General features: G+C 38.3%; 12 protein-coding genes across 13 annotated transcripts; 8 read left to right on the top strand and 4 right to left on the bottom strand.

Moving 5' to 3' along the window:
• The first annotated feature begins 315 nt into the window (after positions 1-315).
• On the top strand, positions 316-4,903 carry LOC144633860 (dermatopontin-like). Its single transcript, XM_078492758.1, has 6 exons — positions 316-349; positions 425-486; positions 2,441-2,663; positions 3,166-3,348; positions 3,759-3,954; positions 4,586-4,903. The coding sequence occupies exons 3-6, from the start codon at positions 2,459-2,461 to the stop codon at positions 4,620-4,622; spliced, it is 621 nt and encodes a 206-aa protein (XP_078348884.1). The 5' UTR covers positions 316-349; positions 425-486; positions 2,441-2,458; the 3' UTR covers positions 4,623-4,903.
• An 838-nt stretch (positions 4,904-5,741) lies between these two features.
• LOC144633858 (hemagglutinin/amebocyte aggregation factor-like) lies at positions 5,742-11,755 on the top strand. Its single transcript, XM_078492756.1, has 5 exons — positions 5,742-5,869; positions 8,648-8,874; positions 9,262-9,432; positions 10,448-10,646; positions 11,517-11,755. Exons 2-5 carry the CDS (start codon positions 8,658-8,660, stop codon positions 11,569-11,571), a joined length of 642 nt encoding a protein of 213 aa, XP_078348882.1. The 5' UTR covers positions 5,742-5,869; positions 8,648-8,657; the 3' UTR covers positions 11,572-11,755.
• A 1,874-nt stretch (positions 11,756-13,629) lies between these two features.
• LOC144633864 (uncharacterized) lies at positions 13,630-22,065 on the top strand. Its single transcript, XM_078492763.1, has 5 exons — positions 13,630-13,831; positions 17,079-17,137; positions 19,447-19,711; positions 20,573-20,666; positions 21,122-22,065. Exons 3-5 carry the CDS (start codon positions 19,450-19,452, stop codon positions 21,177-21,179), a joined length of 414 nt encoding a protein of 137 aa, XP_078348889.1. The 5' UTR covers positions 13,630-13,831; positions 17,079-17,137; positions 19,447-19,449; the 3' UTR covers positions 21,180-22,065.
• A 4,451-nt stretch (positions 22,066-26,516) lies between these two features.
• LOC144633848 (dermatopontin-like) lies at positions 26,517-34,217 on the top strand. Its single transcript, XM_078492736.1, has 5 exons — positions 26,517-26,668; positions 28,444-28,855; positions 29,606-29,782; positions 32,159-32,351; positions 33,865-34,217. The coding sequence occupies exons 2-5, from the start codon at positions 28,450-28,452 to the stop codon at positions 33,980-33,982; spliced, it is 894 nt and encodes a 297-aa protein (XP_078348862.1). The 5' UTR covers positions 26,517-26,668; positions 28,444-28,449; the 3' UTR covers positions 33,983-34,217.
• On the bottom strand, positions 33,219-45,781 carry LOC144633844 (ketimine reductase mu-crystallin-like). The gene is made up of 8 exons (XM_078492732.1): positions 45,523-45,781; positions 44,684-44,834; positions 43,900-43,962; positions 43,692-43,793; positions 38,603-38,780; positions 37,825-37,946; positions 36,917-37,001; positions 33,219-35,171 (listed from the first exon to the last, which is right to left on the bottom strand). Exons 1-8 carry the CDS (start codon positions 45,696-45,698, stop codon positions 35,089-35,091), a joined length of 960 nt encoding a protein of 319 aa, XP_078348858.1. The 5' UTR covers positions 45,699-45,781; the 3' UTR covers positions 33,219-35,088.
• A 103-nt stretch (positions 45,782-45,884) lies between these two features.
• Positions 45,885-56,306, top strand: LOC144633841 (actin-related protein 2/3 complex subunit 1A-A-like). The gene is made up of 12 exons (XM_078492728.1): positions 45,885-46,081; positions 46,256-46,341; positions 47,389-47,454; positions 49,366-49,471; positions 50,203-50,272; positions 51,363-51,410; positions 51,571-51,630; positions 51,846-51,955; positions 54,035-54,214; positions 54,969-55,173; positions 55,572-55,662; positions 56,123-56,306. Exons 1-12 carry the CDS (start codon positions 46,009-46,011, stop codon positions 56,159-56,161), a joined length of 1,134 nt encoding a protein of 377 aa, XP_078348854.1. The 5' UTR covers positions 45,885-46,008; the 3' UTR covers positions 56,162-56,306.
• Positions 56,307-57,865: 1,559 nt separating this feature from the next.
• LOC144633041 (BTB/POZ domain-containing protein 6-like) lies at positions 57,866-60,209 on the bottom strand. Its single transcript, XM_078491813.1, has one exon. It carries the CDS (start codon positions 60,184-60,186, stop codon positions 58,828-58,830), a length of 1,359 nt encoding a protein of 452 aa, XP_078347939.1. The 5' UTR covers positions 60,187-60,209; the 3' UTR covers positions 57,866-58,827.
• Positions 60,210-65,254: 5,045 nt separating this feature from the next.
• On the bottom strand, positions 65,255-79,033 carry LOC144633822 (intraflagellar transport protein 56-like). 2 transcript variants are annotated; one of them, XM_078492704.1, is made up of 22 exons: positions 78,865-79,032; positions 78,509-78,655; positions 77,896-77,988; positions 77,472-77,586; positions 76,707-76,756; positions 76,244-76,306; positions 75,526-75,608; positions 75,241-75,314; positions 74,606-74,639; positions 74,382-74,445; positions 74,065-74,139; positions 73,601-73,681; positions 71,406-71,427; positions 70,927-70,982; positions 70,722-70,775; positions 70,464-70,527; positions 69,649-69,737; positions 69,178-69,261; positions 68,707-68,776; positions 67,951-68,057; positions 67,117-67,250; positions 65,255-66,517 (listed from the first exon to the last, which is right to left on the bottom strand). In XM_078492704.1, the coding sequence occupies exons 1-22, from the start codon at positions 78,865-78,867 to the stop codon at positions 66,403-66,405; spliced, it is 1,677 nt and encodes a 558-aa protein (XP_078348830.1). In that variant the 5' UTR covers positions 78,868-79,032; the 3' UTR covers positions 65,255-66,402. The 2 variants fall into 2 exon arrangements, with proteins under 2 accessions (XP_078348830.1, XP_078348831.1); XM_078492705.1 differs by lacking the exon at positions 71,406-71,427 and having other exon boundaries at positions 70,927-70,997; positions 73,594-73,681; positions 78,865-79,033.
• A 45-nt stretch (positions 79,034-79,078) lies between these two features.
• LOC144633845 (uncharacterized) lies at positions 79,079-82,753 on the top strand. The gene is made up of 3 exons (XM_078492733.1): positions 79,079-79,525; positions 80,338-80,631; positions 81,916-82,753. Exons 1-3 carry the CDS (start codon positions 79,105-79,107, stop codon positions 82,158-82,160), a joined length of 960 nt encoding a protein of 319 aa, XP_078348859.1. The 5' UTR covers positions 79,079-79,104; the 3' UTR covers positions 82,161-82,753.
• Positions 82,754-83,899: 1,146 nt separating this feature from the next.
• On the top strand, positions 83,900-92,029 carry LOC144631441 (kelch-like protein 2). The gene is made up of 2 exons (XM_078489866.1): positions 83,900-84,485; positions 89,944-92,029. Exons 1-2 carry the CDS (start codon positions 84,007-84,009, stop codon positions 91,169-91,171), a joined length of 1,707 nt encoding a protein of 568 aa, XP_078345992.1. The 5' UTR covers positions 83,900-84,006; the 3' UTR covers positions 91,172-92,029.
• A 7,501-nt stretch (positions 92,030-99,530) lies between these two features.
• On the bottom strand, positions 99,531-108,049 carry LOC144631986 (divergent protein kinase domain 1A-like). The gene is made up of 3 exons (XM_078490574.1): positions 107,963-108,049; positions 101,950-102,094; positions 99,531-101,573 (listed from the first exon to the last, which is right to left on the bottom strand). The coding sequence occupies exons 2-3, from the start codon at positions 102,061-102,063 to the stop codon at positions 100,359-100,361; spliced, it is 1,329 nt and encodes a 442-aa protein (XP_078346700.1). The 5' UTR covers positions 102,064-102,094; positions 107,963-108,049; the 3' UTR covers positions 99,531-100,358.
• Positions 108,050-110,179: 2,130 nt separating this feature from the next.
• Positions 110,180-118,503, top strand: LOC144633867 (uncharacterized). Its single transcript, XM_078492768.1, has 10 exons — positions 110,180-110,431; positions 110,565-110,654; positions 111,094-111,194; positions 111,465-111,554; positions 111,941-112,029; positions 113,233-113,319; positions 113,870-113,902; positions 114,901-114,958; positions 118,220-118,291; positions 118,387-118,503. The coding sequence occupies exons 5-9, from the start codon at positions 111,999-112,001 to the stop codon at positions 118,242-118,244; spliced, it is 234 nt and encodes a 77-aa protein (XP_078348894.1). The 5' UTR covers positions 110,180-110,431; positions 110,565-110,654; positions 111,094-111,194; positions 111,465-111,554; positions 111,941-111,998; the 3' UTR covers positions 118,245-118,291; positions 118,387-118,503.
• The last annotated feature ends 3,393 nt before the right edge of the window (positions 118,504-121,896 follow it).

Below are 121,896 nucleotides of genomic sequence, written 5' to 3'. Positions count from 1 at the left end.
TAAACATGTCTACTGCCAGCTTCTAGAATCAACGGATGAAATCCCATACACAATGACATTATTTACTACCACGTTAGTATGTAAAAAATGGAACAAATTTTATCGAAAGGAACTCCTAACTATAAACATGTCTACTGCCAGCGTCTAGAATCAACGGATGAAATCCCATACACAATGACATTATTTACTACCACGTTAGTAAGTATGTAATGGCGTTCTATTTTGGAATTGTCATGAATGATAAATTATTAATTTTATTATTTCTTTGTTTTCTTTCAATTATGCCGCGTCCCCTACTTAAGAAGCTGGCTCAAAGAACTTGCTTCATTTCGCAGTAAATCTCGGAGAGGTAAGTACATTTTTTGACGCGCCCTACCGTAAGTTTTCGTACATGATTTGAACTCCAATTTTTTTTTCTTTTCAGTAGCCAGTTGACTGTGCTGAGTTTCTAGAGCAGAATCTTAAGCGAAGTACTTTCAAACTTTGGTGAGTTGTACAGTTAAGCTAGCATGATAATCGTGTCTTGAATTCTTTCGCAGACGAAAGGGCAACCGCAAATCTGTTTCTTAAAAGTTAGGATTTTAATACAAAAAAACATCATTTTGCACATCGCCAATGCCTTTTTGGAGCGTCAACAAGAAAAGGAAAAAAATCATCGTTTACTAGTGAAGAAATTGTTCAACATGACACGAGCGAGGGACAAAGAAAAAATCTGAGTCCCCGACGGGAATCGAACCCATAACCTCCCAGATACCGGTTGGGCGCTCTAACCAACTGAGCTACGAGAGACTCGTTGTGAGCTGGGCCATGCCAATTACTAGGTTGTTTGTTTGTTTGATTGATTTTCGATAATTTTGAACTCCCGCTAAGTTAAAATTGATGGAGAGACTTATTAAGGATAATAACATTCTTCTCTTAAATGCAACGTTTGTACTCAGTCATCTTTATTTCTGACCACATCGCCGTTTTTAATAAAGGAAGGATTTTTTTAATTGAAGGTGCGTTCGACTAAACATTGTCTGCAATGTTTTTATTTTCCTAGTGGTTCGTTTTTTAGGCGATGACGTCAGTCAAGCCTTATGCCAGAGGCAGTAAGCGGAATTTGTACCACTTTCTGTTTCGATTCTGTTGCGATCGACCGATCAATTGGACTCAATAGAACCGAATGAGTTAACAAGAAATCGCTGCAAAAAACACGAAGCAAAATACTCCTGGAATGTTAGAAAAGACTGATACAAAGTATAAACGAAAGAGACAAATTATGTATTTGCGTGTTTTATCAAATTCAGTGGACAGACATGATCACGTCTCTAAATTTACTAATACAATGGAAACGCTTGACCTTGCGTGTCGCTCGCGAGAAGTATTGAATATCGTATATCGAATGTCACACTACAAGATAACGCAACTTTTTGTTGAACAATCATTCAACACTGAAGTTGTCAGCTACTTTTATTTAGTATACGTTAATTTTCCTGAAAATAAGTTAAGACCCCCTTGCGAAACGTCATCGCCTCTGCATGCACTGCATGCCGTTTATTCGCTTTTGTTGTGGACACGACAGCTGTGCAAGTTTTTGATATATTATACCATTTCATTCAGTGATCGATATAACAACTTTTTTAAAACGGTAAAGCCGGGATAGATATACACACCATTTGGAACTGCTGGCGTGCGCGCGGTGTGCGTACTAACGCAAATTTTTCTTCCCTGGGTACCCCAGTGATAAAAGCTTCTCAACGCGTAACAATCCGCTCTCCTCCCCCCTAACGTTGCTAATTTGCCACCCCGACAATCTTCCGATTACCCCAAATTTATTGTCGGCACCTCTCGGCTCAACTCTGCCCGCCTGACAGACAACAAAAGGCTTTTGTTTCAAGAGGTGAGGAGGAATTTGAGACCGAACAATAGACCATTCCTTGAACTAAAATTACTAAGATTCCATCACCCCATCTAGACCCTCTAATAATGGTTATTTTGGAATGCTCAGTCTACTTCCGAAAAGAAAAAAAAATATGACTGCGAAAACCGTAACAGAGACCGGAATTCTAAGGTCTAAATGCGTGAAAAATACAACTTTGTAGCTCAGTTACGTTAAAAATTTAAAAAGTCACGAAAAACAATACAACAGAAGCGCTTGTCATATATGAAAAATCGTAATGTTTAGTTGAAACCCCAAATTGTACAGCTCATTCCACTGAAAAGGTTACGAAAAGGATGAAATTTTCAGAGGTATCCTTTTATTTTCATCCCAATCGGAATATCCCTGCACGATTTGTCTACCCATGTGCGCCTCAAGCCTTTTGCAGTATTTTTACAGTGCCACTGGGACCATTCCGATCTGTTCCGATCGGTTCCTTCGTACAAATAGTTAACGCCATTTTTTTGTCTTTCATAGATATAGCTAAGAATCTTCCTGTTCTTTTTCTTGTTGATACAGTTCAGTAACAAAATCGCCATGTCACGTGCTTGGGTATTCCTTTGGATTGCACTCTTTTGCGAGGGGCTGATATCTATCCATGGTACCCAGACCCAAACTGGCAAAAACAAGGGAACGTCGACAGTGTTAAAGAAACGCTTGTGGGGCTGCTCAGGTAGCAAGCCCGATGGGCATGCGTGGAGCAACAACTGGGATGAACGTCTCTTCTTTGAGTGTCCACCAGGTTAGTTCAGTTAAGTCGAACGCTTCTCTAACAAAAAGCGTGTGTGAACATATTGAACAGTTTTTAAAATTCGCTGTAGTTGAGATTCATCAGCCATCTTGTTCTTTTTATTTATTTAAAAAGGCTATGAACTTTATCAAACTAATACATCAAAAAGAAAGAAAGAAATAATTAGGAACCATCAACATGATTTCGACATTGCTGATCCTAGCAGTATGCAGGACGCGTGTCACATATCAACCTAGTAAATGGCCCAGCTCACCACGAGTCTCTCGTAGCTCAGTTGGTAAGGGCGCCCAACCGGTAGCTGGGAGGCCATGGGTTCGATTCCCGTCGGGGACTCAGAATTTTTTTTTGTCCCATGCTCGTGTCATTGTTAAAAAAATTCATCTTCATTATTTTCATTTTTACTAAAAAAAAAGTGTATGTACCATACTTTTTATTGTCGATTCAAAGTTAGTGTAACATGCCAACAAACTCCGTATACGTTGCTCTCTTGCAGACCACTCCATTTCATCGGTCTACAGTATTTTCCGGGCCTGTAAAAAGGATCGCTTGTTTGAGTTTAAGTGCAAGTACACGTTTGCTGGTGGTTACCATGGAAACCACTGTCACTGGAGTGGTTACATCAACAACTTCGATCAGCCAATCAACTTCAGGTGTCCCAATGGGCAATTTTTGGCCGGTATGTAACTTGCCGCTACCGTGCAATGAGTTATTTTGAATTGAATATTTTCTTGATGAGTTATGTGGGTGTGCAAGTGCGCGATTGCTAGAATGTAAGTGCGCTAGCTCGCGATTTGTGCAGGCCTACACAGGACAGGAGAAGCCTTAATCCAGTCACTGAACTCTCTCATCCGCGCCCCCTTTATAGGCGTTGACCCAGGCGGGTTCATCCCCTATGAAGGGCGCACGAAAGTGAGAGTTCAGTGACTGGAATAGAGAAGCCTTCTCCCGTCCTGGTGAAAGAGTGCACGAGTGCGTGATCACGTGCCCGCTTGAGAGCGTGAATTTTGATAAGTGCCGGCGTGAGCGAGGGAGTGCGGGAGTTGTTGTATGTCCCTTGTGCTTAACGTCCTTCACTTATTTAAACAGGTGTCGATTCTTATCATCAAGACCATCAAGAAGATCGCAGGTTCAAATTCAAGTGTTGTGGGCATCCCTCCGGCTATCATGTCAGCTCTTGCCACAAGACCTCCTATGTGAACAACTGGAAAGACACGTTGAACTTCAAGGTTCAAGACTTTCATTATCTTGTTGGGGCTTACAGTGATCACGCGAACAGTCAAGAGTAAGTGGATTGACCTTTTAAGTTTTGTGATCACTTACAAGTTAATCAAATTATTGAGAAAATATATTTAAAAAAGGTAGGAGCTAAGACGAGGTAATTATCTCCCCACCCCCTTCACTTCACCTTCTGTTTCGTCTTCCCCGGTCCCACGTTGACTCTGTTAGTTAGGCCGTTCAGACGAAATGTTTCACTGACTGCTTTATTACTCCCACACTTCCAATGATCGGCCTTAGAGTCTCCCTTTGGATCATGTGTCTTGGAGAATACTAAGAAAAAAAAAACTATATTTTACATCAAGACATTTTGCAGCAATATACGGAGAAACGATAATAAAAACTACACTGAGAGCCAAGCGATGTGTACAGTGTGGGCGTGTGATGGTACGCATCCAAAAGGGTCAGGTGCAATGTAAAGCACGCTTAAGAACTATGTCGTCCCGAAAGCGCTTGATCGTGATTGGTTGAAAACTAAATACGTTCAATATCTCACACGCCTTAGCCTGGGAGCCACTGCTGCCACTGATGCCTTGTCATAAAAACCCATTATGATATTGTCATAATGGTTTCTTTTAAAAACAAATTACAGTATTATGCGGATGCTTTTCTTAACATGTCGCTCTTTTAACTTTCAGGGATCGCCGCTGGAGGTTTGAAGTGTGCAAGATTTGATCCGGATGAATCATAAGATGCATAAGGCTCTCTTTTTCATTAAAATCCTCCATTCAGATATCAGTAGTAACGAATCCTTGCAAAGACTCGTGCATGTTAGCGACTGGAAAGAAAGTTCCTGTAGAAGCATTAAGTAAATAGAGTTCGTTGTCTTCGTTCTGTTTTTCAATCATTTCGTGCATGTATACGAGTGGAGAAAAAGTTCCTGTAGTAGCATTAAGTAAATGAAGTTCGTTCTGTAGTTCAGTTCTAACCAGGAAATAAATGTCTGTTACAACGAGCCTACATGGTTTACCATCCTTGCGCTTATGGTTAACTCCGGTATCTGCAGCATAAAGCGACAAGGAGTATTGTACAGGACCCCAATAAGAGATTTCCAAGTATAACAAGCTCTTTATAGGTTTTTATAAGTCGTGTGCCATATAGGCAAGATGTAAACAATAACTGAATATCAGCAAAGAATCGCTTCTACAGTGTACAATGAGGCTAATAGCCCAGCAACAACCAAGGTCTCAAAGGAGTTTAAGGCTTCAGGGCTCCGGGTTCAATGAAAAAGCAAGGCTTTAAGCTTTGTACCCCCAGAAATTCAGGGCTCCGGCGCTGTGGAAAAAATTCTCGGGGATCCATGCTCTGCAGCAAAGGGCTCCAAACAGCAAAAATAAAATTGGTACCAGGTTCCACGGCGAAAATTTTAGGGCGCCTGGTTACCGGCCACACCCCCTTTGGGACTCTGAACAATTGAACTCTTTTCAGGCTCAACGCCTCAGTACTCTCCTTGCCATGTTTATGCTGATTTTGAGAATTTGGTAGGAGATCCAAATAGTATTCCTTAATTTAAGGTTGGCCTTATTCTCTAAACCTCTTTCTACATGACAATGCATTGTTAAAATTAGACGCCAGACGACGCAAACTTTTAACGCCATTTAAAACCCAGTTAATAATTTTACGGTCAATTAATTAAATATTTTGGCTCCCATTGAGCCTGACGGATTTCTTTTTGGAAAGTAAATGCTCTCTTTTCAACCCGAGGTTTATTTGTCTTTCATTTTAGCCTGTCGGTTTCTACCGGTGAATTAAAGGGACTAACATAAGCAAACAATTGCCAAACCAAGCGCGGAATGTTTATACAAAGAGTATAGCACACTTCAGGCATCTTAGACACCGAGTCACTTCGGCTTTGACGCAGTTATCATCTGGGAAGGGAAAATATCGAACATTTGCCAACTAGTGATTGCACCAATAGCAAGGTACATACCATTCTTTATTACTTGCTCAGGGAAGGCGTTTAGTTTTAAAAGAAAATCACCGCAGCGTTATAAGTTAGAGAGGTTGATTTATCAGTGCCGTAACCAGACAACTGGCATAGTCAAGGCCCGGGGGGGGTACTCCCATAAATTTCGGATAGGGGTGTGCCGCCCAGGTTCTTAAACCCTGACCCTATTTAAGGATAAAGAAAGCGAAAATTGATACCCTTTTTAAGGCCCAAAACTGAAAAATGACACCCTATTTAAGGGAAGAAGAAACGTCCCGTGACGACGCAAATAACGGCTAATCGCGCACAGCAAAACACAAATCTTTATAAAATCAAAATCGCTTTACTAATAAACACTCGAACGGATGCCTTTGAGCTGATAGAATTTAGGTACCCTATCTAAGGATCACACCGGGAACACACTACAAAAGGAGCAAAAAAGATACCCTATTTAAGGACTGAGAACCTCAAAAACCATACCCTATCGGGCGGCACATACCTATATAGCCCATATATGGGAGTACTCCCCCCCCCCCCCCCCCGGGAGTCAAGGCAAGATCTTGCTAGGAGGTTCTGGCGGCATGCCGTCCAGAACATTTGGAAATCTAGAAGATCTAAAACTCTATCTTAAACATCTTTCATATGGTATTTCTCGCAAAACAAAAACTTGTTCATGACAACTAAGGATTATTTTCCCAATTAAACATATATATTTTATTTTGAAGTTTGGGTAAAAATCTTGACGAAGCAAGTGCCTCGTCTTGCCTCTTACTAGTAACAGCCCTGCTTATAAATGGTTGCCTTCATGAGCTTGGCTCCAAAAAGTCAGAAGCCAAAAGTGATATATATCTAAAACAGTGGAAACTTAAAATAAATGGCCCAGTCTTACTATACTAGTGCACTTAAGCGACTATAGGGTGTTACTACAAGTATGTATTCACGAAGGAATGATCTCAAACTGAACAAGGAGTCGGGTAGACTTCACTGGGTTTCGAATTCTGCCACTGAGTCTTAAAAAATTAAACTTCGTATGTAGTTTGTTTCAATTTGTAGTCACAAAATAGGATTGTTTGCTTTTGGTTGTAAAAACGGTGAGATGTAAAGTTTTGGGTAGCCTTTAAAGACGGCGAGATTTCACAGATGAAGTAATTTTGTTTTCAAAAGCTTTCTTTTGGAAGTTCCTGCAATCTTGGAATGTTAAGCACCTAAGTCTGTGTTTGATGAAAGGTCAAATTAACAATCATGGATATACTTTTCTAGCATCGAAGGTCGATAATATTGACTATAAATAAATGCCTCAAGACAATTAATGTCGAATGCATTCAGCCACCTAACAAGGACAACAAATAGTTGGCGCCTGCAGGCCCACGCATTTTTGCATTAAGGGCTGCTTACTTTTAATCCTCAGGCCGGACTAGCCACAGCTTACTGTCAACGAGCTTGATCTCTTTTTTTGTGATTTTAAGTTTTCAAGAAACAAAGGAGGCATGCTTGATTAATTTAAAATACCGAGCAATGGGCACATAATAGATGAAAAAAGTATAAACATTTTTGTCCGGCCTCCAGTTCATCATTGTATAAGTTTGATAAAAAGCCTAAAAAAGTGAGCTAACCTTATTATAGGAGAAAAAAAAAAAAAAAAAAAAAAAAAAAAAAAAAACCCTTCCTCTATATAACGAAGCATTTTAACAACGCGAACAAAATGTACGCGTAATAAAATTAACGCGAATTGTCGAAAATTTATGTTAACATGCATTTAATTAACGCGAATTCCCGTGTAGTGTGTGCTTACATGCAGTTAATTAACGCGAATTTGATGCGTAGTTATTTTTATAGCAACCTGCGCTATTTAAGAGACAAAACAGCAACGTCCAACAACAGAACTTGAGGTTTAATTCTGATAAACCGTACACGACAAAGATACTTAAACAGACCAAATAGTGACTAATATTAAATAAAAGGATCCAGGAATGGAATACATCCCATCCTGGCGCTTTCTACTGCCTCTGTTATTCCTGCAGCTTTGACGGAGAAGTAGATGTCGTTTAAACATAATTTTTATGGAAATAAAGGTGTCTTAAAATAACAATGCTGGAAAAAAGTGTGATTTTAATTAAAAATGACGTAAATTAAGGTACATGAAATTAACGCGAATTTCTGAAATTCGCGTTAATTACATGTATCGTTAATTTCCTATAATAAGGTAAGTCTTCTGCCCAGAGCACTGAGCCGCGATTACGGCCAGTTTTGTCATAACATCAGGGTAGCGATGGAAAGATACGTCCTCGGCCAAACCCTTAACTTCTTCCTCCCACACGGCCTTTGAACAGGTTTGACCAATAAAAGCTGCATGCAATATTGAAAATGTGATATACACCTTATTTCGATGGTTAAACAGGTACTATTTTCGGATGTTTTGCCATTTTCGTGGTATTTTCGAGCCTCGCAAGAGCGAGGAAAAATACAAGTAATTAGTAAATATATGTCCGCGAGTCAATCACTTGTGTTATACCATATCATTGAATAAAGGATTTATTATTTTACTACATTAATTATTCTTGTCATTTTGTTCCAAAACGGAGTGCTACAGTGTAATACGGAATACTACACACAGTAGCTAACAGTGTACCAGCGTGTCATGTTTTACGTGTTTCCCTGACGTTATTATGTATGGTCAAATGTCGTAAGATCTGAATAGCAAAGTTGATAAGTCCTTGTGCATTAACTCATGATAAAATTCCGTTTCTTATTTTTTCTTGTTTTTGTGTTTTAGACCAGGAAGCATGTCTCGAGGTACCCTTTGGTTATTCCTCCTCCTCAGTGGAATAATTTACGTTTCACTTGCCGCCAAGTTGAGCAGGAAATCCTTTATGAAGACAGTAGTCGGAGATAAATCCAAGAGATGCACTTGCAACAACAACAACAACAACAACAACAACAACAACAACGAGCAGTGGATCAACGAAGCAACTGGCCACTTCCTGTATGAGTGTACTGGAAGTAAGTTACATAAGTAGTCCTCCGACGTGATTATTTTACTAACTTTTCATTTTCTTATAAATAATAAAGATGGTAAATTTAAAGCTCGGTGATAAATAATAAAGATAAATTGTTTATTATGACACGAGGGTGGGACAAACATGAGACCTACTTGGTTCATCTGTGACAAGCGTCCTGCATACTGCATTGAACAACAATGACGAAAGCATCAAGTGTGTAATAAATAATGAAGAAGGTAAATTTTAAGCTCGGTGATAAATGATAAAGCTTAATAGGAATTGTTCATTATGTCACAAGCGTGGGACAAAGAAAAAAGGCTGAGTCCCCGACGGCAATCGAACCCATGGCATCTTCCTACCTTTCTTGTTCTCTTTTTATTTTCGCCAGGAAACTCAATTACCGTAATCGCTTCGGAGTATGACCAACAAAACCGTGACAGACGTTATAGAATGAGCTGCGGTTGGAACAAGGCCGTGAAGGACTGTGGGTGGACTGCTTACGTAAACGGATGGGATAAACCGCTAATGTTCGAGTGCCCACATGATGGCTTCATTGCAGGTAAAGTTTTCATACTAGTTTAATTAAGTGGCACTGTTTTTTCACATGACATCACCGATTTATACGGCGAAAGTCTTATCCCCTACCCAAGCCTTAGGTGTTGTTCGCTCGCGTTCATGAGCGGAAGAAAATGTCTAGGAACTAAACTGGCTCATATGGTACATTTACGAAATAGAAAACATGTTCCGTGTTTCTATCGAGTTTTATATTTCACCACTAAATTTTCTCCGATTCTGATTGGTTTAAATTGGTCACGTGACGCGATTGTGTTCGTCCGCAGTGGGCACTATCAGCCCAGAATCCCCGTCCGAGAAAAATGCCCGGGTGGATAGTACTCGTCCGTGAAAATTTTTTGTAAAAAAATCAGGCCAACAGACAGGGAAACCGCACTAAACTCATTGCATTTAGTGGGTTTCTTGTCTGCTTTTGTTTCGTTTGTGATTTCGGCTTTCAATTAGGTCTTCGATTAGGTCATCCTAAAAACTAAAAAAATATTTACGAAGCTCGTTTTTGAATGGCAAACAATAAAAACTATAGTGTTTTTTGTCTTAAAATTATCGGTCTGATAGCTGTCCCTAATAAATTTGATGTTCTTAAAACTAGCATATGAGCCTTCGAAGCTTTGTTTTAAGAACATGAAATTTCCGATAGTTCCTCGACAGAAACACTCTATTGTTTAAATAGTAGTACAGCTTTGAGCGCTCACTTTTTTACAGAGTGTTTTCTAATAAACTTTACTTTAAAGATAAGATGATCTACATGACACGAGCATGGGACAAAGAAAAATTCTGAGTCCCCGACGGGAATCGAACCCATGGCCTCTGAGATACCGGTTGGGCGCTCTAACCAACCGGTATCTGGGAGGCCATGGGTTCGATTCCCGTCGGGGACTCAGGATTTTTCTTTGTCCCATGCTCGTGTCATGTAGATCATCTTATCTTTATTATTTATCACCGAGCTTAAAATTTACCATCTTTATTATTTACTAAACTTTACTTTTGCTTCTTTTTTGAAGGAATCGAAAGCCATTATCGAAAGGCCAACTATGATCGTCAGTTCAGGTTCAAATGTTGCAACGCACATGACTATGACACCCAGAACTGTATTACCAGTGCTTATGTGAACGCTTGGAAGATGCCTTTTGATGAGGAGATTCCACGGGATAAAAAATACTACCTTGTTGGAATGAGCAGCATCCACGAAAACAAGTTCCAGTAAGTTATGCACTGCACCTTTCAAAATTGCAGTTTAATAGTATAACTTTGAATGTTTTGTCAATAGAAAACCAAAATGTGTTGGAATGACCAAATAATGGGTTTCCAATGCAGTTTTTTTTATTAACATTGAACTAACCTGTAGGTTTTCTCAATTCCGGATTTTAACCCTTAATATGCTGAAATTATTCCTAAAAACGCGTTTTTTAACCGTTAATCGATTTTCTTGGCTCTACGGTGCAAAAGATCTCTAAATTCGCTAAAAATGCACTTTCTGACAATACAGGAAGATTTTTTTTTTTGCTGAATCTTTCCGATATTTTTCCTTGCTCCTTTCCTTTTCGTTTTTCTCTGCTTTCTTATTCTCTCTATCTTTTACTCTGTGCACCCGTTCTACTGGCCTGAAAAGTTTTGATCTGAATCAATGGAAAACCCTGGAAAGGAGATCATGATCAAGTACGGGTATTTTGGCCGGTTTTAGCACCAATTTTACACCAAAAACTGATCGCGTTTTTTTCGATTAGCTCTGTCGGAATGCAGTCAATATTAAAGATGAACAGTCCTGTGGGAAGATCTATCCAAGCTCTATAAGATGCAAATCACAAAAATCTGCTGACGTGTAAATTGGTGACGTCATAAGTGGCAGAATGGCCATTCCTCCAAATCCCGGAATAATCCGAGCTTAGCATGTTAAGGGTTAAAACAAAATATCAGCCATAGGTTTAATTAATTAACTAACAAATTAACTAACTGACACTTACTGACTGACTGACTGACTGACTGACTGACTTGTTAATTTATTTATTTATTCATTTAATTTCAACCCCTGTATATTTTCATTATTTCTCATTGAGTTTTTCTATTTTTCAGGGACCGTCGCTGGAAGTTCAAATACTGCAAGTTGTCTTTCAAGCATAAGAAATAAGAAACACTAGAAAGTCGTGCACAAAGCCTAAGTCTTGTTTTTCGTATGTACCCTTGATTTGAGTGCTCGAGGTTTTTTAGGCCTCAATCAACGTCAGATAGCTTGTTTAAAACTACGTACCCAATTTAATTGTGGAGTTACTGTTAGTATCCCTTGAAATAAACTGGTAAAAATTGTTTAAAAACAGTGATTGTGTTGTTTAAATTTCAGGACTGTCTTTTCCCTCCAGTCCCCTCTCGTTCCCTACTCTCCCCTCCCCCACTTGCTTTCACGTTTTTGTAAAAAAAAAAAAAAAAAAAAAAAAAAAAAAAAAAAAACGATTACACTCAAAAGGAGAAGTTCAGAGACTATTGTCTGGTGTCCGAAAAATAAACACATTCGGAATATTCGTATATTTCTTAAAGAAAGTTTACCCGTGCAGTCAAATTCTACATGATGTAAGGAATTGCCAACCTCGTTCCCAGTGGGAATGAAGTTGAGGAATTGCCCTCTCTTTTAGAGTCATGAACGGATTATAATAGGCCATTTCCGAGTTACCCTTTGCCTCTGTTTCAAAACGAGTACAAGTGCGAAACCATACAAATGAAAATGAGTTTGATTTACATGAAAATGGACCTGTAGGTGAAACTCATTTTCATATGAATGGTTTCGCACGTAGACTTGTCATGAAACAGAGGCAAAGGGTAACTCGAAAATGTCCTCTTAGGGTTTCAACGCCCTCAAAGCTTGATGCTTTGCCGTTCATTTCACTATTCCAACAGTAAAAATCAATTTTCATTTGAAATTGCTTGACATTTTAATATCGGCAAGTATAGCTTTGTTTACACCAAAACGTGCAACCAACCTTTCACTCAGTAATGACCTCGCGGAGTTTTGAGGAAAAATTAATTTGAAAACAGATAAACTGAAATATACTTAACAATTATTTCATGGCTTTGCGTTGGATATGGTGTGATAAAATAATCAACGAGCACGTGGCACGAGTAGACTGGTTATAATCATCTCATATCCAACAAGTGCGAATATATGGAATAACTGTTCTGGTAAATTCTCACCTCTGTTATTGTTGAAGGCATTTTTAAGAACACTACGTTACTTCAGAAATTTAATGCTGAAAAAACGATTCGGACATTTCAGTCAAGAACTTTCGTTTTATTGCTTGTTTTTGCGACAATCCCGCCAAAATACCAACGAAGACCGACCAAGAACGTAACTTAGTATCCATTATCAGAGCTTCCTGGCATGAAGAGTACGGAATCCCGGCCAAAAATGTCAGCTTATCTGCGATCCGCTCAATATATCGCAAAAAAAATCCGTAATCCGGGCGCTTTAAAGCCTAACTCTGTCAATCCGCAAACCTGTTCACCCGCCTTCGAAAAGGCGGCTCGTTGTTCACTTGTAAGCTGAATGAAAGACGTAAAGAAAGACTGATATTTCTTCGTAAACATTCCTCGCTCTCCTCTGAGTTTGTATCCATCATTGAAAATAAGAAAGCTAGAAGTATTCTTTTAACTTTTTTCTGAATAACTTTTCGTTAGCAAAATATGGCTTATTGAAACAATTATAAAAAATAGGCCAAGCGATATCAATAGCGTTTCTTATAATACTGATAAAAGTAAAATTTTTCCCAGGCAGTCCACTTCTCCAAGGTGATCTTCATTGGTGTGCTTAGGCAATAATTAAAAAATGTTAATTATCTAAAATACTAAAATTGCAGAGAAAGAGAAAAAAATATTATAAAAACTATATACCTATCAAGTACGAAGGAAACAAAATACGAACAGAATACCATCTTTAGTTCAGTTTTAAACCGACTAGTTAACTCGACACTAATAACAATATTATTTTTCCATGCTTTATATAATTGATGTTTGCCATGTAATAACATTTGATATAATACTGACATATGCAATATTTACCCAGGCAGTCTACATCTTTAAAGTGTTTTCAGTGCTGTGCTTAAGCCGGCAATGATTTAAAAAAAAAACACATAAATAAATAAATATCTCAAACACTAAAATTTACAGAAAAAGAGAAAAATAATATAAAAACTATACACTGGTGTTTCTCTATAAGATATATTCCGCAGGACGCATTCCTTGTAAGCCTGCCTCGTCTCTTAGGAATATGGCTATTATAGCTATTATGAAGCTCACCTGTAATACATTTGATTGACACAATTGGTTCACTTTGAACGAAAACCACACAGCAAAACACTGACGGTTAAACAGTCATTTGAAATCGACGTGTTCTGAGCGAGGTAAGTTAACGTCCAGCTTCCCATAATACTTTCACGATGTAACTCACTTGTGAGGACTACTTGGCCTTTCAATTTGCAATTGATTGTTTTTTGTTCGCATCTTCTAATCCCTGAAGTATAGTCAGTGACTTACAAAATCGATTTGCTAATTTGATCGATTGAAGATCAATTTTTCACAGTAGTGAAGTTAAATGACACTAACTGTTGTTTAACGAACCATGTCATATGATATTAGTACTGAATTAAAGATAAAAGCTTCGTAGGGAAGGGGATAATAGGTTCAAAAATCGACGGATCTGGGGACACGGATTATGGAATTTTGCGATAAATTCAGCGGATTCGCGGATGTCGAAGATACGGCGGATCGTTGATCAGCTGAGAATTTTGACCCGGATTCCGGACTCTGCCCGTCTTGAAGTTCGGATGGTGGATCCTAAACGACGTTCGGAACAAGGAATTTTGGTCGGTAGGTTTTTCGGTGGCGTTTTTTCAATTTTTTTATATCCGAAAAAATATTTATATATATCTATTTCTTTAATTTCTTTTTGCCCGTCATCAATGTTTTATAAACAAGCAATGATAAGAAACGTCTTGACTGAATTGGCATCAGAAAACAAATATCTGGTCCGTTGCAGTGAAATCATACAACAGAAAATTTTGCGCATCCGGATTTGAACGAAAAAAAAAAGGCGGTTCGATGGATTAGGCCAAGAAATAGCACGGATCAGTGGATTTACGTATCCCTATTCAATTTCACCCCCCTAGCGTAGGCTGTGTGGCACTTGCCTGTATAAATAATTTACGAGTTTAATTTCTAATTATATAGCTGTCAGTAAATCCTATATTGTCAGCGCAGGTATTTTTCCTTAATTTCTGAGAACTGTCCAATTTGGGATTAAATTTGGATAGTTTCAATTAGGACTTTCAGGTAAAATGCACAAACTGTCCAATTTAAGAAAAATTGGACAGTTTTGTCTCAGCCAATCAAATCGAAGGAAAATCGACATGTGACGGATATCAGCCAATTAGCATTAAGCGTAGCGTCAGCCCGGGAAACTTGTCGCAGTTTGCTACGTTTTTCCATTCCTTTTGAGCTTTTCAGCAATAGTAACAACAAAGAGAAATTTTCTACGTTGTCAGAAGAGGAGCTAGCTACACTAAGAAGCAAAAACTAAGAGCAAAACGCCTCTAATAGTACAAAACTTGGATGAACGTAAGTGCAGCGAAGCGAAGCAAGAAATCTGTCAGATATTCATCGCCACGAGCTAGATGCAATTCTTTGTCGTTTATGCTGAAATTCGAAAAGAAAAGACGGCCATGAGATATGAACGAAATAGTGGAAAGGAGTATGTCAGATTCAAGAGTTGTAAAGCTCTTCGGACACTTTGTTTACGACTTTCATTGATTGATGCAGTGTTTTCACTCGCTTTGTAGCAAGCTTCGCAAACTCAGGTGAATAAACTGTTGCACTGTTTTGTTTAAGTTTTATTTGTGATACAATGCTTTGAGTGAGTTGCATGTGCTGTGTTATGCCTACTATTGTTGAATGTTTTTCCCGTTCTGGACATATAAAAAGTTTATTGTTTACGCTGGATTGACTGACTACAAGCTATATAATTAATATGTAACCGGACTACATGCTTGTCCAATTAGCCATGTTAAAAACGAGCAGGGGACTGGGTACGAATATTCAATATCGATTGCACTGAAAAACTGGGCCCGTTATCTGAAAGAGCATCCAAAAATTAGTAACTCGACCAAATTTGAGAGTTATTGGTTTAAACGCATAAGTATGGTTCACTTTTAGAAATCGCTAAAATAAGAGAGCTTAGTATGGATTGGAGGGACAGCTGTCCATCCAGCCATACTAAGCTCTCTTATTTTAACGATTTTTAAAAGAGTTCCATGCCTTTGCGTTTAAACCAATAACTCTCAAATTTGGTTGAGTTACTAATTTTTGGATGCTCTTTCAGATGACGGGTCCAGTTTTTCAGTGCAATCGATATTGAATATTCGTACCTAGTCCCCTGCTCGTTTTAAACATGGCTAATTTGGAAATAATTAGATTCAAAAAATTCCTCTGACATCCAAATTGGACTCGGCCTACGGCCTCGTCCAATTTTGGCTGCCCTCGGAATTTTTTTCATCAAATTATTTCCAAATTGGACAGCATGTAGTCCAATTACGTATACAAATAGTAGTGCCAATGCAACATCCCAATAAAAAACCCAAACATTTAGGGCTTGGCCCTTTACATGTCTTGTCCTTCATCACTGGCGAAATGTCTGTTTGAATTTGAAACCCGCCAGCAGTGCGGCCTCAGTTCCTAATAGGCAGGTACAAAAGTCAAACTGGATCATCTCGAAACGGACTGAACTACCGCCATGACTAAATTTATGGAAAATCTACGGGGCTTTTCTCCGCTGGCGTTAAATTTCACGACAAACCATCATGCCACAACGCGCCCACCGCGTCTCTTCTCTCGGTCCAGAGAAAAATTAAAGTTATAAGATTAGCCCTTAACCCTTAATAGCTTGATATTCCTTTGTTTAAATTTTTCCCAGGCACATATTCAAATAAAAAGAATGCTGGTCAAATGAAGTTAGCTTAACAAATTACACCATGACGTCATATATGTTCGCCATGGTCACTCAAAGCTCGTGAGTGATCGCGAATGAGCTGCAATCAATGCTGTTTTAAAACGTTTTACTCAAATACATTGATTGTAGATTAGATCGTTGATATTATTGTCAAAAAACTCTTGGGAATAGATAATTGGGGTTTCAATTAACAGTTTGCTTGTTTGTCTATTACAAGTTAATGTATTTTTAGCCTGAAAACCGACTGGCATCACTGGGTCAATCGGCAGTTTACACTCTAACGCCTCGTTGGCGGACAAGCAAAAGAAGCCAATTAAATCTAGGTCGATTGCATTGTTTGATTGTCATTTCGCACCAAATTAAAGTTTTGTACAATGTTTAGGCTATTTATATACTCAACACGTTAGTTGACGGTTTCTTGAATTTTGGGTATATGCGTTTTCAGAAAATGATTCTGGTGGAAATTGAATATCCAACACTGATCCATTTTGCCTGCCCTCCCGAATTAAAGAGACATCGTAACCTGTAACAAGGCTATTTTGAGAATTCACTGCAATTAAAATTGGTTGTGTACCTTGGAAATTAGTTGTCAAAGCTCTATGCTAATAAAATTAATAAATGAATATTTCTTGACATCACTTCAATAGTTCCGTGGTCAAGTTGACGTTCACTGCAGAGTTGATTCCATTAATTTCTCCTACGAAAGGTAAGTATAGTTTAGTTCAATTTTTTAGTTCATAAAAAAACGAAAGCAACCGGTTTTAATTTATATTCAACCATCTCTAGTCAGGGATGAAGTCTGCAAACAAAAGTATTGCATAGGCCACAAAAGACTTAGTTTAACCCCCTTAAATGCTAGAATGATATCATTGCTTATTCAGTTCTCAGGACTTTTCATACGAGACTAAACAAGCTAAGAGAGTTAACGCGTTCATGCGCCCTCTCCTCCAGTCTCGTGCGTTCTTTTCGTGCGTTCTTTTCGAACTCGTGAATTTTGAAAAGCCGACGCGAGTCCCGATTTGGGGGGGGGGGGGGAGAACTCCCTTAGATATGCGCAGCGCCAAAGGGTAGGTAAGTGAACCGTTTTGGTCTCAAATAGGGCATTGAATTTCCGTTCGCATCTAAAATAGGGCTAGTAAAATCACATATTTGAGTCTGAAGTTGGGTAAGGGTTTCAAGAATCGTGGCAAATACACAGTGTCCCCCCTCCCCCACCGAAATTAATAAGTAATTCCCACCTCCCGCGCCGCGCGTACGCGTCTTGAGATTATTCGGACAGGAAGACAAATTCGTGTGTACCGGTCAACTCGTTTTTACGCGCGTTGATGACAGGAATTGAAGTCAAACTTTCGTCCAACTTTGATCCATCAATTGCCGTCTTGTTCTCGTAATGCAGGACAAACCGATATTAGATTTCTAATCTTAGCAAAAATTCTTGACATTGAAACCCACTTTTGCTCAGAAATGAACAGGAATTAACGGAAATGAACAAAGAATTTTGAAGTTTACTGTGGGAATATAACACTATTTTTGTAGCCAGTGCCTGTATTGATCTTGGAGTTCGTGGAATGCAACACAAGCATTTTAATTTGCCGTATGTCTCTTATACACAAGTGTCATAATAGTTGTTTACTCAATTGATGGAATGAAAACGGCTCGCAATATGTCAATACGTATAAAATATAAATTGTTAAAAAATCTATTACGGTTTGAAAAAAAACCAACATTATGGGGAGTGCTGGGATTTTTGTGCTCCCTTTCTCTTCTCCCAACTCCAGGCTTATAGTTTTCCACAGAAGAATGGCAACGTTGCATTCCTTCTAATTAATCCCTGAAAAACATGAAATCCTATGCAGATTTTGGTATCTTTTTAGTGCTTCGCTTAGAAGATGAAGCATTTTTGAAAACAAAAACGGATATTTTATCGCAATTTTTCAATTTTCAGACGCATCTTGTTTAATTCTATGACCGCCATATTTGTGCCCCAAAGAGGGGCACAAACATGGCGGCTGCATACTGAATACTGCAAGTTTCTCAAAACTATTTTCGTAATGACTCGATCGTTGAAAACGCTGCAGAGCTCTGATTTTGAACATTTATTTCTGCCTTCTCTATAGTCTGATCGTTTTCTAATGTTTTTCATGTAAACAAACAGCTTTTGTAACACTGATAAAAACCACCAATGGTTGAGGTCACACTTAGACTTTTCCTGTGGTTAAGGGCTTTTACTATAGTAAAAAAAAGTAAACAAAAGTTAACTATGGTAAACTGTGCTTGTTGACTTTTACATTTTCCAGATGGCTTCTTGTCCAAATGCTGTCAATCAAACTGCAATTTGATGACTAAAACAAATATGCTCAGACATTCCACTTTCACTCGCTTGTCGCCTGATTCAGAACGCGTGGTCCTTACGATTATTGCTCTTCTTCTATTAATCGCTGCTATCCAGAAAGCTCAGAGATTCAGATTTAGTGTCCTGAACATGTATTTTCTTCTGAGCAGACGACGGCACGACTTACCCACTGCTTACCACTGCTCTCCTCGCAAGGCGAATGCTGCGAAGACAAGCTTCTGCGCGGCGAAGAAGAGCGGGCATTTGTCAGACATATTTTCAGCGAATTTTTTATGACAACTGCCGGTGTAAAAGGTCTAGCGTTGTTTCTGTGTTGATCCGAACACAAGAATAAAGCACGTAAATGAAAATGGCGCTACCATTTCACGGTTCCGGAGCTTTAAGACATTTCATGTCAAAACTTAGACAATCCAGTACTTAAATAAACAAAGTTTAGATAAACGCGCGATAAACCATGCCTTTTCAGGTCGTTTTACTATAGTAAACTTTGCTTTCATCCTGCCGCCGTTGCTATCGCGACAGACTACGATTACATTTACCATAGTAAACTGAAAAAAGCCGGTCACACTACAAATTGGCTTAACTATAGTAAACTTGACTTTACTATAGTAAAAAAAGCACTAGTGTGACCTCAACCAATATATGACTGTTCTCTCTAACAGATCATGACTCGCTGGATTATCTTGGCGCTCCTCTTTGTTGGATTGATGTCAGTAACTCTGGCTTCCGAAGTGACCCAAGACATCATCGACGACGACGAAAACGAAATAAGCAAACGCGGGAACAACAACAATAACAACAATAATAATAACAACAATAATAATAATAATAACAACAACAATAACAATAATAACAACAACAACAACTACGGGTGGCAGAATATCGTGGATTGGCCAGGGAACTATCTTCGTTTCGCATGCCCAGATGGTAATGACACTAGACTACTGGAAGCCGGTCTTTTTCAGTTTTTGCTGATGAAGGCAGCACTGCCAAAATACACTGCCCTAACTGCATCTTGTTTTAGGATTGTCTTTCCTGTTTAATTTAATCGAAGGTGTTTTGCCTCCTCCCGTTCACATTTCTACTAGGCATATACCAGGAGGGAAGGTGTCACTGGCACATCCATAGGCAGGAATGTTTCCCGGGGGAGGGAATACTCCCTATAGTGGGGGTACCCTTTTCAGTTAGTAGGTATATAAAAGAGTAGGGATACGAAAGGGTAGGGAAAACTGCCATTTAGGTATTTAAAAGCACGTGGGAGACTCCTATAAGAAATGGACGGTGATGCACGTCGGAAATTTTGAACAGAACCCCTAAAAGAGACCAATCTGGCGTGGCTCAACCTTTTCTTGACCCCTAAAAGATACCCAAAAAACTAAGACTAGAATTTACATTTGTATATTTCTTCGTATGCTACCCTAACGAGATCACTGTGGCTAGAAATATTGGCGTTTTGCCCAGAACACCCTAAGCGAGACGACGAGCATCCCGGTCACTTTGATATGCTATCCCCCCCGGGAGGATTGAAATGGACTGTTCCGCAAAATATTTCTGAGAGATTCATCGAAGTTTTTCAAGTAAGATGGCAGTATCCCTGCTTTTGGTATATGAAAAAGAACCTTTTCTGTCAAAAATGGTAAATGAATAGGCAAGGGTTTGGCATTGGGCGAAGCCTCCCCGTTTTAAAAAAAATGAATATTACCCAGGAAACGTTTGCCAACTTATTTCACCCGATACAGAATTACTGATTTTATACTGTTTTGTTTCATGCTTTTTTGTTGTTTTCAGGAAAGTCCGTCGTATCTATTACTTCCGAATATTTTGGTGGAAAAGTTTGGTGGAAAGCTGAGTGTGCTTACAAAGGTGGCAAGACTTGTCGCAAGTATGTAATCATTACATTATTCACTCAAACGCCTACGTGTTAGCATAGAAGTTTATTTTTTTAGTGTTGCAACAGCTCAAGCTTAAACGCTAGGAAAGAATGTAAATAGAGCAGGTATTTCAATAATTAGGAGGATAGGTTTGCCAATTCTGATCCAGTGAGGATGTTAACGTGGCGGGAGTTAATTTTTTCTCAGAAAACAAGCAAATCAACGGCGGTCTAGGGGGCACTTGCTCGACCGCTTTCAAACAAAATTTTTATTTGTAGCCTGAGTACGATGTACGAAAATCTTGTAAATCCGTAATTGTTCGCTTTTTAGTGACCTCCGTTCGCGCCTTGTGCTCGTTTTGCCCCGATTCACCTCCCATTCGGATGAAAGTCATGCAGGCCTAATTTATAAACAGAAGCTAACGTATCTCGGTTTTTTTAAATTACCTTTTTCTTTAATGTTTCAGGGCTCGTCGCTATTATGTCAAAAACTGCAATCTGAAGGGTTCAAAGAAGAAGAATTAAGTGCACGATTGAAAGCCACTAAACGCACCAGTGCTATATACATGTAGGGGTAACAGTTTTAAACCGAAATATTACTATGTGGGTAGACGTGATTTTAGAGTTCTGGCTTAATTCGGTTTGTAAGTTATAGGTAATTTATAGTGGAATAATTAGAAGCACAAATCAGCTTTGATTTGCTTTGATTTTTCAATGGGCGTGGCAATTTTAACGATTTTGTTGGAAAGCGCAACACTGATGTAATCATCCTAAGTAGCATATCAGTTTTTACCGTTTTGTTATTGAACAAGAGAATATGAAGTATTCCCTTGTTATGAAATCGATGTAAAATTAATACAAGGGGCAGTAGTACTGAATATCGTTACAATATAGGCACTATTATTTGCAGTTCAGACTAGGAGTCTAATCGTGGCGCAACCGTGTTGTACATTATCGCTCATAGAAGACGTGGGCGACTAGTCTAATTGTTCTCTAGATACTCAAAAGGATAGCGCAGTTGAAAATCTAAAGTGCTATGCACGATCTATGATAGACTTTCTAAAAGTCGTTCGCTTCTCTCACGTTTTGCTCTGTTAGTTCGACTTGTAAGCAAGTCTATACAGATCTATTATAAGGTGTGAATTACAGTCTCTGTCAAGTTCAGGGGTGGGATCTTCGGGTTGGAGGTAAAATTTCGATCTCAGTAAAGACTGTTGTTAGTGACAGGCATTTGACAACCTGACTAAAAGGCACCTGTACTCAGACAAGTTAGAAGACCGCCACTCGAATTGTCAAGACATTCGTATAGAAACAGTCTAGATCTTGTTCTCAATATTCGGACGATTACATTCAAAAAACTTGTGTTTAAGGCCTCAACCATTCACCTATAATCTTACGTTGTACATGTTGCGCTGACAATAAAATCATTTATTGAGTTCTAAAAATCATTGGCGATTATGTTGTGTTATTGCCTTTAGCCCCCCTCATTCCCCCCCCCCTCCCAACACCTATAAGATAAGATAAGATAAGATAAGATAAGATAAGATAAGATAAGATAAGATAAGATAACTTTATTTATACACGGTTTTTCCATCAGTCAATTAAGTCACTGGACTATCTACCTATCTAACTAACTACAAAAATTTAATAACAACAAATTCAAAATAACAGAAGAAAAGTCTGCTTTTCATGGAGGCCGTGTCTAAAATTTACTTAAAATTTAGATATTACTTTAAACTGTGCCGACTTAATTTAGATTTGAAATCGGCCAGTGAAGATGCTTGTCTTATGTCTACAGGTAAGTTGTTCCACAATTGAGCTCCACTGTACGAATAACGGGCTTGCAGACTCTCATCCCTCAAAATTGGAGCCCTGTTAAATGTGCGCCTTACTTTACTGGCTATTGACGTGAGTCCAGAAAGGTGGCGCTTCCTCAGTGTAAGGTGTTAATGGAGTTAAAAGAGTAAGATGTGAAGAGTTACGGCATTTAAGTCATTTTTACCGCATCACCTGTAAATTGAACGAAGTCTCGAAATATAAGTTTGCTAACTGAGTAGAACTGAAAACGTTAACGCAGGAAAAACAACTCGAAAATAAACGAGGATAGTTTTCGCTGACGAAGATTAAGAGTCAAACTTTGACGCATTCCAAACGTCAAAGGAGCCCGTCGAAACAAATTGCCAATATTTTCAAGATGCCTTGTTCATGATGGTGTTACACAGTGTTAACGCTGTTATGGATTGTTAAACGCGGTCAGATTGTGTTGGGTGGTGTCGTGTTGCTTGGTTTTTACGTGTGTAACATAGTCTTCCCCAGCCTCGTCCCCAGGCCATACCGCGCTATGCGAGTGAGCGGAGGAGGACTGGAACCGAGCGCGATAGCGCGAGGCCTGGCACAAAATGGCAAAAAAGTCCCAGTTTAGCGAGAAAAAGTCCCAGATATATCTCGACGAAAATATACGTTTTTCTGCGAGGAAAAGAAAATATTTCTGGTTCATGAGGAAACTGCATCCCTTTTGAACATTTTTGGACTATTTTAGATGGCGGAGACGAACTGTAATGCCGTTTTTTTCCTGCCTTGCAGAATGGTATTGGTCGTATTTAATAGAGTTAAGAAAATTATTCTGTTATCATTGTTTTCGTTCACTACTCGTAGTGATACATGGGTCTACATGTATCTAGAAGTTCTTTGTGGTAAGCAAATTACGTTCGCCAGGTACTAGTAACTATGTTAGTTTTATTTAAACCTGAAAGGCGTCGATCTCAATGTTTATAGAGCTAGGGTCGGGATTTTCGACCTTTGTTGTTTACAAATTTATGTGCGAAAACAAAGAAACAATTCAGCTTACTTGAGAGAAGAGGGCTAATCCCCCGATGCATGTATTAAAGCTTGTCATTGATTACCCGTAATTTTTTATTTAGCTTTTTAGAGAAAGAAAAAAAAAATCTAACTCTCGTAAACCAAAACTTTATTTGATCTTGATGTAGCCTGTCTTTTTCTTGTATACTCTGGCTCATTTCATTAGCAGGAGATGTTAATCCAAATCCTGGGCCATGTTCAGGTAATATATAACAAGTATGCTTCAATAATTTTCGTCAATTCAATGAGCTTATTAAATAAAAATTACAGCTGGTCATGACTTATTGCAGATTCCAAGTGTGAATTGATAACATTTCCATTGTGTAGCACCACTAAATAGCCAACAGTTCTTGTCAGCCCAAAAGGTGTGGAAATTTATTTCAATTTCCCTCAGTTGCAGAGTTAGCATTTCAGCTGAAGTTTATATATTTTGCTGCCAATTTTCGTGTAGTTTTGACAAATTTACCTGCTGAGATGTTCAAAAAGAAACAGAAGTGCACTGCTTTCCCCTTTAGACAAGGTACATACTGCATCATTGTAGACATAGCTCGTTTAACAAAGTATGATTCTTCTGCTATTCTCTCTGACATTTACTTGCAAAGAAACACATAAACACAATATATATATACTGTGTTTATATGTTTATTTGCAAATAAATTAAAATATCAAAATATATAATGTTTAAATATTGTTTGAACCACTCCAGAAAAGCTGGTTACTGGGGCTTTTGGACCAGTTTCTTTTTAATTTGTGAGCCCCATTCTGCATTTTTGATAGCCCAAAAATATTTGTATTTTTCCTCACATGGGTACACTGACTATTTTTCCCATTCCTTAAACTACCACCTTTTTAACTCCTACTTGCAGAGATATTAAACTGAGCTTGACTGAGACACACACACACACACACACACATAAACACAGTACAGTATACAAAAGTATTTACATGTATTCAACTCTTGCAATATATACCAAAAAACTAGCCGTAGTAATTGGAATTTTTGGTAGGGTGGGGTGATTTGGGGAGGAGGCAGGGAAAGCTGGAGGCAGTGGAAAGTGTTATATTATGTTTTCATATTCTCTTGATATTTGAGGTCTGCCCATAGAAAATGTATGACATTGCCAGCTGATTAAACCTGATCTGCTTGTACCAACCCATCTTTCTAAAGCATAAGAGAAGAATAAAGCCTTTTGATTGATTGTGCCAAGCTAAGTGGCTAAAGGTCTTTAATGAATCCAAATAGAGTACATTGTATATCTAGAAGATACTCTGGATAATGTTTGTATAGTAACAATAGTAACAATATAAATATAACATTAACTAACAGTAACAAACGACTTTTAAACTGAAATGAAGCCATTCTAAACATTTTGATACCAGTCCATTCGGAACAGTTTTTTGTTTCCTTACAATCATAATCTTGTCAATGCTTAGTGGCCGAAGGGAATTTGGTATGTTATAGAGTCTCACAAGTCTGAAGTTCACAAGAGAGAAGTTGAATCTGTTAAGCAGCTGAGTTGACACATTACAACTCGGTATCGTCACCAACAGTAGGCGAATTGCAGCGTTTGTTTCCCAGAAAACAAACCACTACACAGCTTTCTAATTTTCTGATAAGTAGCTTTAGTCATATATTTCGCTACTGATACTTCGAATAAATAGTTACAACTTCACTTACCTTGGATAAAACTGCGAAAAATATTCGAAAAAAGCGAAGGCAAAGGAACAAACAAAGCACACACGAAAGCACAGTTGAAAGTACTGATGGATATCAGCTTTGAGCCTTTTATCTTTTCACCGCTGTTGTTGTTGTGTTAGCGAGAAGCAAAAATACTCATCATACAACTTTCCACGAACGACCACTATTCTATCTCCGTTCACCAAGACACCAACAGAGAAATCAATCGATAGAGACAGCTCCCATCGCCAGTTACAGTTAGTGGAACATATTCTTTATAAAGCTCTTTAGATGGTACAATTTGCTGCGCATAAAAATCGACATTTAATTTTTCTACCTTAATAAAAAATCTCCAATTACTTCACGAGTTTGCTGGCAGACATGGAAGAAGGAATCCCAGCCTAATTCTGACGCGTTTTTAAGTTCTTCAAGAAGTTGACTGAAGTTCAATCGTTGGACAGGCTCCGCCATATTGGATTTGCCGTTTATTGCCAGGCGTCCTAGGCGAACTTCCCCGACAAGCTTGGCGGGTGACGTCACATCCAAATTCGCCGGGGACGACTGGGGACGAGGCTGAGTCTTCCCGTGTTTAGCAGTAAAGGACCGAAGGCCCTGGGATTGAGAGCTTCTGGGGCAAAAATTACGCACCATGGTTCGCATGTGATATGTGCATGCCAATCTCGTACCTCGTGTTTTTGTTTCTTACTGTGCAAGCTTGACGAAGCGAGCGACTCTCGAAAGTTCCGTTACAGGCTAGAATTTGATTGGCTTTAAAAACAACTAAAATGGCAGAAAGTAAAACACCAAAAACTTCGTTGGTCATGCTTTTGAAAGCTAGGCATACGCACTTCAACCAGAAATTCCGATATTTTCGGACTTCCAATCAGAACTTTCCAGGGTCGCTCGTTTCCTTACCATTGGTCAAAGGGAACGAAGACACTGCGTACGAGGATGATTTGCATGCCCGCTCCGTGTGCATACATGCTTTCGTCCTCGTGATGTTGTGCAGAAGTGTGCGCGTACGTATACGTGCAAACGCGCACGCATAATGTATACTTGTACCGTTACTGAAAGTTGTTAAAATTTCCCATTGAAATTGACGATGGGGTAATTTATGTGACTTTTTCGCTAAGCGTCATTTTATATTAAAGAATTTTAGCGAGCGCCTCTTTGATCTTGAACAATTTTCTTTGTCGGTAAATTTCACAATGCCATTTTAATTTAGACTGGAAAAAGTCAATTTGCGTAAATCCATTCCCATATTATTTTGACTCCTACAAAATATATGATAAAAACGTTTGATGTATGCAGCTTTAAGTGTTTGCAATGTCAACATTTACAGTCAACATTTGGCTGTGGCATGTTAATATTACGTAGGAGTAGCAAGCTCGATTCATTCGATCTCGGCTGCTTCTGTAGCTGAGCTGATTTGGAAAGGGTCTTTTCTGGTACAATACTTCGTCCGCCATCTTTAAAGGTACGATAGCTCATTTTCTTATCATTTTGCACTAAACCAGTTGAAGGATGATTTAGTTTTGTTGTATTGGTGTGAGCTGTTAACAACTCGAAAAAAATGTAGCTTCGCAAAGTTAATTTGAACTGCTTTCCAAGGCGTGCCTCAGATAACAGCTTCAGTCTGCATGCTTTACTCAGTAGCCTTGTTTAGGGGTGTAACTCGTTGAATTCCGGCTGTAACGTGTGTTTAGGCACAGACAAATTTTTACACCCCAAATTTTCCTATTCATGGTAAGACTTAAAATGAGTTTTAATACTTTTGGCCTGCATAAATTCCTCCGTTAATCGAACATCTACAACCGACTGTATGATAAACCATATGCGTGATATGGTTTAGGATATAGTAAGTTTTTTTTTTTTTACTTTACATGAATTATTGGCACTTTTAAAGGCACAATGAAGGGGGAAAAGATTTCATTTGCAACACTTCTTTAACAAATTTAAGCATTCAGTTGTGAAATTTAAAGGAAAGAACTGAGATTTAAATGCAATGTAAATAAATTCCAAAGAAGAGTTCAAAAAAGTAAAATGAATTCGGTAACATTTCTTTGGAAAACAGCTTTTCTTTAGCAAGGCGTCTTATAGCCCACTGGTTTATCAAGAAAAGGGTCAGTTTTGTTCGAAATTTCGAGTTTTCGGTGAGTTTTGCTGCTGTCATTAAGATTAGACTCCTGATCTATTTTTTGGAAATGTTTACTTAAACTGAACTTTGTCCAAGGCCCATAAAGCTTTCTCGAAGACATTTGTTTCTTTTTGCTATCTTACACCCAGCGATTTCAGATATCAGTATTACTCCTGCGTAAAAATAAAATCATTAAGTTACTTTATGAAATAAAATCAGCATAGAGTACTGACAAAGTTGATGCATAGTAAAAAAGAATACAGCTCCTAAGCGTCAATGGAATGCATAATATGCAGGAATTTAAACTGAAAGGTTGTTAGGCAGTTTAATTCGCCAGGATTTGGCTTGTTTATTTTGGCATGACGACAGTTCTTATGTACTAATGAAAAATCTTATGAAAATTACATACATATGTAAACATCTATTAGCGAGTTTTTGTACCCAGATGGTATTGTATTAAATCAACCTTTTTTGCGCAAGCTCGTTTATGAGTTAGATCATTCTTGTCCCCAGAATTCGAACTCCTCGGCCAGGTAAAACGAGACAAATTTCGATCTAGACCTATTGACACGTAAAAGTCGATTTTAAGTTATAACTGAAGCGAAAATTACAAAGTGTTATTTCCAAAAAACCTAAAAAACAAAAAAGGGAGAGCAGGTTCCTCGTTACCATAATTTATCAGCATTAAGCTACCACTGAAAACTTAACTGTTCGAGACTGTATCGTCGTCTTTTTCAACTTATTGTTATCAGCATTTTTTCATGACGTATATTCACCTAAGAGCCGTGAATAAGTTGCACAGGAGTACCAAAGGCTCTCAATTGAGTGACGTCATCAGCAGCGTCTGACGCCATTGGATGTGACGTCATTAACAGTGGTGACGTCACTTTATTGGCCATTCGTTCTTGTCACTCAAATGCAAAAGCAAGCTGCCTCCAAACATTCTTGACTGTGCATAAGAAGCCAAAGAACGTTCTCAAAATAAAAAGGAAAAGTGCTTTTTTGCTTACGAGTTATCTTTTGATAGAATAGGTACAGAGCAGGGTCAAACAGAAAAAGAAAAGAGCGTGGATAGTTATTTACTGTCGTGTTTACCATTGTTTTCGTATTTCCAGGAAACAATGATCCGTAAAAGTACTCTGTTTGCACTGATCGTGGTTCTGGGGCTCGCCTATGTGTTCGGCGAAAAGGCTGACACTGAAAAGACGCAAGACATCAAATCTTCACCTCTCGACACAGAACCTAAAGAAGCTGATGTCCCTGAGGAAGAGGAGGAGGAGGACGACGATAAAAAAGTAAACGACCCGAAATACTGGAGCCGTATGCGTAAGAAGTACAGATACAGATTTAGATACGGATATAGAAAGTCTAGGAGAAGCCGACGAAAACGACCCACACCTTATCCGTCTAATAAACCTTATCCGCCGCGACCCACACCAAATCCGCCCGACTGTTCCACATCACGACCAGCAGATCACAAGTGGGCTAATGACTGGCAGGGAAAACTATTTTTTGAGTGCACTAAAGGTAAAAAAAATTATCGTTAATCGTTAGTCTCTCAATCAGGGCTTTTTAGACCCATACAAATGTACAGAGTAACAAGACAAATACAAATATTGGATAAAATACCTAGGTAAGAAACATTTAAAGGTAAAGCAAGACTAGTAGCGTAAGTTTGCGTTTCAAAAATCTTTGGGATCAGCCGTGTCTGAAAATTTTTCGCGCGTACAAGAACAGCACATAATACAACTCTAAAAACATAACCCGAAAGGAAACCCAAAACAAAACCTTTCGTCGTTAAACTAACATCTCAGGGTTCAAAGCATTCCAACGTTAAATAGAAAACAAGGATCAATTTAGGTTTCTGGGAAACTACTCACCTACCCCTCCCCAAACCTAACATTAACCCTTACTTATCGCTTTGGGCAAAATGTTAGGTTTGGGGAGGGGTAAGTGAGCAGTTTCCCAGAAACCAAAATTGATCCGAAAACAAGCTCTACAACAGGCGGGGGCTTATAATCTGTAAAACTTAACTCTCTATTTGTGAACTTTAATTATAAAGCCATGGGCTTTATGAGAATTTTTTCACTGATCTGCAAGCGCAAGAAAATAAAAAAGTGGTTTTCTTTCATGTGTTTACTTATACCTGTGTAAACCAGGCTCGATTTAACGTTGTTTTTGTTTTTTTTTTGTTTGTGGTTAAGGGTAGACTAGACCTTATAGAGTTTTTCATGTTGTCACAGCCTCCTGTAATGTTTAGTCGACGTTGCTTTTCAGGCGACTCTATCATCTCCGTGAAGAGTGTTTTCAGAGATTGCCAAAATGACCGTATTTGGGCATTCGGTTGCGGTTACAACGAGGCTTCCAAGCAACACTGTCACTGGACTCATGGGTACGCCAATGATGTACGACATGGCATTAACTTCAACTGCCCCAATCACGGTTTCTTAACAGGTAAAGAGCAACGCCTAACGCAATTTTTAAAAAGAAAGAGTTGAAAAGCTCTGCATTTATCAGGGTTCGTACTCTTTTGAGCTTTTGAAATTCTGATTTTCCATGACCTTTTCGATGATTTTTCAAAGTTTTCCATGAAAGTTATTAAAGTCAAATCAAAGTTATTTGTTTCCGTTTAATTTTCTGGGTAAGAGGGGGAGCAGGAGGGCATTTTGCGTGCGCATGCGTGCAACCGCTGTACAAAGACCGCGTGATCTTGGGAATAAAAATGGCGCGGAAGATTCAAACTTTGTTTTTTGTACTGTTTATCGTCACATAATTTAATATAGGCCTAAATTTCGCTAAGAAAAAGTGTTTTGTGTGTGGCAAGGCTCTTATAAAGCAGATTTTCTGGCCAGCTTCGGGATCGTTGTTGCAAATAATGGAAAAATATGTGGGACAGGTAGGAAAGCCTTCACCGACAAAAATTAAACAGGCCGTAAAAAGAGGAAAACATTTATCCGTGTGCTGGAGTGTGATATATTAGGATCAAAACTTCACATCAAATCAATTGCTGTAATACAGGCAGAGTGCGAGCAATATTATAGCTTGTCGGGTGATTTTTTGCCTAAAGGGACGGCCACCAAAGAAAAGGGTTTTCCCTGAGGGGAACGACATGTTTGGGTGTTCTGCACATGATAATGCAGCTCACTGATGACTCCAAAGCAAAGCCAACTTGCCCTCGACTGGCTACAGGGTTTCCTGGAACAAGAACTGCAGTTCTTTAAAACACATTTAGGCGACACAGAAGTAAAACAGCCGTTATAACAAAATAAACATCAAACTTAATGAAATAAACGTTGAATGAAAAATTGAAAATAACATTGTTTATAGTTAAAAATTATTTCTTAAGACATTTTATACAGCAGTTATTAAAACGTTTCTGAAAAATATATATATAGCTTGTTCGTTTCATGCTATTTTTTGACTGGTGATCAAGGCTAGATTTTGATAAAGGAGCCAAAAATGTACTAATTAACATAGTAAAATGTAAACAAATAGTCTACCAGCAAAGAATTACCATAACACTTTAAAATTAAGACCGATCGCAGTAATTATTTTCTTGTTCAACAGAATAATTGTGGTATCATCGAAATGTGAAGTTATTTTGACCAATGCTCACGTTTAAGGAAATAATCACAAACGATAGTTTCTCTGTTAGGATAAACCAGCGAGAACGTACGTTAAAGAAAGCTAAAAATTTCCACAATTGACCATTTTTTAACGCTACCTTCGCAGCATTAGACGATAGTTTAAGTACTTCAGGCTCCATATATCATCGGTAGACGCTGGAGATCAAGGCTAGATTTTGAGATTTTTGCATTGTGAGAACGACTAAATTGTAGTTTTATGACAAATCTGAACAAAATCATGACCACTCGCTCAAACCCGGGATACTTGATTATAACATCGTATAGTTAAAATTGCTGTTTTTTACTTTAGTACTAAGTAGCCGTAGCGCTTTGTCCGTTTAGATCTTCCGGCTATTAAAAACATGGGCAAGGTATTTAGGTTCTCGACATTCGGTCGCCATTTTGTCCACGTGCAATGTTTAATACACATAGCCAAAGTCGATCAGATAAACAGCACGCCGACACCAAACTTTGCTTGTTGTTGTCAGAAGATAAAGCAAGGACTCTTAGTATTGTATACAGCAAGTAAAACTTAAAACACGTTTCATTTTGAGCTAGAAATTAGGCCATAAATTGTGGAAAATATGTAAACAATCGATAGCAGAACTTCTCTGTCGTGCGCACTAGTCCATATCGACGCATGCGCACGCAAAATGCCCTCCTGCTAAGAGGGGGCTGGTGGGACTTTAGAGGGGGCGAGGGGAAAGGGGAGGGGAGGGGCATCGGAACAAACTTGCTGTACGGGGAGGAGGTCGCTCAAAATATTTACCTTTAAGTGTCACATGATTGCATCTCTAATAGCTTTCTGTTCGAACTATCACCGTAAAAATAATTAAAAGAAAAACATTACTATTCTTACGCCATTTTAACTTAAATAAAATAAAAAAAAAAACCAACTGCGGTGACAAACATGACAAGACAACGCATGTCGGAAAAAACTTTGATTTAAGAACGTAACGTTTCGTATGTTACAACATACATCTTCAGAAGTGACCGTTGAAAAGATTACAATACGAAACGTTAAGTTCTTAAATCCAAGTTTTTTCCGACATGCGTTGTCTTGTCATGTTTGTCACCGCAGTGTGTTTTTTTATTTTTATTAAAAGAAATACATTCGGCGTAGCTGCACATTACTGCAAATTGTTTAATATAAAACCGTTTTGTTTATAATTTAAAGGTTAACCATCCTTCCTTGTTTGCACAGGAATTGACAGTATCTACGTGGCTGGAGATCGGCGCTTCAAGTTCAAATGCTGCAACGACGAGGATTTTGACCACGCGAATTGTCACCAGTCGCATAACCTTAACGCCCCCGGAGATGACTTCCAGTATGCAGTGCAGAGAGACCAGCGGTTTTACATTACTGGCATCAACAGCTACTTCGTCCCCGAGAAAAGGTAACTTTACTATGCCGATGGCTTACTAGGCCAACTAAAGAAGGGTGGGAGGCGCCATGGCCTTTAATATGGTTAGCGCGCTGAACTCCGGATCGAGCGATCCGGGTTCAAGCCCTGGCCGGGACCATTGTGTTGTGTTCTTGGGCAAGACACTTTACTCTCATAGTGCCTCTCTCCACCCAGGTGTATAAATGGGTACCGGCGACTTTAATGCTGGGAGGTAACCCTGTGATGGACTAGCATTCCATCCAGGGGGGAGTAGGAATATTTTCTAGTCGCTTAATGCTACACAAGCCGGGAAAAGCCCCGGCTGTATGGGCCACTTGGCTCAACGTAGACTTTACCTCACCTAACTAAAGAAGGTCAATTAAAGGAGAGTTTTAGACTAGGGGAGGAGGTAGAGTGAAGACGTTTCCGTTAAAGGGCTTCGCTAGACGAAGGGCAGGACTGTCAAGAGAAGCAATGGCCTACAAACAGTGAGAAACATACTCACTTGCCGGGAATAAGGTGAAGAGATAGGGGTAGACAAAGGGAAGTGGGAGTTTCTCCTTGACCAAGTCTTTTCGCTCTTACCCGCACTGGGGAGACTGTTCACAGGCTAGATAAAGGAGGTATATGGGATTTTAAAGGTGGGCTCAGATAGGCCAGGGTGGGTCAATAGAGGAACAAGTAAATTAAGATAGGGCACGTACACCCCCTCCTTGATTTCTCATTTCAAGGTTTTGCTATGATAATGAATCGTTGTTATCCGAATAGGCACATGGGATAAAATTCTTAACAATTTCAATGAGCAAAAACTGTGGTAACAGTCACACTTTTCAGTCAGAACGGTGTTATCCTAACCTGCCCCTCCCGTAAATCCCAAAATTGACCGTTTAGCAAACATTTTATTTTTTAAATGATTAATTGAGTGCACGCGTTTAGTCGTGTTTAATGTGAGTACATTTCACTCGCTTCACTTTTTTTTGAAAAAAAAAAAAATACATTTTAATTGCACTATTAATACTTCTAAAATATTTCTAAACCTTCCTAACATTGCGATGGTCTATCTTCAAAGTTGTTTATCCCTATCATGTTGACTGACATCACTTGCCATTCTATTCATTACACATTGTATTTGCGCATTGCACTGGTAATTCACACATTTGTTCAGGTCAGGTCAGGGTTAGACCACCGGCCCAAGCAATGACCGCAAAGCACGCAGTGTGTATATGGCGTTCAAATTGTAAACACGATAAAATTGTGATATTAGAATGCACCTTTTGTAGTGATGCCTTTAACAATTTTAACAGTTGTTACTTTTTGAGATCACCTACAATTTGAGTACTTTAAAATATTTCAGGTCATAGTACATTTGTATAATAGGTTAACTCTTCTTTTTACAGCTTGTAACTGAAGCGCTGTTGATCGAATCTTATAAAAAGACGCTATAGATAATACATTAATAAGTATTAAGGTTTTATGGCAGTTATCTGCATAAATTTCTCACTTACTGCCACTTCTCCCCCCACAGGGATAGAGTGTGGAAGATTGACTACTGTAAGTCTGTAGCTGAACATGGTTCATCTGAGGGTTACGCCCTTGACGCCGAGGAAAAAGATATCGAGCATCAAGAACCAAATACTCATTAGGAACGATTTGCACAATATAGCTACATTTAGAACATAACCGAGTTCTCTTAGTATTCATAGTCATTGGAAGTAGTCGATAATGGCCAGGCCTGTCCTTAGTGGATATGTAACAAAAATATTTACATGTACCGGTAGGTTGGCAACAGTGATGCATGTTTTCCCCTTCTTTCTTACTTAGATTAGGTAGTTTATGTGAAGAGTTGTAAAATCATTAAACGTATTTTGGAAAGGCTCAGTGGAAGGCTGTTGCAACAGTTGTTTTCATTTTTAAACCTTTGACCGAAACATTACTTACATACCACTGACATATCACCAACATAATGGTGACTAGCCCATGTACAGCCACCCCCCCCCCCTCCACTTCTTTCCCCCATTCTTTTGAGGGGAGGGGTACGGCTTTACACTAGTTACATACCACCATCAAACCAACATATCACAGACATACTATTGAGATTCCAGCGACAAACCACCAACATACATGTTAATGTTGGTCGGGTAGCAGGTAGCTGAGCTCTTCAAGGTCTCACAAATGGCTCTCTTTTCTTCAAGAGAACAATCAAACAAACCACTGGAACAACACCTCTGGCCACCAAAAACAATAGCAACTACTACACTAGAGGACCAGTAGAATGACAAGCTTATGAGAGCTGCTACACTAGACACACTGCTGTCATGCACATCAACCTGCTGAATAATGCCTTATCTCCAGTATTTCATTATTAAAATTTGTGAATATACATTTTTTTGATAAAATAGAGACTTTTGACTAATATACTTATTTGATTATCAACTCAAAGTTGATAGAGGAGAATAAATCGCCATAACGAATTTGGAAAAGATGATGTTTCGAACATTTATCTCTTCATTGGAGCAAAGTGTGCTCCAACAAAGAGCTACCGATAACACTCAAGAAGTCAGCTTTTCCAAGTTTGCTAAAGCAGTTTATTAACCTTTGTCAACTTTCAGTTGATAGTTAACTAAGTGTTTCACTTGCCTACCACTGCATCTTTAGAAACTAATAACGTTGTTGTAATATACTTTTGAAGCACTTGTGGCATGATTTTTTATCCCCTCCCTCCCCCTAACAAAGAAATTATGGTCATTGGCTATAGTGTGCTGAGAGGAGCTCCACCTTCTTTGAGTTTGCTCAACACTAAATTAGCAGATACGACATCTTCCACAGCCATGCCTAGAAAGATTAAAAAATGTAGAACAATAGTAATATTTTTTAAGCAAATGAAGGATCATCGCAGTAATGTACTCAACTTAAGCAGTTGAGAAAAGCAAGCCCATGACCTCTGCTATACTAGTGCAGCGCTCTAACCAACTGAGCTATCAAGCCAACTGGGAGCTGGTCAATTGTGAGTTCGTAATATACCAGTGGATGGAGAAGATATGAAATGAATATATGAAATTCATATAAAATTCTTCATTTGCTTAAAATGTATATCCGCAGGACAAATATATGAATTTCATACATTCATTTTATATCTTCTCCATCCACGGGATTATTACAAACTCAAAATTGACCAGCTCCCAGTTGGCTTAATAGCTCAGTTGGTTAGAGCGCTGCACTAGTATCGCAGAGGTCATGGGTTCGATTCCCGTTCAAGCCTGAATTTTTTTTCAGGCTTGCTTTTCTCAACTGCTTAAGTTGAGTACATTACTGCGATGATCCGTCATTTGCTTAAAATGTCTATCTGCAGGACAAATATATGAATTTCATATATTCATTTCAAATAATAATATTTGTAACATAAAACCACACAGCCCCACTCTACCCTTTATAATGGTGTGATAGGGTGTGGTTAACGGACACCATAACTAATGCATGATTGCCACAGACATCAGTTTTCAAAATTCTCTGACCAGAGACAAAAATATATACAAAATGTCAGATATAGCAGCGGCCTCCAGCCTCCACTTCCAAGAGAAAAAACATTGTGAGATCACATTGCCGGAACTGAAATGTTTCTGCCCACCATCAATTGCATGGAATTTGCGGTGTTATATTCCAATTTTCTCTGACCCAAAATAAAATTCCTGACTTTTGCCTGACCTTGAAGAATTTTATATTTCCCTAACCAATTTTCCTGACCTGTGGCAACTCTGTAATGGTATGGTTGGGTTAATGGACAGCATAACTCTGTCACTTTATTTCTACTATTGCTATAGACTCAATCATACTGTAGAGTATTTACTAGCTAATGACATCTGGCTTCACAGCCACTGATGACGATCTTTTTGGAGCATTTAAGTAACAAAAAAACCTGTGGAATAACAGGCTAGGGTGGTCTCGTCACTACAATACTCACCACTACTTAAGATTATAGTTCACCACTAATTTTTCTCCGATTCTGATTGGTTTAAATTGAACACGTGACGCGATAGTGCCCGTCCGCCGGAGGGCACTATCAGCCCATAGTGCCCTCCCGTGAAAAATGCCCGGATCGATAGTGCCCGCCCGTGACTGTTTTTTGTAAACAAGCTGCCTGCAGACAAAAAAACCCAACCAAATTCACTGCATTTAGTGGGTTTCTCGTCTAGTTTTGTTTCGTTTGTTAAATTTCGGCTTTCAATTGCGTTTTTTATCCTGAAAAGTAAAAATAATTCACGATGCTTGTTTTTGTATGTGCGCGCGGAAGAAAATTTAGTGGTGAACAATAAAGACAATAGAGTGTTTCTGTCTCGGAACTATCGGTCTGATAGTTGCCCCTTGGAAATTTGATGTTCTTAAAACTAGCATTTTAGCCCTCGAAGCTTCGCTTCTCGGGCTAATATTTGTTTTAAGAACATCAAATTTCCGCGGGGCAACTATCAGCCGATAGTTCCTCGACAGAATCACTCTATTGTTAAAATAGTGTCACTGTGCAAAATTTGACTATGCATTATGCAGGCCAGGGTTGTAATCTTTTCCTGTTATCTCCAACTTACCTAAAGATTTAAAGATCTTTATTTTTCCTTCAGGAACAGCCAGTTTTCCTGAAATCACATCGCCAATCTCTCCAGACACTGTTGCCTTGTAATACAAAGAACATTGAAAACATCAATTCAAAGATCAACTTAAAATGTTCAAACTAGTCTCGAGCAATAAACTTATCTAATGACAGCTTAATTTGAGGATGACCCAGTTTGGGTGAACAAATATTTCCAGTTAAAAGTGGGTTGAGTCTGTTCCAGTTCCCAGAGGGTGCAAGAGCCAGGTGGCTATTCAAAACCAACATATAGCTCTCATACTAGTTTCTGTAGCAGGAAACAAGGATGTTTACAATGAAACTCCTCCTTGATGAGAGGCTAGTTTATTGCAGGTTTCCTCCCTCCACCCCACACCAGTACTCATTTACACGTAGATACTCTTTGGCAGCCATATATAACAAGGCATTACGAGAGTGAAGCTGCTGACACAGAAAGACACGTTATGGGGCCATGTTGACGTTGAGCCTAGCAGCCATCAGACCAGAACGTATCCCGGTTTCTCTAGCACAAAGTGATCAGGAGTATTTCTACTCCCCCCTGGACGGGATGCTAGTCCATCACAGGATTACTCCCAGCATTAGTTGGTGGGATATGTAGCAGGGCCAAAATCACAATAATTTGTTTACAATGTTGCAAGGACATGTTGCTGTGACAGGTCACAAAATCGCTGCAACATGTTGCTGCAACACTAGTATTGTCCCTTCATGTGTCAGCACCAAGGGATTGTGTTGCCATTGTCTTTTAAACACAACGCAATGCCCCTGCCGTGCCAACCTTGGACTCAGAACTCTCAGTCTGGAGTTCACATGCCAACCACTATGCCACCAAACCTCTGAGTTCATTAAGAGAATTTCCAACTCACTGACCTTGGAAAGAATGACATCTCCAGCTTCCTCCATAGCTGCTTCAGTGCTGTCTGCCACTATAAAACTGTTGTGCATTATCTCATCATCCAGCTCTCTCCATGTTGGCCGAGGTGCACCAACAGCTGTGTAACATAAATAAATAAATTAATTAATTAATCACCGGTAATTATTGACATCAATTAATGAACTTTGGAGAAATATGGCTGTTTCTGAGCCTCAAGTTACCTAGCCGATCAGCACTTAAAGCAATTCAGGTTTCCACATCAGAGATGACTGCTAACCATTCATGTAATTCACGTCACTTCCTTCATAAGGCAGAAGGAAGTGATATGAATGGCAAAATCACCCTAAAATGCCAAAACTAGCCAAAAGGACTACAGAAACCAAATCAGGTGAGTTCATTAACTTTATATTATTAAAATAAAGGCAAAATTTCACCCCATTAAGCTTTCAAATAGAACGCTGTTTTGAACTCCATACATTGCTTTATAGAGCACTCAAATTCCAAACGGCTGACATATTGAACCATAACACCGCATTCTCAAAACAATCCTGCATTGTACCACAAAATCGCTTTCAAGACATAGTCACGTTCCGTGCACTCGTAGTGTATAGTGCCTATATGTAAACTAAATAAATCAATTAACAGTTATATATTTTTGGTATCACGAGCTTGGAACACCTGTGCTACCATGCTGCAGACTGTAGTACCACTGGCACTGAAGCTAAATTCCTGATTACTGGTAAGTTAAATCCAGATATTAAAAAGATCACTCACAATTTATTACAGCTCCAGGCTTGACCCACTTTCCAAACAGAATAGGATTTGTTGCTAACGTAGCAGTCACTATAACGTCAGCTCCTGATGCAGCCTCTTCAACTGTAGCACAAGCTTTGGCACCAACCTCCTCAGCAAGCTTCTGTGCATTGGCAAAGGTTCTACTCCATATTCTGACCTAATGAAGTGACATTTCATATTAATTTAAAGTGGTACTATGATCAAAATTTTACCTTCCCTTTTCTCTTCGGTTTTTGAAAGTACTTACATTAAATAGTAACCTTGCCAAATTTTAAGTTCAAATTCGAATTGGAAGACCACTTATTTCACGCGTAAACTTCGGCATTGGCTTGCCGCCATTACTAGATTCAAAAATGTCCGAGGACCAAATAGAGATCTGGAACTAGTTGGGGCGAGAGCATGCTGACGTCATATGCGCATCAACAAAATGGCTTCTTCGAAGGCTGGAGTGACTGATCTGGAAAAACATTGGTTTTCTTTTTAATCTGTAGTGATGTAGAAGCCGTATCTACTGCGCAAATGTTTTTTGAACATACTTCAAGGCATCTCCAGGTCACTTTTGCACAACATAGTGGCATAAAACATTTCAAGAGGCGGAATTTCGTGACATCTTAACTCGCCCGAACCACGCAAGATGAATAATAGATCGTCTGATAACTTTGAGGGAAACTTGTACTCTTGGAAATGCTTTATAGATATTTCTCCCTGCAACCATTGTGAGGTTAACTTCTTCAACTATCCAAGGGAAGTGAATAGAATAGAACGCTTCGAATTATCTACAGTGAGTTTACTGTATTCGCTCCTTTTTAGAAGCAAAACATTGGGCGAGTGGCGTAATTTACTTCTGTTGCTCAAGCTCTCGTGTTCTAGAATAGTCATTTTTAAATTTATTGTAAATACTTCATGTCAAAAAGGTAATTTTTGGGCAAATCGGCCTGTATGTTCCTGAATTATATCCTCTATTGTACAAATAAACTTAAATAAATTCGCACGAGGCGGTACATTATGTGAAAGTACATACAGAGGATGCAAAGCTTAGCAATATCTTTTTACTGATTATATGTACTGAAAATGTTTCCATTGTAGTCCTCTGTATACACTGTAGTCTTAATAAACTCACCAGCACGTCTTCAGTGTTGGTCACTTGTTTATTTCTGCCATGCAATATAAAACACTACAGTAGGACTGTACTTCATTGTGCAGTTATAGTATTCATAAACATTTTTTGAGAAGTAATCTCAGGATAGAACAGTGTTAGCCTGTCTCAGAGACATACATGCTATCCGGATTTTACTCAGTATATCTTTATTATATTTAAGTACAACAGGGGCCATGAGCTATAATATTATTATGACCTGTGCCAATCACTCATGCTGTGTGCAACAGAGCACCTTTGAAATCCTAGCTACTCTTTATTTTAAGTTTGCAATATATTTATTTTTGGCATGCTCTTTTTGTTCATAAGTTAAGAATGTAGTAGTCAACAATAAATTATGTGAATGTGCCAAAGAACCCCTGAGCTGCTGATCCATCATAATTTCTAACACAAGTACAGTCAAATCTGTACCATAAATAAAAATGTTGTATTGATTGAGGTGAGGTGGCCTAAGTGTAAGTTGTCGGACTCCGGATCAAGCGGTTCAGGTGTGGACTCTTACTGGTGTCATTGTGCTGTGTTCTTGGGCAAGACTACTCTCATGGTGCCTCCTCTCCAAGTGTAGAATGGGAACTGGCAAAGTGATGGTGTGACGAGGGCATGCAAGTTTAGTTGCTTGGTGGGCAACTAGACTTGCATGCAGACCTTGCCTTTTTGTAACAAAGGGGCAATTTTGAGGTCACACAGGACCCTTGCAACCATTATATATGTATTTATTTAAAGAGTATACACGAACTGCGCGAGCCGACAACAAATACAGTCAAACCTGTACCATAAATAAAAATGTTGCATAGCAATGGGGTAGTTGTTTTGATTTAGGTGCAGTAACCTAATGGTCAGTGTGCAAGACTCTGAATAAAGCTGTTCAGGTGTGAGCCCAGATCAGTGTCATTACATGTATGTGGGGGTAGTGGGGAGGTTAAACCTGTGATGCAATTGTACTTCCATCTCATCCAGGTTGCTTAATCCTACTTAAACCAAGATATGCGTTGGCCTAATGGGCAAGCAGGCTTGCATACAGACTTTGCCTTTTTGCATCAAGGGAGCAATTTATTTTAATAGGGTGGTACACGCGGAGCTGGCTTGTTTACAGTCACGTTAAGTTGACACAAGATTAGTCCCAACATTGAACTCTCAATCACATACACATACTGCAGATGCACAATGTACTGCCAGTGATATTCTCTAGAAAGAGCCACTGTCATATTGCATATGATACCATAAAAAAAATATTTTCTTGAGTAGATGCCAGACCCCGACTCAACGCAGGCTTCATTTAAATGCCGGTTCAAAACTGGAAACGTTTGATCAAGGTCCCAGTGTTTGTTTGAGGTCCAGGTGTTCCCGTTTATGAACTTAAAACTTTATACCCTTAATATTATTTTACTTGTTCCCATGCTGTGCATATATTGTTTCAGTTATTTTTATCATCAAAAAATCACGGGGCCAAGAGGAAAACAAATGGGTGAAATAAATAAGAAAAACTACTCCTACCCAGTTTTGCTGCTACTTGTGGGACAGTTTCATAACATTATCAGTAAAATATAGAGTGAAGGACTCTATACAGCATTCAAATGGTTTTCTTATTTTAAGAAACAGGAATACTGAATGCTGGCTGTCTGAAGTGTTATTACCCATTAAAACACTTAGTTTTAAAAAGGTTTATTACCTGTATTGTAGTCAAGGAAGGTAAAACTGTATAAAACTCAAGGAGCTCAATCCATTGGTCACCTGCACCATCTTGTTGACTTTAATTTTTCTGTATAAATTTTACATTATTTCATGTTTATAAAGCTTTTTTCGGAATAAACAGCTGACATAGATTTTATGCCCATGGCGTGTATGATAGATTACAAGAATGAAAACAACAGTAAAGATCATTTCAATCCTTCGCAAACGGCAATAGCAACCTACATGTATATATATGCTGATATGCAGAGCTCTCTATTAATTCAAACATTGCAGACATTTTATCCTAACTATTCAATGTCGTTCTCATCATACCATGTATTCAAACGTATGTAGTCCATGAATCGCCGTTCCTCTTCGTTCTTCGAGGCTTCTTCGATTGGACAAGAAGACGGCAGCTTCGTTGTAGGCATACAGCGCCAAAACCTCATCGAATGAAATAAATATTGAAGTATTTGCATACAAACATTGCCCTTTAGACCGACGTCAAACGGCTTTAAATTCTCATTATAAGAAACGATACCGCAAAATTGCAATGTCTCTTCGTTGCGGCTCTCTTGGGTTTCGCCACCGGGCAAACTAGACGATGAATTTGTCGAAGAAATATCTTTTATAACCCTGTTAATTCTCAGTATATTCTCTCTTGGAACACTCGAAGCTCGAAGCGACGATGCGCATATGACGTCACGGACCAACTCATGCGTAAATCCGCTTTTCAGTACAGTCGCTGGCTCACTTTAGACGTCCGAGTAATGACGGACGGGTTTTCCACGATTTTCGGCAAGCTATTTCAAGGCTTATATTGCTCGCAACGTTCTAAATTCTAGCGCACTAGTTAAATATAGACTTATTGAACAAATTGACTTTAGAAAAAGACGAAAAGAGAAACAAAAATTTTGGTCATAGTAGCACTTTAAAATTTACTAGTGGAACTTACAGGCACCTCCCATAGTGGATACCCAGGGGGGAGGGGTACTTGGGATTTCAAGTGACGGGGATGATAGAAGGATTTTTTTGGGTTTAAAAGTTTCGATTCAGGGATTTTTTTGGGTAGAAAATTTGACAAGTATTTTTTTGATTTAAGTAGGTTTCTTTTTGTTACCGTAATGATTCGATTTAGCACCCGGGGCGCTTATCTACTTTTGGCACGTCAAGGGAGGGCGCTTATTCGAGACAGGGTGCTTATTTAATTTTTGGAGAAACAACCAAATGTTCAAAACAAAACTTAAATAAATATTAGCAAATTGTTGAAAGTTCCGCTACTTTTAAAAGAATTGTTCATTTTAGCAGTAAATAATTATATACATGTACGGTACGGTAAATTTTCATCATGCGTTTATCTATTCGACGTCGATGACTTCAGTAGGGGCAGTTATCCGCAATAGCAGGCGCTTATTAGAATAGGGACACTTTTAAGAATGGAGCATGGGGACGCTTGTTAGAATGGGGGCGCTTATTGGAATAGGGGCGCTTATTTACAAAAACACATTCGAAGGGGAGCGGTTATTCGGAAGGGGGCGCTTTTTGGAAGGAGGGCGCTAAATCGAATCATTACGGTATATAAAATGATCTTAAGATTTATGGTAGTGCTTTGGCTGCGTAGTTCTGTAAATAAAGTACAAACAAACGTGTTTTGCAGCTGTTGATTTCTTGGAGGTTCATTTTTGGTTAAGGGATTTTTTCGAGCCTTGATTTTTGCCCCCATTCGATCATCCCTGTCACTTAAAATCCCGAGTACTCCCCTGGGAGTGGAAAGCTAAAAAAACTCGCAATCTGATTGGCTACCCAAGGGTCATCTAATTTTTGATAGACTGCCCTGTGAGGGTGCACCAGTATAATTGCCAAAATTACAAACCAGACATTACATAACTATATATAAACTACTTTCACTGAGCTTTTTGTTGAAAAGATTGGTCTCTGGCTCATGCTAGCTCAAGCAATTAGACAGCTCGTTCTCAGTTTCTATTGACGTTCACTAGTTGACTTGGGACTTTCCCCCTACCTAACAATCAGCCAATAGAAACTTCAAGCTTGCTGTCTAATTGTGAAAATAGTTATCTATACCTTCTACACTGGGACTGACTTATTCATGATACCAGCCATGTGCAAACACTGCACTTGTAACCTCCTATAAACAAACACCTCTCCCAAGTTGACACTTTACTGGAGGTCCTATGCATTATAATTATAATTGGTGTTGTCATAAGCAGTCACTTCATGTACCTCAGTGAAAGGTCTCACATGCTTAAGGGCATGGACATGACTTCTCCCCTGGGCACCAGATCCCAGGATACACAACACTTGAGCATCCTTAGTAGCAAGGTACTGAAAATTACAAAAAAGACAGATCATTAGAACATTAGATCAACAGAACAGTCAGGTAACTGTTAGTTTGGCATTATTAACTATTCAAATCTTTCTCTTTCCTCACCTTGGTTGCAACGGCTGAGGCTGCTGCAGTCCGCATGTTTGTGATGGTAATGCCATCTACGATCTTTAAATAAAAATTAATTCAATCACATCAATGGAACTCTGAATCAGTAAACTGAGCATAAAAAGTTGAAAAGGCCTCGTATAGCTTTCTGAACCACACTGGGAGTAAAACAAAAAACTTGGGATCACAGGCAAAAGGGCATTTCCAACAGTGACATGATCCTGTAATGTTAGACTTGGGATCAAGAGGTTTGGATTCAAGCCCAGGCTGGAAATGACCGGTCATTATTTAGAGGGGGGGGGGGGAGGGGAGGGAGGCCGGTGCAAATGAAGGGAAGCTATGTCCAAATTCTACTGAGCCCTCCCGTTAATAATAATACAAATTTTTATTAACGTTATGCATTTATAGCATGCAAATTCAACAAAGCGTTTCAAATGTGCGTAAATTTAACAAAGGTTTTCAAATGCCCCTTTTATGGAGCATATTTTTGCTGACCCCCCCCCCCCCCTCTCTCTCTCTTATCCACTCACTCCCTTAAACCTCCCAAAAATGCATGCATAAATTTATGTGGCCCCTCTTTTTCCCTGCATAAAAATCATTGACTATTGCACTATTTGCACAGGTTCTCCCCACCCTCTAAATAATGACTGTTCCCTAACTGTGATGGACAAGCATTCCATCCATTAGGAAGTAAAAGTACTCCTGCCTAGTTAAGTTTCTCATGATACTTGAACCTTTGAAAATTCTGTATTAATCAAGATGATTCAAAGTTCTCACTTACTGCCTGTGGCAGACCATTTCTGGAATCTAAGACCATAATATTGCCAATGAATGAAGGAAGGCCCTGCTTTTCATTTTCTGGAAAACCAGTAATCAATTTGACTGCAAGGGCATTGTCCTTTGCTGAATATGCTGGCATGACAAGAAGAAATCTATAGAAGTAAAATGTATCAATCTGAGTTATCAGGTAAAGTTAACATAATTTAAAAGTTGCACTGACACCAAACTGGCTAAGCTATCAAGAACTACTTCAAACTGCTGCTGTCAATTTGTTTTGGGTCCATCTTGTGTGTATGTGCCATATTTAAAATACGACAGTGGCTGGTTCAAAGATGCTTTCTGTAGAGGAAATCCGGGTTAAAGTCTTTTCTTCAGTTTCTTGCATTTAAGTTTTCTTGAGAAAAAGCATCTGTTTTTTGCTATTTATACAGAAATCCATATTGTTGTTATTATTTTGTACATAAAATGGGGATAGTGGGATAGTGTGTCCTGGGGGTGGGGAATTGTATGTTTCTGTGTGCCCCGGGGTGGGGAATTGACCAACAAACATTAACATTAAAATTGAGCCATACATTATTAATTTTATATTTTTGGGCCCCTCCCCTAGTCGAGAGGACGGCTGAATTTCAGACTAGCCCCTCCCCTAGCCCCTTTCCCCTTTTTTCTGCTCGTCATTCTTAACTTATGCGAACTAACTGCACGTCTGGAAGAGGGTAACATAATGCAGCTATATTATAGAACGAGAGTACCTCGAGCCCTGCCCTGGTATTGAAGACGACAGTCCTCACTTAAAATTTTAAAAATCCTGGGCAACAATTTAATATCACGTGATTTGCTTACCCACGGTCTTCCATTTGCACAGCAGAGCGCACAGGTTGAACAATTCCACCGCTCTCGCGGGCGGAAAAGTTTACCAAAGCATTTTCAATGGCCGGAATTAGATCCTCATACTTTAGAACCTCTTCTACACGAGATGCACTGACATACTTTGGAGGTTCAACCGAAAAATGAGCCATTTTCCACGAACTCACGCACAAATTGGTCACCGCAGGTCACCGCACAAATCACGGGATATAATTTGAATGTGCAGTTTCTACGTACAGCGGTGTAACTTTTAAAAAGGAGAACTAATCTAAGTTTTGATTGGTCGAAGTTCAAGCATTAGCCAATCAACGAAAGCCTTCTTTTTTTGCAAAAGCCACGCCCACGATGTAGGCGGATATTCCTTGGACGCCATTTTGCTGCGTTGACTGACCAGAGTCCGTGGCAAAAATCGTTGAAAAATTACGTTTTTTTAGCGATAGTTGACTATTTTTTTTCTTGGCAATGTCGGGAAAGGAGGTGCACGAGCTGTCTATACGACCAATCACTTGTTTCAGCTTCAATAAGGACTGCAGTCGTAAGTTTTTTGCGTAGATCGTTTTACTTCCGCTCGGTGTGGTCTGCAGCTTTTGCAAATTCCAATTTAAATTTTATGGTTCAACTTAACTTTTGTTTAAAGGAAAGAGTGAGGCTGAATTACAGAATACAGGGCCGCTTATTTAAAGATTGAAATGTGTATCTCTTGTTTCAGAGCTTGCCTTTTCTCCAAATGACAACACTGTTCATATCCACAAGAGGGCGGGCAACAAATGGGACAAAGGCTTTGTTTTGACTGAGGTGAGCAGTCGATCCAAGTATGTTAATGGTTAAGGAATCCTTTATTTGAGGAAATATTTTAACAATGCAAGGTCATAAACATTTCCTTGTGTCATGAGAAACATTAATCATGGGCGATCAGATTGACAGCTGTCTGTCTTGATCACATCCTGGCTAGCAGCCCGCAGATGTTTAGTTGTAAACATAAGTTAACATGTATGGAATGGTTCACATAATGTTGTCAAGATGTGGATCATGATTATGTGGGATGACCATGTTGTAAATTCTGTTAAATCACTTGATTTGTCACAAACCGGTATGGTGATTGATTGATTGACTGATTGATTGATTGATTGATTGATTGATTGATTGATTGATTGCAGACTTTTGGTATCCCTCGGAACCACATGTTTATTTCCCGTGGAAGCATTTTTACTGAGTTCGCGTACAGAGTATTAAAAACAGCAGCTATAAATTTGCTTCAAAAGCTCCTGTCGCTTTGAGATTTCACCTAGAGTATGGTCAAAAGTTGCTTTAAACTATAATGTGACCAAAATTGTTTAGTTCCTATACAAATCCTTGTTCTTGTAAATTGTATCTTTGTTGCACAACACCACTTGAAGGCAAGAGTCATGTTCACATATGTGTCATGTTGTGAGCTTGGGGTAGTTTGTAAAACTTTATTGACTGTTTGCATTTCCAATTTTATTTATTTGTACGTATAAAACAGAATGTGATTGTGAAAGACCATTCACATTTTACTGAATCCCATGTAGTCGGAATTTGGGTGTCTTGTTTGTGAATAAAACTGTATTTACATGTGGTGTAGACAGGGTTGTCAGTGGGTTTTTGAGTAGCAGGCTCCATCCAAAAAGTAGGGGGCTACAAAACACTCAGAACTCGATAACACACACTCAGAACTGACCTACTAATATTCCGAGTAGGTGGCGCAGTATTCAGAATAGCTGTTGAAATGCGCCGGTTGCCGGATTATTTTGACAACCCTGTGTAGAGTTGTCTGGAAACGAGCATTTTTAATGATATTATTTTGGTTATTGTTTTTGTTAGCATGGCCAGCGTGTGACAGGAATGGCTTGGGCCCCAGAGAGTAACAGGCTGGTCACATGTGGAGCAGTAAGTTGGACTATCGGTGTCTGAAATAAATACTGTAAAATTCTGGTTATAAGCCCCCCCTCCCCCCCCCTGCTTAAAAGCCCTCCCCCCCCCCCGGTTATAGGCCCATCTACCTGGAAACAAAAAAATACTATAAGCCCACCCAAAACCCCTTACGAAGTTGTATAAGCCCAGGCCTTATAATTGGCATTTTACAGTATTACGTTGTAACTAAATAATGCTGTGTGAGAAGTCTTTTTTTTTTTTTTTTTTTTTTCAATAATCCACCTCTTCACATCTAAACATCACTTTACACTGGACTGATTTGTATTTGAGACTGGACTGATCTGATTTGTATCTGATCTGATTTGTCTAAGATGGATTGATTTGTATTTTATGTTTTGTTATTACTCGGGTTATTTTGTTTTATTTTTCTCTTCTTTCTCTTCCTCTGACAGCCAAATTGGACTCGGCCTACGGCCTCGTCCAATTTTGGCTGCCCTCGGAATTTTTTTCATCAAATTATTTCCAAATTGGACAGCATGTAGTCCAATTACGTATACACAGGGCTGGAAATAACGGCTGCATGATCGCCGGTCAAGATGTCCGGCCAAATAAATTTTAGCTCGGTCATACCTCGTTTCTGGCCGGTCAAACACAACATGACGTTTTCTTCTAATTAAATACAATTGACCCCCCATCCCTAAAGTAATAGCCGACCTTTTTTCTAAAGCTGTTGAAAATGTTCTTATTCTTGCTGCTTGTTTATTTTAATAGATGCAAAACGCAACGTGAAATCTACATCTTTTAATGAAAAAAATTCTGGAGGTGATACTTGTGTCTAAAATTAGATTTTGCAAAAGTTCCAAAAAGGAGACCACAGATTTTGTTACTGTACAAATCATTGATAATATAAAAAGGGCTTATAACCCATGGCCCCAAGCATTGAAAAGTAATGTCCCATTTGTTAAGTTTAGCGATTCGGACAAATACAAATTATGAGCCAGACGTGAGACACTTGCAAAATCACATCATTCGTTTCATGTTACAAAAAAACTTCGAAAAATAGAAATTAAATTACATTGTAGTCAGCAATTGACTTTTAAATTCAAGTGAAACAGTGTTTCATTGATGAAAATACAACTTGCTTTAAAAAAGTTTTGTTTTCACCATTCATAAACATGAAAAACAAGACTGTAGAATCAAATTACCTTTCACACGAAATTTGCATAAATTTGAACTTGCAAATAAAAGTAGTTGAGACATTAAGAATGAAAACTCGCTCAAATAATTTTTGAGTTCTGATCTGATTGTTATTTTCTGTGTATTAATTATTTGAGAGCTGTTCTCATTCACGACAATAAAAGGCTTTTTCATTTTTTCATTCAACTGCTTGTAGTATTTATAGACATGAAATTATTCAATGTAAACAACTGGGTTCGTATTGCTTCGTTCGCCGCACGTATTAACACTGCGAAAATGCCACAGCAAGTAACACACTACAAAACGCGCAAAGATGTGAAATATTGTTTTAATTGTAACTTCTTTAAATCATACTTTTTATTTCGGGGATTTAGAGCTTTTTTAAATGCGGGAGGAAATGGAGAACTTGAAAATTACGGAATAAAGAGTATGAGACCGTCTAGACCGGATGTGTGAGAACGCCGATGTCTGTTTCAAATGCAACAGTTGCAGATCATTTCAGGTCAAAGTTCCACAATTAAGCGATGTGCCTACTTATAGAAAACAACTGAACAGCATGAAAACTTTAGTTTACTTCAATATAATTGAATGTGACCGGTCAACATGACCGGCCAGTGGAAAGTTTGACCGGTCAAATCCCCAATCAGACCGGACATTGTCCGTTGACCGGCCGTTATTTCCAGCCCTGATACAAAACAGTTTTTAAATGTTATTTTCAATTGCTTTTAGGACAGAAATGCTTATGTTTGGAATCTACAAGATGGCAAATGGAAGCCAATGCTTGTTATCTTGCGAATTAATCGTGCCGCAACCTGTGTTTGCTGGTCCCCTAAAGGTGAGAATGACCTCAGACTGAAAATTGGTACTTAGGAATTGAAATATTGGCTATCTGAAGTGCCAAATGAACTGGACAAAATTAGACTTATGGAGGGATTCTATGAACCTCTGGGTTAAACTTGTTAATAGTGTAAATACTGAATATTTGCCTATTTCAGCAAGCGAATTTGTAGCAAAATGCAACTCTTTGATGTCAAGGGGTTCTAGATATCCATTGTGAACTCAAGATGTGTAATTTCCACAATCACCTTTCAAGTGTGTATTCTACCGTCGCTTGCATCTAAGTGTGAACACTCGCCCCCCAAACATAATCTAGTTGGGTATCAAACGTGGCATGATTCGTCATCAAACGTTGAAGTTTAGCAGACCGTATCGGCAACTTCTGTGCTAAAAATGCTCACCATAAACACTGAGAACAAGCAAAACTTAACACCAGAAGTGATTCAAGTGAACCTGCAAATGCATATTGACGCAGATCAGGATCACTTTGTCCGAAGAAGTGTTCATATCCAATCTTTCTGCCATTTCGGCTGTTTCAAAACCGGAATGTGTTGAAGTTTCGGCGCAAAAGTTGCTGTTACGGTCTGCCAAACTTCAGCGTTTGATGATGAAACATGCCCGTTTAATACCCAATTAGATCCTGTTTCGGCGGCAAGTGTGCATGCTTAGATGCAAGTGACAGTATTGACAAAAAAAATAATTATTATTATGTTTGGTTTTAATTTGCAGAGGACAAGTTTGCAGTAGGAAGTAGTGCACGCCTGATTTCAGTGTGCTACTTTGAAAAGGAGAATGATTGGTTAGTATTAATGTTCATGATTTTCTGAATGTGCTTTACATTCTCATTAGCCTGCGAACAGGCTTTCTGGAGATGTCCGAAGAGCGACGGCGCAAAGCGCCGGTGACAAAGTGCGGAGCGCCGAGAAAGAAAGCCTGCATGCATCTCTCAGGATATCGAGTGCTCGCGTCCAAATTTTGGACGCAATGTGCTGATTGGTGGATTTTAATTATTTGTGACGTTTTTTCCGGTAGAGACAAAAATCAAAATAGAACGTGTCTGGTTTCAATTGCTCGTTCTTGAGAACGGCGTTAGCGACTGCTTGCCAATTTTTCGAGGCGATATTCTTTGCGAGAAGGATATCCACTTACATCTGGTGTTCGAACATTTGTTTTTCCACTGGGCCACAAGATCAGAATTTTTACTTGGGTCGATCGCAGATCAGGGTCGATAATATCCTCAATATTTGGAAGTTCGTCTTCATTCTTGTGAATCGCGACGGCCGGTGCTTGAGGTCCTTGAAATTGCATTCCCAGTGATTTTCGAGCACTGGCTCCGACTCTGGGTCTGTGAACTGCATCTTCGGAACTCGGCCGTTGGCTGTCAGAAGAAACTTTCTGTAATTTTTAGCTCGCGGGCGACCGACCATTATTTGTTTTCCTTAGTTTAAATTTGATTTCCGGCGTGCGGTTTAAATGCTTTTGTTTAAATGTGACAATTGACAAGCTAAACAATCTGCGGGGTGTTCGTGGGCGGCATATGCGATTCTCAGAGATGCGTGCAGGCTTTCCCCTCCATTTTTGCCCCGCCGGCCGAGCACTCTCCAGAAAGCCTGTTCTCAGGCTACATTCTCATCCCCAGGGGCTACCGTTGTTTTGGTCAATACCAAGTCAAAATAACAAATGTAGTATATGTTAAATGTTTATACATTTCCTCTCTAATTAACCCAATATTAAGATGAGGAGTTTTGGCTTGGTTACCAAGTACAGTCAACTCTCGTTATAGTGGACACGCTTGGGGCCTCGTTTAGTGTCTGCAAGGCGAGAGTTGACTGTAATCATTCCTGTGTTTAACTGTTTTATAATATTTTTTTATTTCTTTTATTGCACAGGTGGGTAAGCAAGCATATCAAGAAGCCAATTCGCTCCACCGTGCTGTGGTAAGTATTTGTTCTACGTAAGTAGCTAACAATGATCTGGAGAAAACCTGGCACATTCGAAATGCACGTAGATGAACTCTGTATTTTTTTTTAATTGAGAGATGAAAAAGTGAAATTAATTTCAGATTATTAATTTGTGTAATTGTTTCAATTTTCGTAGCCTTGATTGGCATCCCAATAACTTGTTGCTAGCTGCTGGCTCTTCTGACTTCAAGACAAGGTATTGCAAATTAATGTGGCTTGCTGGGTAGAAAAAATGCTTCATTATTAAGAATGAACAGTGGTTTTGATTTACTGTTAGAGCAGGATGCCTTTGTTGTGAATCAGTTGGCTTTCGTTTTAAGTTGTGTAAAGACAGACACCAACACTTTCAAAAACGGATTATTCATGTACAAGTGCATGCCTCATTATTTCATTATTTTCTCATTGTCACAGAGTGTTCTCTGCCTTTATCAAGGAAGTTGATGGAAAGACCAACACAGACACTATCTGGGGAAAGAAGTCCAGCTTTGGAAGTTGTTTGTCAGAATTCTCCAATGGCAGAGGTATAGAAATGTATACATCTTTCATGTACATTTGTGTCAATTTTATGAGGTAATAAAGGTTCCAAAGCTATACTCGCCCACTACAGATTTAACTCCCATCTGTTTTCCATGTTAGAAATTTTATGAAGCCATGAAAGCCTTAGAAACAGAAAGAAAGATGTAAATAAATTACAGAAGGCTGTAATTTATTTACATCTTTCTTTCTGTTTCTAAGGCTTTCATGGCTTCATAAAATTTCTGTCTGTCGCCTAACCCAATGAAGTTGGGGGTTTAGCCATGATACACACAAATGTCTCGAAAGAAAAAAAATGCCCTGTGGATTGACCGTGTTCGATCCAATACACACCTATAAGTTGCCACGTATCCAGCGTGGTGACCAAATGGTAAAGTGGATATCCTGCCTGACTAGTAACAGGGAGACGCGGGTTCGAATCCTGCTCGGGGCATGTAATTTTTCTTTCATTTCAGAGACGTGTGTCGTAAGCCTTCTGTAATTTATTTACATCTTTCTTTCTGTTTTCCATGCCCAGCAGTTTGCTGATTTTTTTTAGCTTCACCTTGGTACCACATAGACAGTGGCTGTATGTGTCATTGGAGCAGATCCTTGCTGAAAAACACATTCGTTGCCCAAATCAACTTCTTAACCTATCTAAAGTTAACCACAAAAAAACCACAATTACTTTGTTTTTTATACATTGTAGTCACTATCTGTCTTCTCATTAGCTAAGAGCCTACAGCTAATTCTGGGAATCACCACAGCCTATAGATTATTCACTTGTCTGCTAGAATAATCTGTAGGTTGCATGCGCAATGCATGATTTCCAGAGCAATTTCAAGTTCACGTGTGGTGAGTGGCATCTTGCACATAGCGAAGTAAAGCATGGCTTGTCGATTTGCTTCTTCAACCGAGCAAGAAATTAAAAAAAGTGCTGAACAATAAAGCAGGGATTAGGAGGGAAAGTGGGCAAATGAGCTCATGGCCCCTGTCATTGGAAAGTTATGGGCCATTTATAAAAAGTTTGAGCCATTAGGGTAAATAAATGGGCCAGAAAAAATTTCAACAAAGGTTACATAATTCTTTATTGCTTGTATTTTACACTGGTTCAAGCAAAGTGTAAATGCAAAGTCACAGATCTTATATAGCTAATAAAAATTACATAAGTACTGCGTAACTTACACAAATGAAATTATACAGGTTTAACGTTATTCCATCAAAACTAACAATATCATTGAGATAAAACTATAGATTCTGAACTCGAACTGAAAGTTTCGCCCCTCAGAACTAGAAATCTTGGAAGATACACTTTGATCATGAGTCGTTTCACCAGACCTTCGTTTTCATCATTGTTTACAGGATCACGATTCTGCTCAGTTGTGGCGGACTTGGCGTTCGTGGTGGAAAATGTCGACAATTTTCTCTAAGAGCTGTCCAATTTTAACACTTTTTTGGGAGGCATGTTAACTTTAAACAAATGAGGCTAACAACAGATGCAAATAAATTCAAAGCGGCCTATTAGAATGACGATACAGACGAAAACACGAAAGCCTCGAGCGAGAGCCTTGTTTGCAAGCAAAGTCCGGGTTGAGGATCTGGGGACAAAAATAAAGCGAACGCGAATGAAAGAGTCGAAAAGAGCGAAGGCACTGTGGGTTTTCGCTTGTTTATTCGTGATTAAACTGAAACTTTTACACATTAAAATCCTTTTCAAAAAGGAGTGTATATTTTACTAGCTGTTTGGCGGCTTGGGCGCATCACAGGCCCGGTAAGTACTTTTTTAATGCGCCATTTCGTAGCTTTATACGCCATATGCGCATGGCGCACGTCCTTCTAAATCCCTGATAAAGTCTCAGAAAATACAAAAAGATAGACAAAAGTTGTAAGGGAAATGTTCCATGAACACATTGAGAAAAAAAAAACATCCAGGAGCGGGATGGCAAAAGGGATTAGCACAAGTGTTGGTTTGTCATCATTTTCTTTAAAACAATGTATAATAAAAAAAATTATTAGAGTTGTTTTTTGTGATTGTTTAGCACATGCACATTCTGTCAAACTTAATTAGTTTAAATCTTTATTTTCAGGTGGTTGGGTGCATGGCGTGAGTTTCTCTGCTTCAGGAAACAAGCTTGCCTGGGTTGGTCATGACTCAAGCATCAGTGTTGTGAATGCTGCTAATGAATGCAAGATGGCTACCATCAAAGGAGACTTCTTGCCTTTTACTTCATGTGTATTTGTCACAGAGAACAGCATTGTTACTGCTGGTAATGGTTGCATTTTTTATTATTATTATTATAATTAAAACAACTTGTTACATCTAGCCACCAACTAGGATTTTGGATTTTGTTTATGGCTTAAACTTGTTAGGTCAAAAATTGAAACAGCATTACGATGATATAGGTTTCATCCCCTGAATTTAGAACCTGCTGGATTGTTGTCAATCATGAAGGTTTAAAACTAGACCGTTTCAATTTCTGCATGTATGCAACTGTAAACTGAAACATCAGATTAAAAAAAAGAAAAGTTGGAGAGGTGCTCATTTCCGACTAAATCCCAAGTGTGGTCAGACATGATGTCCAGACAATTTTTTGATCGTAAATCATTTTACGGTAACTATGAATAAAAATCTGTCTGACCAGAATTTTGTTTTGTCCAACCAAGATGGTGTCTTAGTAGGACATATGTCCTTTCAAGTAAAAAAAAAATATTTGCAGCCCTGGTTTTGTACTAACAATATACTGGAAATGGGCCCTAACGTTCACATGGTAGAGAATCCACCACGAAGTAGGGTAAGCTCTGCTCTGGGACATTCAAAACAAAGCAAAGCCAAGCACGACTAGTTGAATTCGGTTTGTTTTGGATGTCCCAGACCGTAGCTTGCACTCCAGCAAAGGTGTTTTTTGTACCATGTGATCATTAATTAAGTGATCATTCTCTTTAAGGCTTACACCTCTACAGCTGTTGATGCCAGTTTATACATATAGCCAAGTTAATGTACGTATGCCTTTGTTATGCTAGGGTATGACTATGTCCCAATATTGTTCGGCCATGATGACAATGATAGTTTGAGTCTGGGCCAGAAGCTGGATGTTCCTAAGAAGAAGGAAACTTCAGGAACTGTCAGCGCAATGGCCAAGTTCCGTACTATGGACAAGCAAGCTCAAAGTGCTGATGATAGTGGGGCTGGCCCAGGAGTGAACACTACTCACCAAAATGCCATCAAGTAAGAAATGCTTCTTTATGTTCTTCAGATCTTTCTATGATTCTTTCTGGTAGAAATTATGGGGTAAAGGGTGGAGTTTTCTATTCTTGTGTCACGTACCATAGGAAAAGGGCTGTTTATAATTTTTCGCCAGAAGAAACTCCATGGATCAACAGCTGTTGTGTAAGATGAGATGAGCTAACGGAAGTGACTAGGGAAGAGTATCATTACCATCATCATTGTCGTCGTCATCGTCATCGTCATCATCATCATCATCATCATTTGTTCCTTTCCCTTTCTGAAAAATAGGGCCTTTTAGGGAAGATTGCAGACTCTTCTAATCAGAACAAAATGAGTAGTAGTATCATTAAATAGTAATCATTGATTTTTTTTTTTTATCATTCCGTGTTCCTTCGCAGTCAAGTACAGATCTACAGTGGAACTAAAGCCAGTGCCACTAAGTTTGTGACCTCTGGTGTTGATGGCCGTATTGTCATTTGGGATGTCAAGGTAATTCATTTTTTTTTAACTACTCGTCAATTGGTTTTATTTGGGTTCTGAAAGGTTCTTTCATCAATCTTACTTAAGGAAAGCTACAACCATGGACTAAACTTCTGGAATGAATTTCTCCCATTTCCCTATTCCGTGTTTATGATGAAAAGCGTGTGCATTGACTCCGCCAAGGTAATGCAACACTGAACTGGGGCGTGGGGGTTTTCCAAGTCGTTCTGTCCTGAATTGTACTTCGGGAAGTTCTTACCAGTTACCTATGGTGATGGTGCAGTTAGTTTTGATAAATTGCTGCAAAACACAGTAAAGAGTTTCTGTTGCCCATTGTCTAATTAGAAACAACACTGAAAATTTTGACTTGTTGCTTTATGTAAGGGTGTCTTGTTGTTTAGCAACCTCCCTTACAGATCCTTGGCCTTAGAACAACCCTGTTTATGTTTTGTATGTTTGTTTGTTGCAGTCCTTGGAGTCTTCCATCGCTGGATTGAAGATTGCTTAAGCAAGCGGCTGAAGATTTGTTTTAAGTACTCATGCGATGTGCCTTTGTTGCAAAGAAGTTACTTCAGTTAAAAAAAGTTTTTAAGCGATGCTTTCTTACATGTAAAATGCGTCGTTCATTGATTTAATAAAGTTTTTAAATTTGTTCTACTTTGTCACCAGTCCTTTTGTGTGCATTTAAACCCAGCCTCAACCGTGCAAAAAACAAGGAATCAAAGTACTTCAAAGATCAGGTTTAATTTTTTTACTGTTCAAGGTTTGAACATTATTTGAGTGAAATGAAAATATATTTACACTCAGCAACTACTTTATCTTCTTATTTATTTTTACTACTATCAAACAGACGAAATGGGCGTGCAGCTCGAACTGTGAGTCCGAGTATTTAATGCCGTCCTCATCAAGTACAATGTTCAAAAGTACAAAACTGAAACACTACTCGAACTTGGAAAAATGGGAACCTACTCCCCAACCAAATGCAGCGCATAAACCTTTGGGGGCTAAAGGTAGAGTACAAAGATAACAAAAGTGTATAAAATAAAAGTTAAAAAGTTCGAGAGCTGAGATGAATACATTACAACCATCAGCCCTTACATATACGTTACAACAATAGAGTCGATGAACGCCATAACGGCTCACGTGCGTTCATACCAATGAGAAACTATTTACATTCTCTGTCACTGCCACTCACAGTTTAGTTCCGCCGAATGTAAATACATTATCTTGCACGTGCTTCTACTTCAATATGAACGACATTCAGCAAAATAGAAAGAGAAACTGCCCGAGACGTTTGACCGCGGTGAAAATCCAGCCAGCTAGCTCTCAACGAAGGAAATTTCTCTAGTCTGGTACAAACGCCAGGCAATCCGAAAATACTCGGCATTCAAAGGGATCAGTCGTTAGTGCATAGGTTTAAAACAAAAGTGTAAATTCGAAGAAAAACAGCCATTCCCGTCCCAAAGCTCCTTGTTCTACATATGGGCAGGGCAGGTGACGGTATTTGCAGGTAAGGGTGACCTCGTTAACCCGTTGGCTCCCGTGCCGGCCAAAACTGGCCGTGACGAACGTTGCTCTTTGCTCCACTTATGACGTCTGTAGAAGGGGCTCTTGCGGGGATGTAGCTCTATGGCTGAGTGGGAGGTGCCCTGCTACCTTCCGGGATCTTTTATATCAAGTGGACCAAAACATCATCCAGGAACATGGTGTTTAATGGAAATCTTGACTCACTCGCTCACAGGCAGAACTCAAAGTTATTACAAAAAGGAGAATTGCCATAAACGCGTTCTAGCCAATAGCGTTTCGACAACTCAGTTTGACTTATGTAAGCTATACAAATAGAGAAAATTCAAAGAATATTACTTTTCACGCCCTTAAGCTTAAAACCTAGAGCTCATTTCTTATTCGAAGGCTTTGTTTAAGAGAAGGTACAAAACACCTATACACTAGCTTTACAATAACAGAAGATTGTGTTCTTTCAAAATCGACCTTTTACAGAAAAACGTAGTTCCGTAACAAGCGTCTCTCTCTTTGATCAAAAAAGGCATCACTAAGGTATACTCAATCTCTTCAGGAGGAAAACGTTTTTCCAATGATTAGAGTGATTGGGTCAATTTTTAAAAAGCGAATAGTCGAAAAAATGGTTCTTATACTGGAACAAAATCGAGTGGTTTAAAGAAGCATGCCATCACCTTTTGCATCAGTCACAATGTTCTAACTGAATGTTTATTTGACCTTTTTAAAAATACCAAGTTTATACTCACTCCACTCCACGACCAAATCCAAAAGCGATCGGGAAATTTATAAAAGTCGCGATCGTAGAAGTCTGTGAATGTCTGTTCGCCTTTTTACGAAGGCATAATAATTAATTGTTTATTAAAGGACGTGACAAATAAGTTAACAGCTTGTGAAAACGTAAAATATTATACTACTACGGGAAGGGCTTTATTGAGCTATTTCCAATTTGAAAATATTTCGAGACCCAGTTAAGCGATGTCTATTTCACAAATACATGTACGGTAAACCTTATTTACTCTGTAGAGTTATCGCATATTACGGTTGTTCAACAAGACCTAACACTTTCAACGTACCAACATTCAAAAATTAACCAATCAAATTCGATAATTTTTGACAGGTTCACGTGTGCACGCGTTTACGGTTGGTTGATTTCCAATATTCAAATTGAATTTGAATGTTTGAAACGAATAATGCAATCCATTTGACGTTAATTAAAACTATTCTGGAATCATACCCGGCACGCGCTGACTATTTTGACTGTAATTATGCAGCGCTTTACAAGATTTCGGACGAATCTTCGCAACCTACGAATATTTAACAATTATACTGCGAAATCGCGCGGAATATCGCCTGATACTTAGCCGACGAGGCCGTAGGCCGAGTTGGCTAAAATCAGACGATATTCCACAAGATTGAGCAGAATAATTGTTTTATTATTCAACAAATTGTCAACGAAACACATTTAGCACATAGAAAAACTGTAATTATGCAGCGCTTTACAAGATTTCGGATGAATCTTCGCAACCTACAAATATCGCAGGATATCTGTTATGTACGGATGACAGATATCGTTAACATTTTGACCATATATGGGCAGCACGCGCATCTGTTGAATAATAAGGATAACTATTTGCACACTTGCTGCAGTGACCAATATTATAAGCTAAAAATCAGGCCAGGAAATTGGCTTTTAGATAAAGCAGAACTACCTTCCCTGAAGGTAAATGTCACCCCAGAAACCTCAACAGATTTTTTCCGATCTCTTCCATACATTGACGAGGGGCCAGTTATTTCCGCGCTTATTTTATAAGTTGTACCGCTTTCTAAACGAACTGGATGATCAAACAAGACATCAAAGGCATAGTATCCAATTCCAGTCTTGTTCTCCTCTGATAAATACGATCCAGATTGTTTAGCCAAAATGTTGTCCGAGAACCTAGTGCTCAGCACCGTGGTTACTTTGTATTGGCCACCTTGACAACCAAAAAGCTGAACACCATGCAAGTTACATACTTTGCTAGCAGTAACACAAATATCATTATATTCTCCGTCATAATCTCTTGTGGCCTGTCTCCTTGACGCCATTCCAAACCTTGAACATCGCTGAAATCCTCTCATCCTTGGAACTTTTATGAATGGCAACGGCGATGGAAACACATCGCCGTAGTACTTCATCATGTCTGCATGCTCTTTCATTGAAAGAATGCTGCTGTCAGGAACAACAGAAGCAAACTCCTTCAGTGACATCGATGGGAATCGTATCGCCTTCACGATCTCCTCTCCCAGATTTCGTCTCTTCGCATCGCCATCAGGAGTTTTTCCTTGTCTTTCACATTCTTTTGTGGCCCAGCGATTAACAGCTTTAAAGAGTTCCACTTCCTTTACGTTCAACACCTCTCTTTTCACAACAGACTCGACAAGGGATCGCTCAACTGTGACAAATTCATCTGACATCACAGCTTCTTCTGTCTGCTTCTCAATCACTTCCCAGCATCGATCTTCCAAATCTTTATCTTCAAATTTCTGAGCGTGCGGCAGAATGCAAAACACGTTTGATGCTTTCAAATTGCTTCGCAGATATTCGGTACATTTCCCAGCGAGTGAAGGCACCATATATTTGTTTGCCAAGTACAGCACTTGCATCACATTACTTCCGCTTAAACTCACTTCGTCGCTATACAAGTAACGTAACATTTCCAACAGACTCTCGTAGTCACAGTCAGGCAGTTCAATAGAGTCTGTAGTCTCCGCCATTTGACCATAGAACATGGCAAAGAACACAGGACTGCTGATTGCGAGCACAAACTTGTGAGCTGGAATCACCATCTTCATACGCTTGCTTTCACTTTCGCCATTCGACGCTCGAACAACAAATTTCACATCGCTCAACAACTCGTTGTTGAAAATAAACGCAGTTCTGCTTCTGATGGTTGATCGTTTCGTCTGCCAGTTCTCCTCAACAGCAGCCATATCTTCACTTTCTGTATCTTTGAATATATTTCCAAACGAACACATGTACTCAACTCGAGAATGCAGCGAGAATGGATTCGGGAGGTGGTTGACCTGCCTCGTACCCAGGCGCTACCCAAGGGATAATTGGAAGGGCGTGCTTTTTCACGCCTTCCCTTGACCATTTGCGTGCTTCGCCAAAAGCTCTCGCGGCGCCTGGGTACGAGGCAGGTGGTTGGTTGACCGTGTTCTCTTGAGACTGCGGGCTCCATATAAGTCACGCAACACTGTGATCTCGAAGTCCTTAGAGACTTTTAATTGGTCTCTAAACAAGTTTACAACTTCATTACAGAACATCCTAACCCGTGGACAGTAGAAGAAGAAGTGTTCTATAGTTTCTATGTCCGCTTTACATAGGTAACATAATGGGGAGTCGACTATTTTGAATTTATGAAGCGACTTCTTTGTGTAGAGAATCCTATTTAATATTTTGTACTGAAATTCGCGTAGTTTTGTACTCAAGGTTACTTGGAATGGTAAAAGGAATATGTCTCTCCAGTTTAATTGAAAAGACTCGGTATTAAAAAGATCTTCGTATTTCTTTATGGCAGTGGGCGCACGTACAATTTTAGAGATCAGGCTGCTGTACAAAGATTTTGATTGAAATTTTTCTACTTCGTTTTCTTCGTTGTTAATTTTGATATGAAAAGTGGAGAGATTTAGTGGATGTGTGTGAATAGGTATTAGACTTCTATTTGCGTATAAAGTATTTCGCCAATGTAATGGAAGAGCCTTGTATATACTGAACAATAAGAAAGTGTCGATGGGTGAAAGAGCCGATCGCAAAGGTTCTTTTTTAAACACAAGCTCCCCCGCACAGTCGTAGAGCTCGCCAACTTTATATAAACCATGTTCACGTATTTTGGCGCTGAAAACAGATTTACCTTCAATACGTACAGATGTACTTGTCGTTCCATATTACTTCATTAAAAATTTCTTCCAGTGTAGAAGGATCTGTTTTATTCATAGAGGACCATAGGATTAGACATTCCTTGTAGAAGATCGGAGTAACTACCGAGAGCCTTTCAAAGTCAAAATTGCAATGGAATAGGAATTTGCCTTTTTATACATATTATTCTCTGTGCAGAGATCATTGACGCGATATCAGGCATGTTTAGACCTCCTTTCTCAACTGGATTAATAAGCGCCGTTCGTTTTATTTTATCTTTACCTTTCCATACAAAGGAGTAGAGGAGCGAATTTAGTTTTTTAATGAAATCTTTTTTACAAGAAACCAAAACTGCGCGGTATAGGATTTTTGGAATAACGAACGATTTGATTACTTGTATTCTGCATGCCGATAATTGTGAGGCCTCTCCAACTCCAACCTTGCAGAAATTCGAATTCTTTGACACTATCAAAGAATAGGTGGTCGTTAGTAAAACAGACACCGAGAATCTTAACAACGTCTTTAATCTCTTCCACACCGAATTTGGGAATGTACGCAGAGTTTAGGAAAGGGCATGTCGACAGGTCGACAGTATCATCAGCTTTTTCAGCATAGAGGTCAGAATAGAAAGAAAAAATTTCGTCCGCAATTGTGTTGGGGTCTGTGGTCTTTTTTCCATTTTTCCGTAACAGCTTCATGTCTTCAAACAAGCAAACAGAAGAATGGGAGAGAGGCCTGATGTTACGGGGCAAGAAGCTGCTGTAGCAACAACATCGGAAACGGAAGGCATCGCAGAGGCCCAGAGGTCAGCCTACAGTCGTCAGCTTTAGCTCAAGTAAGAACAGTTTACCTCGCAAAACTAATTGACATGGATGAGTCAAGTAAAGAATTGTTGTCCGACACAAAAGAAAGATTCAAGGAAGCCCGCAGCAAAGCACGAGATGCCTTCAGCAACGAAGGGTTAGACACGGCTGATCGCATTTTGGCCATGATGATTCGGGTTATGGCATCAATTCTAGAGAAAGTTGACAACCCTGTGAACGCATTTACGCCGTGTAAAGTTTGCCTTGAAGAGCTACACGCCCTTCCAGCCGTTAAAAAGAGCTTCAAAATCGCGCTAGCCAAAGGGTTGATGTCTTGGTTCGGCAAGGATGTGCGTAACGAGATTATTGCCGCTGTTTGTGACATAAATCGCGCCATCTTTGATGTCACGTACATGGCTGGTTTAAATAACTTGAAGTGGCCTCTTATCGATGTTGGAGCAGAGAACATTCATCCTTTGAGAGACCCAAGAGTAGCCGAAATTAATCAGCAGAACGTACAATACATTGGTATCTATCCTACACAACGGTCATTTGGAATGAGCAAGCTAGCATCAGCAAGAGCCATCTGCACAAACACAAAAGATCAGTTCATTGAAGGAGACTATCTGAGTGATAGAATAAAAGTATTTGACAGTGATGGTAACTTCCTCTATGCCTTGAAGATTGACGGGGTGGCCTTTATTTGTGATGTAGCTACTGACCAAGCTGATAATGTGTACGTGCTCTGTCTGCCTCGGCGTGAATTCCAATACCAAGTGTCTATCTTTGACAAGTGCAATAACATGCATCGCAGTTTTGATCTAAATGGGCTTAAAGCGTATCGTCTTTCTGTGGCGGAAAAGACCCCTAGACAGGTCTTAGTGCTGGGGGAGCAGATAGGTTCTAATTTGAATTTTGTGGTGAATGTTTACCAGCATAATGGAACTTTTGTTCGCAGATTTGTAACATCAGCAGGCTATCGACTTTTTGTTGGGGGAGGTGACTCATTCATGAGCATCACTGCTTGTAATGATCAAAATGATGATCGTGTTATGGTGCTGAACCGAGGGCGAGTTAACGTATTCAGTGCAGAGGGAAACTGTCTACACCGATTCAGTGTCGGCCAGGAAACAAATCGATTGAAGAAAGTGGAAGCTCAAGCAATTTACTGGGTAAATGCAGAACTAGTAATTGTGGTCTCAAAATTTGGTGATGCTCTTTCTCCACTACCTCAATATACATCGTCTGTTTTTGATGTGTCGATATGCACAGAAGATGGAGAGTTAGTATATCATTTTCCCATCAGTTCATGTTACGGATATAAATATATATCGGGGATTACAATGAACAGACAAGGACGTTTTGCCTTGGCAATGTCCGGTAAGAGCATCAGCGACAAAGGCGAGGTGCTTGTGTTCTAACTACCGTATGTACTCGAATAAGCGCCGCGGCGTTTACTAAATTTTTCGCGCCTCAAGTGCGGCGCTTATTCGAGGGCGGCGTTTATTAAAAAATTTGACGCCGCAAAGAATCTAATCTAAACGAAACTTCTACAGTAACTAAAAGAAGGGTCTTTTGATTGTCAGTATTCATCTCTTACGGAAGAGGGTAGTTGCGCTTGCCGACAAAGTTAACGGCCTTCACAACGCTAACAGTACTACGTATTGTAAGAATTTTGAATAATAACTTTGAACTGCGAAACATCGCTTTTTAATGAAAAGGAATTTCTAAGGCTGTTTTTGAGTTTCTTTGTAGTGCTTTTTGGTCCTTATTATAGGAAATTAACGCGTCATGAAATTACGCGAATTTCAAACATTCGCGTTAATTTAAGTCGCGTTAATTTTTGTTAACGTTAATTTACGCACCGTTAACCCCTAAGGGACGGAGGGGGAGGGGGGTTTTTCTACAAAATCTCCACCGAGTTAAACGTTTTTGCTTCATACATTTATTTATTACGTCGAACCAAACGCAACAATACATATTTCGAAATAAGAGACTCTGTAATATTATTATGTGCAAAGAAACATTCAATTTGCCTTCTTCCTGAGAAGTAAAAAAATTATAAACCTCATAATTTTGTCCATTATCGGCTGGAAAGCATAGTAAACACGGGAAAATAGTACGAAATAGTGGATACAACGAGTCAATTACAACTATCACAACAATACCGACCTCTGCGAACTTCGTTGCCATTTCTTTTAGCGTCTCTACCGGGATACACGAGTAGTTTCGCTCCTCAATGACCTTGTTGTCTTCCCAACCGTCGCCATTTTGATCAATGGACTCTTCCTACTCGCAAAGTCACTGCTTACTCGACAAATCGCGAGGCTCTTTTCTTGTGAAATTTACATGCAAAAGCTAAAATGATGCCATGTTCGTCGATAAATGTCAAACTTCTCGTTCACAAAACGACCATCTCCACCTATTCTGCCGAAGAAATTCTCCCTAAACACACTTGGACGCCATATTTAAAAGGAACAACACATAGACGGGAAAAAAATCACGAAAAATCGAAGATTACGAGTACGAAAGAGCTGTTTTCGCAAAAAGCAGCCATTTTGTTTCAACCAGCGGTTAAACCATCGAAAGTGTCTACTTCATGTATCATACCCCAAAAATATCCAAGGAAACGAAGTGATGTAATTTTCTACGGCTGTGGCCGTAGTTCGTCCCCTAGGGGTTAATAAGTGGAGCGTTAATTTCCATTATTTTCGCCCCAATTTCACGTTACAGTCCAGACGTTCTTGACTGCAAGGAAAAAGCATTATTTCTGATCTGCCACTATCAATGATACTGCGAAGAACGCTCAAAGTGGAAAAAGTACCATGAGCATTGTTTGCGTTTAAGATAACACGTCCACAAGTGTTGAAATAAACTTGTTCCTGTTGTGTACGTCGCGTTAATTTCCTTCATTTTGAAATGTTACCACCTCTTTCGCGTTAATTTCCTTTATTGGGAAGTAATTTTTTCTTCAATACGCGTTAATTTAAGTCGCGTTAATTTCAAATACCTTAATTAACACAAGCGTTAATTTCCTATAATAAGGTATACGGAATTCCTCGAATTAGCGCCGCATCGGGACTGCGGTGCTTATTCGAGTAAATACGGTAGGCTAAGATGTAGTTTTCACAAAAAGAGAGATCCAAATTTCTTACATTTTAAACATTGTCTCCACAAAAATGTTAATACTGCCACACAAAGAGTCAAGCCGAAAATATTCATGTAAGGTGTTAAAAAAAACAGACATACTTTAAAAGCAAAATAGTCGAAAAAACGGTTAGTCAGGTTACGGTCGCGAGTTACGAATGCGGAAGACCACGAAAATATCTGTAAAAAGTGTACTTGTTATGCGTAGTCAAACCAGTACCACACACACCCTGAACGTGTTAAATACAGTTTAATATTTACAGATATATTTTTACAAACGTACATTTGACGCTCAAACTTGTTACTAAAACTACAAAGTTAAGCTGTCGCCCAAAAGAGAGGTTGGGCTATCATTACCCAGCCTCTTACACTAGTCTAACATGAGTGATTTCACTTGCCCGCCGACGCAGCACAACAGTTTCTTTGAAAACTAATCACTTTGAGCTTGACTTTCAGTTTCAGCCGTCTACTCTCGGCGCACGCTCCCCAAGAAGGACGTCAGTCCTCGGGGAGAAATCTACCAGAAACGGCGGGTGAAATTCAAGCTCCGATGGCGAGTTATCAATGCGGGAGATCACTAATCTCTGTACAAAGTGTACTTGTTATGCGTAGTAAAACCAGTACCACACACACCCTGAACGTGTTAAATACAGTTTTAATATTTACAGATTTTATTTTTACAAACGTACATTTTCCGCTCAAACTTGTTACTAAAACTAAAACGTTAAGCTGTCGCCCAACAGAGAGGTTGGGCTATCATTACCCAGCCTCTTACACTAGTCTAATATGAGTGATTTGGGTGCTTTAAACTTTTTTACCGACCCTCACTGGCCTCCAGTTTACCGCCTTTAACTTTTATAAAACCATATTTTCGGCAACGGGTTGTATAAACCAGAGTTGATGTTGCGGAGAAATTTTCTGAGCTGCGGCCAAGACTGCTAAAGTTACCATTCTCGTCCCCATAGCCCTTTCGTTTCTCTTAGACGGCTTGGCACGAGAAAACGGAGGGCTCTGGGGACATAGGATTTTTGAATTAATTCGATTTTTTTTGATTGGCTGTTTGGAACAAAGAATTCCTAAACAGAAGTCAAAAACATAACGACTCTCTCATACATTCTTTTGAAACGTCATGACTGCATACATGAAGAACCGGAAGTCCTAGAATCTTGGACTGGAAATTCTCTGTTCCCAGAGCCCTTCGTTTTCTCGTGCCAAGGCTCAGCCGGCTAAGAGAAACGAAAGGGCTATGGGGACGAGAATGCTAAAGTTACGTGAACTTGTGAAAGTCGGTCAAGAAATAAACACCGTTTGTACTAGTATCTAAATGCCTTGCAAGGATCTTTTTCAAATGTACGTGTGTTATGGACATGGCTCTTGACTGGATTATGACACAGGTATTCTGTTTTCCTTAGCCCATTTTTTCATCGTGCGAATGATGTATTCAACTTGAGGATTTCCTGTGTTACGAAGAATTTGAAGAACGTCTCTTAATGTTTCCCTGAAATAAGATAATAGAAAAAATCGTCAAATGGTACTTTAGAAATTCTGTGAAAATTTGTTTAGATAGAAACACACACAACCGCTGGGCTTTAAGATATTAAGACGGATTCCGCTGAAAGTTCGAGCAATGAGTGCAAAAATTAAGTACCAAAAATCTGCTTATAGCACGGCAATATTTTGTATACTATTTAAAAGATCTTACTGAAAATCATTTGTCCTAGTGATCCCGTAATTAAATTCTAAACCGTTCTCGAGAAAATCAAAGCCAAACCTCATAAAAATGTTCAAAACGTGCGTCATTTTGTTTCGAACTGGCGCGAAATATCCGTTTTAACTGGAATATAGATAATTTCAAATCCATTTTTCTCTCGCGGGGTCAGCTTGAGGGCTAAAGTTTTGGCAGGTTTTTGTTAGCTGTACTTAAACTGTTACCATGCTATGAGGTCTCTTTGGTAACTTTGTTTTTGCCTGTATTGCTCGAATGTTGTGCGGAAACCATCTACGTTGTCCGTGAAGAAACTTTATTAGATCCGGTAATAGGAAATAATGCAACAAAAATACCAATCTTAAAAAACAAAGACATTTAGCGTATTTAACCTTGGCTCGTGACCAGCGATGATCTGCTGAAAGATACCAACACAGGCCCCTCTCTTTCCTTCCCAGTACTCTGGGTTAGGGTCCAGTCTCTCCAGCACGTCAAAAGCTTTAGCAGCATAGTAAAACTGACCCATCTGTGGAAAAACAACTCTGATTACGTTTCTGCACGAATAAGATTTAACTACAAAAAATTTTGCGTGCGTATTTGCTAACTTTAAGCTGTAGTAAGAGAGAAAAGAAAAACCTTTCGTTTCGTTTCTTCTGCAAATTTTCAAACAAAGCCAGGCGCATTAAACCAAAAGCGCAAGCCCTCCGTTTGGACATTTTGTCCATATAGTTATCCATTTTCATCCTCGCCACAATTAATGATCTTCTATTTGTTATGGGTGGGTGGGAGGCGCGGTGGCCTAATGGTTAGCGCGCTCGACTCCGAGTCGAACGGCCCGGGTTCGAGGCCTGGCCGGGGTCATTGCGTTGTGTTCTTGGGCAAGACACTTTACTCTCACAGTGCCTCTCTCAACCCAGGTGTATAAATGGGTACTGGCGAATTTACTGCTGGGGGGTAACCCTGCGTTGGACTAGCATGCCATCCAGGGGGGAGTAGCAATTCTTCTAGTCGCTTAATGCTACGGCTGTATGAGCCTCATGGCTCGGACACAGACTTTACTTTTATTTGTTATGGGTTCCTGTCATTTGTTGAGTAGACTGTAGTGTTGTAGAAAATCAAACCATATATTATTATAGGGTTTGCTGTAATCATGGTACGCCTTTGAGTGTTTGGAATCATTCATGTAGATGACAGGTGCCCTATTAATCCTGAGGATAAAACCTTACCTTGTAACAATCATTTGCAATAAGCTGCAGTAAACTGAACGATTCACCGGATGTCTCCATCTTGAGGTACAGTTCCCATGCAGGCCGGGCTTTGTGGTTCATAATGTCTGAAAAGTTCGCCAAAACACAAGTTAACAACTGAACGAGGATAAAACACAGGGCTTATACTGAAAACTAGAATTTGAAAAAGCAAGAAGCTAGAAGTTGTTTAATTGTCGTGTCCCTGGTGGTTTCAGCGGTAAGAGTTTCGACGTCAGTCCTCACCTTCTCAAACTCATTAATAATTCATCAAGTTAAAACAAAGAAAATGCAGGAGGTTTTGATACCCGGTCCTAATTAGCATAGATTGTTACGATTTTATTTTTCCGTTTACTCCTTTGTTTTTATTAAGAAGATATATCAAACATTTGAAAATAGTGTAATTGTAGTCAGGGGATGACATAGTTTGTTGACGGTTTGTCGCTGACTGTGTTTTTGATGTTATTTTCCAAGACGTTTCGGCTATTGCTTAAGCCAGTCAGCGACAAACCTTCAACAAACTATATATCAAACACTCGAGACAGTCTTTCATCGGCTATCCAAACTCCTCGAATTGCGTCAAAAATACTCCGCTGCGTGTTGTATTTTCAACTCTCTTTTTGGTGTTTAGTTTGGATGACCCGATGAAACACTGTCGCTCGTGTTTGATTTAATACATGAAACTCGTTTCAATGCTAATTTCAATAGTTATTTATAAACCAGTTTTTATTCACTTACAGCATCGCGCCAGCCAGCTCAGGTACGTGTAGTCATTCTTGATTTTCTCAGACTGAATAAGCAAAAAGATCTAGAAAAAAAATTAAATTTTTTAAGAGGGAAGTCAAAAATCTCTTGATGAAGAAAAAGTGTTTAAGAATAGGTGACATACGTTTTGGTATAGGGTATTGGGGGAAACTTATGTGAGGTTGGAGTTAAAAAACTGATGTATCGCTTTGAACTGTCTCCACAGTAACTCACTTAGGTCATTTCGCGGAAACTACTTAAATCGAAACATCTGTTGTGATGTTAATCCAGAGAAAAAATAGTTTAAGGGAAAGTAGATTGTCTCGTACAATGTTGCATGCTACAAAACACAAACTTAGATCAGTTCGTACTTGACGCCTTGTACGCCATAGTATGTCGTTAACTCTCAAAAAAAATCCAAGAGAAGTCACAAAGCGGGGTAACCATACTAAAATCTTTACTAACCTCCTCGGCTTCTTTGTAATTTCCAACTGCTGCCTTGGCTTGAGCGTAGTTGAAATTAAACGAATCGTCGTTGTAAAAGTAACTCTGTAAACAAAACATAATTAGACAGTTTAAAAGTAGCCTTCACAGACGTAGTTTTATAATTATACGGACGTTCAAAGTTAGGATGAGATTTTAAAACAAAATCAATCAAAACAGGAGCACAATGTGTTCTCACATAAGCGCTTTTTTTTGCTTGTCCGTTTAAAAATGGAAGAATAGGGTATGAAATCTCAAACAATCTCGAGCGTGAAGCGGCAAAAATGCGTCTCGCGAGAATCACATGGTTGTAGAGATTCTCCACCATCGCGACCCTCGCGGCTTAGTCACTTCTCACTTGTGAGGACTGCGCTTCCTCCGCTTTGGAGAAAAAGAGGGACTGCTGACAACACAATTCAGCATCGCCAACCAATATTTCCCTGCGACTCATACCTTTATGGAGTTAAGGTAAATAAGAACATCTTCAAATTGCTTCAAAAGGAAAAAACAGGACGCCATGCACTGTCTTCCTGGGATAGTATCTAGATGTATGTTGAAAAAGAAAACAGAAAATTATTGAAAATCACTCTACTTATGAAACAACCGAAAACAATGTTACTGTGTAGCTAGTTAGTGAAAAAAGGCAATCAGCTTGCAAGGGAAATGTCTGCAGATAGATTACAGTAAAAACCCGCGTATAAGAACAAGTGGATTAAGAACACCCAGGCCTGATTTTAGGAAATAAAGTACCATTTATATAAGAACACATTCAGCCTGAAAAATGAAAGTTGTTCTTATATGGAAAAATATCAAAGATCAACACTACTTTTCATTGCACACATAATAGTTCCACCCCAATTACAGTACAGTATTGCCTTGATTTATCAATTTTATTAAAATTAAAATACAATTGTGTGCATATATTGATTTCATCTATTGGTAGCCTAGTATGTTCCTTATTTTAAGAAACTTTTTTTAAGAACACTTACAGGCTGATTTTGCAGATTATAACCCTTTATATAAGAACCAAATCAGCCTGAACCGCCAAAATAGGTGATCTTATACCCGGGTTTTTACTGTATCTGTGTGCAGACGTCTTCCATTTCCTTTGCTTCATGCAAAGAAAAAAAGGCCTCTGCAAGCAGGCCAGAAATGGACAACTGCAGACAAAAGCTCCCCAAAATAAGTAATACAAGGGTACATAATCGTTACAAATGACGCTGCATTCCCACAGTTTATTATTATTAACTCAATTTAGAGAAACTAACCACACTCGCTGGCTGATCCGCCCACTAGCTGAAAGTACTGTTGAGCAATCTTCAGGTGTTCCCTCTAAAACAATAAACTTTTGATTATACAGTTGCATGCTGGTGAATTTACCTGTGATATTACTTAATGAATGGTTCATTCTTCAGATGATAATTATCTAGTAAACCCCAAAATTTCCTAACCATCAACAGAATGAAGTTTGATCAAAGCAGAGATTATATGAATGAACAAGACGACTTTTAAATAAAGCAACTTACAGAACCCTGTTCCTGTCCCAAAGCTGCATTGACCACACCCTTTAGGATGTACTCCTGCAACACAATGAGACAATGCGTTAATGACTGGCTACAAACCCTCAATTACGGTAATCATTTCGGTACCACTGTGAAATGTTTCTTAACCTGTGAGAACAGCAAAACTAAAGCTTAACTATGAATAATGCTTGGGGCAAGGGAGGGTTACCTGAGGAGTTGTAGGTTCCAGATCTTTGATAAGATTATATGCTTCCACGACATCATCTGATTTAAAAACAAGTGTACATGTCAGGTATTAACAACTATAATTTAGCTTTCTTTTTACAGTAGCTTAAGTCTTCTATAACTGTCTTTATAACATTTATTTCAAATTATCCAAGATATAGTCTTTGGTAGATCTTTGAAAGCTCCTGTGAGATAATACTCAAATTTTCCCTGGCTACTCACAAACAGTACATTGTTGTATGTTAATTTTAATTTGTAACCTCCAATATAATATACATGTAAATTGGACACTACTCATAACCAAACTAAAATTTAGCGTGATTCCAAGGGTCTACACCTACATAATGTAACAAGCTGTAACAATTAAGCTTGAAGTTGATCATTATAAATATTTTAATATTATTTATGTTATTATAAATGCAAGTTTAAAGCATCAAGATACTTGAAAAATCGCATCCATACCTTGTCTTAGGTAATAAATAACCTGCAAATTGAAACAAAAAGAGAATTAATCATTGTTTGGTTAAGGAGGCTCGATGTAGTTTTTTTAGCCGAAGGGTGGTTGTTTTGAAAATTAAAATTATCTAGGAAGCCAATGTTCGATTTTTGCCAAAATACACCATAATGATCAAATATGACCAAATTTCAATTTTTTACTCGTCACTTTGTCACGAAGGTTACCATAGCAACCATTGACGTTTTCTTTTGTTCTCAAACAAGCTTGGTTTTCTCGAAATCTAGACTGACACTTGGTATTCATTTTTTGATATGTTCAAGTACAGTAGATTTACTACCTGTGCTCAAAATTTTAGGAAAATCTGTAAGAGCGTTTTAGAGTAAATCAAGAATGAAGTTTTTGGTATTTTCTTATAATTTCTTACAATCGGCAGTCGATATATTTTAACAAATTAAAGCAAAAAGTCTTTTGCTTTTAGTTAATGGTCTTTGATGGTGTAAGTATTTATATTTCAGTGAGAGAAACTGTGCTCAAATAATATGAAACAATTGTAAGGCGCCTATTTTATATTAAAACGGTGTTTTTCTGAAAATTTCATTCTTGATTTACTTGAAAACGCTCTTACAGATTTTTCTAAAATTTCGTCAACAGTTAGTCAATCTACTAAACTTTAACATATCAAAAAATAAACACCAAGTGTCAGTCTAGATTTCGAGAAAATCAAGCTTGTTTGAGAACAAAAGAAAACGTCAATCGTTGCTATGGTAACCGTTGTGACTAAGTGACGGGTAAAAAATTAAAATTTGGTCACATTTGATCATTATGGTGTATTTTGGCAAAAATCGAACATTGGCTTCCTAGGTAATTTTAATTTTCAAAACAACCACCCTTAGTCTAAAAAAACTACATCGAGCCTCCTTAAGGTGGCCCGCGGGTATTTATGAGGCTAACAGTTCCCTTTTCTAAGCGCGTTTTAAAACGGGAAAACGTGAAGCGATTGCTTAGATTTTTGAGAATCTGAAAAAATAATGCTTAAATTATATAAAATGATAAATTTTATGGCGATCAAACGCGATTTGTTAAAGTTATTAGCGATTTTTGGAAGCCTTCGTTTTTAATAAAATGCGATTATTTTGAAAATGCCACGGTGAATTTTTCTGTAATTACCCCAAAATGCTGCCAAACAGTTGAAGTTTACTCACAACAACTTACAGGAAAATCCATTCCGTAGATTTCCTGAACGAGCAACATCTTTATTATGCCTTAAAAACTGTTGTGTTATGCGTCTGACTTGACCGTCGCATAAATTTGATACTTATACTAACCCAGTTTTGAGTCTGATGTCACCTTAATCTTGTGTGGACATAAAAGTTAAAAAGATCGTGTATATACATCAAATGTTAGCAGTCAATAAAGATGGATGGTTTTCAGCCGAATTTTTGAAAATATCAAACAAATGACGTTATTTAGAATTGCGGAAAATTTGTCGATTTCTTTTTCATTTTTTTAAAGCTGCAGCTAGAACAGGATATTGCAAAGATTTGTGCCGAGTTTCAGCGTGTTCCTATCATACGGTTTGAAGAATTTCGGTCTCATAGTCGGGTACATTTGCTTTCCAAGTTCTAATCGCTTTGTAAACCTCGCATTTCGAATGAAATTATTCTGTTGTCAGAGGTGTTACTTCCAAATTCCGCACGATCTTCTACCGTCAGGAAATACATGTGCAGGAACGGTATTTGTCATTTTAGTAGTTACTGGCTGCGGTCTAGACTGTCCACAGCCTCTCGATTTTTCAACGCAAAAAAGCAAACGAAGCGAGCGCGAGCTTTGGGCTTTGGGGGGGGGGGGGGGGGAAGCGAGCGAAGCGAGCCAAAGAAAATTACAGAAAAATTCACCGTAGCATTTTCAAAATAATCGCATTTTATTAAAAACGAAGGCTTCCAAAAATCGCTCATAGCTTTAACAAATCGCGTTTGATCGCCATAAAATTTATCATTTTATATAATTTAAGCATTTTTTTTCAGATTCTCAAAAATCTAAGCAATCGCTTCACGTTTTCCCGTTTTAAAACGCGCTTAAAAAAGGGAACTGTCAGCCTCATAAATACCCGCGGGCCACCTTAAAAGTTTTGAAGGTTCTAATTAGGAATGACTTGTCTTTTGATCAAATATTTTGCACTGGCTTCAGCCCAAGTACTAACCAAATTCAGACGAGCTTCTGGGATAACATCAACCAGAGGTGGTAAAACTTGTAAGGCTCCTTCACCCCCTCTAAACACAACCTGTTAGAACAGAAAACAGCAAAATCAGTGGTCAACATGACTGCACAGTACATACATGACTTTTTTTATTGTGTAAATTATCAAAAACATATTAATCATATGACCAGTATGGCTCTCTGCATGTCATGCGCTTACATGATTTTCAAAACATTAGACAAAAGAAAGTTGAGTGCCATTAATGTTGGCCATACATACATGTAGATGATGTAGATGTTATTAAAAATTCACCTCATGAGAATCTTTGGCTGAAAGTCACTCTTCACAGACCCCAATTTACTCAGATCGTATATCATAACATTCGGGCCAGAACAGAGAAAACTAAATTAAAACTTGTTGTGGAGTTGTCTAAACAAAACGTTGCATCAGTGTTCCATATTGCTCACCAGATTGTGTTTAATGAGATCATTGGCAAAACTGAATGAAGGACTTGCTGTTTCTTGCAGTGTCTTTAGCTCTGCCTGAGGAGGAAAAAAAGAAAAACTTAATGGTGCTTTTAATATAATTTTCTAGCAAACACAGGGGCTCTATACTTGTCTAGAAACTGATAACAGATGGGGACAGACAAGCAGACAGACTGACAGATGCAGACAGACAGATGGACGGATCGACAGAGGGACAGATGAACAGACAGACAGACAGAGAGCAATCAGACAGACATCAGGGGAACTCTTGTCTACATGACACCATTACAAGATCTCACCTCAGCTGCTTTTCCATTGTAAAGTCTAAAGTGGTTACAAGCTTTCAAGTTTACGGCAATTGCACTGTGGGAAAAAGAAACATTGGTTCAAAATTGAAATACAGTTAAAAATACACTTAGTAAAAATTTATATTAAATTGAACTCAAATCCAATGTTCAAATTTTTTAGTTACTGTTACAGTAACAGAATTATTTTACAATGCATACTAAATTTATTTAATTACCTGTCAGGATAATGTTGCAAATAAACTGCTAAGACTTCCTGCAAATAAAATATTAAAAAAATTATAATTATTATATTTCATTTTTAAAATGACATTATTTTGTAAAGAAAAATTGATCAAGTATTTTTATAATCCCTTATGGAACCCCCACACGTACCTCTTACCATTGATACTTAAGATGGTTTCCGCCCAACGTTCGAGCAATACAGGCAAAAATAAAGTTACCAAAAAGACCTCTTAGCATGGCAACAGTTTAAGTACAGCTAACAAATACCTGCCAAAAATTTAGCACTCAAGTTGACCCCGCAAGAGAAAAATGGATTTGAAATTGTCTATATTTCAGTTAAACCGGACGTTTCACGCCAGTTCAAAAACAAAATGGCGCGCGTTTTAATCATTTTACGAGGTTTGACTTTACTTTTCTCGAGAATGCTTTAGAATTTAATTACGGGGTCACTAAGACAAATGAATTTCGATAAGATCTTTTAAATAGTATAGAAAATGTTCCCGTGCTGTGAGTAGATTTTTGGTACTTAATTTTTGCACTCATTGCACGAACTTTCAGCGGAATCCGTTTTAAAAGTTACAACCACTTTTTGAGGTTTGACTCTGAGAAGAACAAATCAAGAAAATACTTGCCTGGGAGACGTCATAATAGTCCAGCTTGTAGTAACACAGAGCAACATACACATTTAATGCCAGATAATCCCTAGAGGAGATAAAAATAATTAAAAGCAATGAATTACAGCAATCCATGATGTAAGAACTTACAGTTTCTTAGCCAATGTCTTGATGGAAGATGCTAATGTAATATTCAATAATATAATTTCAAGCTGGTAAAACTAACATCATTGTTATTATTTTATCATCATTTATTTTCTAACCAAACACCTATATCTAAATATAATAAGTAACTGTACCTGTTATCAAGAAGAATTCTCTTGTAGATGTCAATGGCTTCTTGGTAATGGCTTCTCAGGTAGTGAATAGAGGCTAGGCTCAACTATTAAAATAAAAAGTTCAAAATAATATCAGTTGCATACATATCAGAGGCAACCGCAATAAAGTTGGGAATGCTTTTAATATACTGCAACTACAATGTTGAATTATAATTCTAAGCAGTTAAAAATGTTCTCAGTAGTAAACGGATGATCAAGATTCAAGAAATAATAAATTAACATAATACAGGCTAAACAATAAAAAAATATGCACTTTGAAAGGAAGTTAGTCAGGGCTTGAGACTAGCTTTTTTACTGGCTAGTGACGTGTCAGATTTTACTAGCCAAAAGTAATTTTTCACTAGTCAGGTATATTGATTTCTATCAAGAACAGTTGACTTTTCAGAGTTTTTCACTAGCCAAATGGCTAGTAGGAATGCTAAACCTGGTAGCCAAAACCTACATTTTAGTAGCCTTTGGCTAGTTGGCTCCAGTTTCCCCCCTCCTGAAAACCAACATTTTCAAAATTCCAATTCAACCTGGATAGAGAAACCACATGAAAGCAAGCTAGAGCTGATGTGGCTTCCTCTCTTATTTATTGTCGGCCGAGCCAAGACAGGTTATTGTACATACTACTAGCTCAGTATGCCGGTGAAAATAATCTTATTAGGGATGTTATAAAAAATCTATTTTCTTCTACCTGGTCCTCAATAATATCCTGAAGTGCCTGATGATGGGTCATGAGTCTCTTTTCATCGTTGAACTGTGGATGACATGGAATACCAATATGATTAGCAAACTCAGAAACACTCTCCGATGTTACATCAGGACTTCAATTTATACTATTATTTTATACTAGTCACTAGCAGTTTAGAATTGCATAAATAAATTTATTATTGATTTGCATCTTTAGAAAACCACTTCTCCTATCAGTATTAACTATGCTACATATACTTACTATGCTACAATCATGTAAATCAATTTAGGACATCACACAGTAATAAATAATATAGACCATTAGGTCCCATTACATTTTCAAGGCAGTTTCTCCTAGTTTCAATTCTGATTTCAACTTTATATAGATACAAAATGACATCAGTGATAAACAAACTTAAAACAAACAACTTCAGTTCCTTTTAGTTAAATATGATTCAAACTCTTACCTTGTGAGAGAGGTGAAATGACAGTCTGTTTTGTAGTCTACTTTTTGGACCTGATCCAAAAAAGTTTAAAGTTACCAGTAATATTAAAACAAGTAAAAGTTTTGTTATTCTGCCGAGCACGGGCAGGCCCGGGGGGGGGGGGGGGGGGGGCCGTTTGTTTTTTGTTTGTGGGGGAAGGGGGCGGTTTTCCAAATACGAGTAAAAAAAAAAAAAAGCAATTACTTTCGACACTCAAGTGAAAACCGCTCTATAATATTAAATGTTTGCTTATTATCATATATAATATAAAACACGCATGCTTCGGTATGATGCATCCAAATACTTATATGTTGAGGTTCAGTTTTACCCTTTGGCACAATTCGGTATTTTCCTTTGTGCTATATGATGAATATAAAACAAAAGGAAATACTAGATTATACCAGGGGTAAAATTAAATTACAACACAGAGTTAGTATAAAAAATATTTTAATATATTTTGTATTGCCTGAAAGGGCAATAATACTAAAAAATATCCTTTTGAGCCTTTTAAATCATTTTTTTTTAATTAAGAAGTTTAAGACTCACAACTAAGTGTTCAGAGATGTCGCTAAGGACTGGCTGCCGGCTAATTTAACCTGCTAAAATAGAACTTAAATTCGGCTAAAATTTCACATGAAAACAAAGACTTAGGGAAACTTTTAGAGCTGCTAAGGCCAGAAAAGCCAGATGAGCCGGCTAAGTGTTTTCTTAGCTACATCCCGTGTTACTTGGAGTTTTGAGACTTACCTTTCAGGGCCATCTCATCACCCTCCTTATACATTCCAAGAAAAAAATAACAGCATGCTAAATTAACCCAGACATCTGGATGGCAAGCTTCACTTTTTGTGAGTGCCAAGTATTCCTAAAAAATAACAACAACAATAATTTTTTATTTGACATGTTGATGACAGTAAAATATTTTATTAAGGTTTCTGGTTTTTCATCTGTCTGCTTGACAAAAATATGGCAGATTTCGCAAAAGAGATTGGCTATGGGCATTGATCCCTTTTTTGTAACAAAAAGAATTTAAAATACTTTCATGACCTATATCTCAATCTAGCTACCTGTGATTTGTAAAATCATATATTGTAAGTTGTAAAACAGAAAATATTGCAGTCAACTGTATATATCTCTATAGCTCTGAGTATAAATATAAACAAACATATTTTACCTCCATGCTTTTCTTGTAATCTCCCAAATGAAATGCTGTGTATGCAATCCATAGATTTGTCTCCTCACTAGCCTTTCCAGAATTTCGGTTAAACTGAAACAAGGACGTTAAGTTCATCTATTAGACTTAAGCTTAATTATTATAAGCCTTATATTGTGAAAAACCTTGGATAAACAAGAGATAGAAAGGGTATTTGCCACCAAGATGTCACGACACTGTGCAACACCTGTCTGTTTTTCTTGGGTTACTGTCAAATACTGAACGAAACGATGCTTGATTGGGCTTCAACTTTCAACAAACCTGGGTTTGCTTTCTTTTGATTTTGCTATCATTTACGTAAGTTGAATGATTAAGTATGAAAGCATGATTGAAATTTTTACTTCAGTTACATTAAAACAAAACCTAGGTAAACACCTACAGGGTTAGTAAAAAGGAAAAAACAAAATAGGGGAAGGGTTTTGAGTAACAAGTAGAACTCCAACACCACCCAAAAAATTACAGTAAACATTATACACCCCCCCCCCCCCCCCCCCCCCGCCGGACTGGGTACAGTGGCAGAAGGCACAGGTATAAAATGGCTTTGTATCACAAGGAATTAACACATTGACATTACTTCTAACAAGGTGCTTGCTCCAGTGAAGTCTCTCATCTGCAAGAAATCTTCCAATTTGGGCAATTTACGTTTCTTTTTCGAGTCCTTTGCCGATGACACAGTGTTTCCAGAGCCGGGGCCTACGGCCGGCTTCTTCCTTGAAAGCATCTGTAAGTTTGCATCAAAAACAGGAATCACGTCACAGAAACAGTGAAAAGAAAAGATGAAAAGTTAATGTTTAGCCTAATGAAAATAAGAACGTTTTCTGAAACCTTCAGAGTTTCAGATTCCCGACTGTTTGAGGTTTAAAATATAAATTATTTTGTTGTCGGTTGCCATACAACAAATTGCGTTTCTACAAACAAAGATGGTCTTACCATTTTGTCGCCGGAATTTCTTGCACAGCTTGCAACTTGGTATGTTACTATTTCAGTGGAATAACTTTTACTTTATACAGTGCGTCGTAAGAGGATATTTCAAGTGAAATACTATCTCGTTTGAGGTTTGGTCGCTACGGCCGCCATTTTGCCCTTCTCGCTCCCAGCCTCAATATCATGCGCAAAAATTATTACGCTCTCTGGTGAGGTGGGGATTGTTGACAAAATGGCGGATGCAGTATGGATGACAGTTGTGAATTGGCCAAAAATTGCCCCAAATTCCATTGCCTAGAAGAAATTTCCATTACAGCTCATCGTAAAGGAGTCTCTTGCGTAAAATTTAGTCCAAATGGTCAATTAATAGCTTCATCTTCAGCCGACAAGCTGATCAAAATATGGAACTTGGCGGGAAAATTGGAAGGGACTTTGAAAGGACACAAGCTTGAAGTCTCCGAAATTTCATGGAATTCAGAAAGTCGATTTCTTGTTTCGGCGTCAGATGACACTAGTGTAAGAATATGGGATGTCTCCAACAAAACGTGCGTCAAAACTATGCTTGGTCATCAAGAACATGCTTTCTGTTGCTGCTTCAATTTGAAGACAACATTGGTTGTGTCAGGCTCATTTGATGAAAGCATAAAGATCTGGGATGTGGCTGAAGGTGCAGAGCTTTAGTAAATTTATTACACCTGTCTTCAGTGTTGCATGCATAGCGGCTTTCTACTGACATCCATCTTTCGACCAATGTTGGTCACCTTGGCACCAAGAAGTCTCACCATTAACCAACTCGCCCCCAAGCAAGGTCACCTCCCCAGGCTTAAAGAACGAGAAATATTCAGGGCTTTCATTCCTTCTCTTGATGGAGAGTTGGATGAAGGCGAGAATCCCTGGTGGCGAGATGACTAGATACCCTTTAATTTTTGACGTGCTAAACAACCAAGACAAATCGAAATCCTCCAATCACAGCCCACTAGCATGACCTTTCATTTACATGTAACCAACACTGGTATGCATTGGTTTTGATTGGCTCATTTCAAATAGCAGGCTGAAAGACAATGTTAAAAGATGGATGTAGAAAGATAGCTATGCACTGATACTGAGAGCAGGTACATGTATAATGTACGTGAAGGAGCGGATTTGTTTGTTTAAAATATAACCTCTGATGTGGTTTATGGGCACCAAAAATCCAATCACTGGTGATCAGCAAGTGGTAGCCTGTTTTGTTTCAGGCTTGTGGATATCAGATTGTGTGCATCACTGTTGAAAACACCCTCATCCCTAGCTTGAATTTCAGACCTGTTGAGAAAACAAGAATACATAATTTGGCAAACCACTGCATGTCAAAAGGACAAATGCTGCCAACTTAAAACCTACCAGTTTTCCATAAAATTGTGCTTCCTATAAACATCAGGGAGATATTATGACAATGATCATTTAAAAAAAAACTAACATGAACCTTCATGTTGTCATCAGGTGCTTGTCTCAAAACTTTAGTTGGTCACAATGGTGCTGTTACTGCAGTGCAATTCAATCAGGATGGAACACTCATCATTTCCTGCAGTTATGATGGCAAATGCTGTGTGTGGGATGTATTGTCTGGTAGCTGCTTAAAAACAATCTCACCACTAAGTGATGATCAACGTATACCCATATCACATGCAGTGATCTCACCAAATGGAAAATATCTGCTGATGTCAACCCTAGATAGCACCATCAGGTTGTGGGATTACAAGATAGGGCAAGGAAGGATACTAAAAACCTACCAAGGTATCACATAACTTTAAACATAAAGACTGATTACTAAAACAAAGCCTAGGGGGCGGGGCTGGACTTACTAAGAGAAGACTCTCTTAAGCCCCCCCCCCCCATTTCAAGTCACTTGTGACCCCCCCCATTGGAAAAATGTTCCCCGTCCCTGACCTATGGCTTGCCGTCTGGATGCTGTCGCCACGTTAGCAAAGTAGTAGTTACAAAGTTCCATGTAAGGTCTGTAAGCCCCAATTTGGATGTAAACCAGTTCTTGTATAAACATAGAATCTGTTTAACTGCGCCCATATTTGTCAAGGCCAGCATCCAAGTTCTCCTTTCTATTTTGAATACTCTTAGACTGCGACATAATTATCATTAGATAGCCCTCTGCATTTATTACATGCCTATGATGCTAGATTATTCTCTTTGGGAGCATTTGCTTCTTGACAAGTTTTCTTTCTTGTGAGTGAGTGAAATGATAAAGGTCGTCCTTGTGAGTGTAACAAAGGGGATTTTATGAATTCCATATATATTAAGGCACTTATTATTTTTCACAGTGACAAATCCATACCCACTCAGCCAACTCACATGCCCTCTAGATTAAGGATCTCACATTATAATTACCCCACCTCTTCCCCTTATTTGAGGAAGAAAGGACCCAGCTTTCTCTGGACTCCTCTTTTTCAAGGAAGAGAATGTCCATCCTTGCCACCCACCCCTCCCTTTTTTTTTGGGGGGGGGAACCTAGATCTCCTACTGAAGGTAGTCATGCCACTAAGACTTAGAGGGATTGACTAATAACAGAAACCCATAAGGGTTGAAACCTGTCTCCCTTGATTTGCGTACAAAGCGTCACTCACTGTCATTTTGGAATCACGGAATTAAATAAAATTACTGTATTTGGGTTAAGGGCGGGCGTCTTTTTTGCGGGATAGTATCTCCATTCTGGTTTATTTCTTAGTTTGTGGCGCGGGTCGCAGCAGCACAAAATAGTGCGTGGTCGGTATTAGGATTCGCGAAATTTCTTTTCCATGTACTTAGCAAAATTAATATTCACTGTGCGCGCGCATGTTTCAACCTTTGGGTTCTCTATACAGTTGATACTGATAACAGAGCCAAACTCTTTATAAACAGATATGTAGAGGGTACTGGTGTTTTAACTGGCTGTTAAAGATATCACCAACCATTGTTTAATGCAATATAATACCAGACAATCTTTGCCCTGTTACTAATTAGATTGTCTTATACTTTTAAAGAAAAGTCTAATAATTGTTTATGTTTGTACCATCCCATGACATACAGGACATGTAAATAAGGACTACTGCATCATGGGGTGCTTCAGTACTGTGAATGGCAAGTGGGTGTTATCTGGATCAGAAGACAGCCATCTGTTTGTCTGGGACCTAAACACTTGCCAAGTGGTTGGAAAATTAACTGGACACACACGACCTGTGTTGAGCTGTGATGTTCATTCCACAGACCAAGTTATAGTGTCTGGGTCACTTGACAAGACTATCAGGATCTGGAGATGGCGTTTGGATGGGTAGATGCTGGGACGGAAATCTGGAACTAACGTACCATTTTGTAGGACTCACAACAAGCACGCAATTTTCCATCAAACAAAACTTAAGAAAAGTCTCCTGCAGTTAACAATGAATGCAGTGACTGTTTAAAAAGAAGTCATGTATATATGCGTGTGAACAACAAGGAGAATAGAGTACAGTGAAAAGCACAAAAAAAACCTTTGGATGCAGGGACCATTGAATGACAAAAAAAAACTACTTGGCTTGTCGGTTGCTGGATCTCTTGCTCAAGAAATTCTCGTAAAAGACATCACTCTAAGTGTAAATAAAATCAAATTGATTTCAAAACTGGTTTTACCACGTAATGGCAGAAAGGCAAAATTCATTGGCCGACTGAATGCTGGCCTTAAAGAATACTGGCTCTGCTACTTGAAATATTGGCGATTTGGCCCTTCTGCCGAGAGAACCAGCCTTGCAACTAATTTGGTTTTTTTTTACAGCAGAATCAACCATTATATACTAACTCGACAGAACTAGACTTGTTTTTGAAAAGAAATATTTCTTTCAAGCTTAAGGCTGCAAAAGAATGCAGAAGAAAATAAAAAAAAAATACAGGACATACAGTTTCAAGATCATCAGGGATGTAGCTAAGAAAACACAAGCCGGCTCATCGACAAGCCCAGCTGGCTTTCTGGCCTTGGCAGCTCTGAAAGTTACCCAGCCTTTTTTTCTTGTGATTTCAGCCGGATTTGTTCTATTTCAGCCGGTAATCCGGAGCCGGCCCACGACATCCCTGGATCATACATAGAATTTTGAATTCCGTATAATTTTTGAATAACTACTGGCCTCTTTAATATACCAGAAAGGTTTTATTCGGCAGGTGGAATAGTTTTACATGTAAGCACTCCAGAAGTAAATACTCCACTGACAAATATCAGACCATTTTTGCAACACATGTATGACGGAACTCAAAGAATAGGGTATGTTTACTTTTCAACTTGCTTGGGTTCTTAGAGCCTTCTTGCTTCGAAATCTTTTCGCTGAACTAAGGGGTGGATCATTAGATTTTTTATTTTTTTTGGGGGGGGGGAGGGGAGAATCTCAAAAAAAAATATTGAGCAAAGCCTTCTGAGTCGAAAAGAAAAATCGAGCAATTGAAAACTGTTATGAATGAAAAAATCAAACTGTATTTAGAAATTTCTAGTGGGAATTAATTGTTTATTTTTCCTGTTCCCTGAAACAGCAGGAAAAAGAAAACACCCTAAAATTCCAAAATTAAGCCGTTTGGATGAATTTTCTTTGGATTAAATGATACGCAAGATTCATCAATCCTTCCACCTCTTTTCTGGTGCGTAATTTGAAAGCTGTGGGATGTTATTTTCAGGTCTAAAATCGGCTTAGCGCTGGAGTGGTTCCACTTTGGAGCTGTTGGACATACATTCTCATAAAAATGTAAAATATGCACGGTGTGTACATGCACCAACGGTTTGTCTGGGTGCACTGTGTTATAATTATAAACTCCTACAACAAATTATAAGCCCAATTGAGCTTGTAGCCGGGAGGGCATATTTTCAGAAGAGTTTTTACGTCTAAAATTTTGGTAGTTCATCTTCCTAATTTGCGGCACCAAAAAAAAAAAAGAAAAGAAAAGAAAAAACGTAAGAAGGGAAAAAAAAAGAAAGAAAGAAAACACTGTTATTATTTTGGTCTACTCGTGATGACGTCAACTCTGAATTCGTTCCCAGTGTCCTCTCCGCTTCGGCTTTTGATTTTTGTCCCGATCGACATCTCAACGGATTCGGACTCAACGACGCGCGTACGGTTCGAAAAGGATTCTACTTTTCACGGAAATAAGACTTTCCTCTTGAGTATGGAGGATCTACAGCCTATATCTGCTGCTGAGCAAGCTTCTTTCCTTGTGGAATTGACAAAGCGGCTCAACATGCAGCGAAAACACGCTCATTTATGCGACATAACTTTGGTGACGAAAGATGCAAAGGAGTTCAATGCTCATAGAAATGTCCTTTCTGCAGCAAGCCTGTACTTTCACAAGCTTCTTGAGAGCAACATGAAAGAGAATCGAGAAGGAAAAGTTCGATTTGAAGAGATTTCGGGGTGCATCATGGAAGATGTTTTGGAGTTTATCTACACGGGAGATGTCGAGATAACGCAAGAGAATTCTGAAGATCTAATCGCTACAGCGAACTATCTTCTCATCCCGGGCTTAAAAACAGTTTCTGGGCGATTTCTAGAAGAACAAATGACCAAATCAAACTGCATTTCAACCTTTTATTTCGCTGAGAAATACCAGTGTGTCCAACTTATCGCCAACAGCCGGAAATTCATCCACGCGAACCACAGGCGGCCCAAGCTCTCTGGACGTGACTCTTGCTTACGTGCGGTGTTGTGTTACAAAGATTCGATTTATAAGGGTTTGTATGGGAAACAACGGTTTTGCTTTAAAAGTAAAAAAAAATGTATATTTTGTGAACAAAGTTGACTTACTCTGATTCGTTGTTTCATTCTTTGTTGTCTGCCAGCTTCTCAGGTCGATACAACGCATTTTCGGCGAGTTATCGTTATTTAGGTGTCCACTGCTAAAATAAAGACAAGGCTGTACACTGATTTCCGGAGTGCCCGCCGCTTGAAGCGATTAAATCCTCTGAAATTAGTCCTGTCGACCCAATTCCTCCACAGAATCAAAGAAGAGATGTTGAAGTTCCATGTCTGTTCACTTGATTCGCAATTCTGCGCTCAAACGCCTTCGCTACGAAAGCTTTTTTTCCGAAATTGCTTCACTTCACAAATTCGAAATAGCCGCTTCCAAACTGGCGTGGACGTTCTCGCAGTTCGCATAGCATGTTGGGTGACTATAATTAACCCCACGGGGGTGGACAGCATCGATTTGTCGCCGGTACATGGCTGTCAACAAATTCGATGCTGTCCACCCCCGTCGGGTTAATTATAGTCACCCAACATGCTATGCGAACCACGAGAACGTCCACGCCAGTTTGGACGCGGCTATTTCGAATTTGTGAAGTGAAGCAATTTCGGAAAAAAGCTTTCGCAGCGAAGGCGTTTGAGCGCAGAATTGCGAATCAAGTGAACAGACATGGAACTTCAACATCTCTTCTTTGATTCTGTGGAGGAATTAAATAATAATAATAATAATAAATAATATTTTAAGAGGAGGCCTCCAATCACCTAGGGGGTGGTTTTCAGGAGGGTCCTCTGAGAAAATAAATGTTAAACATTAAAATACATTAAAATCTAAAATACAATAAAAAGACAAAACCCATGTTGTATGCTAACTAAGATTAAAAATAGGGCCCCAATGGGTCCATGTGTTTTGCTGCTAGAGCAAAGTCTTAGGGAACATGTTGATGAAAGACAAGTGAGTCGAGATTGAAATCCAACGTCTTTTATTGTCTGTCACTTGTGTGCAGGTGAATAATTGCACTATATTGTAGTCACTTTGTGTTAATTCAATCCTGATAATTTTACTGATCTATGTTATGTTGAAATCAAAGACAGCAAACATAATTTAATTGCTAGTAAGTTAACGTAATGTCTGACATGATTGTCTCTTTGATAAAAAACAGTAACTCTTAACATTATAAAAAAATCTCAATGAACTCAATGTGATTCTTTTAGTGGCGTTATCTCACTGGTTACCGTTAGTTGTATTTGGAATCATTGTCACAATGGTAGCGTTTTAACAACTACGAAAAAGACAGAATCTATTGACCTTATAAGAACTCAATGTGATATATTTATTAGTGACAAGACAGTGGTTCTTTAACCACTTTCACCCAAATTAAACACTGGAACAACTAACTCTTAACAAACTTGTTGTGTCACCCTGAGTTAAATATGCAAAATTCAGAAATTATAAATAATCGCACGCGCACCGGCGTACAACAACAGAAAGACGGCGTTGAACGTAACGCAAAGTTCATTTTGAAAGCGAAAGTTTACAAATAATTATTACTACCATTTTCGAGCGACCGTGAAAGGCAAACTTTTTTCCGCGTTTTTTCAAGGGTAAAACATTCAAGTTTGACTAGACAAACCGTCGCGTTTTTCAACTGAACCAATTCACGTTTGTGGCGTCAACATGTCAAGTTTGACAGCTCCGCCGGTGTGTTTCTGCACATGAAACAATGGTTTTGAAAACTTTTGCGTCGACTTTTTATATTTCTTCAATGAATGTCGACAGAAAAGGGCGGCTTTACATTTCTGGCAATTGTTGTGACAGCGATCAGCGATTGTTTATTTATTTATTTTTATTTTGAGAGTATTTTTTACGTTAATCAACGTTAAATGGTTTACTTGTAAAACGCGACAGTTTGTCTAGACAAACTTGAATGTTTTACACGTGAGAAAACGCAGAAAAAAGTTTGCCTTTCACGGTCGCTCGAAAATGGTAATATCATTCGTCAGTCATCCCTTCACGCATGAACACTCGTCGAATTTCAGTGTCTTCACAACAAGATCGGAAGATCGATAAGGACCAATTTTTGATTCTGCGAAAGTTCGTTTTCTTAAAGTTTTAGAAATTTGTGAAGTTGGAGGATTCACTGAGGACTGCGTAGCCGAAGATGCAGTGGCTCGCTGGACATCAAATTCTATTTTTCACGGCGTTTAATTAATCTTCACAAAATAAACATGTGGCGCCAGCGCGTCTGGCAGTCAAAAATTCATTTTTCAAAAAACTTTCCCTTTCCAGCTATTTTAGCGGGGCTTATACTATAGTACCTACCTGTCAGTCGTAGAAAAGCTGAAATTTAAGGATGAACTGTTTATTAAATGAAGACCGTATTATTTTTTAATAACTAGTAAACAAACTGGTCGCCACGCATTTAAACACGAACTGACGAATGTTGCATCTGATGCAGTGAATCTGGTGAATGAGAACTTCCTTTAATATTTCTTTGTTTTCGACGGTGTGAACCACTGAATAAGTTTCTTTCCCATTGTGATGTTACTAGTATTAATTCGTTTCTAGCTGTCTTTTATATAGCTCGAATACAGCTACAATTAGCGGTGCAGCCTACCAGCATGGTATATTCCTTTCCAGCTGTCTTTGCGTGACAAGTTACACGTTCATACATTTTATTTTAAAATATGAAGTTCAGAGTTAATACAGTACTAGTATGCTGTAGACAGTGTAGACAACGTGAGGGTAAGTTTATTTTCAAAGCGAAAGTTTACAAACTGTGCACTAACCGGTCCTTTGGAGAAAATATTTATGACCTTCGGCGAGGTTCCAAGTCTTCGCTCTTTTCGTAAATGATGAAAACTGCAGAATAATTTTCTCATAAAACTGGAGTGGTCGCGCCACAGTTTGTTTTCTTTCCCAATGCGATATACTTTTAAATCGGTTTTCTGTTTTCCAACGTGTCCAACGTGGTTTGCGTTCGAATACTTTGGCCCGTAACTTCGAATGCGATCAGCGCTACGGTTCATTGGTTTCGATTTTGTTTGTTCATGGATTTGATTGACATCGGTAGTTCAGATTTCTCCTCTGTTACGGCACTTACACCTTACACCTTACGGTCCTTACGGCACAAACTTCAGCTCTCAATGTGTTTTGCTTGCAGCCATTGCGGCTGCAGCAAAACACAAAAACTAGGACAAGAATTAAGATACTACTAACTAAGGTTGAAAATGGGAAATAAAAAAGTATTAAAATCTAAAAGGAAGTACAAATGTCACAGATCTAAAATATAAAATAACTACCTACTGTCCTAAAAAAACTAATTACAAATAGTTATCTATTAACATTATATAACATTGTGCAACTAAAAATATTTGTTCATAGTCTAAAATGTTTATCCAGTAAGAACTTTGTAAGGGTTTTCTTAAAAATCTCGCATGGCATCGGCTTTCTTAAAAATTCTGGAAGAGACAACCAGTCATTTGTAAAGCGGAAGTAGGATACTCTCTTTCCGCTTTCCGTTTTAGGTTTAGGCAGTCTAGGTAGGTATCCATGTCTAGTGTTGTAGCCATGTAAACTTCTTAATGTCGATTTAAAACTTTCAAAATGTTGCGGAATGTCTCCTTTGATTGCATTTTTTACGGCTGTGCATCGGTGAGAAAGACGTCTTCCAGCCAGAGGGAGCCAATTCAGTGACTTCAGAGCTTCTGAAGAAGACATTTTGCCTAATTTAATTTTTTTCGCAAATTTGTTCTGGAAACTTTGCATTTTTTCCATTTCTGATTTTAGACCGGGTTGATCTCCCCATACTGTGTCGGCATAGTCTAGGTGTGGCAGCACTAGCCCATTGTAGAAGGCTATGCGAGTTCTATTGTCTAACATATGAAATATGCGATTAAACAGAGAAAGTCGATGACCTAGTTTCTTTAGCAAATTGCTGATATGTGGCTTCCAGCTCCATTTTGCATCCATTGTTACTCCCAGATATTTGAATGACTGCACGCGATCGATTTGTGTACCATTTGATTGAAACTCAAAGTCTTCAAATAAGGACAACATCCTTTTACTGCCTGCCAGCATAAGTTTGGTCTTCTTGACATTTATAGTCATGCAACCTGTTGTCGGTGTACCAATTACTTATTTTAGCGAATTCACTTTCCAGAGCAATTTGAAGTTCTTGACGTGTTGATGCGTCGCAAAAGAGAACAGCATCATCTGCATACAAAATCACCCGGGTCTTTTTAACAGCATTTGGCAGGCTATTAATGTACACATTAAACAGCAAGGGGCCCAAGATGCTGCCTTGTGGCACGCCAAGTGTGATGGTATGTGGCTCTGATGATTCTCCGTTTATCAAAACACTTTGCTGTCTATTGGTAAGATATGATCTGAACCATCTTAAAGATTTTTCAGACAGTCCTAAATGCTCGAGCTTGCGTAGTAGCACTTTGTGGTTCAGAGAGTCAAACGCCTTGGAGATATCGATAAACAGTAGGCCGGTTACTTTACCTTCGTCCATAGATTCTAGAACCCAGTTATTCAATTGCGTGATAGCCTGTTCAGTGCTATGCCCACGCCTGAAGCCATACTGGTGTTGATACAGAAAATTTAGCTGATGTAGATGGGCATTCAACTGGGAATGCACTGCTCTTTCTACGACTTTACTCAATACCGGCAACACAGAGATAGGCCGATAGTTTTCAACTTGCAATTTATCATCAGACTTGTGTAAAGGAGTAACGCGTGCAACTTTCCACAGATCAGGGACAATACCATCGCTAATTGATTTGTTCACAAGATAGGTGATTGACGGAGCAAGCTCCATCTCAGCATCTTTTAGCAGCCTTGCTGGAATTTTGTCAAGTCCAGCCGCCTTATTAACTTTCAAGGAATGCAAAATCCTTTGAACCGTCTTCTGTTCAACCCGTTGTAAGTCCCAGGTGGATTCGATATCACTCTTCGTATTTGCTTCTTTCACCGTTTCATATTTCTTCCATGCGTCCATATTTCTTCCATGCGGAATTGGGTCGACAGGACTAATTTCAGAGGATTTATTCGTTTCGAGCGGCGGGCACTCCGGAAATCAGTGTACAGCCTTGTCTTTATTTTAGCAGTGGACACCTAAATAACGATAACTCGCTGAAAACGTGTTGTATCGACCTGAGAAGCTGGCAGACAACAAAGAATGAAACAACGAATCAGAGTAAGTCAACTTTGTTCACAAAATATACATTTTTTTTTACTTTTAAAGCAAACCGTTGTTTCCCATACATTAACCCTTATAAATCAAATCTTTGTAACACAACACCGCACGTAAGCAAGAGTCACGTCCAAAGGTAATCTGATAGAGAGCTTGGGCCGCCTGTGCGCGAACTTCGCCTCTGTAGCGGAAATGGAAGAATTCTTAAACTTGGAAGCGAAGGAAGTCGAAAGGTGGATTTCAAGCGACGAGATTGCTGTTGCAGACGAGGCAGATGTTTTTAAAATTATATTAAAGTGGATTGAACAAGACAAGAGAAATCGAAACGCAGCTTTTGAAGAATTGTTTCGTCACGTGCAACTGGTTTTCCTATCGCGTGACCATTTGCTAGATGTCGTGACAAATGAACTCGTGCGAGAGAATCCTGGGTGTTTAAAGCTGACCTTAGATGCTATAAAACTGACTAGCTTTACAAGTGAAAACGAGCTTCCACAATCGCCGAGAAAAGGGATCGCGACACGCGCGATTGTAGCTTGTGGGGGGAAGTACACTCTATGTTATCTTCCAGAGAAGGATGAGTGGAAGCGTTTGCCAGACATGCCGTCAGATAATCGAAACTCTAAAATCCAGATGATTAACTTTCGTGATCAGTTGTTTACCTTTCCTCGATCTGGTAAGGCAGAGAGATATGATCCTGTTTTTGATAGTTGGTCTCCTTTGAATTCAGTGCCCAGGGCTTATGACGTCGTGACAGTAGTTAGAGGAGAAATCTATGCTATTGATGTAAAAACATACATGAGAAACACGACTATCTTTAAATACAATGTTGGGTGCTGTTCATGGCAGACAGTTCTGTCATCTGATGAGGGCTGCAGGGAGGAACCGTGTGTTGTTGCGGCAGGTAATCATCTGTATGTTTTTGGTGGGAGGATGCCAGAGACAATAGGATATGTTAGAAAAAGTGAGAGATTTGACACTGTAGAAAACAGATGGGAAGAAATTGCGGACATGCAACATGCAAGAGGCTGTGCTTTTGGTGTGGGCACTCAAGGAAAGATTTTTGTTGCCGGGGGGACACAGCCGCCATCGTGGTTAAAAACATGTGAGATGTACAATATTTCAACAAACGAATGGCAATCTATTGGAAGCTTAAATGTTGGTCGTGTATCGGCCAGTATGGTATCACTGAAGGGAACACTCTATGTGTTGGGTGGCACAAATATCAATTCAAGTGAACTGAGTGTTGAATGCTATGACCCTACAGAGGACAAATGGCTCAAGAAAACAACTATACCAGTGAAAGTAATCTCCAGGCAAAGTAAGGATAAATTCACTGGCTGTGTACTGAAGCTCTCCAAAGGAGTACTGGACAAAGCTAACCTTGTTAAAGAATAGTTTCGTGGGGAAAATGCAAAAAGGGGAGCAGACTGGGAAGAGTAAAAGCATCCTTTCATTAACCATTCTGGTACCCAGAGCCGCTTGTCCCTCATAGCCGGCTGAGTCTGGGGCACAAGGAACAAGTGGCTCTGGGGACACATGAATTAATTGGCTAGAACTTTAACAAAGGAAATTTGAATTTGGCAAATCAAACCAAACGTTTTAAAATCCCTTTGCTGTAAGGGATTTTTCTATGGTTGATTCGATTGGCTAGATTTAAGTTCTCTTTGTTAAAAATCTAGCCAATAAAATCATGTATCCCCAGAGCCACTTGTTCCTTGTGCCCAACGCTCTGCTGGCTAAGAGGGACAAGTGGCTCTGGGGCAAGAATGATTGTTAACATTTTGGCCTGTCTTCACTTGTGTTTTTATGTTTAAAGCACAACTATTAATTTTAAAAAAATGCATTAAATACTTTGTCCCAAGGGAAACAGTTTTGTGGTTTGCTCAATGTGAGAGCCTGCCTGCAAGCTTCCATTCAGCGCTTGAAACATGAAGCTGACCATTCAAAATTGGCTGTAGGCGTTAATACTCAGGGGCGTGGCTTGCCAGCCTATAGACCCGTAGGCCCAGGTCTGCAAACTTTTCAGCCTACTGCTGTTTGTAAAGTGTACAATGGAAAATAATGAAGCTGAAGCACTTTCAAGGTGAAATAGAAAGCAATTTGAAACATATCTATTTATATATCTTGCAACTGGTTAGATGCCAGGCAAAATAAAATGAAAAATGCCATGCACTGTTAAAGAAAACTGTGTTTGTTTACGAAAGGGCGAAAATTGGGGCAATTCTTTGTTATGAAATGTTAGAATAGGCCCTTTACAGCTGGGGTCATGTGACCAAATTTTTACTAAAAAAATATTATGGGCTATAACTTAAACAATTCCAGAAATGGAAAGAGCTGCCAAAAATAGCCAAATTTGACTGAGTCCCCTGGCATTAAAGAATGAGATTTTATGAAAGTTTAAATTTTTTGAAAAATTATAAAGATTTGTGATAGTATGGAAAATGCTGCTGGAGGGCAATTCCTAGGGTCTAGATCTAAAAAAAGCGGTTGGCCAGGCCTACAACTCTTTAAAAAGCTGGCTACGCCCCTGAATACCTTGATTCAACGATTTTCATCCCTAAATATGTTCATACATTCTACTGTAAATATAAGCTAGCCTCTAAAAAATAATGAACTTTTAATGGAACTTAGCTGCAAAATTTATGTAAATTTTGCAGCTAAGTTCCATTAAAAGTTCATTATTTTTTAGAGGCTAGCTTATATTTACAGTAGAATGTATGAACATATTTACGGCATCGTATCGAGTGGGGTCGGTGTAAGGACCTGTGAAACTAACCAGTACCAGTAACATAAAACAAAGAATGACCAAGACAACAAAGAACCTCGAAACAATATAGAACAGCAAAACAACATGAACATGATCAAAAAATCTCCAAAACATAGAAAACTTTCACAAGTCCTAAATACACCGAGGTTTGACTGCGGTCAAACGTCTCAGGCAGATTTTCTTTCTATTTTAGGGAATTTCGTTCATATTGAAGTGGAAGTATGAACAAGGAAGCAGGAGGGCATTTTGCGGGCGCATGCGTGCAACCGCTGTACAAAGACCGCGTGATCTTGGGAAAAAAAATGGCGCGGAAGATTCAAACTTTGTTTTTTGTACTGTTTATCGTCACATAATTTAATATAGACGTTAATTTCGCTAAAAAAAAGTGTTTTGTGTGTTGCAAGGCTCTTATAAAGCAGATTTTCTGGCCTGCTTCGGGATCGTTGTTGAAAATAATGGGAAAATATGTGGGACAGGTAGGAAAGCCTTCACCGACATGCAGACAAACAGGCCGTAAAAAGAGGAAAACATTTATTCGTGTGCTGGAGTGTGATATATTAAGATCAAAACTTCATATCAAATCAATTGCTGTAATACAAGCAGAGTGCGAGCAATATTATAGCTTGTCGGGAGATTTTTTGCCTAAAGGGACGGCCACCAAAAAGAAAAGGGTTTTCCCTGAGGGGAAAGACATGTTTGGGTGTTCTGCACATGATAATGCAGCTCATTGATGACTCTAAAGCAAGGCCAACTTGCCCTCGACTGGCAAACAGGGTTTCCTGGACACATTTAGGCGACACAGAAGTAAAACAGTCGTTATAACAGAACGAACATCAATCTTAAAGAAACAAACGTTGAAATGAAAATTTGAAAATAACATTGTTTATAGTTAAAAATTATTTCTTAAGACATTTTATGCAGCAGTTATTAGAACGTTTCTGAAAAATATATATATCGCTTGTTTGTTTCATGCTATTTTTTGACTGGTGATCAAGGCTAGATTTTGTTAAAGGAGCCAAAAATGTACTAATTAACATAGTAAAATGTAAACAAATAGTCTACCAGCAAAGAATTACCATAACACTTTAAAATTAAGACCGATCTCAGTAATTCTTTTCTTGTTCAACGGAATAATTGTGGTACATCGAAATGTGAAGTTATTTTGACCAATGCTTAAGTTTAAGGAAATAATCACAAACGATATATAGTTTCTCTGTTAGAATAAACCAGCGAGAACGTACGTTAAAGAAAGCTAAAAATTACCACAATAGACCATTTTTTAACGCTACATTCGCAGCATTAGACGATAGTTCAAGTACTTCAGGCTCCATCTATCATCGGTAGACGCTGGAGATCAAGGTTAGATTTTGAGATTTTTGCATCGTGAGAACGATGAAATTGCAGTTTTATGAAAAATCTGAACAAAATCATGACCACTCGCTCAAACCCGGGATACTTGATTATAACATCGTATAGTTAAAACTGCTGTTTTATATTTTAGTACTAAGTAGCCGTAGCGCTTTAGATCTCCCAGCTATTAAAAACATGGGCAAGGTATTACGGTTCTCGACATTCGGTCGCCATTTTGTCCACGCGCAATGTTAATACACATAGCCAAAGTCGATCAGATAAACGGCACGCCGACACCAAAGTATGCTGGTTGTTGTCAGAAGATAAAGCAAGGACTCTTAGTATCGTATACAGCAAATAAAACTTAAAACACCTTTTATTTTGAGCTGAGAATTAGGCCATAAATTGTGAAAAATATGTAAACAATCGATAGCAGAACTTCTCTGTCGTGCGCACTAGCCCATATCGACGCATGCGCACGCAAAATGCCCTCCTGCTGAACAAGGATAGCTAAAATAGTTGCTGAGTGTTAATATATTTCCATTGCTTAGATAAATGGTGCCGACAAGTCCAGGCGCGTAGGATCTAGGAAGGGGGGTTCGACCCCCGAGGTCAATAATGGAGGACTGAAAACACAAACTGGTGATTTTCAGCTTTTAGCAAATAGTGGGGGAATGGAAAACAAACTTTGAGTGTTGCAGCTTTTAAATTACCCTGCAAGAAAACGCAAAAAGTATCGGGAAAGTATTAAATTGTCAGGAGAATGGGCTCTCCTCACTGGCTCTCATGGCCTCCACCCGAGGATGATGCAATTGTCAAGTTTGCTTTACGAATAGTCCTGTAGTAAGTGGCCTCAATATATCCTAGTGACCTAGTATTATATGTAGTCAAAATAATCCCACCGTTGAAAAATATTTCCTTAATTAACAGGCGTTCGGGATTTGTTAAATGGAGTATCATGTATCAATAGACGAAAGGCGGGGAATACAATTTCGGGGGACCCAGGTGATACGTGTATTTAGTGCATATTGACGCTTTGACGCTGCGTTTAGTACATTGACGGTGGAGCTGGGGTCTCGGGGGCTTAAGCTTTTACCCTGAGATGCCTTTGTACCACAAGTCAAGCTTTTGTAAAACGTTTAGTGTACTAAGCCGGTATGTATGTATGAATTTATCAAGTTAAAAAAACGCCGGAAATATTGTTGTTATGACTAAAAATAAGTGTTATTTTACACTCCATCGAGTTTGAAAAATTGACGTGCACAATGCTGAAAATAGCATTTCCGGGCCTCTAAATTTCAAAATATTCTGGGGGACATGCCCCCAGACCCCCCCTAATAAATATTCCTGTCAATACGAACACCCTTCCTAAAACCTCAGCTACGCGCCTGTCCCCATTTCTCTGATTTCAAACACGTACAATTTTTTTGAGAACAGCTCCAAAAAACGATACTGAGATATAAACCCATGTTGTACTCTCGATTTTGTTTTATTCTTGTACAATTTACAAGTACTATTATTTCGAAAATGTCTACTTCCGATAATATTAGAAGTAACAGTATCAGCGTGACATCATTGAAAGCCTATGTCCCTTATAAATCAACTACAAATACTTCTATGGGCCGAATCGCACTAGCGGACAAATTTTGTAACAAATGGTAGATTTCATCATCAATGAGTCACTTGTTGCAGAACACAAGTGCGATTACGTTTTTCGAGACCTACAACTTGTCCAACATTTTAGGAAAACAAAGAAGCAGCTGTCTTATGATTGGTCCGCGTTGCACGCGCGATACATTTTGTCAAACAATTGCAAAAACAAGTGCGTACGACTTGTTTGACAAGGGCAAATTTTGTCAAAACGGACAAATCATCAAAGGGGCCGAAGTCCTGCCTCGAGGCAGGACATTTCATGACAAGTCGCATTCCCATGCCCTCGTAATGCCAGATAACAATACGTTGTTGATTGGCTATTGTGTTTGGCCCAAACTGGACCTAATAACAACACGTACACCAAAATGTTTGCGATAGTATGCACCGTGATGTGGCTCTCACTATCATAATTCAGCCGCAAAATCTTTCCGCGATAGGCAAGGCATGTTTATAAGCGAAGTATTTGCCCAATGTAAGAATGAGAAAAGAAAAAGTTATCTTGAGACGACTCATTATTCCACTGCATGAGAACACGCGTGCTCTAAATGCAAATTTTTTTAGAATTTTTTTACCGCGTGGTACTGCATATTAAATGTTTGCCCAAGAGGGCCGTGCTGAGAAATGTACAGGGATGCCAGAAGCACGTGCAAAGCTATTGTACTAATAATTTCACCTTTTGTTCTCTTCAAGATGTCTCTGACTTGTCGCGACAATTTTGTTTTTGTCAAAAATGTTATGACATTTAAAACTTGTCCGCTAGTGCGATTCGGCCCTATGTAACAATGATAAAACATTTCTATAGCTATGACGACACATTTACCGCGCGCTAATTTTGTGACATCAAAACAACTGATTTTCTATAACTATGACGACACATTTACCGCGCGCTAATTTTATGACATCAAAACAACTGATTTTCGATAACAATGACGACGCATTTACCACACGCTAATTTTTTGACATCAAAATAACTGATTTTCTATAACTATGACGACACATTTACCACGCGCTAATTTTGTGACATCAAAACAACTGATTTTCTATAACTTAATGGCCACACATTTACTGCGCGCTAATTTTGTGACATCAAAACAACTGATTTTCTATAACTATGACGACACATTTACCGCGCACTGATTTTGTGACATCAAAACAACTGATTTTCTATAACTATGGCGACACATTTACTGCGCACTAATTTTGTGACATCAAAACAACTGATTTTCTATAACTATGACGACACATTTACAGCGCACTAATTTTGTGACATCAAAACAACTGATTTTCTATAACTATGGCGACACATTTACTGCGCGCTAATTTTGTGTCATCAAAACAACTGATTTTCTATAACTATGGCGACACATTTACCGCGCGCTAATTTTGTGACATCAAAACAACTGACTTTTTATATCTATGACGGCACATTAACGGCGCGCTAATTTTGTGACATCAAAACAACTGATTTTCTATAACTATGGCAACACATCTACTGCGCGCTAATTTTGTGACATCAAAACAACTGATTTTCTTTAACTATGGCGACACATTTACCGCGCGTTAATTTTGTGACATCAAAACAACTGATTTTCTATAACTATGACAACACATCTACTGCGCGCTAATTTTGTGACATCAAAACAACTGATTTTCTTTAACTATGGCGACACATTTACCGCGCGTTAATTTTGTGACATCAAAACAACTGATTTTCTATAACTATGACAACACATCTACTGCGCGCTAATTTTGTGACATCAAAACAACTGATTTTCTTTAACTATGGCGACACATTTACCGCGCGTTAATTTTGTGACATCAAAACAACTGATTTTCTATAACTATGGCGACACATTTACTGCGCACTAATTTTGTGACATCAAAACAACTGATTTTCTATAACGATGACGACACATTTACCGCGCGCTAATTTTGTGACATCAAAACAACTGATTTTCTATAACTATGACGACACATTAACCGCGAACTAATTTTGTGACATCAAAACAACTGATTTTCTATAACTATGACAACACATTTAACGAGAACTAATTTTGTGACATCAAAACAACTGATTTTCTATAACTATGACAACACATTTAACGAGAACTAATTTTGTGACATCAAAACAACTGATTTTCTATTAACTATGACAACACATTAACTGCGCGCTAATTTTGTGACATCAAAACAACTGATTTGCTATAACTATCCCGACACATTTACCATGCGCTAATTTTGTGACATCAAAACAACTTATTTTCTGTGACTATAACGACACATTTACCGCGCGCTAAGTTTCTGTCATCAAAACAACTTATTTTCTGTTACTATAGCGACACATTTACCGCGCGCTAATTTTGTGACATCGAAACAACTGATTTTCTATAACTATGACGACACATTTACCGCGCGCTAAGTTTGTGTCATCAAAACAACTTATTTTCTGTAACTGATTTTCTATTACTATGACTACACATTTATTTGCCGCGCGCTTATTTTGTGACATCAAAACAACTGGTTTTCTCTAACTATCACGACACATTTACCGCGCGCTAAGTTTGACATAAAAACAACTGATTTTCTGAAACTATCTCGACACATTTACCGCGCGCTTATTTTGTGACATCAAAACAACTGATTTTCCATAACTATGAAGACACATTTACCGCGAGCTAATTTTGTGACATCAAAACAACTGATTTTCTATAACTATGATGACACATTTACCGCGCGCTAATTTTGTGACATCAATACAACTTATTTTCTATAACTATCCCGACACATTTACCGCGAGCTAATTTTGTGACATCAAAACAACTGATTTTCTATAACTATGATGACACATTTACCGCGCGCTAATTTTGTGACATCAAAACAACTGATTTTCTATAACTATCCCGACACATTTACCGCGCCCCTTTCCCGCTAAGTTTGTGACATCAAAACAACTTACCTTATTATAGGAAATTAACGCTTCATGAAATTAACGCGAATCTCAAAAATTCGCGTTAATTTAAGTCGCGTTAATTTTTGTTAACGTTAATTTCCGCGCCGTTACCTAAGTGGAGCGTTAATTTCCGCGACCTTAATTTCCATTATTTTGGCCCCAATTTCTCGATACAGTCTAGATGTTCTTATCTCATAGGAAAAAGCATTATTTCATCAGAGTGGACGCTCGAAGCGCTCAGATTCCTTCGCTTAACTCATACGTTTGGGTTTAGTATCACGAACATTGTTTCCTCAGTCAGATTATACGCCTAGTGTTGAAATAAGCTTGTTCCTGTTGTTTGGACAAGTGTTTTTCTTTGTGTACGTCGCGTTAATTTCCTTCATTTTGAAATTTACCGTCTTTTTCGCGTTAATTTCCTTTATTGGGAAGAAATTTTTCCTTTGATTCGCGTTAATTTCTTAATTCAAATACCTTAATTTACACAAGCGTTAATTTCCTATAATAAGGTATTTTCTGTGACTATAACGACACATTTACCGCGCGCTAAGTTTGTGTCATCAAAACAACTTATTTTCTGTTACTATAGCGACACATTTACCACGCGCTAATTTTGTGACATCAAAACAACTGATTTTCTATAACAATGACGACACATTTACCGCACGCTAAGTTTGTGTCATCAAAACAACTTATTTTCTGCTTCTATAGTGCAACTTATTTTGCGAGTCTCAGACTGAAAAGATCTACATGTATCTCTCGATAATGAAAACGAATTGGAGCTTTCAGGTGCTCTTCTTCTGCATTTTTTCTAGTGCACTTCAGTAATGTTTCATTTGAAATGACCGAGACAGTAGTGATTTAATGGTTTGCACCGCCACGTCTGAAATCCGCCTGCGTCCACTGACCAGAGAAATCGGAGTCTTTCAATCTTTCAATGGTTGGAGAAGGGTTACACACTGAAGAAGGGCTATGCCCGAAACGTTAATGTAAACTACACAAAGTGACCCTTTTTTCATTTTTGTTTTGTTTTATAGTAGTCTTTCAATCCAGTATGTTTTCGGCCACACGTTTGCTGATAGCTTTGTACTGATCTCATTATTCGACTTGTTGCTGACTTGATGACGGTTTGAAATGCCACCATCAGGCGCAAACTGTCAGTAGGGACCAAGTAGTTTACTGTCCAGTTGTTTTCAAAGTTTTCTCATATTTGATTACTACACAATAGTACTAAACAAAACCGTCTTATTCTACGTTTCAAAAATCAGATACTGAGCTATACCATAACAATAACGTCACTTGACAGAGTCAATGGCAAAGTTTTCTTTTACAATAAAAGGTACACCAGGCGAACATATGGCTATGTGTTTATTTTTTTATAGAATGAGTCAGCAAATGCGTTTTTCAGATTGTCATGGATGCTTTTGTTTTGAATATTGAGTTATCGTCTTTGGAAAGCCTATTTCCTGAGAACATTGGAAAATTAGCTGGAAGATTCTCAGAAAATAAAATATTTTGTTAAGCGTTTGGAGAATATGATTGAATGAAATATACAGATATTATACAGCAGCAACGTTTTGAGGTATGTATATACACCTTATTCGATGGTCTAACATACAATACGCGCGGATGTTGTGCGACAGGACTCGGAAAAATACTAGCAATAAGCAAAATATCCGCTCGTATTATATGTTAAACCGTGGAATAGGGGATTTATTATTCCACTAATTTCGATCTGAATGAAAAATATTAGTAATTTATACATTTGATTTGTTGAAAATGAGATGATACACCAACTCATCAAAGATTCTACAATATACCAGTCACATCTCAGTTAACTGTTTCACGTGCAGTTTCATGTCTTAGCACACAGCAGAGAAATTGTACTCTAAAAATCTCAGTTTTTCTTTGACAGTAAGGATGTCATGTCTTAATTGTTCAGTTGTGTAAGCCACTGGCAACGTCTGGCAATATATGACAAGCTCTCCTATAGCTTCTCTCAAACAGGTGGTGTTATGTCCGGCAGGTTCTAGGGAGGAGGAACTTCGAAAAACAAATGGGAGATGTGTCTCACAGATATTGACTAAATCCTGTTTTTGTACCATCGACGTACAAGCGCTGGTGGAAGTGTCACATGATGAGTGACAATCGTCTATATGACCAACCCAGCAGTCTTCATCAGATACACATTCTTTTTGCTCTAGAAGAGTTCTCAGGAAAACAACAGGGTACATTAAATCAAGGTCGATGACTTTTATCACAGAATCATTGTTGATTCCAAAATTTCCAAGGTGTATATCACAAGATTGGATGATGCCATAAGGATTACTGGACAGAGCCAAAGTGGCATCCAGCAATGAGTGGAGAAAATCAAACTTTTCCTTTTGACTTGGAATGTGCTTCTGAAAAAACGTACTAGAAATTATATATTTTGTATGAGTCAGGGCATCATTTACAAAGGTAAAAACATATGGTATAGAAAAAGCCACTTCTAAAATCTTTCCAGCAAAGTTTCTTAACATCTCCTCTACTGGCTCAAATAGATCAGGCAATATGGAAAAATCAGCCAATACCCATTTCTCTCCAAAGATATTTGAGGCAATAGTATGTACTTTTTCAGTTACATACAACCCGCCACAATAACCATAGAAATCCACAGAGTGGTTACTTTCATTCAAGGCCATCAACATAAAGGATTCTTCTTGGTGCAATAATGAGACAAATGTCCTAGCCTCAGAGGCTGTTACAATTTGATCATTATTGCTGTCACCAAGTGAAAGTAACTGTGACACAAGTGTGCTGCAGTGAGAACAATCGCCAAACAAAGTTTCCACCCAAGAAGAAACTTCACTTTCAAATGATGACACTAAATCACTGTCTGTTTGTTTCTGACGTTCTTTAAATTCCATAAACCACTTCATGTTTGCTTTGAAAATAACTTGTCTTCCATGCCATTCTCCATCATAAACCTTTTTTTCGGGCACCAATGAAAGACATTTTCCAAGATGGATGTTGTTCTGTTCACAGAGATCAGAGCACAGTGGTCCAGACACATGTCCTGCCTTATAAGATGAACACTGAAACAGGAACAAGAAATGTCACATGAAAAGGAACCAAGGAAATATGTTAATTATTATTGTAAAATTCATTAATAATTCATGAGGGTGCAAACCAATCCCAGCACAGTATTCAGATCACATGTACACAACTGTAAACCTCAATACAAATCAGACAAAAGAATTAACTTTTGATACAAACTCCTGCTCAGCTAATTAACTTTTACAGATCTCTACTAATTCGCATAACAATACTCTACATTCAATTTATTGTTTTCATTTCACAAGTAGAATAAAATATTTGCGCCCGATCTGTATGGCCGTTTACACCATACAGATCTCCCGCTTATAGTTTATCTACTACTTAACAATCTGAATTTGTAAACTAATAACTTACCAGTGAACTAACAACGGAAGACAAATTGCACTTAAAATGTTTGTCAACCGCAGTCAGTAAGGCATAGATGACAACAGCTATCATAACTGACATTGTCAGTTTCCATCCAGCCATGTTAGAAGGTGAACTCTAATCTTCACAGTACCTGTTAATCAGAGAAAGAGAACTGCACAATTCACATTCCAAATTGGTCTCATCTCAGGCAACAATAGCAACCTTCAAACCCTAAGCTCCAGAAGTGGCCACAGTCACTTACTATAGGGTGGTTGCTTATGACAGGTTCTGACTATTTTTACTGGAAAAACTTTTGTTGTAGTGAGGTCAGGTAATACGGGAAGGTTCACCTGTGTTACAACTCAGTGTACTAATAATATTAAAAACTACTGGCTGTCTAAGACAAAAAAACAAAAAAGGCTATAAACCTGGTGAAACCTGCCTAGATACTTCATTTTTTGACACCACCAAACCATCCCCCCCCCGGCCCCCTCCTCCCTGCCTCACCCAGCCTATTCAATTATTTCACTTACACTGTAGTCATAATGACTAAAAAATGGGTTTAAATCCGAGGAAAATAGGACTTAGTTTAAATTAGCCAAGTTTATGTTACTAGGGTTCCACTACAATATCCACAGTATATACCATAGATACTGACAACTTCGCCTCTATTCTCTTGTTTTGTTGTTTAAAAGATCTTTGATAGAGCAAGACTTCATCAGAAACATTCTACATGCGTCAATGGATGTAAGACAGTGGCAAAGAAGGTGATAGATGAAGAAATAATTGTTGAAATTTATTGCACTTCTTTGGAGTTGTGCATGCCACCATTTTGCCATGAAATGGACAAAATTGATTGGAAATTAGCAAAACAACCCATACTCTAGAAAACATCTTTTAGCCACAAACTTTTGCTCTTTTGTTCTTTAAAAATCAAAATTAATGGTGAATTTGAAAAACTTACTGCGAAACGAAATTATGCCAAAAAACGTTGAATGAAATTGAAATAAGCTGACCAAACTTGAATGCGTAAATATATTGGGCGATTCCATGCGAAAGTGGAAATTTATGAAAATTTTCAACTTTAGAATTTGCAAACAAATAAGCCGTTGATGATTTCTCAGAAGATCATTTCTTTAAAATTTGACGAAAAAAATCCCATTGCACCCCTGGGGGGTACCCACGGGGGTACAATTTAGGCTTAATATTCTACCACTAAATTTGAACCCAATGAACTAAAGCTTTAGCAAAATAAATAAGGAAGGTCATTCCATTGGTATATTAAGTTACACATTGTAATCATTGCTATAACAAGGTACTTTGAAATGATATAGATCATTATGAGTCTGATCAAGTTTAAACAGATTATTAGGGTGGTGCACATATTGTCACGGACGTTACATGACCACATTGCCAAAACATGGATATTTTTATGTGACAACCTGACATTTAATCAGGGTATAATGCCCTTTGTTGTGTTCTGTTTATAAGTTGAAGGGAACAAGAAAATGGGTGGAAATTTCCATAGCCACTTTTATTTAGGAAGAAAAATGCGTCACGGACGTTACAAAATTTTGTCACGGATGTTACATCATTAGGCTGCAGACAAAATAACAGGGTTGTTAAACAGTAAGACCTTGCCTGAAATGTCTGAAGTATTAAAACCAACCTAGACTGTTACAATATTGATTGAATTGTTATAAAGAAAATTGTTAAATGCTATGCATGACATGCCATCTTTCGGGTAACTTGATGTTACCATGGCAACCATATTTTGTCAGGCATGTCTTTAAAAATCTAATTTTTTTTTTCCTTTTTAAATGAGAATTACCTGCTTTTATGCAATACTTTGTTATTTACAGACCATTTTAGGCTGCTTTGTTTGTTTTAATTACTTTTAGTCAAATTTGGATGGTTTTACAGAAATGCAAAAATCCAAAATGGCTGACTTGTAGTATGAAGACCATTCAGCAATGAACACATGTATAACCATTCCATCATATGACATAATTATGTCAAAATAAAAACCCCAGAGGAAAAAAAAAACTTTTGAACTAACTTTTAATGGCTCAACTCTTATCAGAGTAAAGAAGCCGGTTGGGCAGGATAGTCTCCTCCACCAAAACTGTTTTAAAAAGAAGAAAAAAAATTTGTGGTGCAACAAGTTTTCTTAGTTAATGAATTTTATCTCAGAACATACTTTAAAAGTTAAAACAAAGCTTTTTAAAGTTGTAAATTGAATGTGGCTACAAAAAGAAGCAATGTTGGTTCTGTTGCTGGGACTGTGTAACATCCGTGACACTGGAGTGTAACGTCCGTGACGACACAATTTGTCTCACCATTGCATCAGTGAGAAATGATGGTTTAAGGTTTGATAACAAAATTAAACTTTCAACACACACTAACAAATGTGGCTCATAGACAGTCCACTAGAATTTCAAAATTCACAGAAATTTTTACTTATGTAGTCATCCCTCATGTAGTGGTTGATTTTCTTGTAACGTCCGTGACGCTTCTTTTGCACAGTATTTTATAACGTAATGAAGTGCAAACTTCAAGTGGCCTGAGCCACAGTTTTGTCCTATTCTGTTGAAGTGTTTTATGTAAAAAAATACAAAATATATTTTGCACTTTGTAAGCTACAAGGAAAAATGATGCTCAAAATTTCTCTGACATGTAACGTCCGTGACATGGAATTGACCATTAACTAGGTCGGCTTTGTCAGCCTTTCAAAATGTTTTGGTAGACAGAGAAAGAAATGTTGGAAATGTGAATGAAATGGTATCGTCGTTTATACCATGCCATAGAAAATACAGCCAATCAGAATACAGGAAAGCGGTTGTATATTCGACGGTATTCAACCCAACCTTCCCATCGTGCGCTGCGATCTTATTCTTGATGAAATTTAGTAAGCGTATTTTCTATGGCATTGTATAAAATAGTTACACAACACTTTCTTGTGGTATACTATGGAATATCCCACTTTTCACTTGTATTTTCTTCGTATACACACTCGCCTAAAGGTCCGTGTGTATACCAAGAAAATAAAAGTGACTCGTGGCATTTTCCATAGTATACCACTCGAAAGCGTTGCATAACTAGTATTTATATATTATTTATAAAGAAGTCACCAAATAAAAGAATTAACTAAACTTTCACTTTACCACATTTGTAAATACCGTAAGTGGCAGCAAGTCTTGTAAGTTCTGTGCTTGTTTTTAAATGCTATATAAATATTCTAAATCAACTAGAAGATGATTTTCCTATGTCCTATAGGGAAATATTAAATGCACTTTTGAGGCCCAGAAAAGCCGCTGAATGCCCTTGCCTAACGGCTTAGACATCCACAAGCAGCTTTTCTAGTCCTCTGAGTCCTCAAGCGTGCATTATTTTCTTATAGAACATGAAAAACCATCTTCTTGTGGGTAATTAAAATGGTGACCAAATAAAATATTATTTTGTTGGAAAAATGCAAAATACAGAAATAAAATATCACCAATTGCGAAAGAATCAGCCTTTAGTCACGTCACAGGAATGTTTGTGGCTTAAAAAATGCTTCATTTTGCCATTGTCTGCAAGCAATTAGCATACAACAGTATTATGCCCTGTCCAAACAGCAAATGTTTGGCGATCAAGCACGGTCAAACATTAATTCACCATTAATCAAAATTAATGGTGAATTTGAAAAACTTACTGCGAAACGAAATTATGCCAAAAAACGTTGAATGAAATTGAAATAAGCTGACCAAACTTGAATGCGTAAATATATTAACTAGGTCGGCTTTGTCAGCCTTTCAAAATGTTTTGGTAGACAGAGAAAGAAATGTTGGAAATGTGAATGAAATGGTATCGTCGTTTATACAATGCCATAGAAAATACAGCCAATCAGAATACAGGAAAGCCATTGTATATTTGACGGTATTCAACCCAACCTTCCCATCGTGCGCTGCGATCTTATTCTCGATGAAATTTAGTAAGCGTATTTTCTATGGCATGGTATAAAATAGAACTTTACACAACACTTTCTTGTGGTATACTATGGAATATCCCACTTGTCACTTGTATTTTCTTCGAATACAGACTCGCCTAAAGGCTCGTGTGTATACCGAGAAAATACAAGTGACTCGTGGCATATTCCATAGTACCGTATTTAAAAATGCAAAATACAGAAATAAAATATCACCAATTGCGAAAGAATCAGCCTTTAGTCATGTCACAGGAATGTTTGTGGCTTAAAAAATGCTTCATTTTGCCATTGTCTGCAAGCAGTTATAGCATACAACAGTATTAAACCCTGTCCAAACAGCAAATGTTTGGCGATCAAGCACGGTCAAACATTGTTTGGTGATCAAACATGATGTTATACCGAGTGTCCAAATGGCATAAAACATGTTTGATCAAAAGTAAGAATAAGCCGATTGTGGGTAAGCAGCATGCGCTTTCTATGGATACGAGTCAAAGAGCGAGCCCAAAACACATGTGCACAAAAAGTTGTTATGGTCTTATGTATGTCGATCACAGAATGAAATGGTATAATTTACCAAAAACTTTTTATGCAGCGCAAGACTTAAATGCTTTTAACCGTTTATGGAGAAAAGGTTTTGCTAAATAGAACCAATGTTATACGGATTTAAACTGTTTGTAAATTTGATTTTGAATTTATTTTCGTTGAAACGCTTTGGAAAGGGTAACTTTTATGTTCTCAATAGAATCGGCGGCCAAACGTGTGCTTGTATTCAATGAAATATATGTGGCGCGCGATTTGAATACATTTAACTAAGTGGAGTTGTCAAAAGTATTCACCTGCAGGCGTTACGTTTAGAAGCTATTTATGCAGCTAAAGATTTACATGCTTTTAAAGATGAATTCCAGTCCGTACTGCGCAATCTCGGCTGCAATGTTTATGTGAGCCCACCACACGAAGGAATATTTACAAGCAAAACTAAAAATTTCGCGACAAACTTACCTTTTTCTTCATAATTAACGCCAGATATCCTTGCAGGACAAATAATAACGAGTAGAGGAACCTTGACGCTATTTCAAACCGATGTTTCAGCTCATCGAAAATTCTTGAACGAAACAAACTGTAATGGCGGACTAAAACACTTCATGTATGCTGTCACCGAAGTGTAACGTTTCAACGAATTCAAAACAAAAACGAAAACAAACCCCGAGTCTGCGCAGTACGGACTGGAAATCAGCTTTAAGCGCGTTTTAAGGCGAAATAAACTGAGAGAAGCAAAATAAATCCTGCAAGGCGTGTCAGTTCACTGCTTTATTCACAATGGGAACCTTCACTGCGTCATCCGAGTCAAGGCCCTGACCGCCTCCCCTAGCAGCACTGTTTGCGTTATATCAAAAGTAATTCTTCCCCTTTCCCCCGGGGAAAATTTGTCATAACTCCTTTCTAGCTCCTTTGAATAGCTTTCACCGAAGATTTGAATTTTCTGCAAGTGTAGTAATCAGAAATTTTGAATCTCCCGCGTGCATTTGCAGGTTATTGTTTACGCCGACCATGGTACCACCTTATATGGCCATCTCAAAGCACCTTAACAATACCTATTGTTTTCGAATTTTCAACCCATTTTTTGATACGCCAAACGGGAAAATGTTTGGTCACCAAACAATGTTTGATCATGTTTGATCGCCAAACATTTCCGTTTGGACAGGCCTTTAGTTGGAGCGATTGCAGAAATACCCTGCCACTTCATTTACATGTGTCAGAACGCTTTGAGAACGAGGTATAACACAATAGGCACTTTAGTTATTCAATGAGATGCAAAAAAGTGGCGCGGTACTCTGCAATCTAGTCCTTCAGTTTAATGAGAGGACTTCCGTATATAAACCCCATCCCCGGACTTATTAAATTTAATACTTGCATTTTATCAGATTTTATGACTGTCGTTCGTGTGTGAAGGATTAATATAGGGAATAATTTGTATGCATATTAAATTAGGTATGAAGCTAAACGAAAATCTTTCCTTGATAAGTAAAGGAATAAAAACAATGAATCGTTTACCTGTTCTTTCTTTCTCCTTCGTAAAACACACGAACAACACACAAAGTGACAAGTCGCCAGCTAGATCTCGGATCCACTGCATCCTCGCACCCAGGGTCTTCGTTCCCTTTGACCCGCGGTCAGGAAACATGTGCGGGATGTCATGACAACGACAACAAATTGAACGTCGAGAGAAAGGTAGATGGTTGGTATTTGGCAAAAGTTCTAAGATTAGCTGGTCTGTCTAAGTATTATCTGAAGGGAAAAACCTCGGCAATTTCATTTTTTCAAAAATTCCGCTATTTTTCCTATGTTTCAGTATGGTGGCAATCTCGAGCCCCAGAGTCCGTCTATGTCGGTCAGCGGTACGGGATGGACTCTGGGAAACTGGAATTGATCAGATCAATTTCAGTTTGATTTCAGGTAGAACCTTGGTCTTCCGGTTTTTATTGCGCATGCTCTCAGGTCTAAGCGGAAGTAAATTTCCCAGAAAGTTGAACTATTTCTAACACAGTATCGACAGAACTGGTGTTTATCGAAGCAACAAAAGTAACAAAAACGTTCTGCAGTTGTTTTGATTTCCGTTAGTCTCTTTCTTGAGATTGGTTTTAAATCAAAGGTCTTGTTTGCCTTCCAAGATTCCGCCTGTGAAGACTGTGTGCATGTGTTCGTTGTTGTTTTGCGGACGACAGTGAAGAAATTTACATAATGCACAACGCACGGACAATCTATTGTTCTGTTGATAAAAACTTTTGTTTGGCGACTTTCGTATATTTCAAAGGCTTCTCGCTGACAGCGCATCTTGAGAGACTTTTTTGCCATCTCGCGAGCGGCGAGTTCACACGAAACGTTTTCCCGCCGAGCCGGAGTCTTCATTCTTTATTTCTATTGCTTTATTTGGTAATGGCCAGTAGGCGACAACGGAACCTTAGAAGCGACTTTTGACGGATTGCTTTAAAACTTTGCCCGACACTTCCAAATACAAACCGTGTGAGTGATTTCCTACTACAGTATAGGCCTTTCTCGATTATGCTAGTAAAACTGGCATTTAATGCTACTAGAAATTCTCGCAAAAAGCCAAAAAATGCTAAAATAATGCCTGATTTCCTTTAAAAATGCCACTTGAATTCCAAAAATGCCTTGTTTTATTTCAAACAAAACGTAAAAACTCTCACATTATATGCTCATATCAACAACAGGTGATACCTAATAATTGTTTGTTTATAAAAAAAAATAAAAAAATATATATAAAAAATTCTTATTTTTTTTAAATAAAAAATAAAAAAACACACAAAAGTAAAAACGCAAAACAGTCGAAAAAAGAAAAAATAATTGTAATAAAATTGTGAAACTTTAGGATTATTTATCCTTTTGAGTTCTGAGTGCTGAAAATCTGGATCACAGTCATGAAAAATGACAGAAAATGCTAGCAATTCTTTTTTGAAGAAAAAACGAAACAAATGCTCGTTTTCCCAAAAAATGCCGAAAAAAATGCTAGCATAATCGAGAAAGGCCTACTACAGTACAGTTTTTCCTACCAGACCTGCCACGGGAGAGGTTATTTTCTTCGCGCGCGCATGGACAATTTTATACGTACTGCTGATACTATAAAACTTGAATGACTCGTACTGTTAACTAAGTCATATTTATTTATTTTTTTACTTAATCTGATAAATAAAAACTATTTTATGAGAAAGATATCAACGGGAATATCATTTATTCGAGGGTCTTATTCTTTAATTTCTTTTCTTTCCCTTTTTTACAGTTTACAGTTTTTCAAAATTATGTTTTCATTAAAAAAATAAGTCTTTGGATTTTAGGTGCCACGAGAAAAGCTTTATTTATGCTAAGTTTTCATTAAAAAATATTGGCCAATTGATTTTTATAAAAAAAAAGACTGTATTCCCCACAAGTTTACACCCTCAGAGGAAAAAAAATGGCGAAACTAGCTTCATTTATGCATGCCTCTGCATTCTTATTGCAGTGAGAGACAATTCGAGACAATAGAAAGACGAAACATGGCTACGCCTTTTACCTTTTACGAGTACATGTAGAAGCCAATGCCAGGGAATTGAAAATATTCACTCCGTGTTGCGTACCTGACATAACACTTTACCTTTTATGTAAATAAAAAAAAAATCAAAATATGCGCCAATGTGGACATTTTGCAATAATGTATTATTATGCTTTGCTGCACGTGAAATATTTTCACGTTTGATTGTAATTATTATTCATCCATGCGCACCTAGCCCACTTGCGATTTCAAATTTCGCAACCGACTTTTAGTTCGCTTCAACTGAAACTTTTGGACGAAGTTAGAACTGTTTCGCGTTACGTTTACCGATCTTCCGTCAACTTCAGGTAAACGTATCCGCTTTTAAAGGATACAGCGAGTTTTGCTGACATTGAGCAAGAGCTCCGCTTTCAGGAACTGAACAAGCTTCTTAAAAGTTGTTCACTTTACCATGAAACTGAAACTTTGCTTGGCAGGTAAGAGAACGTTTCTTTAACGGCGTAATTTGCACATGTGATCAACCGTCAGCATTTCAGCTTCTGAACTGCACTGTTCCTGGAGGCCGACAAACGTTGAAGGATAACATACATTTCTTTTTTTTTTTTTCAGAAGATCTTTGGATACAGTCACCAAGTTCAAGTATGTGGCCACAGACTAGACAGGAAAGGCAACGAAAAACTGAATGCCCGCCTTACAGAGGTAAATTGAGCTAAATTTAAAACTCTTGTCTTATATACTGACCAGTTAGATTATTATATTTTATTTGAGACTTTAAATAGGATTTTTATTGACACTGAACGCTAATGACCGCGAAATACTCTCTCAACTTCCTTTGTATTTAAACTCGAAACTACAACCGTTATCTTTCTACTTGTTAATGAATTCAAGATGACTTCGAAACGTCGCAGTTTAATTTCGCTCAGTTTCATAGTCAATTGTATTTCAAAATGTCCCCTTATTACTGAGATTTCTAAGCACAAGCAAAACCCCGATCTTTCTACCCTTTAGGGCGTCATTTACTTGTGTGGTTCTCAGAATCGTCAGCATTTCAGCTACTGAATCGATACTGAACTGCAGCATCCCTAAGTGGTATTCGTCAAACTTTGGTGTATAATATACATTTCTCTTATTTTTCTAGAAGATCTTTTAGAGACTCTTTGGATACAGCCACAGAGTTCAAGTATGCGGCCAAGGACAAGACAAGAAAGGCAATGAAAAACTGAAAGCCGCCTTATAGAGGTAACTTAAATATTATTTGAGACTATAGAACAAGACTACTTCTGAAAATTTTTACGTGTCTAAAAAAAACTCGGTAAACTAGGGCTCTAGAAGTAATTCAAAGCGCCAGCGAAAACCCGGCGCTCTTTCTATCTTTTTAGGCCAAGGCGTCATTTACTCGTGTAGTTTACAGAATCACCGTCAGCATTTCGGCTACTGAACTGCTCTATTCATAATTAAGTGGTAGCCAAAAAACTTCGAAGGACGACATACATTTCTTTTTTTTTCCAGAAGATCTTTGGATACAGTCACCAAGTTTAAGTATGTGGCCACAGACAAGACATGAAAGGCAATGAAAAACTGAATTGCCGCCTTATGGAGGTAACTTAAGAGCTGAATTTAGAACTCTTGTCTTATATATTCACAAAATAGATTATATTTGATTTGGGACTTCAAAATAGGATTTTTTCTGACACTTTGAACGCTAATGACCACGAAATACTCTGCCACCTTCATTTGTATTTAAACTCGAAACTGCAACCGTTATCTTTCTAGTATTTCGCTCATTTTTATAGTCAATTGTATTTCAAAATGTTCTCTTGGTAGAATTCTAAGCGCAAGAAAAAATCTGCTCTTTCTACTTTTAGGGCGTCATTTACTCCCGTGGTTCTCAGAATCGTCAGCATTTCAGCTACTGAACTGCACCATTCCTTATTGGTAACTAGCCATTTTTGGTGGACAATAGATATATTTTTTATTTTTTTCAGAAGTCTTTGGATACAGTCACCAAGTTCAAGCGTGGCTACAGATAAGACAGGAAAGGAAATGAATGGGAAATGCCCGCCTTTATATGGAGGTAAATCAATGGTTTAGAACTCTTCTCTCATATAATCACCAAATGGATTAAATTTTATTTTGAGACTTTAAAACAGGGCTATTTCTAAACATTTTTACGTGTCTAAACAATAACTCAGTAGAGCTAAAAAACTTTACAGTAATGAATGAATACAAACTAAGAAACTAGTAAAAAGTAGAAACTCTAAAAAGTAAAAAGTACAAATTTAGCTAGATAATTCAGTTTCACTCAGTAATACAAAGGGGCAGCAAAAACCCAATCTATTCAGTTAGAGATCAATACTAGTACTCAAACGGCAATGATGTAATTGATATTCGAAAAATCAAACCTTTAATTTGATGGACGACTATTACTTTACGTATCCTGGAACATAGATGAGTTTCGAGCACTTTGCCTTGTATTAATAAATAGTATTCTACTGATTATGGAAGAATAATTGTGACAAGTGACGACAAGACATATATCAATCAATCAATCAATCAATCAATCAATCAATCAATCAATCAATCACTCACTCACTCACTCACTCACTCACTCAATTAATCAAACAATCAATCAAACAATCAATCAAACAATCAATCAATCAAACAATCAAACAATCAAACAATCAATCAAACAAACAATCAATCAAACAATCAATCAATCAAACAATCAATCAATCAATCAAACAATCAATCAATCAATCAAACAATCAATCAATCAATCAATCAAACAATCAATCAATCAATCAAACAATCAATCGATCAATCAATCAAACAATCAACCAAACGATTAATCAATCAATCAAAAATTAATTAACGTGTCTATTAAAAAAAAAGAGCCTTAGCCGAGGGGAAACGCTCCACTTCTAATTGGGAACACGTGTGTCTTCAAAATATCGATATTCATAGCTGCAGCTTGATTTCTTTCCACAAATTAAGGTTATATATTCCTTTAGATGTTCAAAGAAGATAATGTTTATTTAGGGTTAAGTTGCCTAGCACTAATTTCAGAACAATTTAGACCAAAAAATCGGAGAAATCCCCGTGACATAGTCCCTTTAAGATCGTTTTCATTTGCGATTCACTAATTTAAATGCCGTTTTTCTTAACTTCAGTGCAAGTGGCGTGGCATTTTCAAAAATCGAGTCTTTCCTGCACCATTCCTTATTGGTAGCCAGCAATTTTTGGTGGACAATAGACATTTTTTTATTTTTTTTTTCAGAAGGTTTTTGGATACAGTCACCAAGTTCAAGCGTGGTCACAGATAAGACAGGAAGGGAAATCTGTGGAAAACGCCCACCTTATAGAGGTGAATTAATGGTTTAGAACTCTTCTTTCATATAATCACCAAATAGCCATGGATTTGCTTTCAGTAAAAGTTGTAAATTGACGTTACGTGTCCTTAAAAATATGTTATTACAGCAAAAAAATGGATCCATTGATAAATAATAATAATAATAATAATAATAATAATAATAATAATAATAATATAATAATGGATTTATATGGCGCCATTCCTGGCTCTGGTAGAATGTTATTAAAAAATAAACTTTACATAACTTGAAAAATTTACATCAGTGATAAAAAATTACTAACAAATAAAATAGCTAAGCTGTAAAGATGAAAATATAACTAAGAATCATTAAAACCTTTAAATGAAAACTAACTCATTAACTGATTAACTTAACTATTTAACTGAGTCACTAACTAACTGACTAGCTAAACTATATAATTTACTAATTAACTGACTAACCAAAAGTCTAATTGTAAAATTTGTTAAAAAGGTATGTCTTTATACAAGTCTTAAAATCTGATAGTCGCACTCTTCAATGCTAATTGCGTTTTCTTTGTTCTTCCAGGTCGGGATACTGGATGTATTTTCTGCTACTCAGGTAACAACTCGTTTCCCGTAAACTCCTAGATCATTCCCGACATTTTTTTTTTCGTAATCCCAAGCTGGGTGGAGGGTTTTGCGCGTTCCACTTGGTGCTTGTCTACTTGCATCGCTCCCGAGGAACGGTACAGTCGGCACGGACTCGGTATTATGTATCTGTCTGGTACCCATTGGTTAACCTATTTTTCATAGATTGCTCGTAGGTATCACGAGTACCATACGAGTCAAATCAGGACTGCCCATGAGTTCTGAATGTTGAGTAGGGTGGGTCTCCTACCAGCAGGTAGTACTTCCCGCAGGATTCGACCGGCTCTAACCCCCAGAGGACTGCCTGTATTCAAGCGGGGATTACATTTTCTGCAACCAAATATATATTTAAAAAAAATGATCTAGGGTTTACGAGAGCGGGTTGTACTTCCTAGTGTTAAGGAACAGGTGGGATTCAAACCCACAACCTTCGGGTTACAGGTCCACTGCTCTACCATCTGAGCTTCTGAGCCATGATGGGAACAGCGCATGAGTGAATCCCAGTTGATTCACTCATTTATGTGCCTAAGGATTATTCTTAACTAAGATTCAATAGAAATTCTTACGAATAAAGCAAAATAGGGGCTTAGGTGGGATTCAAAACCACAACATTCGGGTTACAGGTTCACTGCTCTACCATCTGAGCTACAGAGCCATGATGGGAACAGCGAGTGAGTGATTCCCAGTTGATTCACTCATTGATGTGCCTGAGGATAATTCTAAACTAAATTACACTGTGGATCCTGACCACTGGAAAACATCAAATAGTGGCTGATGTGGGATTCTAACCCACTGCTCTACCATATGAGATAAAAAGCCACAATGGGTTTGATTGTTTTATTCATAAGTAACTATGGTTTAATAAAACAATTATTCCACTCGCACTTGTTGGATATGAGATGATTATAGCCGGCCATCTCATATCCAACGTGTGTTGTGGAATAATTGTTAAATCTACTAACTTGTTAGTTTTAAATCACATTAGACACAAGGAAGACCGTAGCTGTCCGCCAGACTGTTATTTATGGTAAAGTATGAGGGTTAAATTAAAACCTAGAACTGTATCTAAATAATGGTCATGCATCACTCTGTAAGGTTTTGTAAGTATAGCTATGTAATTAAGACCATGTAGAAATATACATATAGTTAGGAAAACTGTATCGCCGTATGTATTATGGTAAGGTCATGTATCACTCTGTAAGGTTATGTAGGGCTATTTATGACAATGTATGGCTATGCAACTAGCGTATTAATAATGTTCATGTAAGACTATGTAAGTTCATGTATCACTAAACAAATTCATGTATCCCTGTAGGTCTATGTATGGTCATGTATTACTCTGTAAGGTTATGTAGGGCTATTTATGACAATGTAAGGCTATGTAATAATGCTCATGTAAACTCTGTAAGGTCATGTATCACTCTGTAAGCTTATGTAGGGCTATTTATTACAATGTATAGCTATGTAACTAGCGTATTAATAATTTTCATGTAAGACTCTGTATTAAAGTCATGCATCATGTATGGTTATGATTCTCGCCTTCTAAATCAGTAGTTATTGTAATTCGGTATCAAAACTGCGTCCTCGAACATGCTTTTGTTTTCTTCTTTGTTTGTTTTCTTGTTTTTCTTTTTTCAGATTTGGTTCAGGAACCTGGTATCCTTTATTTCATAATTTCGTTTTTATAGTTTTATTGTTGTATTGTTATTCATTAAAGAGTTTGCTGCCGCTGTTGTTGTTGCTTTTGCTTTCTTCTTTCTTTTTGTTTTCTTCTTTGTTTCTTTTCTTGTTTTTCTTTTTAGATCTTTTTTAGATATGGTACAGGAAGCTGGTATATATCCTTTATCTTATAATTTCGTTTTTTTCAGTTTTATTGTTGTATTGTTATTCACTAGATAGTTTGCTGCCGCTGTTGTTGTTCTGTTTGCCATGGATTCACCAATAACTAAATAAACCACCGTGACGTTGCAAAGGAAGAAAGTCATGGTGTACAAATATTACATTTTATTTGGTCTAATTTGGGTAGATAAATAGGATTTTTACTTTCCAGGATACGGTCCATTTCGGCTTGGCTCACTTGGCTCTGATAAATAATCTTACTTATCTGAAGAAATCGTTCACATAGTCTTAAATTTGCACAATTGCTGATTTAAAACGTCTATCACACTTGCACAAGCCAACTTTCCAACGTTTGTCTCACAAATCCAAACTATTGGCTCCTAAACCGAACAGCATGTTTGTTTATTCGATTAATTGCGAGAAAAATTATAGATAATAATGATCGATTCCTCCAAACCGAGTCCAGACGCATTGTGGGACTAGCCACACATTTATCCGCTTTTAATAGTGGTCTATCCAAAGCAATCTTCGGAAAGCTTCGGACATCTTCGGTAGCGCTCGTACATCGTATACCGAACATCTTAAAACATATTCGAAAACTTCGTAAACAGCTTCGGAATTCCCGGTAATCTGAATTCGAAAAGCTTCGGACACCTTCGGCAGCGCTCGTACATCCTATACCGAACGTCTCAGAATTTATTCGAAAAACTTCGGAAACATCTTCGGCATTTCCGGTATTCTGAATTCGAAAAACTTCGGACATCTTCGGCAGCGCTCGTACATCGTATACCAAACGTCTCAAAATATATTCGAAAATCTTCGGAAACATCTTCGGCATTTCCGGTACTCTGAATTCGAAAAACTTCGAACATCTTCGGCAGCGCTCGTACATCCTATACCGAACGTCTCAGAATTTATTCGAAAAACTTCGGAAACATCTTCGGAATTCTAAGTAATCTGAATTCGAAAAACTTCGAACATCTTCGGCAGCGCTCGCGTACATCGTATATTAAATGTCTCAGAATATATTCGAAAAACTTCGGAAACATCTTCGACATTTCCGGTACTCTGAATTCGAAAAACTTCGAACATCTTCGGCAGCGTCCGTACATCCTATACCAAACGTCTCAGAATATATTCGAAAAACTTCGAAAACATCTTCGGCATTTCTGGTACTCTGAATTCGGAAAGCTTCGGACATCTTCGTCATCGTCTGTACATCGCTTACCGATAGAAACATCTTTGGAATTCCGTACTCTGAAAACAAAATTTTCACTTATTAGCTCTCACAAATTAAAAAGCTGGCTAGTAAACCCGATTTGCGCACTACGCCACGAAGTCATAGCCTGCGTTGCAGACGAACTAAACCCCAGGGTTTTTTCGTCTGCAACGCGGCTACGAATTCGTGAATCATCAGGATATATTCCGGTCGTGCTTCGACAACTTTCAGAAATCGTCATTTCAACTTCTCGAAGCCTCGGATATTTTCGACAATTTTCGCAAGTCCGAATTTTGGGCTCATATGTATTTATAAGCGCACACCTAGCTGTTTTCACTGCGGACCTATTCTTTAGGCAAAACTTTGATAATGGCAAAACCACAGTACACAAAGAATTTTTTTTCATCCTGTATCAGTTAGGGAGGTGGGTGTAAAGGGGTACACAAACTCGCCGATCCGTGCTATTTTTTCTTTTTTAGCCAAATCCGTAAATCCGGACTATTTCTTTCAAATCCAAATTTGCATTATTTGAAATCTTTGTGTGGTATAGTTTATGTTATTTTTTTGCGACTATTTCGCCAACATACCGACCCGGGATACCGGCGAAGACCGACCAAAGTGATCCGGCGAACTTTGTTACTATTTAAATCAGAGCTTCCATAGAACTTGGCATAGAGAGTCCGGAATCCAGACCAAAATTCTCAGCTTATCCGCAAATCCGCTAGTTTCCTTCGTTATTTGGGTTGACATCGCAAATAACCGATGCAAAGGAGACTACGAATCCGCTCAATGTATCGCAAAAAATTTTCAATCTGTCGAACCGCGAATCTATTCACTCCTCCATTAAGAAAGAGTTACTAAGCTGAAAAACGGCGGAATTTTTCGAGGGGATGGGGCGTCTGTGCACAGACTTTTTTCAGGCTATGCTGTGACTTCTTCAGGGAATGAACTAGACTGGTTCATCCCTGAAGAAGGCAGGCCGAGCCTGACAAAATATTGAAAATTTCACATCCCGACCTTATGGTCATCCCCCAGTTCCTTTATTATTTGTTGAAAGCTGTTGATCACAGTAAGGTGAAGAGATAATAATAATAATAATTAACATTTATATAGCTTATAAATATATAAATTTATATATTTATAAGACAGAATGATCTTACTGAACTAGAGATCGGTCTCTTCTCCTTGCTGTGCGGATCAGTTTGCATTTTGTTCTCATTCTTTTTTCAGGTTTTTGAATGGATCACTTGGATGACTTTCAAAATCCACCTGTTGCGCTATTTCTGGATATATATGTGTAAGGTATGCTTTATATGGCTACAAAGGGCTTCGTTGGATTATGAATGCCCAGTAAAGGTCAGTAAAGTTAAAATTTGTGATTTTGTCTGCGTTCACAGCTTGCAACCTCAAAAGAAGAGGAGGGCCTGGGACCGGAGATGAGTCTCTTGAGACGACAGTACAAATGGTACATGACCAGCAGTTTTACTTTCATATTCAAGATGGCAGATCGGCAGGAGATCGGCGTACGGTGAGTTCATGCTTTTTGAACATGTACTTGAACAGTTTGTTAACTGTTAAACCCGCTTTTCTTGAACATTTACCCCAGGTTAAATTAGTCATCCTTTCGTGCTAGTTTTTTTTTAACACAATCTAAGTTTTCTCTTCGGGAATCTGGCTGGAGGAAACGTACCCAGCAATTTGCGGTTTTGAAGGCAGTACACCTTGCTGTGGTCTGGCCCTTTGCCTAAAGACTAAAGGCCTGTGTTACTTTGTACGAAGTTTGCATGACATAGTCTTTGGACTCATGTTGGATCAAGGGATCTAGGGAAGTCTTGCAGCGTGTCTGCCCTTCCCCAACTTCTTTTTTTTTTGTTAAAAAGTACATGTATACATCGATCCCCCCCTCCTCAAAAGCCCCAAAACATGTCCTTTGAAGCAACGTGAAAATAGGGCTACTTGCTTTAAGTAAAAGTTGTAAAATTAAGGTTAAGTGTCTTGAAGAACATGTCAGCAGCAAAACAACTTGGATGTGCTATAAATGGTTAATCTGCTTTGTGTTTTCTTTGATCTTCCAGGTTAGGATACTATGTTGACTTAGGTGGGCCAAGTATTCCAAGAATGATGAACTTGGAGGGTAAAGACAAGACATATCACAGCAGAGCTTTACCGGGTGAGTCATAATAAAATAAAATTATAGTTTCTGCCTTAGAGACAGCATAGGCAGGAAACATTCTTGCGGGCATTTGAGGATTTTGTTATGTTTGATTGGTTATCCAGGATAGTCAAGAAAGTAAACTAAAATCGTTTATTTTTTTTTCCTTAGTTGGGTTCCAGTCTACACATACAAGGATCAAATGACTTGCTGTCGTGGGTTCCTTGCTAAATAGCTGAGATGATGCTGTGGTGTGAAAGATAGATGACCTAAGAAAAATGGTATTAATTCACATCTGTGCTACTTTTAAATTCATGGGACTTGTTTTCAAGGAGAAGAACCTGGGGGTTGGTTATCAGAATGTTTTACAGTATTGGAGTAGCTGGGAAGAGATCACATGATGTATGATCTGATCAAAACATTTGGTCACATCTGAGGGTATCCTTCCTGTAGTTTTGGCCCTGTGATGATCTACGGGAGTCTATCGCCTGATAAGTGCTTGTTATAAAGTACATGACTGTATATATTATGCTTAAAAGCCAAAAGAACATTTTTCTGCACATATACCCTGCACATAATTGTGTCTTCAAGAATGCGCTGAGCATTACAGTAAACAACACGGCGGAACATCCATAAATGGTTAATCTACCCAATGTTACAGCAAAACAGTGTATTTCCCGGGCAAATAAACCAGCACCGGCGCATTTCACCGGCTATTCTGAATACCGCGCCAGCTACTCCGAATGCCAGTAGGTCAGTTCTGAGCATGATATTGGAGAAAGTGGGACTTAAAATTAATAGAATTGCTTTGAGGAGAGGCAATTTCACCTACATGTAACTAGTGTAAAAACCTCAAATCCATTTTGCTCCTGAGGGCTTTGCGTCCTGGACCCCCAACAGGGGCGCTGTCCCTGCACCTCGCTGGGGGCCTGTCTGGTCCCAGACCTCCGGCATGAAGGGGGGCCTCCCCCGGTGTCGTCTACTATCAAAATATCTCCTGCTACTTCAAATCATTTTGACAACCCTGGATCCATTTAATATTAAATAGTCAGTCTTCATTGTGTTTTCTTTGATCTTCCAGGTTGGAATACTTGACGTTGATGTACATGGGTCTGAAGTATTCCATGAAAGATGGCTGTGGAGTGAAACAACAATGTTCTTCTGGGTGAGTCAAGAAAATAAAATTATAGTAAAGTTAGTACCAGTAATTACCTTTGGATGTTTTTGACTTTGCAATTTATTACAAGTGGTATGAATATGTTGATATAATTTAGCGGAGCTTGCTATATTGGCAGGGTTTGCATATTCTTGACTAATGCTACATTTTTTTCCTTAGTTGGGTTCCAGTTTTTACCACACAAGGATCAAATGACTTGCTGTGACCTAAGAAAAATGGTAATTATTTAAGTCTGTGGTACTTTTAAATTTATGGGAATTGTTTTCAAGGAGAAGCCAGCCAGCTAATGCTACATTTTTACTGATTATTTAACTTTTTTTTTTCTTAGTTGGGTTCCAGTATACACAGACAACGATTAAATGACTTGCTGTTGCGTCAATGGGTTTCTTGCTAAATAGCAGAGTTGATGCTGTGGTGTGAAGATAGAGGACCTAAGAAAAATGGTAGGTATTACAATCTGTATGCTTTTGTTGTTAAAGAAAATGCATGTGTCACAAAAATTGAGTGAAATATAAAGATGACCATTTCAAGAAAGGAACCTTTCTACGCACAAGCAAGAGCATTAAATTACCATTGAGTCCTTCATATGAACTTCCATCCTTGGAAGAAAATGATCATAATTCAGCTTGAAAGCTCATTGTGATGGCCAGTCCAAAACTGTTGATAAGCCAAAAGTTTGGATTGAAAGTATAAGTCTAGCAAAAATTGACAACATTTCTAATGAGGTTTGCTGCTTAAATTCCAAGGAATTTGCCTGGATCAAAGTTTTGGAGAACTATTGTTTGTATACTTGTTCATAAACAGGAAAGGTGGCCAGCTTTTGTTCTCAGTTAGTGTTTTTTCCAGTAACCCCATTCAAGAAGTTGCACATGTCTGTAAGTCAGTTGATTTACACAGTGAACGTTCATCTAGCAAATATCTTTTGCTTGCAAATCTTAGTTATTCTTTGCGTCTTTCTTTGCAGGCTCTTTAAGATCCAACTGTTACACATTGAAGACAAAGCAGTAAAGATCAATGACTGAAAGAACATGCATGTAGTCAGTTGAATGTGCTATGTCTGCAGTTCAACCAAGATTCCTGTCTCTACTTAGAAGATCAAGTGATCAACAACTGGTTTCTCCTCGCATTGTTAATCCATTGTCCATCAGTCAAGTGTTGAGAACAAAGACAATCATAAACTGGAGGATACTGTCTTGATAAACGACCAAATTCTCATAATGAACATTAATAGAAGTATATAGGAATTAGTAAAGAGAATTGATGTAAAAAGAAAGCATAACTTAACAGCATCTCAATTTTGAAAGATCTCAATGCATTTACTTTCAATACACATTTACGTGATGTATGTGACTTCGAAACCAGTTTCGCCTATGACCTCTTCAGTTGGTTGCCATAACAGATTTGAATTTGGGATGACTTCATGTAACTGTGCATGAAATGTAAGCCTTGTTACCAGCTTCCAAACAACCAAAACTATGTTAAAAAATAACCAATAGAAACATTGATAACTATAATACAAAAAATAATATTAATAAATACTTTAAGAGAAAGATGAGCAACAAAATTACATTATGTTTC

The sequence above is a fragment of the Oculina patagonica genome, chromosome 12 (assembly GCF_052425735.1).
Source record: "Oculina patagonica isolate OP01 chromosome 12, crgOcupat, whole genome shotgun sequence".
Taxonomy (NCBI): Eukaryota; Metazoa; Cnidaria; class Anthozoa; order Scleractinia; family Oculinidae; genus Oculina; species Oculina patagonica.
This window is presented reverse-complemented; position numbering and strand designations above follow the sequence as displayed.

Excerpts from the sequence above, each read along its gene's own strand:
- LOC144633845 (XM_078492733.1), top strand. The coding sequence starts at position 79,105 with ATGGATGACAGTTGTGAATTGGCCAAAAATTGCCCCAAATTCCATTGC. Across the intron at positions 79,526-80,337 it reads GATCTGGGATGTGGCTGAAG|GTGCTTGTCTCAAAACTTTA; the intron begins GTGCAGAGCTTT and ends TGTTGTCATCAG. Across the intron at positions 80,632-81,915 it reads GATACTAAAAACCTACCAAG|GACATGTAAATAAGGACTAC; the intron begins GTATCACATAAC and ends CATGACATACAG.
- LOC144631441 (XM_078489866.1), top strand. The coding sequence starts at position 84,007 with ATGGAGGATCTACAGCCTATATCTGCTGCTGAGCAAGCTTCTTTCCTT. Across the intron at positions 84,486-89,943 it reads AACAGCCGGAAATTCATCCA|CGCGAACTTCGCCTCTGTAG; the intron begins CGCGAACCACAG and ends GGGCCGCCTGTG.
- LOC144633860 (XM_078492758.1), top strand. The coding sequence starts at position 2,459 with ATGTCACGTGCTTGGGTATTCCTTTGGATTGCACTCTTTTGCGAGGGG. Across the intron at positions 3,349-3,758 it reads CAATGGGCAATTTTTGGCCG|GTGTCGATTCTTATCATCAA; the intron begins GTATGTAACTTG and ends TTATTTAAACAG. Across the intron at positions 3,955-4,585 it reads GATCACGCGAACAGTCAAGA|GGATCGCCGCTGGAGGTTTG; the intron begins GTAAGTGGATTG and ends TTTAACTTTCAG.
- LOC144633864 (XM_078492763.1), top strand. The coding sequence starts at position 19,450 with ATGACTCGCTGGATTATCTTGGCGCTCCTCTTTGTTGGATTGATGTCA. Across the intron at positions 19,712-20,572 it reads TCGTTTCGCATGCCCAGATG|GAAAGTCCGTCGTATCTATT; the intron begins GTAATGACACTA and ends TGTTGTTTTCAG. Across the intron at positions 20,667-21,121 it reads GGTGGCAAGACTTGTCGCAA|GGCTCGTCGCTATTATGTCA; the intron begins GTATGTAATCAT and ends TTAATGTTTCAG.
- LOC144631986 (XM_078490574.1), bottom strand. The coding sequence starts at position 102,063 with ATGGCTGGATGGAAACTGACAATGTCAGTTATGATAGCTGTTGTCATC. Across the intron at positions 101,574-101,949 it reads CTTCCGTTGTTAGTTCACTG|TGTTCATCTTATAAGGCAGG; the intron begins GTAAGTTATTAG and ends TTCCTGTTTCAG.
- LOC144633867 (XM_078492768.1), top strand. The coding sequence starts at position 111,999 with ATGAATGGGAAATGCCCGCCTTTATATGGAG. Across the intron at positions 113,903-114,900 it reads ATGTATTTTCTGCTACTCAG|TTTTAAATCACATTAGACAC; the intron begins GTAACAACTCGT and ends CTAACTTGTTAG. Across the intron at positions 114,959-118,219 it reads CCGCCAGACTGTTATTTATG|GTTTTTGAATGGATCACTTG; the intron begins GTAAAGTATGAG and ends TTCTTTTTTCAG.
- LOC144633844 (XM_078492732.1), bottom strand. The coding sequence starts at position 45,698 with ATGGCTCATTTTTCGGTTGAACCTCCAAAGTATGTCAGTGCATCTCGT. Across the intron at positions 43,963-44,683 it reads GAAATGGTCTGCCACAGGCA|ATCGTAGATGGCATTACCAT; the intron begins GTAAGTGAGAAC and ends TTTTATTTAAAG. Across the intron at positions 38,781-43,691 it reads ATGTGAGACCTTTCACTGAG|GTCAGAATATGGAGTAGAAC; the intron begins GTACATGAAGTG and ends TCACTTCATTAG.
- LOC144633041 (XM_078491813.1), bottom strand. The coding sequence starts at position 60,186 with ATGTGTTCGTTTGGAAATATATTCAAAGATACAGAAAGTGAAGATATG.
- LOC144633848 (XM_078492736.1), top strand. The coding sequence starts at position 28,450 with ATGATCCGTAAAAGTACTCTGTTTGCACTGATCGTGGTTCTGGGGCTC. Across the intron at positions 28,856-29,605 it reads ATTTTTTGAGTGCACTAAAG|GCGACTCTATCATCTCCGTG; the intron begins GTAAAAAAAATT and ends GTTGCTTTTCAG. Across the intron at positions 32,352-33,864 it reads TACTTCGTCCCCGAGAAAAG|GGATAGAGTGTGGAAGATTG; the intron begins GTAACTTTACTA and ends CTCCCCCCACAG.
- LOC144633822 (XM_078492705.1), bottom strand. Across the intron at positions 70,776-70,926 it reads TGGAACCTACAACTCCTCAG|GAGTACATCCTAAAGGGTGT; the intron begins GTAACCCTCCCT and ends ATTGTGTTGCAG. Across the intron at positions 70,528-70,721 it reads TGGGACAGGAACAGGGTTCT|AGGGAACACCTGAAGATTGC; the intron begins GTAAGTTGCTTT and ends TTATTGTTTTAG.
- LOC144633858 (XM_078492756.1), top strand. The coding sequence starts at position 8,658 with ATGTCTCGAGGTACCCTTTGGTTATTCCTCCTCCTCAGTGGAATAATT. Across the intron at positions 9,433-10,447 it reads ACATGATGGCTTCATTGCAG|GAATCGAAAGCCATTATCGA; the intron begins GTAAAGTTTTCA and ends TCTTTTTTGAAG. Across the intron at positions 10,647-11,516 it reads ATCCACGAAAACAAGTTCCA|GGACCGTCGCTGGAAGTTCA; the intron begins GTAAGTTATGCA and ends TCTATTTTTCAG.
- LOC144633841 (XM_078492728.1), top strand. The coding sequence starts at position 46,009 with ATGTCGGGAAAGGAGGTGCACGAGCTGTCTATACGACCAATCACTTGT. Across the intron at positions 51,411-51,570 it reads ATTCGCTCCACCGTGCTGTG|CCTTGATTGGCATCCCAATA; the intron begins GTAAGTATTTGT and ends CAATTTTCGTAG. Across the intron at positions 51,956-54,034 it reads AGAATTCTCCAATGGCAGAG|GTGGTTGGGTGCATGGCGTG; the intron begins GTATAGAAATGT and ends CTTTATTTTCAG.